Source organism: Rhinopithecus roxellana, chromosome 2 (assembly GCF_007565055.1).
Source record: "Rhinopithecus roxellana isolate Shanxi Qingling chromosome 2, ASM756505v1, whole genome shotgun sequence".
NCBI lineage: Eukaryota > Metazoa > Chordata > Mammalia > Primates > Cercopithecidae > Rhinopithecus > Rhinopithecus roxellana.
The window spans coordinates 93,211,299-93,355,477 of NC_044550.1; positions in this window are offsets into that span (position 1 = coordinate 93,211,299).

Consider the following 144,179-nt stretch of genomic DNA (forward strand, 5'->3'; position numbering starts at 1 on the left):
ATTTCTTCGATTCTTTCTTGAATTCTGCAAGCTACCCCACATTTTGCCTAAGCTACTTTGAGTAGCTTTCTGCAATTTGATAATCCAGAGAGGTAATGAGTAACTTGGATTTTTAGCAAAAAAAAATTATATTTCCAGAATAAAACATATCCATGAAATTTTGAAACTTCAACTGCCCCAGGCCTTGGTGAAAATTAGGCATTTAGTTAAAGAATATTGAACAGTTCAAAATCCAGATTTGAAGGATTTAATGTCAAGTTCTAGAATGATTAACTTTTCCTGCTTTCCCTGGAAATTTCTTGATTTTGTCACTAAAAGTCCTGTGTTTCAGGAAGTCCTCTCATTCCAGGAAAACTGGGATGGTTAGTAATCCTAAACTATAACCTTATATTCAGGCTCTTAGTTGCTGTTTTCATCCCAGTTCCATTGGCCAGCCTTCACCCCGATGACCTCATTACTTTCAGGTTCTCTAATCATCTTCAAATTAAGTAATCTCAAAATTTCTCTCACACATTCTCATGAGTATAATGATGTTATAAAAACCCAGGGCCCTGGTTGTAACTGCATTCTGGTTCTTGTTGGTAAAAATTGAGTCATCCCATTTGAAATACACACTAGGAAAATATCTTCTGGACTTGATTTCCAAGAACTTACCACAATCACTGACATATAAGTATGCCAAAAGCAAAATAACAGTTTTATAAATAAATGAGTGAGTCTTTACAGGTTTCCTCTTCTTATACTCCCAATCCCCTTGGTTTCTACCCCTACTCAGATTTCTTCCCTCCACCTTTGGGTGAGTGTCCTAATTGTTAGGGTCCTGCTAGTCTGTTGTTACTTGGTAATACAAAATGTCTCTTTGCTTAAGCTACCATTCATCGTATTTAGTAGGCTTAGTTCCCAGATATCTGTATCACCCTTGTGGGTGTGATTAATATCAAATCCCACTAAGTTATTCTCTGGACGATTTATCTATCGTTAAAATTGATTGCAAATTTTTTGGTACTTGTAGACTAAATAGCTTAATTCTTTCAATGAGCTGGGCAATGGATATTTTCTAACATAAACAAGGTTTAATACTCTATTTCCTCACAATTCAGCCTTGTTTTTCCTCACAATTTGAGCATTGCTAATCCAGAAAGTTGATGGTACTGAGTCACTTGGATTTTTGACCAAAAATTCTATTTCCAGATTAAAAAAGAAAAGAAAAAAATTTTTGAGAATAAAATAAAAAGATTTCAGCAAATTGTGAGAAAGGCTTTCCTCACAATTTGCCTAAATCTACTAGCTTACTCCAAAATTTCCTTGAAATCTTCAGTGAGCCAAGTACATAGGTTTCAAGTGAATCCTTTTAATTACTGCTGGGTTCACTAAAGAATATTCCCACCTTCACGAACAAGCCACTACCAGCATTTCCAATACTACCTGGTCCCATCAAACCTTCACCTCTGCATTTCAACTACACAGCTGTTTTCTGTCTCCCATATGGCTGACCATCCCCTAGCTCTAGGGCTTTCACATAGTCATGTGCCACATAAGGACATTTTGATCAACATAGAACTGCATATATGATGGCGGTCCCATAATTAAAAAATTTTTTATCAACTAGTGACATCATAGCCATAAAAAAGTCATAGTGCAGTGCATTACTCTTGTCTTTGTGGTGATGATGATGTAAACAAACCTACTGCACTACCAGCCCTATGAAAGTACATCACATAAAACTATATACAGTACATAATACTCAATAATGATAGCAAATGGCTATGTTACTGGTTTATGAGTTTACTCCACTATACTTTTTAATGTTAAAGTGTATTCCCTCTGCTTTAAAAATAAAAATGTGCATTGTAAAACAGTATGCCATGTTAAGCCAGCAGCAGCCTCATACATCGTGTGTTGACTGTGTCTCATTATTGCATCATGTTCCCTTGTGATTGGTTTAATCTCAGGTTGTTTTGTCCATTGCCATACCTAAACGTACAAAATCCACTGCTAATGTTGCCAGTAAGAGGTCCCCTCCAGTGATTGACCTGGAAACTAAATTAGAAGTTATTACAGACTCCAAAGGTGGAAAATTGGTGGTTATTTCTTGCCTGACAGGCATATCCCGTTCCACCATTGCTATGATCAACGATAAGAACAAAATGACAGAAGATGTTAGAGAATACGCTTCTTAGAGACAGTAAGGCTAACAAAATTCAAGAATGGCTTATATCAGACAAGGAGAAACTTCTAGTCACCTGAAATTAGGATCAGACACACAAGTGTATCTCTCAGCACAATGATAATCACAGCCAAAGCAAAAGTTTGTTTGCAATGTTGAAAGAAAAAATTTATACCCAACTACATATTGAATTTATTGCTATTTCTGGGTAGTTTAACTAATAAAGAATGATTGTTCATTACATAATGTGAAAGTCAGTAATGAGTCTGTGAGTGGTGATGTGAAGGCAACTGAAGAATTTTTGGAAACTTTTAATAAGATAGACTGGATATGAAGAAAAATTATTCACCAAAGGAAATCTTCAATATGAAAAAAAAAACAACAACAACACCTTATTCTGGAAATGGAGGCCTGAAAAAAACTTTCAACCATAAGAAGGCCAGTTTAATGCCATGTTTTAAGGCTTTTAAGGAAAGGATAACAATCTTGCTTGGAGGCAGTATTGCAGGCTCCAAATTGAACCCCAGGGCCTTTAAGCATATGAATAAGCACACACTGCTTATTATAGCACTATAAGGCTATAAGTGCACTCTAGGGCTCACTAGAAGTCATGGATGACCCGGCTTTTCTTTGAAGATGCCCTCCAGAATTGCTATGCCAGTAAAAAGGAGAAGTGCTGTTGGAGAATAATATATCTTTCAAGATTTGCTTGTTGCTGATAATGCTCCTTCACATTCTTCTTTCATTAATAACTTTCATCCCAATATTAAAGTGGTGCTTCTCCCTCCAAATACCACCTCTTTGATCCACCAAATGGATCAAGGAGTTATAGCAGCTTTTAAAGCCTATTACCTAAGGAGGACCAATGCCTAGGCTATTTCTGCAACTGAGAAACACCCTGAGAAGACATGGATGCAATTCGGGAAAAAAATTCCAACATCTGCAATTTTTGAAAAACCTTGCTTGGTATCGGAGTGATGTCACCACGGAGTGTATGGATGGCATCTGGAAGACAACACGGAAGAATTTATCCATGACTCGAAAGGCTTTGCCAACAATGAGGAGGTTGAAAAATTCAAGGCTATAGTTGAGATATTAAACAACTTTAACCTAAATGTGGATGAGGATGACATTGAGGAACTTCTAGAGGTGATTCCTGAGGAATTGACTAATGAGAAGTTGTTGGAACTAGAACAGAAATGCATAGCTGAAGAAGAGGCAAGAGAAAAGGAAACCGCAGGAGAAGAAAAAGAAGATCCCTCAAGAATATGTACATTAAAAGTTCTAGCAGAAGCTTTCACAAATCTCAACAAGCTCCCAAAAAATTGAAAACATGGACCCCAACACTGAAAGGTTTTTATCAATAGAGAGGAATATTTGTGGTGCCTTATCTTCTTACAAGCAAATCCATGAAGAAACAAAAAAGAAACCAATAAAGCAAATCACCGTGGACATACTTCTGAAAAGAGTGGCACTTCCTCAAGAAAGCTTAAGCAGGTCTTTCAGGGGTTATTCCATTAGAAGGCATTGTTATCAGAAGAGATGTAAGCTCCACGCATGTTGTCTCTGTAGACTTGCCAGCCGGACAAGACATGGAGGTAGAAGACAGTGATATTGATGGTCCTGATCCATGTAGGGCTAGGCTAACACATGTGTTTGTGTCTCAGATTTTAATGAAAAAGTTTAGGATGTAAAAAAACAAAAAATATTTTTTTAAACGGGAAAAAGTTTACAGAATAAGAATATAAAGAAAGAAAAGATTTTGTACAGCTGCACAACATGTTTATGTTTTAAGCTAAGTGTTGTTACATGAGTCAAATAATTTAAAAAATTAAAAGTTTATAAGGTAAAAAAATTATAGTAAGCTAAAGTTAGTTTATTATTAATAAAAGAAAAATATCTATAAACATTTAGTGTAGCCTAAGTGTAGAGTGTTTATAAAATCTATAGGCCGGGCACAGTGGCTCCCTCCTGTAATCCTAGCACTTTGGGAGGCCAAGGCGATTGGATCACTTGAGGTCGGGAATTTGAGACCAGCCTGACCAACATGGAGAAACCCTGTCTCTACTAAAAATACAAAATTAGCCGAATGTGGTGGTGCATGCCCATAATCCCAGCTACTCAGGAGGCTGAGGCAGAAGAATCACTTGAACCCAGGAAGTGGAGGTTGCGGTGAGCCAAGATCACGCCTTTGCACTCCAGCCTGGGCAACAAGAGGGAAATTCTGTCTCAATAAATATATAAATAAATAAAATAAAGTTTATAATAGTGTACAGTAAAGTCTTACACTTTTACATTTACTCACCACTCACTCACTGACTCACCTCGAGCAACTTCCAGTCTTGCAAACTCCATTCATGGGAAATGCTCTATAGAGGTGTACTATTTTTATCTTTTATACCATATTTTTCCTTTACTTTTTCTATACTTAGATATGTTTAGATACACTCATACTTACAACTGTGTTACAAATATCTACAGTATTCAGTATGGTAACATGCTATACAGGTTTGTAGCTCGGGAGCAATAGGCTAGAACATAGAGCCCAGGTGTATAGTAAGTCGTGCCACCTATATTTATGTAAGCATACTCTATGATGTTCACACAATGATGAAACTGACTAATGAAACATTTCAATTCCCAGTCATTAAGTGACACATGACAATCTGTTCATCTTCTTCTTTTTGCCTGTGATAACCTCTCCTTTCTTTTTTACCTGGCTAACTTTCACTCATTCTTTATGTTTCAAATTTAAACCTCCCTTCACTAGAGAATTTTCATGACACCTCCATCCCTTACCTGGTGTGTGTGTGTGTGTATATATATATATATATATTCTTCTTATGTACCCTCATATTACCCTGTATTTTACCTACTGTAGTGTCCATTATTTTTGCATGTTAAATTGTCTTTATTCTATGTTGGGCTATAAATGCTGTAATAGAAATCAGTATATCTATTTCAATCTAAATCAAATGCATAATGCAAATATAGTGCCTAGCATAACAGATTTGTATTGGGAGTAGGAAGAGAAAAAGGCATAGATGGAGGAAAGGGAGGATGGATGAGTGATCTGAATGTGCCTCTTCACACCATGGACTAAGCTGACTGTGCCAACAACACATGATTTGCTTTTGTTTCCTGACCTCTCAAATCTTTTTCTTCCATTGGCTGGTTGTACTTTTCCCCCTTTTAATCAGACCAGTGTATCTTTTACTTCAAGGCTTAGCGAAAATATATACTGCAGCAGAATATTGTTTATGCCCACCTATCTCAAGTGACTTCCCCTAGTTGTACTCTATGTCATCACACATTTTAATTCTGTTTATAGAATAATCACAATTAATAGCCATTTTCCTTGTGTATTATATGCTTATCATTTGTCAGTTCCCTTAGCATGTAAGCTGCATGAAGGCAAGGACTTTGTATATTCAGCACGGAATCTGCTGATCCTAAATGAGTACGTGGCACATAATATTCTCCCTTTCTCTCTTTCTCTCTTTCACTTAAGTAAATGAATATATTTATTAAATAAAAATGTATCATTTTTACCCTGTAAAATTTTTTCTTTATGTTTATACAGAATTGTACTTCTTATAAGCCCAATATTTAATTACATTAAGTTACATTTCCTATCAACATAAAAAGAAATTGACATATTTCCTGAATATATGTATAATAAATTATAAAATATATCAATTAAAAATGTATTAATATTGTTAATGTGTTGTGAATATGCTCCTATTAGAATTTCCAACTACATATCTAGAGCTTTGAAATCCTATTATAGGTATAGTAGGATTTAAAGAGAAAATTAATAACAGAATTAAAGCAATAACAACCAAAAGAACATTAAAGGTCTTGATTGAAAATGGAAATTAGATAGAAAACTAAAAAATAGTGAAGAAAATGTTCGCTCACAATACTGAAAGGAATTATTTTTGTAAGCTTTAGTTTATCATGAATAAACATAACTGGATAACTGGATATTTTCCATAGTATTATAGAAAAAGGACTAAATTCCCTTTCATGACTTTGAGGCACTAGGGGATAAAAAAATTCTATTCAGTATTCTTTAAGTAGTCTAATTTTTTGAAACATTGTAAACCATTTGTGACTTGTCTCGCTTTCTATGCTTTACGCTGTAAGTTGTATAATACATCCCCCAAGCTTTTATAAATAAGGAAATGTATTTTTTCATAACAAGAATAACAAAGCAAAAGAATTCCAGAGTGCTTAATTTAGGAGTTTAGAATCTTCTCGTCTATTTTGCCACCTTCTTTGCATTGGCTTATTCTTTGGGATTGGCTCTTTGCATACTCTAAAGATGGTTGCCAGTTTTAGGGATCACATGCAGATAACATTCTTCAGGGCAAAAAGGATCGTATTCCCTCTCATGCATAACTATGTAGCATCACGAACAGCCTTTGGTAGAAACCTTCAAACATATTTCCTGACTTATCTAGTTGGTCAGAACAATGTCACATGGAATTACTATGGTTGCCTTTACCAATCAGGGTTTATACACCTCAGCAAAATTAAGCTTGCTCCATTGCTTTATGCATCAAGCCAGTCTGTCTTCCTGACTTTTAGTTTTTACTTCTCTTGGCATCTTAATTACAATACCTCAAGTCTGAAACGTACATAGCCATAATTTCATTTTCCTCAGAATACATTCTTTTGTGAAGCTCTCTTTCTCACAGATATCCTTTTAAGGGCATGGCCCTTGATGGCCTTATGAGGACCACATGATTCTACCCTATCAGGCACAGATGATTAGATCAAGAGTGGACTCATAAAACAATAGGAATCTATTCATATTATTTGTTTAGCCATTCAGATTTTTCCATAATTTTCCACAAAAATGTGAACTACATGTCCCAAAGCTTGAATGAGTCTGGTGATTTCAGATACTGAAGTCATAAATTTATGTGGATCTGAGGCCAAAATTGGTATTGAGTCAAACCAGAGTCATGGAAGTCAGATTTACAGAAAATCAAAAGAGTAATAATGGAAAAACAAATCCTAGCCTACAAATATAAAATCAAACAGATGGAATTAGAAAGTATGTTATGGCCAAGAGAAAAATAGACAGTGACAGAGACAGAGAGAGAGAGACAAAGAAACAAAGAAATTTGCACATTGACTTTTTGCAGTTGCAGTAACACATAGCTGCATTTCCAATGGTAGGCTAGGTGAGACGCCCCTGTATCCTGATTATTCTTCTTTCTGGAAACCTGTTGAATGTCCTGTTTATTAAAACTAAATGATCTATGTCCTATAAATTGGTCTTTCTGTTTTTGCCCTTTAATAACCCAACCACAAGTATTAAGCTGAGGTTCTGAGCACCTAAATTTAGTGTTTCCTATAAACATCATACTGTTGTCCTTTATCTTTAGAGATCAGCACAAGAGAATGCTAGCACTGTACAGCAGCTTTCTTTTCGTTACTTCACTCTTTTTATTTTATTGCATTTCATTTATTTTACTTTTTTTGAAACAGAGTTTTGCTCTTGTTGCCCAGGCTGGAGTGCAATGGAGCAATCTCAGCTCACTGCAACCTCTACCTCCTGGGTTCAAGCAATTCTCCTGCCTCAGCCTCCTCAGTAGCTGGGACTACAGGCATGTGCCACTATACTCAGCTAATTTTTGGTATTTTTAGTAGAGACAGGTTTCGCCATGTTAGCCAGGCTGGTCTCAAACTCCTGACCTCAGGTGATCCACCCGCCTTGGCCTCCCAAAGTACTGAGATTACAGGCATGAGTCACTGCACTTGGCCCACTCCTTGCATTTTATAAATGAGTGAACTGAGACCCATATAGCTGAAGTGACGCAATGTCAGTGAGAGATGATAGTGTCACAGATAAACATTTTGATCCTTTAGATTTCTAGCCCAGAATTGTCTTACTCTATCAACCCTGTGATTATGTAGATTTGAATTTTTCTGTAAAGCTAGAGTACACAGGACAATCCCCTCTTTATAATTCTTTTGCCATTAGCAGGAGCATGGAGCATGTGGTCACACACCTGCTGTTTGTGATGCTACACCTGTGTCTGAGTCAGCTCAGTGAGTCGGAATCTCCCAGAGAGTTGTCATCCTATTTGTGATGCTTATGGCTATCACTTACAAGCCCACTCTGCTTTACATTGTGCTGTTTTTGAAGTATTATTTCTGTTTGTTCTATTCTGCTTTGTTTTCTGTGTAGTTGATGGCTCTATCCCAGCTCACAGCTTCTGCTTTGGTATGCACGATTGTCCTCCCTGTGACCAGCCTGGGGAAGATGAAACATGTCACTTCGTCTGATCTTATTTTTAATGCTCCTACACGATCAGTTAGCAGTACTGGACTTTGTTATTTAAGATCATTTGTTGAGATTTGTGTTTTGTAAATAGTGACTGCAGTGTCTACGTATCTTTAGGTAATACCAACGGTACCATAATGCAAAACGAATGCCTGTTAAATTGTCTTGTTTTTCCTTCTATTCATCTTTTCCCACCAAATACATACATACCTGTGCATGAACATAAGCGCATACCTGCACAAATGTGAATATACACACACACTCTTCCTCATGCAAAATCTGTACTGAATGTATTTTGAATCAGCAGACACCTAAGTTATCTATTCCCACTTTCAAGTTTGAGGGAGAAAATGATTCCATGGTGAAAAAATGAAAGGGCACAAATTTAATAGCTTAGGATAAATCGTTTGTGAGTTATAGATACACATCACACTACACCACACACGCACAGCCATTATACATTATGTCAAAGGAGAAAATATGTTATGCCCTTGATTTTATATTACAGAATAAAACCCAATAAAATTTTAAGTAATGCAGTAATGTTATGTGAACCTCAAAAGTCTGAGACAAGTCTCAGTTAATTTAAAAAGTTTATTTTGCCAAGGTTGAGAACACGCAGCCACGACACAGCCTCAGAAAGTCCTGATGACGTGTGCCCAAGGTGGTCGGGGCACAAGTTGGTTTTATACATTTTAGGGAGACATGAGACATCAATCAATACATATTAAGAAGCACATTGATTCCACCCAGAAAGACAGAGACAACTCGAAACAGGGAAGGAGCTTCCAGGTCACAGGTAGGTGAAAGACAAATGGTTTCATTATGTTCCATTTCTGATAAGCTTTTTCACAGGAGGCAATCAGATGTGTATCTATCTCACTGAGCAGAGAGATGACTGTGAATAGATTGGGTGGCAGGTTTGCCCTGAGCAGTTCCCAACTTGACCTTTTCCTTCAGCTGAGTAATATTAGGGCCCCAAGATTTTCCTTTCACAGTTAATACACTTACCTTGACTGTGTGTTTCAGGATATCCAAATAGTGCAACTCCTAAGATGTCACTCACAAATTACATCATCAATGTAGTTACAAAAAAATCATATTGTAATGGTGAGGTTGAGTTTTGCATGCTTCTGCTTAACAAAAAAGCATAGATAATATTGCTTAAACCACAACATATCCATATTTTAAAATCTAGATATAGAAAATTTTCAGACCAAAATCCATTGTAGGATCAACCCGACTAACCATGACAAAATAATTGGCAATGATTAACATAATTTGTATTTCACAAGAAATACAGCACCAATTGGAAATAGGTTCTAAGTGATAATTAATACCCAGAGACCAGAGCATCCCATTCCCCATGCCCCACCCCCATCATTATCCAATGGATTGAGACATAGGGCCGGATAGATGGATTCTGAGCCAAGGTTTTGATAGGACGCCAGTGACTGGAGGAACACCAGGGTCCTTGGTCTTGCGCAGGTCTAGTTAAAATGACACGGACACACATGGAGTTGTTTTAAGGAGCAAAATTTTAATAGCCAAGAAGGAAGGAAGGAAGGAAAGAGAAAAGAGCTCCCTCCAACAGAGACAGAGGCAGGGGGGATTCAAACAAAGAGAAAACCCTGTGTGTGTCGGAAAAGTGGCTGCTTATATTGGGATGCCAGAGGAGGTGGTGTCTGGTTTGCATAGGGCCCAGGGGATTGGTTTGACCAGGTGTGTCATTTACGTAGCCTGTGGAAAACCTGCCCTTCCCAAGACCTTAGCTCTTTAATATGCAAATACAGGTCGCCATAACGTTCTGAACACATGGCGTTATCTGGTGGTGGCCATTGACACTAGGTATACCTGATGACAAGGAAAAGATGGCCAAAATCCCTATATTGAGTGAACCTAGTTTCTAATAGTGCCAGTTTAGAACCTAGTTTCTAATAAATGCCAGGTGCTGGCATTTGCATATCAAAGCTTGCCGACCTGGCCCTTCAAGCTGTGTTTTCTGTTAGAAAAGAGTCATTTGGTGTTGTTTCTTATTAAAGGAAGATTTCCACCAAGAACCTTTACCCTTACTATCTGCCTAAAATAATTTCTTAATAACTCCTGTATCAGTTTGGCTTACAGTGATGGTCACTGCCCAGGTCCCTGAACATATTACTGTGCCACTCCCACATAGGGCATTTGACTTGTAAGGTAAAGGTATATTTTAGGGAGGAAGACTGAGTGCAAGCCACAGAAATAATCCCTCACCCTGCCTTCTTGGAAAATGCATACCTACTTCCAGTTATTACCAACCTTAAGGACTTTAATAGCTAAAGGATGAGAGATTGGTGGTCCCCATCATGTCTTAAATTAAGTCAGCAGTCTGTCCCCTAAAATAAAAAATAAAAAATAAATGAATCTTGAAAAATGACTGCAGAGTATGACAGATTCAACTGAATAGCAGCTTAATTGCAGCTGTTTTCCCAGATGTGGCATTGTTCTAGAGTAGATTCATCTGTCTTCAGGTGCTGGCACATTGATTTGACAAATATGTTATTTTCTAGTCAGATCAAACAGATGAGAAATGGCTTGTATTCACATGGAATGGGAAAAATTAGATATGTCTACTTTTCCCTCAGGGTTTTGCTAACTTACACTTCCTCTATCAGAATATAGTTTTAAGAGATCTGAACTGCCTTGACATCCTACAGAATATCACATTGATTCACCACATTTATAACATTATGTGAATTATGGAAATTAAGTTGCTGAGCAAGAATTGACTCACAAACCAGTAGCTTGATAAGACATATATCCCAGAGAGAGATAAATCCCCCTACAAAGAGTAGGGGTCAATTCAACACAGCAGTATAATTACTAGCAGTCTAATATTCAGGCACTGCAAGTGTATTGCCTCTAAGTTAAAGGATAAATTATCACACTTTGCATCTCCTACTACAAGGAACGAAGCAGAGTGGCTGGTAGACTTCTTTGTGTTTTTGAAAGAGCAGAGCCCATACCTGGGTGACAATGAAACTCGGCAGCTTTGAGTGGGTCCCCATTCAAAGAAAGAAAGGCTTCTGCAGAGAAAGAAAGATTTCTGTAGCAGATGCTTGTTTCAGTTAAAGCAATTCTGCTGCTTAAGCCATAGAACCAAGAAGCCTTCTGGTATTGGAACTACCAGTAGTGACCAACTCTGCCATATGGCACTCTACAAAAGAGAATCACAACACAAGCATATGGGGTTCTGGAGTAAGACTCTGGTATCTACAGTGAAGAATCATATATCCTGGGAAAACAAACTGCTGGCATGATACTGGCTGTTGGTAGAGGCAGAGTGTCTGACAATGGATGTCATGCATCTGACACCTTTTATCTGATTTTGCCACACCCACCAAGTCATAAAATCAGGTAAGTCCAGGAATAACCTATGATTAAGATGAAGTGGTATATCCAAAATCAAGCAGGACCCAGATAAGAATGCACAAGCAGGCCACATGAGCAGGTAAACCAGACCCACATCTCCCAATGTTGTGTCAGTTCCCTTTGTCTCATATCTATTGCCACATGAGAGATCTAGTATGACCAGGTGGCAGAAGATAAAAAATCTTGCCCTTGGTTTACAAAAGGGTCTACCTGATATGTGGGTATAAATTGAAAACGGCAGCAACCACACAGCAGCCTCACTCAGGATAGTCCTCAAAAGATAGTAGGGACTGAGAAAAATATCCACAGACTAGGCAGAGCTTCAGATGGTAAACCTGGCCATGCACTCTGTGTACCCAGAGGTTGGGATGTGTGATGGTTAACACTGAGTGTCAACTTGATTGGATTGAAGGATACGAAGTATTCTTCCTGGGTGTGTCTGTGAGGGTGTTCCCAAAAGAGATTAACATTTGAGTCAGTGGGCAGGGGAAGGCAGATCCACCCTTAATCTGGTGGGCAAAATCTAATCAGCTGCCAGCGAATATAAGGCAGGCAGGAAAACGTGAAAAGGAAAGAGACTGGCCTAGCCTCACAGCCTACATCTTTGGATGCTTCCCGCCCTCAAACATCAGACTCCAGGTTCTTCAGTTTTGGAACTCAGACTGGCTCTCCTTATGCCTCAGCTTGCAGACAGCCTATTGTGGGACCTTGTGATCATGTAAATTAATACTTAATAAACTATATATAGTTTATGTATTAGTTCTGTCCCTCTAGAAAACCCTGACTAATACAGGATGCATACAGAGCTCTAGGAAGTGCTGAATGAAAGGTTGGAAAACTTCAGATTAGACACCCACAATATGTATCTTCTGTTACAGCAAGTTTTCATACTTTCCAGGTTAAAAGGAGCCCAAAGTAGTCAACTCAATATCAAATAGCTGGTTGATCTCCTTGATTAAAAATTCAGTTTAAGATCCCAGAATTGATCTCTGGGTGTACAGACACAGGAACACATGGAGATAAGCGCAAAGTGTGGATATCTTTGTATTATATATTATCATTCACAAGTGAGTACCCACCAAGGAGCAAGTATATTTTGAGAACTTGATTTCAGCCGATTTATGTCATTGGCCCTGCCAGCATGGGCTTAATGAGCACATAAATCTAATTAATGCAGTGGCCACAGTGAAAACAATGAAAGTTAAGCATGGGCCCAACAACATGGGCTTCCACTTACCGAAGCTACTGCTACAACTGAATGTTCAACCTGCCAGCAAGAGAGATCGATTCTGGGATCTTAAATGGAATTTTTCATCAAGGAGACCAACCAGATATTTGATGACTACACTGGGCCCCTTTCAAACTGGAAAGCATGATGAAAACTTGCTTTAACAGAAATAGATACATATGTGGGAGAGATTTTACTCTTTCTGCCAACAAGACATTACTAGAACAACTATCTAAGGATAAATGAAGTGCTTAATTCTACAGGAGAGGATCCCACATAACACTGGTCAGATGAGAGGTCCTTCTTTATAGCAAAAAAAAAAAGGTGCGGAAGTGGGTAAGTGGTAATGATAATGTGACACACTGGTTGTGTCACCTATGCACCAATAGAAGCTGTTGATCTGAAAGAGCACTGGAAAGTACAGTTAAGAATTAGCTCAAGAGATAGAGTGTTGTGAACACGGAGATATACCACTGCCCAGATTTTACTTCAAGAAAATAATTGAAATTGTCTCAGCATCTGGGAATGTCAGTCTTTTCAGAATTTTCTTTGGCTGCAGACAGCTGTACAGCCCGAGGGCATGATCTTCTTGGCTGGCTCACATCCAGTGACTGATAATGACAGTGTCTTACAGGCCTGGCCATTTCCCGTTACTGTGAGATACCAACTTGCCACACACAATGCACAGTTCACAACCTCCCCACCATGGGAGTAACTGAGGTTTTGTTGTACCCGCACCTGTTTGGCTTCTATCTCTGCCCAATTGTGTTTCCTCCATGTCTACCATAACTATGGAGGCCCTTATGTAGTGTTTCCATTTCCAATGTCTATTTTCCACATTTCTAATTATACTCTTTAGCACTTCCTCTTTTTATCATCATTTTATATGCAAAAGCCTGAAATTGTCATTGAGCAAAATCTGAGTATCAAAATTTGAGTCTCTCTTTCTTAGCCCAAGGTTGATGATATGATATGATCTGTGACTTATTTAAAAAACAAAAGGTAAAATAAATTGAGCACCCTCTACTGAAAAAAAAAAAAAAAGTGATCAAGCCAATTGATGGAAAATCTAATTATTTTCTTCTTGAAATCAGTTTCTTATTTTTAAAATCAAGAAAAAAATACAGTATGTTTCTGGTAGAGATTTTAATTTTCCAGATAAATATATTTCACTTCTAGTAAATTCAAGACATTATTCAAAGGTAGCTAGAGTGTGATTACCCTCCTGAGAAATCACAAGTCTAACAACAATAGTATTTCTCAAATGGCTGCACTTAATTCTTCACATATATTTGTTGTTTTCCTCTTTCTACAAGCATGATAACGCACATGTATATTTTGTTTCACGATTAATTTTAGTTTCCAGGAGAATTGATTGATGTATTTACTCTGTTTTAACAGAACATACTGAATGTTTACTTAGGTATCAGACCCTTGACTAATTGTTAAGAGTGTAAACTTAAATAAGATATGGTAATTTCCTTTTTAAAATTATTTCCCAACAAATGAAGTGCAAATTGTTTTTTAAGTGGGCTTTATTTCTCTGCCATCTTAATCTGTAAATTCAGTTTGTCAGAGATCCCTTCTTTGCTAATTGACCGATAATTTACTCTGGTAAATCACAATGATTTGGGGTCATTTTACTTCTAAGAATATTCTCTTTTTAAAGACAACTTCTAGCCCCAATAGTATTTTTGATGTGTAGTCCTCTTTATCACTTCTCTCCACCGCAAGGTGCAGAGCAGCAGTAGGGAGACAAGCCGACACGTTCCTTCATTTATTCTTCTTCCACCTTCCTCCTCTACTTGCTCTGATTCTTCCTGCTTATTGTGGACTGGGAGCAGAAGAAAGTGGAATGAAACAAGGACAAAATGTCACATTCTCTTCCTATGTCATGCCTGTGGTTGGAGCGCTTTCTCCTGGTCCTGTGATGGGTAGCATTGCTCGGTTCTTCAGAGGAATCTGAGAGACACCCTTCCCCCGAGAACCTCCCACTTCCCTGTCACTGACACTGACAGCACACTTTCTGCCTGACCCCTTTTCCCGCAACTTTTCCTCCCCAGTCAGGTATTCCTCTTGGATGGAGGTGTTTCAAGAGGATCTGGTTTCAACCATATTCTATAGGGTCACTCCTCTCAAGCCAACACATACATCCTGAATCCACTAATGTGTGTAAGCACATGGGACCCTCAGCTCCCTCTGCTGTCCATCTGTCTCTCCTCCCTCTGTTGTCCATCCGTCTCTCATGGGCAACTCCGGGCAACACCTGCCTTCTTCAGAACTCACCAGGAGAGAAGCAGGCATGAGGCTCTCTGCTCACGTGTGCCTCCAACCTCTGGGAAAACATGTTAGGATCTTTCAACCAAGAACCCCTTTTAATGCCAGCTGCAGCCCTAGGCAGGGCTCCCTGGCTCTGCTACCCACCAAGCCTCACCCAATGAGTGAGATGCAAGCCAGCCTTTCATTACCCAGAACACCAGTCTTAAGTGTCCCCACCCCTTCCTTGCATGACTTCAAGTGGGTAAGGTAAAGTCATTCCCTCTTTCTCTCCATAGAAAAGAGAAAATCACCACCATAGCGTTTCTACTCAAATGAATTTTCTTCTTCTTCCTTCTTTTTCTTCTTCTTTTTTTTTTTTTTAAGGGATGGAGTCTTGCTCTGTTGTTCAGGCTGGAGTTCAGTGGTATGATCATAGCTCACTATAGCCTCCAACTCTTGGACCCAAGTGATCCTCCTGCCTCAGCCTGCCCAGTAGCCATTAGTACAGGTGCTATTTTGGCTGCTTTTTGGCAAGATCTGCATAGATACATCCAGCATTTCCCTTCAGACTGTGGATATATCATTAGCCCTTCTCACCCAACATCGTTTTCAACCTGTAGGTTTTAGCCAAAATTCTAAAACAGAATGAAAAGTCCCATTTCATATCCTGCTATAAAACAATCTAAGATTCCATTATATATTATTCTAATATAAAACTTAGTTCTACTTATAAGTATAATAATTTACAAGGGAAAATTGAACTTTGTCGACAACTTGGAAGGAGTGAATGATGAAGAAAAATGAACATATTGAGTTTACAATAATTTCTATGTACCGAAACCTTTCTTTAAAAAAATCATCAGCTAACATATCAAAGCCATTCTATATAGAACTGTAAATCCTTGTCAAGTAGGCATCTCATAAACTTTTGTTATTATTTCCTTTACGTCACACCTCAAGAGCTCTCCCACTCTTCTTCAAAACTTAAAGCAATTGCTGTTCTACCTTCCCCCAATGCTCAGCTTTATCAGGATCTTGGTCTCCCCAAAGCCTTCCATTCTTGTTCCTGCTGAAGGCAAGCGCACTGTTCAGTTGTGTCTTAAGAGAACTTTGCTAATCACTATGGGGAATAAGAAAATGGTTCAATTACAATGGTTACAGATAGAATCCTAAGCTCTTCTGACAGCACAAGTCTTAATGTAATAACGTATTTGAACCAGTTCTTAGAACTCTAGCCTGTCTTTATCCTGAAAATGGACCTCATGCAAAATAGCAATGACAAAACAAACAAGAAAAGCAAAGCAAACAATAGGAAGACTTCCTTATTATCCTAAATTATAGCATAGTCCATGTGCAGCCTTCAATGAACTTGGCAGAGTGCAGAGGAATAGCTCAAACTTCAGAGTGGGACAGCTCTGTTAATTCCTGATTAGGTAAACTTGGGCAAATTGTCTAACCATCTGAGTCCCTGGCTTCCTTGATCATGAAAATGAGAAGGATATTTATCTCTCAGGTTGTTGTGAGAATTAAATCAGATAACAAGAAGAGGTCCTCGATCATAGTATGTTTTGGTTACTGACAAAACTTCCAATAAAAAATAGACTGTTCTTCACTTTAAAAGAAATGCAATTAAGGTATGACAAAGGTGCCTACTCACAATGTCCATTTCTGAGCACCTCAAGACTAATTGTCTCCTAGTTTCCTATCAGGAAGAACCCTCTTCACATTCCAACCACCAAGGAGAGAATCTCGGGTCTGTTTCTGAGGCAGTGGGGGTGGATTTGTAAAGGTGAACCAGAGATATTGAAGCAGAGATCTGATTTCGAGCCCTGTCTCTGCTGCTTCCCAACATTATGTGGGAAAATAAGTTGATTCAGCGATTCCCGGTACACAAGAGTGCTCATAGCAATGCTGATCATTGAAACAAAAAATGGAAAAAGCCTACAGTCTATCAACACTGAAATAAACAAATTTTGTTATATTCATATCATGGAGTATGTGACAACAGGGAAATGAAAGAACTAGATCTCTATTATTTAATTTTGTAAATAAACTATTGAATGAAAGAGGCAAGAAAAAAAACTATCCAATTGATTCCCTTTAGTAGGTAATATCAAACAGTTTTCATAAAGGGACTGCACAAATTGAAACTCCCTTGAGCAGTGGATAAGGAATATCATTGCTTCACAGCCTCTAAAGCTACTTTGTAATATTTGGGACACCAATCATTGTCAGTTGTATATAAAGCAAATATCTTCTACTTTGAAGTTTGTCATTTCACTCCCTTTGTGGTGTCTTTCTGATGTACAAAAATTATTGGGTTTAATGAGCTCATTTATTAATCCTAGCCTTTATGGTTTGTACTTTTGCTCACAAAGAATAGTGGATTTTTCTTTGTTATTTAACCAAAATAATTACTGTCATTATTCTTTTTTGGCACTCAAATTATCAACTTTGTCAAGTGGGAGCTCTGCCCAGCAAGGTCTTGTGTTTTTTTCTTGTGTGTTTGTCAGTCTTATAGTGAAAAATAATATCTGTGTAGTTTTAATTTGTGTACTTTTTTTATTCAGAGTGAAGCTGAAATTTTTTCATGTTTAAGGGCCATTTGTATATTTTTTAATCATCTGTCTGGTTATGTTTTCTTCCCATTTGTTACTTGGTTTAGACTTTTCATTCTTGATTTTTAAAAATAGTACATTACAGAGATTAACCCTCTGTAATATAAGTTTTAAATTGCAACAACAACAAAAATTCCCATTTTGTCATTTGCTTTTATTTTGCCTATGGTTTTGTTTTACTTTGGTTAGTTGTTGTTTTTTACAGTTGCATTTAGCAACCTTTTACATATTGCCTCTAGCTTTTGAGTTGTTGTTTGAAAGATACTCCATATCTAGGTTATTACAAAGTTTATTCTGTATGTGGTATGAGTTATGGGTCCAGTTTTCACCTCTTCTCCAAATGGCTACCAATTATATTAACACAATTTATTTAAAAGTCTATTTCCTGAGGGATTCGAGGTACTTCCTTTATCATGAACTTAGTATGCATGAGTACCTATATTGACTTCTGCTTTCCTATTGATTGCTCTATCCATTTATTTTCATTACACAGTGTTTTATTTGTAAAAGCTTTCAGTGTATTTTCATAACTGGTCTTAGGTATTCTTCCATGTTTGATTTTCCACATGAAATTTAGAATAAAGTTTACTAACTTTAGAGATAAAAGTAACTTTTCGGTTATATATATACACACACCCATATACATATATATATATACACACACACATACATATATACATACATTTGTCTGTATTATACAGATACCTGTCTATATGCATGCACATGCATATGTACTTTTATGTGGATATCTTTACATCTTTCAAACCTACTTTTGTGTCTTTCATGTCTGTTTTAAAGTACTCCTTCAACAGGATTTGTCACTGTTGAGTTTATTTCTAAGTATTTTGTCCTGTTTTTATTGTAAATACAACATACTCTTCCACTGTATATTTTAACTGGTTATTATTATAAATATGAAAGCTATTATAAATGTTGGATGTTAATTTCATATCTTGCTCCTTTATTATATTCTTTTATTGTTTACATAAGCTTTAACATTGATCCTGTTTAGTTTTTCAGATTTTCTTGATGGGGCTAACTTGTGGTTTGTCCACCTTGTTAAATTTTTTTCAAAGAGCCAATCAGCGTTTTTACTCTTTTTGTTTTTACTATTTTGTGTTTCCTTTTTGGTAATTTTCACATTAATCTCTGATAGTTCCTTTGTTCTGTTCCATTTTAATTTACTCTTTTTTTTTCTAAATTTTTGTTTGGTATTTTGTTCACTTTTTCACCTTAACCACATTGATATAAATATTTAAGACTATAACATTTTCCCAGATTACTGCATTAGTTATATCCACTGACATGTTTAATATATAAATTCTGCAATTTCAGTTGGCATCTACTCCTTCTTTTCAAAAGCTGTTAAGTAATTGGTTTGTTTTGTTTTCGATTCCCAAATGTTATGTGAAATAACATTTTGGGAATTATTTCTTATTTTGTAGTAAATTTACAATTTTATTGAATTTTAATTATTGAGTGTTATAGTATGCTACCTCTATGTGGAATTTAACAATTTAGTTTTATTTGTAAACGAATGTTGAATTAAGTTTCACAAATGTCCTATGGGTATTCGAATGGAAGGTGTATTATATAAGTTAATATAAAAATTAACTTATAGGATTTATCTTAGTGTTTATTTGCCTTACTCTTAAATAATATAGTTATAACCAATTATAACTTTACCTACTTCTTACCTGCTTGACCTGACTTGGATTAAGAATGTATTGTTGAAATCTAATATGAATGTGTTTCTGTTTATTTCTCTTGTGTTTCTAGTATTTCTGTATTAAGAAGGCAATCTTCAGTGTTGTTCAGTGTATAGATATTCCTTTTATCTATTCATTATTAATTATGGCCTTTAACATGATGAGTGCCCTTCTTGATCTCATTTTGGTTTAGGCCTAAATTCAACTAAGTCCATATTAACATTGCAACAGCTGGTTTCTTATTGTTTGCCTTTGCCTGACACATTTTTGTCTTTCCCTTTGTATTTAGTTCTTCTGATTCACTTTGTCTAAGAACGTCTTTTATATACCGCAACAGTAGGATTTGCAATGTGAGCCAACGTAAAAATAATTTCATTTAACATGTGAGATAAGCATGTATGTAAAACAGTTGATATAAATGATGTTTTATTCTCAATTGTTTCATTTATATTATAATGTGTCTTATTCCCACTATAAAATATGTTTCCACAGGTCTTTCTTTCTTTTTTTTTTTTTTGAGACGGAGTCTCATTCTGTCGCCCACGCTGGAGTGCAGAGGCATGATGTTGGCTCACTGCAACTTCTGCCACCGGGATTCAAGTGATTCTCCTGCCTCAGCCTCCTGAATAGCTGGGATTGCAGGCACCTACCACCGTGCCCGCCTAAATTTTGTACCTTTTTTTGTTTTGTTTTTTAAGTAGAGATGGGGTTTCACCATGTTCATCAGGCTGGTCTCTAAATCCTGACTTCCTGATCCGCTCACCTTGACCTCCCAAAGTGCTGGGATTACAGGCGTGAGCCACTGCACCCGGCCAGGTCTTTTTATTTTTAATCTATTTTGTTATTGAGGAAGATTTATATTTTTTGTTCTAGGGGTAACATTCATGCAAATAACTTTGTATAATGTTAATAATCCTTTTTTTCTTTTATTAGGCTTCTGATATCCTTTGATTCTCAAGTATTCTCTCTGCACAGACATTAATGAGTAGATTTTACTCTCCTCTTTCTCTCTTTTATCCTTGTTAACAGAACAATTTTGTGATGTTTTTTGCCACTCTGTTTATTTTTCTAAGTATAAGCCTACCATTTTTTAAATCTTAGATCTTCTATTAAGTATATTCAGTTTGCCATGTCCAATTTTCCCAGTCATTTCTTGGACTAGTGAAGTTTGTCCTTTAATAGAGTCCTTTCAAAGGACTTGTAAGTACAACAATCTTTAGTTTTGTTTAGATGTTTGCCTGCTTACTATTATCCTTGTATAGTCTTGAAAGGAGCACTTGGACAGATTTAAAATCCTTGACTCACACTTACTTTCTTTGGATTTCCAGAAGATTTTCTTTCCTTTTGTCTTCCTTTGTTTGTTGCTAATGAGAAGTTTGAGCGAAACTGAGTTTTCTTTTCTCTGGAAGAAATTTTTTTTTTCTTTGGTACCCTGAAAATATTTTATTTATACCTGAAGTCCAAAAGTTCCTCTAGTCTACATTTGAAAGCTGACTTTTCTGGTCGATTTTTCACAAGTGCGTGGTGGTAAAATACACACTTGTATATTGTTTATTTTTACATACTTTTCTTGGATTATAGCTTTAAATACTAACGTCCCTTTTTCTTTCCTTTTTTTCTTATGTAAAAAACAAGTTTATTAGGAAAATAAAGGAATAAAGAACGGTTACTCCAGGCAGAGCAGCATCTTTCTTTCCTGAAAAACTTTAATTGTAGGTATTTTTAATCTTTCTTGATAATCTTCTACATCAATCATATTATTACTAGTAATTTTTATCTTTTAAAAGAGTTTTTTTTTGTTCTTACCTATTTAAATTCGCTCTTCAATAGCCCTCATCATACTTGTGGTCAAATATATTCTTACCTTATACTTAGATACTTACTTCTGAAATGATTTTTTTAATTATGTTTATTCTTAGGCTTATTAAATTTTTATTACATTTTTGAATATCTGAAATTGCATGTTTTAAGGATATTTCATTCATATTGGTACCATGTGTCACAGGTTTCAACTGTATTTTGGTTGATTTTGTGAATAATATTTTATCAACTGAAAATACTCTGTTTTTGCCATTAAAAATTTTAGGTGAAGAAATACCTATATTGATACTTTATTATTATATTTTAAGTTCTGGGATACATGTGCAGAAAGTGCAGGTTTACTACATAGGTATACACGTGCCATGGTGGTTTGTTTCACCCATCAACCCGTCATCTACATTAGGTGATTCTAATGCTATCCTCCCTTAGTCCCCCATCCCCCAACTGGCCCTGGTGTGTGATGTTCCTCTCCCTGTGTGCATGTGTTCTCATTGTTCAACTCCAACTTATGAGTGAGAACATACGGTCTTTGGTTTCCTCTTCCTGTCTGTGTTTGCTGAGAATGATGGTTTCTGGCTTCATCCATGTCCCTGCAAAGGACATGAACTCTTCCTTTTTCACAGCTGCATAGTATTCCATGGTGTATTTGTGCCACATTTTCTTTATCCGGTCTATAATTGATAGGCATATGGGTTGGTTCCAAGTCTTTGCTATTGTGGATAGTGCTACAATCAACATGTGTGTGCATGTGTCTTTAGAGTAGAATGATTTATAATGCTTTGGGTATATACCCAGTAATGGGATTGCTGAGTCAAATGGTATTTCTGGTTTTAGAGCCTTGAGGGATCACCACACTGTCTTCCACAATGGTCGAAATAATTTACACTCCCACCAACAGTGTAAAAGCATTATTATTCCTCCACATCCTCTCCAGCATCTGTTGTTTCCTGACTTTAATGATTGCCATTCTAATTGGGGTGCGATGGTATCTCATTGGGGGGGTGATTTGCATTTCTCTAATGACTAGTGATGATGAACTTTTTTTCATGTATGTTTGTTGACCACGTAAATGTTTTCTTTTGAGAAGTGTCTGTTCATATCTTTCATCCACTTTTTGATTGGGTTGTTTGCTTTTTTATTGTAAATTTGTTTAAGTTCCTTGTAGATTCTGGATATTAGCCTTTTGTCAGCCTATCTATTTTGATAATCTTTTCAATAAACCAGTTCCTGGATTCATTGATTTTTTTTAAGGGTTTTTAATGTCTCTGTCTCTTCAGTTCTGCTCTGATCTTAGTTTTTTCTTGTCTTCTGCTAGCCTTTGAATTTATTTGCTCTTGCTTCTCCAGTTCTTTTAATTATGAGGTTAGGGTGTCAATTTTAGATGTTTCCCATTTTCTCCTATGGGCATTTAGTGATATAAGCTTCTCTCTAAACAATGTTTTAGCAGGTGTCCTAGAGATTCTGGTACGTTGTGTACTTATTCTCATTGGTTTCAAATAACTTATTTATTTCTGCCTTAATTTCATTATGTACCCAGTAGTCATTCAGGAACACGTTGTTCAGTTTCCATGTAGTTGTGCAGTTTTTAGTGAGTTTCTTAATCCTGAGTTCTAACTTGATTGCACTGTGGTCTGAGACACTGTTTGCTATGATTTCTGTTTTGTTTTGTTTTGTTTTGTTTTCATTTTCTGAGGAGTGTTTTACTTCCAATTATGTAGTCAATTTTAGAATGAGTGCGATGTAGTGCTGAGAAGAATGTATATTCTGTTGATTTTGGGTGGAGAGTTCTGTAGATGTCTATTAGGTCTGCTTGGCCCAGAGCTGAGTTCAAGTCCTGAATATCTTTGTTAATTCTCTATCTCATTGATCTGTCTAATATTGACAGTGAGGTGTTAAAGTTTCTCACTATTATTGTGTGAGAGTTTTAGTCTTTTTGTAGGTTTCTAAGAACTACTTGCTTTATGAATCTGGGTGCTCTGTACTGAGTGCATACATATTTAGAATAGTTGGCTCTTCTTGTTGCATTGAATCCTTTACTGTTATGGAATGCCCTTCTTTGTCTTTTTTGATCTTCATTGGTTTAAAGTCTGTTTTATCAGAGAGTAGGATTGCAACCCGTGCTTTTTTTTTTTTTTTTTTTTTTTTTTTTTTGCTTTCTATTTGCTTAGTGAATCTTCCTCCATCCCTTTATTTTGAGCCTATGTGTGTCTTTGCATGTGAGATGGGTCTTCTGAATATAGCACACCGATGGATCTTGACTGTTTATTCAATTTTCCAGTATGTGCCTTTCAATTGGGGAATTTAGCTTATTTACGTTTAAGCTTAATATTGTTATGTGTGAATTTGATTCTATCATTATGATGCTAGCTGGTTATTTTGCCCATTAGTTGATGCAGTTTCTTCATAGTGTCAATGGTCTTTGCAATTTGGTGTGTTTTTGCAGTGGTTGGTACCAGTTTTTCCTTTCCATATTTAGTGCTGCTTCCAGGAGCTCTTGTAAGGCAGGCTTGGAGGTGACAATATCTATTAGAATTTATTTGTCTGTAAGGGATTTGATTTCTCCTTTGCTTATGAAGCTTAGTTGGGCTAGATATGAAATTCTGGGTTCAAAATTGTTTTCTTCAAGAATGTTGAATATTGGCCCCCACTCTCTTCTGGCTTGTAGGGTTTCTGCAGAGAGATCTGTTAGTTTGACGGGTTTTCTTTTGTAGGTAATCCTACCTTTCTCTCTGGCTGCCCTTAACATTTTTTCCTTTATTTCAACCTTGGTGAATCTGACAATTATGTGTCCTAGGGTTACGCTTCTCGAGGAGTAACTTTGTGGTGTTCTCTGTATTTCCAGAATTTGAATGTTGGCTTGTCTTGCTAGTCTGGGGAAGTTCTCCTAGACAATATTTTGAAGAGTGTTTTCCAGTTTGGTTCCATTCTCCCCGTCACTTTCAGGTACAACAATCAAACATACATTTGATCTTTTCACATAGCCCCATATTTCATGGAGACTTTGTTTCTTTTCATCCTTTTTCTCTAATCTCGTCTTCACACTTCATTTCATTAAGTCGATCTTCAATCTCTGATATCCTCTCTTCCGCTTGATCAATTCGGCTATTGATACTTGTGTATGCTTCATGAAGTTCTCCTGCTGTGTTCTTCAGCTCCGTCAGGTAATTTATGTTCTTCTCTAAACTGGTTATTCTATTGAGCAATTCCTCTAATCTTTTTTCAAGGTTCTTAGCTTCTTTGCATTGGGTTAGAACATGCCCCTTTAGCTCGGGGGAATTTGTTATTACCCAACTTCTGAAGCCTCCTTCTGTCAATTCGTCAAACTCATTCACTGTCCAGTTTTGTTCCCTTGCTGGTGAGGAGTTATGATCCTTTGGAGAAGAAGAGGTGTTCTGGTTTTTGGAATTTTCAGCCTTTTTGTGCTGGTTTTCCCTCATCTTCGGGTATTTATATACCTTTGGTGTGTGGCGTTGGTGACCTTTAGATGGAGTTTTCGTGTTGTCGCCCTTTTTGTTGATGTTGATGCTATTGCTTTCTGTTTGTTGGTTTTCCTTCTAACACTCAGGTCCCTCTGCTGCAGGTCTGCTGGAGTTGGCAGGGTGTCCACTCCAGACCCTGTTTGCCTGGATATCACTAGCAGAGGCTGTTAAACCGCAAAGATTGCTGCCTGCTCCTTCCTTTGGAAGCTTTGTCCCAGACAGGCACTCACCAGATGCCACCAGGAACTCTCTTGTATGAGGTATTTGTCAACCCCTGCTGGGAGGTGATGCCCCATCAGGAGGCATGGGGGTCAGGGATCCACTTTACGCGCTGTCTGTCCCTAAGCAGAGCTCCAACGCTGTGCTGGGAGATGCGCTGCTCTCTTCAGAGCTGGAAGGCAGGAACATTTAAGTCTGCTGAAGCTGCGCCCATAGCCACCCCCTCCCCCAGGTGCTCTGTCCCATGGAAGTTTTATCTATAAGCCCCTGACTGGGGCTGCTGCCTTTCTTTCAGAGATGGCCTGCCCTGAGAGGAGAAATCTAGAGAGGTAGTCTGGCTACAGTGGCTTTGCTGAGCTGTGGTGGGCTCTGCCCAGTCCCAACTTCCTGGTGGCTTTGTTTACACTGTGAGGGGAAGACCTCCTAATCAAGCCTCAGTAATGGTGGACGCCCTTCCCGCCACCAAGCTGGAGTGTCCAGGTCAACTTCAGACTGCTGTGCCAGCAGCAAGAATTTCTAGAATTTAAAGTCAGTTGATCTTAGCTTGCTGGGCTTTGTAGGAGTGGGATCTGCTAAGCTACACCGCTTGGCTCCCTGGCTTCAGCCCCTTTTCCCAGGGAGTGGACGGTTCTGTCTTGCTAACGTTTCAGGTGTCACTGGGGTATGAAAACAAACTCCTGCAGCTAGTTCTGTGTATTCCCAAATGGCTGCCCAGTTTTGTGCTTCAAACCCAGGGGCCTGGTGGTGTAGGCACCCGAGAGGATCTCCTGGTCTGTGGGTTGCAAAGACCATGGGAAAAGCATAGTATCTGGGCTGGAATTCACCATTCCTCATGGCACAGCCCCTCAAGGCTTTCCTTGGCTAGAGGAGGGAGTTCCCCAACCCCTTGCACTTCCCAGGTGAGCTAACGGCCCACCCTGCTTCTACTTGCCCTCCATGGGCTGCAGTCACTGTCTAACCAATCCCAGTGAGATGAGCTGCGTACCTCAGTTGGAAACGCGGAAACCATCTGCCTTCTGCATTGATCTCTCTGGGAGCTGCAGACCAGAGCTCTTCCTATTTGGCCATCTTGCCAGCCACCGATGCTTTTATAATACTTTTAAATTTACATTATTTCTAACATATTAAATTTATTATTATTGTAATTGACATCAAATTATAATTTACCATGTGAAAAACTTACTTTCTCTTTTATGTGTGTGTGTTTTTTAGAAAAGTTTAAAGTAAATTATATCTTATCTGGGTCTTATTTGGAAATGTCAAAGAGAAATTCTGTTTTATTTCTTAGCAAATAATTTTCCATGCATTTCTTTAGATTCTTACAATTTTATTAAATGTGCACTATTTTAAAATAATAGAGAGCCCTAACTCACATTTTCATTTGCATTATTGAGTTTATATATTTTATAATCTTAATACCAGTCTGATATAGCTAATTGTTTAAGTTGGTAACAATTGGTTCCATGGGCTTCTCTACCCTTTAATTATAATCACAATGAAAGCTGCATAGCTTTTACCTCCAAAATGAGTTTTTTTCTCATCATAGAGAATTGTCAGGAAGCCATTATGCTTAGAATATAATTATTCTTAAATGAATAAGATTCCAACAGTCAACTATGATTGTGAGGCTTGAAGTAACTATGCTAATGAAACTTTTAGCCTTTTTCAGAAGCATAAAAGCTTCCAAGAGATTCATTTGAATTTTTTCTCTTTTAATTATCTCCATTTATAAATAAAGGACTGACAGAATATAAAAGAAAGTTTGTATTTTTAAAGACAATCAAAATAAAGCACCCTCTCTTCTCACTGAACTAAGTTTTAAAGCAAAATAAGCTATTATCTGGTAATTACCAAAAAAGCAGCAGAAAAATAATAAATCTTGGAATCGGGAAGGTTTCTGAAGCATTTGATTAATTCAAATTCTTTTAGAAAGAGTAAGATAATAGTCCATGAATTTACATGAGTATTACTCTCTTATATGTCATCAGTAGACAAGATGAGAGCCATTTGGATATATATATATCTGAATAGGGATAGGTGAAGAGAATATCTGATCTTCACAAAAATAAGAATATGAACCCATTCATGTGACTGTGACTCTAATATGTATTTAAAATCTAATTTAAATTATAATTTTAGAGAGTTTGATAGATAAGCGTGAGTTATCACTTATTAATTTTAGGAAACAGAACTACAATAGACTTTCTCATTGATCCTGAACTTGTATGTCATTTTAGAGCCATTATGAAAGCTACATAATTAAAATATCTGAAGAATAACTAATACCATATGTTGATAGCTAATAACCACACATTTTAAAATTCTGTAAGTTTTCTAAGCAATAATATAAAAACACAAATAAAAGAAAAAGTGTGACATAAGAATAACTTTCAAAAGGAGAAATTGTAAAACTAGTTAGTTTTAACAAATGTTTTCAAAGGGGTGCTTATATCTGTTTTATTGCTTTTATAATAATGTTTATATATGTGTTTATATAAGTTTTATTGGTTTAACCAAGGCCCAATTAAACAATTGTATTTTTAAAAAGGAAAGATTTCAAATTATTCTAGATGTCTCTATGTAAATAATCTGAGGACCATTAGAAGAAAATTATGTATTTAATCTATTTTAGTCATCTTTACACAAAAGGAACTTATATGATTGAAATTACCATTTAAAATAATTGCTTGCAGGTTGTTTATTTTAGAATCAAAAACAGGAAACCTGATCTTTTGGAGAACATTAACTATGTTAAGTAGCCCAATATCTCTCCATCTCCAAAATGGGAATTAGTTAATGATGCTGTTTCCACAAACATCCTTTCTAGTAATGAATCAACCATTTCAATAATTTTACTTAAGCATTCTTTCCTATTGCCTACATTTTTACATCAGTTGTTTCAATGTTCTATATTTTTAAAAGGTTTTTATTTAATTGATTTATCCTGGTAGTTACTATATTACTAACATCATTTTTTATGTGTTGATGAAAATTGTATTTTCAGATAATCTTTTCAAAGTCAAACAAATTATCTAATTTAATAGAAAAAAAAAGCAAGCAGAAGCAGAAGAAGAGGAAGAGAGACAAAAAAGAAAGTGAATCCTACTTCTCTGAAGTTTATGTTACTTGACTAAACTGATTCATATCATCCCCTCTACAATTGCTCAAGTCATCAAGCCATTGCTTTTGGTGATTACTGTATCCATGCTAATAACTCATTCCACACCTTGACCGCTTGGTTTCTGGCCTTTTTCATTTCCTCCAATATTTCCTCCTACTCCCATGACTATATCCTAGACCATATTGTCACAAACAACATTATCACTTCTAAAATCCTTCTGAACATTGTATTCTAAAAATATCTCCTGTATTTCTGGTTCATAGCTCTGCTTTTTCTCTGCTCTAAATCTTTCACCTCATTATGTCAGAGGTGTTTGAACAAGAGCAACTCCATCTTAACTAAGGGCTGAATAAAACAAGGCTGAGACCTACCGAGCTGCATTCCCAGGAGGATAAGGCATTCTTAGTCACAGGATGAGATAGGAGTCAGCACAAGATACAGGTCACAAAGACCTTGCTGATAAAACAGGTGGCTGTAAAGAAGTCAGCCAAAACCCACCAAAAAACCAAGGTAGCAACAAGAGTGACCTCTGGTCCTTGATGCTCATTATATGCTAATTGTAATGCATTAGCATGATAAAAGACGCTCCCATCAGCACCGTGACAAATTGCAAACGCCATAGAAACATTGAGAAGTTACCATATATAGTCTAAAAAGGGGAGGAACCCTATTGCCGCCCCCTTTTCTGGAAAACTCGTGAGTAATCTACCCCTTGTTTAGCATATACTTAAGAAATAACCATAAAAATAGGCAGCCAGCAGCCCTCAGGGCTGCTGTGTCTATGGAATAGCCATTCTTTTATTCCTTTACTTTCCTAATAAACTTACTTTCACTTTCACAAATTACAAATGTTGCTCATACTTACCCTGTAATCCTACCACACTTCTTTAGTGAGATCAGGTTTTCGTGTTTAAAAATGTTTATTTCATATGGTATTCTCTCTTACTATCAATATCTACTAATGCATTTTCAAACTCAATTGATTACTCCATTTCCTTAAGAAAATGTCATCAAACAAAAGCTCAATTATCTTCATGCAGCAAATCTATAATGTATCTGTATTTTTATTCATCTTTTGTATTGTCAAGTAAAAAAAAAATCAACTTAGGTAAAGATAGGCTTTATTCAAAAGGGATTATTATGATAAGTGAAGGGAGACTACTGTAATAAGGAGAATGTTCAGGCCATGAGATCTGCAAGAATCTAAAAGGTCAGGCAGAATAGAATTTTATTTTATAAGGGTTAGAAAAAAAGCTTGGAAATAACTAGGTGTGAGGGAGTGGGCATGATTGCAATGAGACAGTTGATTAAGGAATGTCTTCCCTTTTAGTCAGCTAATTCTCAGGAGTGGCCAATACAGAAGGGTTGTTTTATGGCTCAGGGTGAGGATAGGTCCAAATCACGATTCTAGGGAAGGAGAAAGGCAAATTTAGTCAAATCAGCTAATAAGTAGTTTATTGTAACTGATCAGGGGAGACAAACAGTTCCACTAATCTTTTATGAGGCAAATAGGAATTCAGATGGTCTGTGTCTGGCCTTATCACAGGTAAACAAGAGGGACATGATGAGTCTCATCTGAGTCATAAGGGGATGGGTTGTTTCTTGTACTATGCCATCTCCTAAAATGCAAATGCATGAAGGATTTTTGTAACCAGCATTGTTTTCCAGTAGCACAGGACTCCGGTAAAGTTCAATAGTGTCAGTTATATTTGCATCTATTAGTATAGAAATATCTTAAACTCATTTGCTTGTGCTCTTATATACATTCTCTTTCTATGTACTAAATACTCCATTGATTGCCCTTTCTCTCCTTCTTCATAAAGATCTCCCTTTCTACTAGATTATTTCTGTGAACTCACAGTCGTGCCCACATATATCCAATCTGAAAACAAGCCAAGATAAACAAACTCCTCATCTCTCTTTGACTATGTCCATATTTCTCTTCTCCCCTGATCAAGCAGGCTACCTGCGTCAACTCATACTCAATTTTGGACACTCTAAGATACAGAATTTGTCCTTCTCCTTCTCCTGAAATAAACCTCCACATTGCCATTTATAATGGATATTTTTATTTCCTCATCTTTCTGTAACTCTCAGCAGGATTGGACACAGGTGACAACACAGTATTTATCTTGAAATACTGTTTATCTCACTTTCCAATTCATCACACTTTCATATATTTTCTCCAGCACCTCACTGGAAGTTCTTTTTCACTTTCCACAGTTAACTCCTTCTCTTCTACACAATTTCCAAATACTACAATCTTCAGGAATTTTTCTAGGCCCTTTTTCACTGTCTGATTGCTCCTTCTGTGACCTCATCCATTCCCAAGGTTTTAAATGCCTTCTGTAACCCATTGATTTCAAATTTGTAGTTTCAGTCAAGATGTCTTCTGAGAGCTCTAGACTCATAAACACAACTTCCAGATTGGCATCTCTATTTGGATATCAGAGGTTAAGAGAACTTCTTCAACAATGTGACCCAGTTCTGCTGCTTCTGCTAAGAGCTTTCAGATATCTTGACTACCATTGTGCCACCACAGGCTCCAAAGATTGAGGGATTGTTTTCAACATCATGCTAATGCTTAATTTATAAAATATTATTGATGACCATAAGTGGAAGGTCATCATAGGCATCCCTGATTCTACTCTTTTAACCATCAGAGAAACATGCTACATACTCTGCCACAGGACGCCTGCTGTGTGATTCTATTCATCCAGTCAAGTAGGGTGTCCTAAAAAAAAGAATCTAGTGTGATAACTAAAAGTTGTCAGAAAATTAATGATTTGTCACTGTCTCCACTAAATTGTGGCAGTACCCAAATTGTTATCACAAATGACACTTTTTCTTTTTCCTAATTACATCATCATACACATGTAAGCGAGTGTGTTTGTTTGTTTATCTGAGGCTAAAGACTTCTAGTTTTAGGATTTGTAGATTGTAGACATTGTGAACCCTGAAAATCTGAGACAGGCCTCAGTTAATTTAGAAAGTTTATTTTGCCATGTTGAGAATGTGTGCCCATGACACAGCCTTAGGTGGTCCTGTCAACATATGTCCAAGGTGGTCAGAGCACAATTTGGTTTTATGTATTCTAGGGAGACATGAGATATCAATCAACATACACAAGATGAACATTGATTCCATCTGGAAAGGCTGGACATCTCGAAGCAAAGGCAGGAAGACTTGAAGCCGGGAGGGGGTTTCCAGGTCATAGGTAGATAAGAGACCAATGGTTCCATTCTTTTGAGTTTCTGATTAGCCTCTCCAAAGGAGGCAATCAGTTACACATTTCTCAGTGAGCAGAGGGGTGACTTCGCATAGAATGGGAGGCAGGTTGGCCCTAAGCAATTCCCAGCTTGATTTTTCCCTTTAGCTTATGGATTTGGTGGCCCCAAGATTTATTTTCCTTTCACAACACGTGCTCCTAGGTGTAATTTTGTTTGATATTGTTGTCTAATATCTAATAGACATCACAAGCCTAAATGGGTGTAAAGAAAGAAAATTCTTAATTTCCTATTACAAATACTGTCCCTCTCACAGTTTTCTCAGTCTCAATAATTATTACACCTATCCAATTCATCTACCCAATTAATAAGTATCAGTATGTGGAAGTCATTCTCAATAAATTAATTTCTCTTTTCACATCCAGTTCATCAGCAGCTCATGTCATCTTTATCTAAAAAATACATCTCTGCCTCTCTTTGTAATTGCTTTCCTGAAAATGATTACCTTAGTGGTCCTGTAAGGGCATGTTTTTAATGTTTTTCATTGTTTTTTTTTGTTGTTGTTCTCTTCTTTTTTTTTTCTAAGACAGAGTCTTGCTCTGTCACCCAGGCTGGATTGCAGTGGGGCAGTCTCAGCTCACTGCAACCTCTGCTTCCTGGTTCAAGTGATTCTCCTGCCTCAGCCTCCCAAGTAGCTGAGATTACAGGTGCCCATCACCACACCCAGCTAATTTTTTGTATTTTTAGTAGAGACGGGATTTCATCATGTTGGCCAGGCTGGAATCAAACTCCTGACCTCAGGTGATCCACCTACCTCGGCCTCCCAAAGTACTGGGATTACAGTCATGAGCCACCACGCCTGGCCCTTTTTGATGTTCAGACAGGCAACTTCTCTTCCTCCATAACATTCCCCACACAACACACGGAGTAATTTTTAAACATAAATTAGATATGTCAAAAATATGCAATTGCCTAGGAAAAAACTCAAATTTATCTGTAAGGATCAATCTGGCCTCTGCTTAATATTTCAATTACATCTCATATCATTCATTTATTTTAATTATGTTCTAATTGTATTTATTTAACAATAATTACTGAGCCCCTGCTTGGCACTGGGAACCGCTCTATCACAGTAAAAAAATATATATACTCTATTAACACTTACATTTTACTTCAGAAGATAGTACACAAAATCAGAGTAAATCATAGAACATATTAGAAAATGATCATTTCTATGACAGGAAAGTAAAGCAAAGAAGAATGACAAAGAGTCTGTGGAATGGGGTGGTAAGTTCCAAGTTCACATGACTCTTGTGCCTTTAGGATGGAAAGTTTGTCTATCTTCTTCAACATAGGATCCCCAGTCCCAAAACAGAGACTGACTCATAGAAGCTTCTTCCTAAAAACCTGGTGCTTAATAAGAACTTGTTATAAGAAGAAAATGCCCACGATCACCACAAATTATTGATTCTTGCTGGAAAAAAAAATTAATGGTATAGAATATTCCACTTTTATAAGCAGGTAATATTTTAAATGGCAAGAGGAAAAACTTTTGAAACACCATAGTGATATTTTGTTTGCTCATTTGTTTTTTTCTGAATGCTTAGAGTTTTAATCACATTTGACCTATTTTTAAGAAAAAAACCAAATCAGGTTAATGACATTTATACTAGAAATCTGAAATACAGTAATGTATTTTGTTCATATATGAAAAATAGAAATGTGTATCTTCAAAATTAAATTACTGATTCTATTATGAGATTCTTAAATTTTTTATTTTTAAGCCATGTTTCTGTTCTAGTACTAGAAAGGAACATTTTGTGGTCAAATGGGGAAAGAGTAAAGTAAAAATTTATAATCACATATTATATTATACTTTAATTTGTCTTTACTTATGAGATTAATAAATCAATCTTTAATATGAAAAAAATTAATTTATTGACTGTCATGAAGTTTATATTCTCAAATGTTAAATCTCTGGTGAGGGAAGAGAGAGCCCCTCTCATATTTTTTTATATTGTTTTATACTCAGTACCTGTTGTAAGAAAAAACAAGAAATTGAAACCAAAGACAGGTAGCCCGGCGCCAGGCCCAAAACCGGGCCTGAGCCTGCCTGGCCTAAACGTAGTAGTCAAAAATCAACTCATGACTTAGAAACTGATGTTATCCATAGATTCCCGGCATTGTATAAAAGAATATTGTGAAACTCCCTGCTCTGTTCTGTTTCACTCTGACCGCCAGTACATGCAGCCCCTGTCATGTACCCCATGCTTGCTCAAATCAATCACGACCTTTTCATGTGAAATCTTTAGTGTTGTGAGCCCTTAAAAGGGACAGAAATTTTGCATTCGGGGAGCTCGGATTTTAAGGCGGTAGCTTGCCGATGCTTCCAGCTGAATAAAGCCCTTCCTTCTACAACTCGATGTCTGAGAGTTTTTGTCTGAGGCTGGTCCTGCTACATTTCTTGGTTCCCTGACCCAGAAGCAAGGCATCCCTTAGAGGTGGCTTAGGCCTGCCCTGTGGAGCATCCCTGCGGGGTACTCCGGCCAGCCCGAGTGATGCGATCCAAAGAGCACTCTCAGGGAGGCAATTGCCCTGGTGGAATGCCTCGCCAGAGCAGCATGTAGCAGGTCCCCGCTGAGGATTAACACAGTGGCTGAACACCGGGAAGGAACTGGCACTTGGCACTTGGAGTCCGAACATCTGAAATTCGGTAAGACTAGTCTTTCGAACTTGCCCACTCCATCTGAGTAGAAACAAGGCCTGATCACCCACAGCATGCCTTTATTGGCACTTTGGTGTTGGTTTTGGTTTTGACTTGGTTTAAATTGCTAGATAGGACTGGTCTTGGGAACTTGCCTACTCCATTTGAGTTGAAGCCTGACCTGATCATCCACGGCATGCCTGTACTGGCACTTTGGTTTTTGCTTATAACTTGACTTAGATTGCTTGATACTTTGGTTTTGGTTTTCACCTGGCTTGGATTTCTGGATAATCTGATTTTGGTTTTGGTTTTGGTTTGGTGTAAACTGCAGAAGTGTGTGTGTGCTCTTTTAACCTGTTTTTTGTTTTGTGGTGTGCGTGTGGTGTGAGCGTGGTGTTTTGTCTTGAAGAAGCATGGGTCAGGTACAAATAAGCCCACCCCACTAGGAACTATGTTAAAAAATTTAAAGAAAGGGAAAAAAGGGGGGAGGCAGAATTTATATAAAGAATGTTATATGGTAAATTCTTGTCCTGAAATAAATTAACTGGTTTAAAAAGAAAAAAATGTTTGTAATAAGTCAGAAAGTTGAGACATGTTGAAAAATTGTCTGTGAAAGTCATAAAAGAAAACAAGTTATAAAAAAAATTTATGCAAAAAATGTATAATTTAAAAGTATACAGCCTCCTGAGTTTTATTGAAGAAACAGTTTATGTGCAAGGTGTGTAAGAAAAGTAAAATATGCCTTTGGTAAAAAGATTATAGGGAGGCATAAGAATGTGGATTTTTACCTACATTAAAAGGTTAAAAAAATTATTATTTTGAAAGTTTAAGCAAGTTTTAAAACGTTAATTGTAAAGAAAATTCAATGTGTAAATGTATTAGTTAAAGTTAAAAAGATATCATACAGTTTTTCCGTGAACTGGACATTAAAGTAAAAATGAAACATGTTTTTCTTAAACCATCAACCTGCTCTTTAACAAAAATTATAAAAGGTTAAAAAGAGTCTATAAAATCTTATGGTCAAATATGAAAAATTGGATAAATATGTCTACAAGGTTTTATTAAAATTCAGTTTAACATTAATAACACACTAATATAAAGGTAAAATTTAGCTTCTCTGGTATAAAAGTCATACAAGAAGCGTTATTAAATATAAAATCGTGTTTAGTTTTCTTTGGTCTAAAAACTAATAAAGATAGGTGCTAAAGGAAATATTCATTTTGCTAGAGGATCATAGAAGTTAAAGACTTAAAACAAACTTTGTCAATTAAGACAGCAAACCAAGATGCAAATGCCTGGTTAAAATGGATCAAATATTCCATCTGCATGGTAAACAAAAGCAATTGTTATGCTTGTGCACACGGCACACCAGAGGTCCTGATTGTCCCCCTTCCACTAAGGTGGTCCTCCAGTCGACCAGGCATGAGCTGCATGGTAGCTCTTTTCCAGGATTCTACAGTCTGGAGTAATAAGTCATGCCAAGCTCTCTCTGCTATATCCCAAAGTCCCTGTGGGTCAGCCCCCAAGGGTCATCCAGCTTCTGTCTCCCAACACTAAGTTCACTTCGTGTCTCTCACAGCAGGGAGGAAACTTAGCATTCCTTGGAGACCTGAAGGGATGCGGTGAGCTTAAGAATTTTCAAGAGCTTATCCATCAGTCATCCCAAGTGGATGTGTGGTGGTATTGTGGTAGACCTTTACTGGGTACTCTGCCAAATAGCTAGAGTGGCACTTGTGCTTTATCCATTTGGGTATCCCTTTCACCCTGGCATTTCATCAACCAGAGGAAAAAAAAAAATAAGACATCATAAAGCGAGAGAAGCCCCTTATAGGTCTTTCAACTCTCACATTTATTTAGATGCAATTGGAGCCCTGCAAGGAATACCAGATCAATTTAAAGCTTGAAATCAAATAGTTAGAGGATTTAAGTCAATATTTTAGTAGATGACAGTCAATAAAAGTGTAGATTAGATGAACTACATCTATTACAACCAATAGCAACGAGCTTTTCATGAGTTAAAAAGAAAAACTCATGTCGGCCCCAGCCCTGAGGCTACCTGACCTGACAAAAGTCTTTACACTCTATGTGTCAGAAAGAGAAAAAATAACAGTTGGAGTTTTAACCCAGACTGTAGGGCCCTGGCCAAGGCCAGTGGCCTGTCTCTCAAAACAACTAGACAGGGATTGCAAAGGCTGGCTCCCATGTCCAAGGGCACTGGCAGCAACGGCTCTGTTAGCACAAGAAACAGATAAGCTAACTCTTAGGCATAAGCTAACTCTTAGGCGAAACCTAAACATAAAGTCCCCCCATGCTGTGGTAATTTTAATAAATACCAGAGGACATCATTAGCTCATGAACGCTAGACTAGCTAGATTCCAAAGCTTGCTCTGTAAAAATCCCCGCATAACCATTGAAGTTTGCAAGACCCTAAACCCTGCCACCTTGCTCCTGGTATCAGAGAGCCCAGTTAAACATAACTGTGTAAAATTACTGGACTCAGTTTATTCTAGTGATCCCAACCTCCAAGATCATCCTTAAACATCAGTTGACGGGGAGCTGTACGTGGATGGGAACAGCTTCGCCAACCCTTGCAAAGTGACTCTGAAGAAGACGACAAGCCCTGCTCCAGTCATACCCGGAAGCTGACTGGTCCACGCACTGCCAAAACATGAGGCAACTCACTGCGGAATTCATTTTCCTTACAATTTGGACTTGTACAGTACAGTAAGGACTTCAATTGACCTTCCTCAGACTGAGGGCTGTTCCCAGTATATACATCAAGTCACTGAGGTAGGACAAAAGATTGCTACAGTCCTATTATTTTATGGTTATTGTAAGTGTACCAAGACTCTAAAAGAAACTTGTTTGTATAATGCTCTTCTATCCAAGGTATGTAGCCCAGGAAATAACCAACCTGATGTGTGTTATGACCCATTTTAAGCCTCCTATGATCACAGTTTTTAAAATAAATTTAAGGATGGGTCCTTTTCTAGGCGACACAAATAAAGTAATAGCTAGGACAGAAGAAAGAGGGGTCTCCAAGCATATATCCCTAAAATTTAATGCTTGTGCCACTATCAATAGCAATTGGCATAGAATAAGATGCAGTTCTTTAAATTAAAAAGAAAAAAAAGTTTACACGCCAGGAAATAAGTATATCTGCCATTAATTAAGCTCATGTGCAAATGTGTGTAATTACTGGTCTTGTTTCATCTAGACTACTTTAAAAAAGGATGAAAAAGATCCTGTTTAGCTCCAAAAAGGAGAAGGCAGCCCGTTCTGTACGAGTGAAAGCTGCAACCCCTTAAAGTTAATAATTACAAATCCCTTAAACCCAAGGGGAAAAAGAGAGAGAGAGAGAACACGTATCTCTGGGCATCAATAGAAAAGGACTAGGTCCTAGAGTAAATATCTTAGTAAAAGAGGAGGTTCGTAAACTCTCTCCAGAACCAGTATTTCAGACTTTCTATGATAAACTAAATATACCAGTACCAGAGACTCCAGGAAAAACCAGAAATTTGTTTTTGCAATTAGCTGAGCATGTAGTCCAGTCTCTAAATGTCACTTCATGTTATGTTTGTGAAGAAACTATAATAAGAGATCAATGACCATAAGAAGCCCGAGAATTAGTGCCTACAGACCCAGTTCCTGATGAATTCCTGGTCCAAAAGAATCACCTAATCATCTCTAGGTTCTAACTGTCTCAATTATTGGACAGTATTGCATAGCTAGAATAAGGAAAAAAATTCACTCATTCTGTAGGATGACTTAGTTGTCTGGGGCAAAAACTGTATAATGGTACTGAACAAAACAGTTACATGGTAGAGTTCCAATTAAACAGAAAGGGATCCATTCAGTAAATTTCCAAGGTTACAGACTATCTGGGCCCACCCAGAATTCCACTGGGACTGGACTGCCCCCACCAGGTTATACTGGATAAGTAGACATAGAGCCTATGCTAAGCTGCCTGACCAGTGGACAGATAGTTGTGTTATTGGTACTATTAAACCATCTTTCTTCCTACTGCCCATAAAAACAGGCGAACTCCTGGACTTCCCTGTCTATGCTTCCCATGGAAAATGAAGCATAGCCATAGGTAATTAAAAAGATGATAGATGACCTCCTAAAAAATTATACAATACTATAGGCTTGCCACTTTGACACAAGATGGCTCATGGGGATACTGGACTCCCATTTACATGCTCAACCGAATCATACAGTTGCAAGCTGTTTTAAAAATCATCACTAATAAAACCAGTCAAGCCTTGACTATTCTGGCCCAGCAAGAAACTCAGACAAGAAATGCTATCTATCAAAATAGATGGGCTCTCAACTACTTGCTAGCAGCTGAAAGAGAGGTCTATAAGAAACTTAACCTTACTAATTACTATCTACACATAGATAATCAAAGGCAAGTAGTTAAACACATCGTTAAAAATATGACAGAACTGATACAGGTGCCCATACAAGTGTAGCATGAATTCGACCCTGAAACCATATTTAAAAATTAGTTCCCAGCACTAAGAAGATTTAAAACTCTTATAATAAAAGTTATAATCATAATAAGAACCTATTAACTGTTCCCTTGTTTGCTACCTGTACTTCTTCAAATGATAAAAAAGCTTCATCGGGGCCGGGCACGGTGGCTCAAGCCTGTAATCCCAGCACTTTGGGAGGCCAAGATAGGCGGATCACGAGGTCAGGAGATCGAGACCATCCTGGCTAACACGGTGAAACCCCGTCTCTACTAAAAAATACAAAAAACTAGCCGGGCGAGGTGGCAGACCCCTGTAGTCCCAGCTACTCGGGAGGCTGAGGTAGGAGAATGGCATAAACCCGGGAGGTGGAGCTTGCAGTGAGCTGAGATCCGGCCACTGCACTCCAGCCTGGGCGACAGAGCGAGACTCTGTCTCAAAAAAAAAACAAAAACAACAACAAAAAACAAACAAACAAAAAAGCTTCATCGCTACCTTAGTTCACCAAAATGCTTCAGCACAAGCGTACTATATGAATCACTATCAATCTATTGCACAAAAAGACATAAGTAGCAAAAATAAGAGTGAGAACTCCCACTAATAAAAAGTGAGAGTCTCAAAGGGGGGAAATGAGGGAAGAGAGAGACCCTCTCATATTGTTTTATACTCAGTACCTGTTTCAAGAAAAAACAAGGGAGTGAAACGAAAGACAGGCAGCCTGGCACCAGGCCCAAAACTGGGCCTGGGCCTGCCTGGCCTAAACCTAGTAGTTAAAAATCAACTTATGACTTCAAAACTGATATTATCCATAGATTCCTGGCATTATATAAAGAACATTGTGAAACTCCCTGCTCTGCTCTGTTTCACTCTGACCACAGGTGCATGCAGCCCCTCTCACGTACCCCCTGCTTGCTCAAATCAATCACGACCCTTTCATGTGAAATCTTTAGTGTTGTGAGCCCTTAAAAGGGACAGAAATTGTGCACTCGGGGAGCTCGGATTTTAAGGCAGTAGCTTGCTGATGCTTCCAGCTGAATAAAGCCCTTCCTTCTACAACTCGGTGTCTGAGAGGTTTTGTCTGCAGCTCGGCCTGCTACACTGGGAGCTCAAAGCTGTGTCTGTATAATGACAAATGCAGTCAATTAGGTTGTCAATTCTTATCAAACAATGAATCACTACATTTAAAAAAATCAACTGAACAAGTTGTTAATAAAATATAATGAATCTCTCATCATCTGGTTTAATTGTCTGCTTCATTTAATAAAAAAAATTAAAATTAGAAGACATTCAAATTTCTTTTTTTGAAATATCTATATTTAAGTTTTAACATATTATGAATGATATAATAGTATTTTCAGTAATATCTTCATAATACCATGAATCAGCTGTAGCAATATAGGATGTGTTCTACTCATGGTTGAATTGACTGAGCTGTACCCACATGGCACGCAGTCAAAACGAATTCTGACTCAATTTTCAAATGTGTACAAATATATTTTCCTCAGAAAGTATAGCTAAATTGGGAGGGTTTGGGCATGCATTCAACTGACAAAGTTTGCACATAGTTGCAAGCAAAATTTCAAGAAAATGACTGAAGCACCAATCAAAATGCCAAGGTAGAAAACTAGCAATGAAACTCTTTGAAAGTGTTGAATAAGTGAACATGATTTTTTTAAGACAGAAAATGAACAATTTATATTCGTAGCTTAGAAGCTTGGGTTCAGCAAAATCTAGAATTTACACATTTGAAGAATCATCTGTGGTTTTCTTATCATTCAGTGGTATTGACATTTATATCATTTGCCTTACTTCTCTCTATTGATTCATTGATCTAGCCCTTCTTACTCCCTCCAAATTTTGTGTAAATTCCTCCCCTTTAGGTTTTACTTTAACAAGCTTATAACCTTTTTCCTATTTTTAGATAGTAAGGAGTAGCTGCTGAAAACTGATGAAGTTAAATAGCACTGCTCACTTTGAAGTCTAGCATCTTATTAGAGCTGTTACAGAGACTATATCACCTTCCCTGAGGTTTGACAAAGACAATGCCTTGATGGCCACTGCTCTATTGATTATGCAGCTGGATCCATTCATTATCTGCTCTTTCCTTTTCTGAAATTAGTCCCTAGAGAATGTGACTGGACACAGTAATGTGACAGACACAGTAAGTACAAACTATTGGTCTCATTACTGGAACCCGAAGAAAATGTGAAAATCCTTTGGGACTTTTTTAGTCCCAAAATTGACATGAGAAATCCTGACCTCATTGTCCTTAGACATGTTTTACTGTTTACTTATTTATATAGTTTTTCATTGCTTAGAAAGTAAAGCTCAAAGTCTTTAAGCCAGTACAGAAGGCTCTCTATTCACCAGCCTTTCCTTCCATTTTCTTACATGAACCTTTGATCATTGTAGGCTGTTGGAACCCTCCCTCCCTTTCATAATCTGCACCTGCTGTTCAGTAATTCACAACATCACTTGAAAAGTAGAACATATTGTTAATGATTTATTGTTCCAGTTCACCCTTTTCATTATTGCCTGTGGAATACAAATTAGAAATACCCTTTCCTCTGGTATCCCAAACCATGACATCAGAATTATCATCCTCTAATTAGACAAAACATAAGAAAACAGGAATATTGCTTCTCCTTGTGTTTCTGATTAGCCACAAACATAGACCATGTACTCTAAATTCTATGCATTAATGTCTCTCAGATGTCATTACCACAGAGACCTTCATTTTCTTTTTACAGTGCTTATACCTCTGAAGGCAAATATCTATATTCCCTGAAATAGCAAAATAGTTGACACACATGAGAGTTCTGTAAATGCTTGTAGAACAAGTAAATGAACAAAATGAATGCCAGTACTCATTGTTGCAAGTAACTAATGGAAAAAATAGAATTTACTGGAGGGATGCCAAGTAATTTATAGAACCTATGGAAGGAATGAAGCAAGGCCTTAAACTAGAACTGGAACTGAGACTGCTCAGGAAGTCATCTTTTTGCTTAATCTCTACTTATTTCTTCCAATATGCTTCATTTTTCTTTGTCCCTGATTCTTTCTTTCCCCTTCTTCCTTCTCTGGCTCTCCTTCTCCTTCGAACACAGATTTTTTTGCTTATCTTATCAACATGCCCGTAACTCTCTAACTGACCTTTCACAACCTACGTTCACAAATATAGAAACTGATTTGCCCATGTTAGGTCAAGTGTCCATCCCAGAAATAAACAGCTAAGGTCAAAGATTCAGATGTACATGATACAAATATATTTGTAGTTATGTGGCTAGGGGATGTACACAAAGCTTCCACAGCTCTCTGAGCAGCTACCCTCGCAATATCTTGATGTTTTCACCCAGAAGCTCTCCAACCCCACCCTTTAGGGATTTTTATGGATATTCCATTCTACAAGCAAAACTGATTAAATCATTGGCCATTGATGATTATCTCAATCTCCAGCCCCTCTTCCCTCCTCAGAAGTAGGCAGGGGAAGGGAGCAAGGATAGAGTTGAAAGTTCCAACCCTCTAATCACACATTTGGTTCCTCTGGCAACCAGCCCCCATCCTGAAGCTATTTAAGGGCTCACCAAAAGTCACCTTATTAGCATGAACTCAGGTACAAGGGTATTAGAAATTCTATGTCAGGAATGAGAACAGAATAAGATAATTATTTAATATTTAATATTTGGTTTATTAAATCAGTTGATTTTTTTAATCCAAGAAAAAACAGCAGAAAACAGGAGGCTACTCTTGTTTATAAAATTCCTCAAGGAGAAAAGCATCTGCTGAAGCTAAAAGAAAGAAGTGTAGGAGATATATGAAGAAATAAGTTATAAAAATACAATTTACAATGCTAACAAACAAAAGTTAACTGGACACCTACTATGGCCCATTCCTCTATACACTTTATGAACATGACATCTATTCTTCCCAATGCCAGTATCATGTATCAGAAATCTCCTTAATTTAAGGGGGGGGGGGGGAATTGAGGCTCAAGTAACTTCCCTAAGGTCACATAGCCAGTAAGTGAAGAAAATGATATTCAAACATAGATCTGGGTCACACCAAAACCTGTACAGTGTCCAGTACAATAATACATATCACTGGATTGTTGCCTACCCATTGGTGATTTACATATTCATATATGCCCTGTTCTTCAGTTTCCTAAGTCATCTAATTGTTCTGATTTTCCAGCAAATAATGTGACACTATAAGCACACACAGATACAAAATCTGCCACAATAAGCACATATAGATACAAACTGCCGCATTTTTTTTCAACAATGGGTATATTAGTTTCAAATTGCTACTATAACAAGTAGCCACAAACTTTGTGTCTCCAAACAATAAAAAAAAAATTATCTTACAGTTCTGAAGGTCGGAAGTACAGTTCTGAAGGTCAGAAGTTCAAAAATGAGTCTCTCTGATCTAAAATCAAAGTATCAGCAGAGGACTATGTTCCTTCTGTAGGCTCTCAGGGAGAATTCATTTCTTTGCCTTTTCCAGCATTTAGAGGGCAACCACCTCAGCCTGTGGCTCTGCCTCACTCTGACCTTTCTTTCCTCTTCACATCTCCTTCTATGATTCTGACTCTACTGCCTCCCTCTTTCTAATAGAAACCCTTGTGGTTACACTGGGTCCACCTGGATAGCCCAGGATAACCTCCCCATCTCAGTGTCTTTAACTTAGTCACATCTCCAAAGTCCCTTGTGTCATGGAAAGTGGCATATTCACACAGTCTGAAGATTAGAACATCACTGGTAGACCATTATTCTGCCTGCTGAAATGATATGAGAGCTTTTCATAATTAAAGCAAAATGTCATAATAAACCCTAGTCTTTGAGAATGTGAGTAATATGCATGATGATGAAGTATACTTATTTTAGCTTGATAGTAAGAAAGAAATAGAAAAAAAGACTGTTAAGTAATCTATTATACTTCTACATGGTTTTATAGTGAAAAAAACTATATGCTCTTCCTTGTTCATCTCTTTTCAAATTTTTTATGATCATTTTTACTTGAAAATGTTGTCAGTTGAATGTGCCATTTAGTTTTGCCTCCTCCTCTTCAAGATTCAATAAAGATAAAAACATAAATTTTAGTAGCAGTAAAACTGTGGAAAGACAGAGAAAAGTTCTACTTACTAACTCTTTCCCAAGTTGGCCTTTTCCAAACATTCACAAGTATAGCCCCTGAACAAATGGAAATCACCAGTAAAGTAGAAGCAGCACTTGCTCCAATAGACTGACCATGTGGCAGGAGCTGGAACAGCAAAGAGTAAGTATGATTACAGGCAGTCCAGTCCCAGAGGGAAACAATGATCCTGAGCCACACATGCACTTGTTCATCAACTAAAAAGAGAAAATAGGGGGTAAATTAGAGCAGTTCTATCCCCACTATCCTCACGAGGATTTGAATGCCAATTTGGGGGATCATCAGAGCCATAGAGAAGGATGAAAAGATTCTCCCTATAAATAATATCTCTTCTATGTCATTCTGCCCACAAGTGCTTCCACTCTGAAACTGTGATAAAAGAACAGAAAGCCAAAACTCTAAAGTAAGAGGCTCACAACTAACTTTGCAAGCATTTGTTGTACACTTTTCTCTGCATTGTGAAATGCACAGAAATATTGGGATAAGTGGTTTGCACCAAGAAGACTGAACCAAATGGAGCTATAAGAGCACTGTCTTCATCTGTTCTTATGACTGTAACTAAGTACCATAGACCAGGTGGCTTATAAACAACAGGAATTTGTTACTCAGAGTTCTGGAGGCCAGAAGTCTGAGATCAGGGTGCTAACGTGGTTGGGTTCTGGTGAGGTCCCTCTTCTAGAATGCAGACTACTATCTTCTATTTACACATGGCAGAAAGAGAGAGAGAGAAATTGAGTCTCTTTTTATAAGGGCACTAATTCCATTCATGAGGGCTCCATCCTTATGACCTAATCACCTCCCAAAGGCCCCACTTCCTAGAATCATCACAATGTGGAATACGATTTCAATGTAGGAATGGGGGAGAACACAAACATTCAGTCCATGTCAAGCACCAAGAGTAGCTAGGATATTCAACTTTGTCTGCACTCAGGAAGAGCCCACAAGAATGGTATTCAAAAGGAGGTGAAGAAGATGAGGAGGAACGCAAATAATCTTGTCTTGGGATGCAGAGTCTCTGATTCAGAGAACAGGAGTATAAGAAGGAAATTGAATAAGTAAATGAATGAAAATTACATTAATGAAGAATTTATATTAAAATCAGTTCTTTAGACAAATTTTCCTTAATTCTTTAAACAGATTAAAAATTGCTGATTTACTTTTTTTTCCTGATATAGCCCAACATCAGGGCTTCCTTAGAGATTATTTTTACTGATTTTTTTTTCTATGTATGGGCCATACTTTCTTGTTTCTTTGCATGTTTTTTCATTTTTCTTGAAGATGGGAAATTATAGATAGCATAATGTAACAACCCTGGAGATCAGAGTCCCGGGCCTCTGTGGTTTCTGTTGTTGTCGTTGCTGTGTGTTGTTGCTTAATTGGTGACTTTTCTGAAGTTAATTCTGTTAAGTCTACAGACTTTGTTGTGTGCGGCTGCTGGAGACCCACATGTTTAGCTTAGAGGTCATCTAATCATTGGATAGAAATTGTTTTCAAATGCCCGAAACCAATGACTCCTAACCTTTGCTTAAGGATTCTGTGCACATGTTGGGACTTACCTGAACTACTAAGCCACACAGTTGACAACACTCTCTTAACCTTCATTTTCTGCTTGCACAGAGCCTCAGAATTAGCAAAAATTGAGGTGCTGGGACCTTCTCAGGTCTTTCCTGAGAATTCACACCATCTTATCATACATATAACCCAACCCCCTGCATCTGACAGTCTAGATTTTTTAGAGATTTTTCCTTTTCTATGGACATTTTCTTTCCCAACTTTTAAACTTTTGGTTAGCCTATTTTTTCCCTGTTATTTCACCTTTTCAGTGAATGTGAAGTTACAGAATTGTCTCCAAAGGATTTAACAAATGTCCCCAAGAAAAAGGCTTTTCACACTGGGCAAGCTCCATGTCAGGACAAAAAACAAACAAAAAAACATGCACAGCTCTATAAGTGGAGTTTTCTAGAGAACCACCAGACAGATACAATACTGACAATTCTCCAAGAATGAGGTTGTGAAGGAGTTCCAACTCTGTTCTGGCCCCTCCAGTAGCTGCTAAGTGGCTAGTTTTTTACTGTGACTGTGGGCTATTGGTTTTCAAAGATGAGATTAAGAGAAGATAGACATAGGGCAAGTTAAAACACCACAAATCTCCCTGCTTTTACTGAGATTCAGTCATTTTTGTTGAATAAATACTCCCAGAAATCTTTGGTTAACTTGTAGAATTCAGAGAAAGTTGATTCTGATAAATTATCCAGTTTTCTCATTGTTTAATAATGGGATGAGTTTTTGGAGATTCTTCTCTGCCATTTTCACTGATATCACACCTAGATGTGAGTATTAAAAGACTGAGCTTTGGATGAATTTTTAAAGAGAAAAATTGCTGTGTATATTTTAAAGACTATTAATTTACACATGAAGCAGTCTACATCAAAAGGAAAAGGATAGAAACAAGTAGTAGGGCAACAGTGGCATAAAAAGACAACTTTGCATGTAATTTCCTTGTTCAGGTGAGAAATGACAGCGGCTCTGTCTAGGATGTTGGTGGTAGTATGCAACAGAAGTGGAACCATTTGAAAAATATTTGGAATCAGAAATTATGAAGACTTGTGTTGAACATTAGAGAGTGTGCAGAATTTTGGTCCCCATAACCTCAATCCTTGGTGCTACTCTGATGGTTGTGTTACTTTACCCGGCAAAAGGGATTTGCAGATGTAATTAAGATGGCTTTGTTACATAACTGCTGAAGTAGCAGGACTGGTTGATGCTTTGATTTTAGTTCAATGACACCTTGAGCAATAAACCCAGCCCTCTAGCTCTGGCTCCGCCTAGCTCTGGCCGGCCTTCGGGTTTGCAGTGGTGCTGTTGTCCCGAGCAGGGCCAGCGGCAGCATGGCCATCCCCAAGCGGATTCCCACGCTCCTGCAACCACAGCAGCGAGAAGGGATGCCATTCGAGGTGCTGGGTAACCTCACCAGGCTGCGCTACTGCTTCCACTCCGTGTTTCTGAGGAATCCGAAGGCAGTTCACCTTGAGGCTTGGCTGGTGGAAGCGATCTTCGGAAGCCGAGTGTACGTCGCACATCCTGCTTCGAGTGAATCAGTGGGACCCCGAGAGCAACGCTGAGGTCTTGTTATTTGAGAGGCCTTGTTGCCAGAAGGACACATTCAAGACGATCATGAACACTTGATTGACTATCACCACCAGCTCCAGGTGCAAGGCTCGGAAAAGGCCCTCGCCCAGGATGTCGACACTCAGAAGGCGGAGACCCAGCAGTTTCCCAAAGCTGACCAGCAGGCCAGGACCCAACCGTCTCTGGAAGCTGCTAGGGAGACCGGGACTCAGAGGTCTTCAATCGCAGGTCCGGGACGCCGGAACCCAGCAGCCTCTGGTCGAGGTCAGGGAGGCCGGGACCCAGCAGTCTCTCAAGGCTGCCAGCGAGTGGGGGACTCAACGTTCTCCCGAAGCTGCCAGCAAGGCAGGGAGTCAGTGATTTTGCTTGGCCAGTGGCAAGGCTGCCAGGGACCAGGTTACCAAATTATGAAGGCATCTCAGGCCCTGGAGCAGAGCCAGTCGGGTTGAAGTGGAAGCCCTTGGAAGAGCCGGATTCTTCTAGGGTGTATATGATGTGGATTGTTTTTGTTTTTCCCTTCTGCTAAATGTTTGCAAATGCAAACTTAAAGTTCTAATAAATAATTGCATTTCAAAAAAAAAAAAAAAAAAATCCCACCACATAGTAACAGACTTCTATCTACAGAACTGTAAGATAATAGTGTTACTTCAAGTCACTAAGTTTGTGGTAACAGCGTTGCGATTGCAGTGGAAAACTGATACAGATGGTGAAGGAGAGGGAGAAAACAAAGATGCAGTCTTGCTTGTGGCACTTACTGTTGAATGGAAACTGGTCCAATTTTTTGAGATAGAAACCCCAGAGGAGGAATAGGCTGAGGTGTAGCAACAGAGGGGTCAACATCAATGTTGCACATGTTAAGTTTGGGGTACTTTTGGAAGTTCGAGTAAAAAATAAAAGTTAATTGCCTATAGAGATCTGGAGTTCAGAGAATAAATCCAGGCTAAAAATATAAGTCCATTAGCATGTCGTTGTTAATTAAACCCGAGCAAATGGATTAAATCGCCTAGGGATGGAGTGTAAAATGAGAAGAGACAAATGATCATATGAAGCTGTGTTGTCTCAGATTGTAACCAAAATGTGGGTTAGTTGCTTGCTGCATGCGGAGTCCAGTTAACAAGGCAAAGTCTGATACAAGGCAAGTGAATTTATTCCAAAAGCAGCTTGGGTAACAGGCACAGTTATCCTGCCTCACCACTTCACTTTTGGAGCAGAAAACAGGCACCCCCTGCTAGGTTGGTGCCTGATCTATGGGCAGTTGAGTTGGTGTCTTCCTGGGCATAAGTTGTAAAAATGGCCAAGTGGGCATATTTTCCACATGCCCTCCTGAGGCAACACCCTGGAGGTGAGGGGTTTTTGGGGGCATGCTTTGGTGTGCAAATTCACTGTCGACTCTCAAGGAGAGATTCATCTTGCCCTGTAGGAAATGTTTGGTGAGGGGGAGGTGAAAGGTTGTATTTTCATTTCTAAAGGGCTACGTAGGAAGTAGGGAACTGGGGAAACAAGAAAAGAAGAGAGAGGGGAATAAATTAAACTACCTCTTAGAAAAATGAGGGTAATCAGTTACAAGACTGCCGGGTACAGGCTAAAACAGGATTCCCTCAACTAAATCTATATACTTGCTTTGTGTTTTCCAATCCACTTTAATAAAGTCTGTCTTTCTCAAAGTGATTCAAGGGGCAAGAGGAGCCAACATATCCCGACATTTTCCCATATCCCGACATTTTCCTAGAATGTCTCTTGAAAAGTTTCTGACAGTTTAAACAGCAGCTTCACTAACCAAGATCAATAATTGCTAATTTACCAGAATGGAATGATGAAAGTCACAGTCTCCCACCTTCCTTTAGCTCAACCAATTCCACATTTTATAATGAAGCTTTGAAATATACCACTACTAAGTATTTAATGTTTGATTTTTTCAGGAGTTCTTCATTTGAAAGATATAGAAACTTACTAGCTTAGGCAAAAATGGAAAATATATTGAATGGATTCACTCAATAAACTAATATTTATTATTTTTTAGTAATTAAATATCATAGACACTGTGCTAAGTGTCATATATTCAGAAGTAAACAATAAGTCTCTGGTTTTCTGCACTCTCAGCTAAAATCTAGTGGGGATATGAAGACGCCAGGGTAACTCATGCAGCAGAAGGAGGAGTTGAATAATCAGCCTGGAAAAGGGTGAGAATGCAACTAAGCTTTAGGAACAGCTGAGGTCCCAACATCAAATCATTCCAGAAATAACAACTGCTAAGTGCCTTTATTGTATGTGGCCTGTTTATATTCACAGTCTTACATCATTTTTACAACAGATATATAATTTAAATAGTACTGGCTCCATCCTCCAGATAAAAAACTAATGCTCAAAAAGATTAACAAATTATCTAATGTAATCTAGGTAATAAAATCAAATGCTAAAATTTAAATGCCAATGTGAAAACCTCAATATTCACACTCTTTTTGTTATATCATTTTGCTTCCAAATAAAAATCCAGGAAAATGAGGAAATGACATTTATGTCTAATTTTCTTTAAAAAAATACAAAATATGTGATAACTTTCTAATTCATTCATGCTAGTAGTTGGTAATTCTGTGACTTCTACTTTTCTGTTTTTGACAATTTCTCTCCACAACTGACTCCACAGCTTTGAACGTATCTGACATTTGTGTAATTCATCTGATAGCATAAGAATAATATATGTTCCATCTGTTGGGATATCAGAACTGAAGTAATCAGTGTTGCTTCACTTTATCAATACAATTAATGAAGGCAGCCACATTTTTAGGTCTGAAAGCAGCAAGAAAATACAAGAAATGTTAATAGCTTTTTAAAGGGTAAATTAAAAGTAGAGTATCATATTTAGAGTCAGCATACTACAATGCTGATACAAGTTAAATAAGCGTTATTAGACAAAACACATTAAAGTCAGTTCAATCTGACAGATTTTGAACTGTTTTGATAGCAACCCACTTACTGGTTTTTCTGAAAACAAAGCCATTGGAAATGGCTCAGCAGTCACAAGTATAAACCACGATGCCTGAGTGCTGTTATCAAATACTTCCATGAAGCGAAGAGTGTCCCCTAAAACTATTACTTTGAAGAAAAATTCCTGGTAGACACACAGCTCAGTAATAAAATTTAAAAAAATAAAATTTGAAAAGAGATCAATTTATAAATACAAAAATGTTAGTGCCCATGTTGATCTATGTCTTTCATTTTCTTCTGACAGCAGTGCCAAGCACTGAAATCCCAGAATCTGTCATGAATAATGCATAAGCAACACAGAAATTCATTTAGGGATCTTAAAAATCCCTGGCTGCAGGTTGACATTTCATCTGTTATATGGGGAGAGAGGAATCTTTATTTTCCATTTCAGTGGTCCAATTTAACTTCTTCCTTCCTAAAACAAAGAGCATACACCCTCACTGATACAGAAGCATGTGCCCTTGCCTGCATGCACAGGAAAAACAATTATTTCAAGCTATAAACTTCAAATCTCATTTTGTGAGCTATTAGCTATAATGTTTGGTGAGTCACTGGATACAGGATTTATGTCACTTCACAAGAAGTTAGCCAAAGTCAAGATGTCATTCTGAATATATTGCATTTACCTAAACTTATTCTCCTGATGATGATTTGCACTGTTTGCTTATCTAAGCTTAACAAATAACTCTATAAAAAATGAGACCTGAGCCTGAGAGATCCTATGTACTGTAGGCACTAGAGAGAAAATGTCACTCATAAGACTTTGAGCCCTTTAATCTCTAAGATTCCTTCTGTTTTGGAAAATAAAGTGGTGTAATTCGTTTTCGTCCCACCTACACAGGGAAGTTTATTCTTGCCCCAGTTATTTCTGAAATTCTTGGAAGGAGGTGCTTTAGTTCCTTTTGTGACCATTTATGATCAGTTTTAACTTTCAATTATTACTGAATGGTTTGTTCTTTAGATGTGATCTCACCCCTTGCAGCTTTTTTATTTCCTTTCTATCCCAGAGTGAACCTCATACTTCATCCTTTCTCTTACATCTTCATTAGAATCCTTTTTGGGTAACCAACTTTTCCTGGAGGTTTTGACATAAAGAAGAGAAACTTTAGCATAGCACATGAAACAATGCAATTTAAAATTGATTGCTAGGTATCAGTGTTACTAATGACATTAGACATCATCACCACAGAAAACTTCTTGCCAGCTGCCCTTTCTCTATGCCTCTGTTTGTTTCTTTAATTTTGTGTTTTCATCTTCCCTAACCGGAACTTTCTCCCCATCACATCCTCCTCCCATTATGGCCTCCCTTCCTTCCCTTCATATGTTCCAGCAAAAAGCTCAAAAATCAAAATTTCTGTTATTTTATTAAACTATTAAGTAGAATAAATTAATTCTCTCAATTCCCTTGTCTTTCCTACCAAAAGGGTAATTAAACAAAGGGTCCTCCTAAAATCAGTAAGAGTCTCTTGCAGTCCCTTCAGCCTGTATTAGCAGCTTAGGGACAGCCAGGCCTTTCTGAATTATTCTCAGGATCACCCAAACATAACCTTTTTTTTTTTTTCTTTTTTTTTCTTTAAGAAGTTTCCTTATTTTTCTTTACCAGAAGGGAAACAAATTCCTCAGAAGAAAATATCTTCATTCTACAAAATACATAGCAGTGATAGAGATGATGGAGCATATGAGAACAGTGTCTCTTTCTGTACTTTCTACCACTTCTTGATGGGGTGCGCATGGTAAGGATGACACTCCAATCTGTTTGAAGTAGTACCTTTCAGGGCTAGAACAAAAAGCTGACATCTGTGTATTAGATGCTACCTCTTAGTCCTAGGTTATGTGAAATTACACTCCAGGAAAGTGTCCTACACAGGGTTTTTGCAGAGCGGTTGAAGCATGGTTTTACCTGAGTAAAAAGGCTGAGACATCTAGTATCAGAGGCATTTTAATCAGAATGACTCCATCTTGAATAAGGGCTAGGAAAAATAGGGCGGGCACTTGCTGGACTGCATTCCCAGGAAATTAGGTATTTCTAGCTGTTAGATGTTTACAATTAAGGAAACAGATTGATAATGTTTACTAAACAGACCCAGAATCAGTAAGGTCCTGATATCCCAATATCCTGACTCTTGAGAACAGAAGCACTCTTAATTTTTGTTTTAAAGGTAATAATATTGATTCTTGCAAAATATAGTAATTAGGAAAGTTAATCCTTTATCACAAACCCTTGTAGCAGAGCACATCTCCCCATAATTTTATTGTTGTCATTGTTATCCTATGTACAAGCAAGCATTGTACCTAGGGTGGGCGCATTCCTCCTCTTACTTTTGGCAACGCCCAACTCTGTCTATGGAGTAGTTCTTCTTTCACCACTTTACTTTCTTAACACATTTGCTTTCACTGACACTGTGGACTCAGCCCAAGTCCTCTCTTGTGTAATATCCAAGAACCCTCTCTTGGAGTCTGGATCGGGACCGCTTTCTGGTGACATGAGTACATGACTGCACCTCACCATTCTTTTAACAAATGTTTGGGCCTTTGAAATAGCTAGGACTGGGTTTCCTCCTTACTGTCTTTGATTATTCTTCTTTATTTGTGTATTTCATTATTACTTTTCTATCAATTTACAATTTATTTTCATTGTTCTCTTGCAGTTGCTAACATGAAGAGCAAAGTATATGGGACGTAATCCATTGTAACTTTAAAAGTTCAGCTTATTTTGGTTACTATTATATTGGAAATGTCTAATTTTTAAAATTTGGCATAGGTTCTAGTTGAACCCTTCATTTCACAGAATAGGAAATTAAAACCTAAAGAGATTAAGCAAGACTTAATCTCGTCTAGAAATTCTCAGATTTTGGCAAAACAGGAGCCCAGGTCTCTGGTTTCCCTGGCAAGGGCTTTTTACAATATGCCATCCTGCCCTCTCTTCTTATGGAGCATTTGGTTCATCCCACTAAGTAACAATTATCTTCTATGCTGTATTGCTTATTATTATTATGTTATTATTATCTAAACTGCTTGATTATAAATCCCTTGAAAGTAAAGATTATGCTTGAATCTAAAATATCTCTAGAAGCTAGTATATTTATAGTGCTGAGCACACTTTTTGGCAATTGACATTTGCTGGGGCAATTTTATTATACCCACTTTTATTTCCAAGCACTTTTGCAAGTCTTTTTTTTTTTTTTTTTTTTAATTGAGTGACTAATGTGAAAACTAAGATCAAATTATTTTCAGGAATTAATCATGAGGGTTTGTGTGTGTGTGTGTGTGTGTGTGTGTGTGTGTGTGTGTGTCTTCCATTAATGGCAATGTAAGAAAATATTGTAAGGTCAAATGAAATATTAAGGGAGGAACTATAATCTTTCCTCTACTAATGTTTCCATATGGAGGGAACTCCATTAGGGTGACACTCTGACCTCTTTATCCTGGTATTTTTCCCTCAAAACTCACATTTCCCCAGAGAAAGATAGGGGAATGTTTGACATAAGCCAGGCCTGCTGCTTTCACAATGCCATGGGGGTACCATACATACCACAGTCTATTGGGTGGCTCTTCTCTCTAGTGGATCTGATTGTCTGCATAAATATTAATAGGATAAGTTTAATTGTAGAGAGCAACATTAGCAAAACAATTTACTTGCTTCCAAATCTAGGCTACATTCTCCAAACAGCTTTCCCAGTGATGAAGCTGACAGATTTTGTTTTTGTTTTTAACTTTGTATCATGTGGTTATAAACGCAGGTACTAAGAAAAAGGCGCTGTTATTTATTTGGTAACCTCACCCCCCTTACATGTCAACAACAGTGCCTTTTTTTATAAATTGTTTTAATAACCTCATAAAAGGAGAGCAGATATTCCTTACCTACAAACTGTCAGAATGTATCAAAAAGTAATTGTGGATGCCCATGATTTTTGGAAGAGAAACAGAGTAGTTAACTGTCTTCTGTCTCTTTTCCTCCTAAAGCAAGAGGCAGTAACTTTAACTCTTGTATTTCTAACATTTCTGTATTTCTGGCATTACTAGGACCATTGCACAAAACACTGTGGTGACTGATTTTATCCAAGTTAACATTCTGACAATGCTGAGAGCTGCAGCTTTTTCACACACATTCTTTAAGCAGAAAGTCATTTTAAAAGTGTCATCTACATTGGACAGTGCTGAGCTAATGTGATACAGTGTGACAAGCTTCACCACGTCTGTCACCTTCTACTTATTGCATTGGAAAATCATTAGATTGTTTAGTGGACATAATTAATTAGAAACACTTGATAATGAATGAATTGGTGTACTTTTGGTAAGAATAGAATGAGTATGAGTTATCTTCTAAGAGAAAACACAAATATAAACTATAATGTTAAATAAGTTAGTCAAAATAACATTACTGGTATATCAGGTAACTTCCCAGTTGCCATCTCAGTGAGGCCTTTCCTGACCACGCTTTCTAAAATTTCAACTCGATACTCTGACATTTTGTAATTTTTCCTCTGCTTTCTTTTTGATACTTACCACTGATTCATATACTATATATTCTAGTATTATTATTTGTCTCCCACCAAATATATGCTCCATGAGGAGAGGAATCTTTTGTTGATTGCTGTATCTCCAGCCCCTAGAACAATGCCAAACACGTAATAGGCTCTCAGTAAGTATTTAGTAAATGAATGAACGGATACATGAATGTTAAATTTCTGAAAAATGCATTTAATTTTTCTTCCTTGCACTGAAGAAAATTGCTTTTCTCTGTAGAGGAGAAAATTGCTTTTCTTTGCCCTAGCCTTGTCCCTGCAGAGTCTTTTAATTCCTCTCCATCATGCTTCTCTACATTCTTTCCAATAAACACAATACAGACACTTGAAAAAACATGATATTTAGTACCTAAACACGTAGATTTGTTTTATCTCTGTCACTTATGAGCTGTTTAATCCAAATCTGTTATCTCATTTGTGAAACAGGAGTACAAAAAAATCTCATTCACAAAGATGTAGAAAAGATTAAATGAGCTTTGGAAACTGCTTTGTAACCCTCAAAAATCTATAGAAATATTTACGATTACAGGTCGGCTGTCATCATTACAATAGCTTTTACTTCTTCTTTCTGCCAAGTAATATTTATCCTTTAGTCCCTTTCTCTCTTTCTCTCTCTTTTTTTAAGTTGGGTATTGAAACTATTCCATGAACTCTTTTATGGGAAGGAACAGACTGTCAGTCCAGTGACTTCTATACTGTCAGCCATAGAGGGAGGGACCGCCTCCCTTTCATTGTGAGGAAAAGAAAGAGAGATCAGACTGTTACTGTGTCTATATAGAAAGAAGTAGACATAAGAGACTCCATTTTGTTCTGTATTTGAGATGCTGTTAATCTGTGACCCTACCCCCAACCTTGTCCTTGCAAGAGACATGTGCGGTGGTGACTCAAGGTTTAACAGATTTACAGTAGTGACTCATGGTTAAACAGGCCCACTTTTTCTTTCTCTATACTTTGTCTCTGTGTCTCATTTCTTTTCTCAAATCTCTCATTCCACCTAACAAGAAACGCCCACAGGTGTGGAAGGGCAGGCCACCCCTTCATCCATCATTTTGTAACTGTGACCACTTAATGACCTACAACAACCAGACTTGAGTCAATGAGCCAATAGAGAAGATCATCACTCATTTAAGTGTGTAACTGCTAGAGAAATAAACCTCAGACAAAGCAAACAAAGCACATGCATGGTAAATGAGATCAGAAGTGCAGTAGCTAATATAATCAGGTGGTGCTAGAAAGATCTTCTCTAATTTTCTGTGGACTCTGAGATTATACAATGAGGTATTGATGCCTTTGTTCTACAATATTTCTCTTCAGAAGTTTTCTATTAGAGAGCAATTGCCACCTGAGAAAAAAAAAAAAAACATAAAAACTAGCATCCATCTTCAATATCTCAGCATACATTAGATCTAAGGTAGTTTGAAAGGCAGAGAACAAAAGGCCGATACAATGCGACTCATATTAAGTAAGTGGTAATGCTAGGAAAATGAAACTCCCAGAATAATTCTTCAGAAGAATATATTAACCTAGAGCAAGGTTCAGCAAACTTCTTCTGGAAAGGATCAGATAGTAAATATTTCAGGCTTCCAATCTCTATTGCAACTACATACTTCTGACATTGTAATGCAAAAAGAGTCATATAATACATAAGTAAATAGGGGTGACTGTGTTCCAATAAAGTTTTATTGAAAAATAATATTTTTAATTTTTTATTGATTTAAAATATCTGCCTAGAGGTAGAAGATTTTTAAAGTCTGTATACAATTAAAACTATTGAATGATAATATTAAGAAAATATATATATGGTATATAACTGCTAAATAAAATTACACTGAAGAATATAACAAAAAGTTAATCTTTGTATTATATTAAAAGGCCTACTTAAATATTGACAAAAAAAGAATAGAAAATAGAAAAATGGAAATGTATTGAATAATTAGTTCATAATTTAGCATTACAATGTCTAATAGATGTGATGATACACAATTCACTAGTAGTTACAGAAATTAAATCACAATATCTTAATAAAATTACTTTGCATAAATTGAACTGACAAAAATTAAAAGCTCTCTGAAAGGTTAGGTGACCTACAGACGAAAGCCCATCAGACTAACAGCAAACCTCCAAGCTGAAACCCTACAAGCCAGAAGAGATTGAGGGCCAATATTCAACATTTTTAAAGAAAATAAATTCCAATGAAGAATTTTTATACACAGCCAAATTAAGCTTCATAAGCAAGTGAGGAATAAAATCTAAAGAACTTCTGCAGAGTAAAATAAACTATCAACAGAGTAAACAGAAAACCTACAGAATGGGAGAAAACTTTTGCAAAATATGCATTCATAAAAGGTCTAATATTTAGCATCTATAAGGAACTTAAATACATTTACAAGGAAAAAACCAAACAACCCCATAAAAAGTGGGAAAGTACATGAACAGATGTTTTTCAGGAGAACACATACATGTGGACAACAATCATATGAAAAAAAGCTCAACATCACTGATCATTAGAGAAATGCAAATCAAAACCGCAATGGGATACCATCTAACACCAGTCAGAATGGCTATTATTAAAAAGTCAAAAAATAACAGACGCTGGGGATATTGTGGAGAAAAAGAAGAATGCTTATACACTGTTGGTGGGAGTATAAATTAGTTCAACCATTATGGAAGGCAGTGTGCCAATTCTTCAAAGACCTAAAGTCAGAAATACTGTTGGACCCAGCAATCTCATTACTGGATACTTACCCAAAGGAATATAAATCATTCTGTTGGTTGGGCGTGGTGTCTCACACCTGTAATCCCAACATTTTGTGAGGCCAAGATGGGTGGATCACCTGAGGTCAGGAGTTCGAGACCAGCCTGGTCAACATGGTAAAACCGCGTCTTTAATAAAAATACAAAAATTAGCCAGGCATGGTGGCACATGCCTATAATCCCAGCTACTCAGGACACTGAGGCGGGAGAATGGCTCAAACCTGGAAGCAGAGGTTGCAGTGAGCAAAGATCGCACTGTTGCACTCCAGCCTGGGTGACAGAGCAAGACTCTCTCTCAAATTTTAAAAGATCATTCTATTACAATGACACATGCGCACATATGTTCATTGCAGCACTATTCACAATAGCAAAGACATGAAATCAACCTAAATGCCTATCAGTGATAGACTGGATAAAAAATTATGGTATATATACATCATGGAGTACTATGCAGCTATAAAAAAGAACAAAATAGTGTTCTTTGCAGGGACATGGATGGAGCTGGAGTCCATTACCCTTAGCAAACTAACACAGGGACATAAAACCGAATACCACATGTTCTCACATAAGAAGGAGCTAATTTATGTGAGCATATGGTCACATTGAGGGGTACAAGACATACTGGGGCTTTTCAGATGATAGAGAGTAGCAGGAGAGAAAGAATCAAGAAAAATAACTAATGGGTACTAGGCTTAATACCTGGGTGATGAAATAATCTGTTCAACAAACCCCCATGACATAAGTATACCTATGTAACAAACCAGTACTTGTACCCCTTAACTCGAAAGTTTAAAAAACAAAAAGCTCTCTAACATCTACTGCTGTTTGGGAATATCAGCAGAAGGATATTCTCATGTATAGCTCTGGAAATATAACTTGTTGCTGACTTTTTGGAATGCAATCTAGTATTGTCACTTCAAATTAAATATGCCTATATTATTGAACCTAATTCCAGGATTTGGGAATAATTCCCAATCCTGAAATCTAACTCCAAGGTACAAAACTATAAAAACTGAAAAACCCTTCAGTGAAGTTATGTGTGTATGCATGTATCACAGTAGATGATCAGAAGAGCATGGAAAAATATATTGAGGAAGTATCATAAATGGTTAACATGGGTTACCTGCCTGGAGTGATCTGATGGGGCAACTGAAGGAGGTGAAGGGATCAAGTAGAGAAGGAGAGAGTCAACCAAAAAGTGAAAAGGAAAACGTCTTAAAAAAAAAAAAAAAAAAGCATTGTTTGTATATATTTACATTTATGTACAATTTTATGGTTTGTATACTAATAAAGATTTTATTTTAAGAATTATATTTTTTAAAGAAGAGAAAAGATATTACATTCTCTAGTCTAAACGTCCTAGAAAATTTAAGGAAAACAATTTTGCCAGTGCCTTTTTACTAATTCCCTTCTGGTCTTTCATTTGTAGGCAAAAAGATTGGCCTTTCATTTCAGCCTGGGCTTGAAATATCAAACACATTTCTGTGCCTGGCAGGTAACAGAATTTCTTCCTTAAAGTGCTTTTCTTGGGGAGTAAAGCATACTCTGTTTTTAGATTAAGTACATAAAAATAGTCTTAACTACACAACAATAAAACATTTCTGCCTCCCTTTTGTTTCAGGACCAGTCACACTACTACCGCCCCGCCCCCAGCAAACACACACACACACACTTCTGTACTATATATATACACATATATATTGCAAGTAGCAACCAATACTTAATTATTCCATATTCCATAGCATGGTGAACTGCAGCAAACTTGAAAATACAATTATCATTCAAAGTATGTAGCCCCTATTCAAATCCAGTAAATTGTTGACCCACAGGATATTAGTATATTGTCTTCAGGGTTAACTTTTCAAGAGAAGATAGAAATCCAGATTTTTATGTACAATATTCTCATTTAAAACATAGAATAGGGCCAGGTGTAGTGGCTTACACCTGTAATTGCAGCACTTTGGAAGGCCAAGGTGGGTGGATCGCTTGAGGTCAGGAGTTCAAGACCAGCCTGGCTGACACGGGGGAGAAACCTCACTCTACTAAAAATACAAAAATTACCCGGTGTGGTGGCACATGCCTGTAGTCCCAGCTACTCAGGAGGCTAAGGCACGAGAATCGCTTGAACCTGGGAGGCAGAAGTTGCAGTGAGCCCAGACTGTGATATATTGCACTCCAGCCTGGGTGATGGAGTGAGACTCTGTCTCTAAATTAATTAATTAATTAATTAAAATATAGAATAGGCCAATCAGATACCACTGTGGGCTGAATCCTATCCATGACCCAGCATTTCTCCTTCTGATTTAGGTGTGAGACTATTCCAATATAACTTGGAAATAGAGAGAGATTCTCCCAAGTTTATCATAGCTGGTGAATTACTTTTTAGAAATCCCCAAGTTTGTTAACATTGCATATGTAAACTTGAGTAGTAGATTACATTTAAAGTAAATGACTTTCCCTATATAAAACACTGTTCTAGTTTGGATCTTTGGTTTAAAGTGGAGACTTACGCTGCATGAAAAGAGTCTATCAAAAGTTGCATATAAACTAGAACTAGAGTCACAAAGGTCAACTTCATGAGTTATTTTAATGATGTGACCTCTCTCTCTTTCTCTTCCTCACATTATTATTTCTCGAAGATACCGCTTCAACAAGTGTGTCTGCTTTCTTTCTTTCTGTATACTATTTTCTAATGCTTACTCATCGTAATCTTCCTCATAACTTGGGCTGTACACAAATTTTACAGATTTCATCATACAATATGGTCAACTTCTATCCCTGCTTCTAACTGATTCAATTTTTTTGGAATTCGTTGTGCAAATTATCTCAAGAGGTAACTTAATACATTCAGATCATCTTTCTATCACTCTTCATACAACATATTTCATAGGCTAATCTACAAGCAGGTTGTCACTGTATCAAGTCATCATGTAACTGTTCTTGGTCTAATTGCCTTATAAGTAAAGAAAGAGCACACACAAAACATGTGCCTGGATAGTAAAAATTATAGTAGGAAAATTGTTTAAAGTAATATTTGGGCACATGTGTTAATACAAAAAAAATCTGCCTAGATTTGTAGGGGTCACTGTTCTTAAGAATTTAGAAGTTTTGTTTGACTCTTGGTTGATGTCCTGGAAAAATCAATTAGTACTTATTTGGGCATGCATTATTTATGAAGTCTTTTTCTTTAGAGACTGTAGTTACAGAATCCCCTGGGCTCTCACCTAAGGAATGTATCATATTGAATCCTCTTGCAAGAAGAATTATTTGTAAAAGGGTGTGGAGGGTATGATAAATCCCTTAAGTGAGAGTACAGGAGACTCTTCAACTAGAATCTCTGAAGAATGACTATAGTTGAATCTAGGGCTCCAAAGGGGTTTGGCTAATGAAGATTTTAGCTATATCCAACAGCAATGTCCATCTTGGAATACGAGAGCTCTAAGCATGTTTTAGTCTTTCATATGCACTTTTTTGAAGCTTATTCTTTTTTATTATTATTATACTTTAAGTTCTGGGATACACGTGCAGAATGTACAGGTTTGTTATATAGGTATACATGTGCCATGCTGGTTTGCTGTATCCATCAACCCGTCATCTACATTAGGTATTTCTCTTAATGCTATCTCTCCACTTGCTGCCCATCCCTCCCTGTGCGATATGTTCCCATTGTTCAACTCCCAATTATGAGTGAGAACCATGCAGTGTTTGGTTTTCTCTTCCTGTGTTAGTTTGCTGAGAACGATGGTTTCCAGCTTCATCCATGTCCCTGCTAAGGACATGAACTCACCCTTTTTATGGCTGCATAGTATTTCATCATATATATGTGCCACATTTTCTTCATCCATTCTAACACTGATGGGCATTTGGGTTGGTTCCAAATCTTTGCTATTGTGAATAGTGCTGCAATAAACATACACGTGCATGGGTCTTTATAGTAGAATGATTGAATGATTTATAATCCTTTGGGTATATACCCAGTAATGGGATTGCTGTGTCAAATGGTATTTCTGATTCTAGAGCCCCAAAGAATGGCCACACTGCCTTCCACAATGGTTAAACTAATTTACACTCCCACCAACAGTGTAAAAGTGCTCCTATTTCTCCACATCCTCTCCAGCATCTGTTGTTTCCTGACTTTTTAACGATCGCCATTCTAATTGGGGTGAGATGGTATCTCATTGTGATTTTGATTTGCATTTCTCTAATGACCAGTGATGACGAGCTTTTTTTCATATATGTTTGTTGGCCGCATAAATATCTTCTTTTGAAAAGTGTCTATTCATATAATTCATCTACTTTTTGAAGGGGTTGTTTGTTTTTTTCTTCTAAACTGTTTAACTTCTTTATAGATTCTGAATATTAGCCCTTTATCAGATGGATAGATGACAAAAATTTTCTACCATTCTGTCGTTTGCCTGTTCACTCTGCTGATAGTTTCTTTTGCTGTGCAGAATCTCTTTAGTTTAATTAGATCCCATTTGCCAATTTTGGCTTTTGTTGCCATTGCTGTTGGTTTTTCAGTATGAAGTCTTTGCCCACGCCTATGTACTAAATTGTATTGCCTAGGTTTTCTTCTAGGGTTTTTATGGTTTTAGGTCTTATGTTTAAATCTTTAATCCATCTTGAGTTAATAGTTTTATAAGTTGTAAGGATAAGATTCAGTTTCAGTTTTCTGCATATGGCTAGCCAGTCTTCCCAGCACCATTTATTAAATAGGGAATCCTTTTCCCATTGCTTGTTTTTGTCATGTTTGTCAAAGATCAGATGGTTGTAGATGTGTATTGTTATTTCTGAGGCCTCTGTTCTGTTCCATTGGTCTATATCTCTGTTTTGGTACCAGTATCATGCTGTTTTGGTTACTGTAGCCTTGTAGTATAGTTTGAAGTCAGGTAGTGTGATGCTTCCATCTTTGTTCTTTTTGCTTAGGATTTTCCTGGCTATATGGGCTCATTTTTGGTTCCATGTGAAATTTAAAGTAGTTTTCTTTTCTAAGTCTGTGAAGAAAGTCAATGGTAGTTTGGTGGGAATAGCATTGAATGTATATATTACTTTGGGCAGTATGGCCATTTTTACAATATCGATTCTTCCTATCCATGAGGATGGAGTGTTTTTCCATTTGTTTGTGTCCGCTCTTATTTCCTTGAGCAGTGGTTTGTAGTTCTCCTTGAAGAGGTCTTCACATCCCTTGTAAGTTGTATTCCTGGGTATTTTATTCTCTTTTTTAACAATTGTGAATAGGAGGTTGCTCATGATTTGGCTCTCTGTTTGTCTATTATTGGCGTATAGGAATGCTCGTGATTTTTGCACACTGATAGTCTGAGATTTTGCTGAAGTTGCTTATCAACCTAAGGAGTTTTTAGACTGAGACAATAGGGTTTTCTAAATATACAATCCTGTCATCTGCAAACAGAGATAATTTGACTTCCTCTCTTCCTATTTGAATATGCTTTACGTTTTTCTCTTGCCTGATTGCCCTGGCCAGAACTTCCAATACTATATTGAATGGGAGTAGCGAGAAAGGGCAACCTTGTCTTATGTTGGTTTTCAAAGGGAATGCTTCCAATTTTTGCCTATTCAGTATGATATTGGCTGTGAGTTTGTCATAAATAGCTCATATTATTTTGAGATATGTTCCATCAACACCTAGCTTATTGAGTGTTCTTAGCATGAAGGGATGCTGAATTTTATCAAAGGCCCTTTTTGCATCTATTGAAATAATCATGTGGTTTTTTCCATTGGTTCTGTTTATGTGATGAATTACTTTTATTGATTTGCATATGTTGAACCACCCTTGCATCCTAGGGATGAAGCCAACTTGATCGTGGTGGATAAGCTTTGTAATGTGCTGCTGGATTTGATTTGCCAGTATTTTATTGAGGATTTTTGCATCATGTTCATCAGGGATATTGGCCTGAAATTTTCTTTTTTTGTTGTGTCTCTGCCAGGTTTTGGTATCAGGATGATACTGGCCTCATAAAATGAGTTAGGGAGGATTCCCTCTTTTTCTATTGTTTGGAATAGTTTCAGAAGAAATGGTACCAGGTCCTCTTTTTATCTATGGTAGAATATGGTTGTGAATCCATCTGGCCCTAGGGTTTTTTGGTTGGTAAGCTATTAATTACTGCCTCAATTTCAATACCTGTTATTGGTCTATTCAGGGATTTGACTTCTTCCTGGTTTAGTCTTGGGATGATGTATATGTCCAGGAATTTATCCATTTCTTCTAGATTTTCTAGTTTATTCACATAGAGGTGTTTGTAATATTTTCTGATGGTAGTTTGTATTTCTGTGGGATTAGTGGTGATCTCTCCTTTACCACTTTTTATTGTGTCCACTTGAGTCTTCTCTCTTTCCTTCTTTATTAGTCTGGCTAGCAGTCTATCTATTTTGTTTATCTTTTCAAAAAAGTAGCACCTGTTTCCATTGACTTTTTTTGAAGGGTTTTTCGTGTCTCTATCTCCTTCAGTTCTGCTCCAATCTTAGTCATTTCTTGTCTTCTGCTAGCTTTTGAATTTGTTTGTTCTTGCCTCTCTATTTTTTTAATTGTGATGTTAGGGTATCGATTTCAGATCTTTCTCACTTTCTCCTGTGGGCATTTAGTGCTATAAATTTCTCTTTAAGCACTGCTCTATCTGTGTCCCAGAGATTCTGGTATGTTGTGTTGTTGTTCTCATTGGTTTCAAATACCTTATTTATTTCTGCCTTAATTTTGTTATTTACCCAGGAGTCATTCAGGAGCAGGTTGTTCAGTTTCCATGTAGTTGTGCAGTTTTGAGTGAGTTTCTTAATCCTGAGTTCTAATTCGATTGCACTGTACTCTGAGACACTGTTTTATTTATGATTTCCGTGATTTTGCATTTGCTGAGGAGTTTTACTTCCAATTATGTGGTCAATTTTAGAAGAAGGTCAATGTGGTGCTGAGAAGAATGTATATTCTGTTGATTTGGGGTGGAAAGTTCTGTAGCTTGGTCCAGAACTGAGCTCAAGTCCTGAATATCCTTTTTAATTTTCTGTCTCGTTGATCTGTTTAATATTGACAGTGGGTTGCTAAAGTCTCCAATTATTATTGTGTGGGAGTCTAAGTCTCTAGGTTTCTAAGAACTTGTTTTATGCTCCTGTATTGGGTGTATATATATTTAAGATAGTTAGCTCTTCTTGGTTGCATTGATTCGTGTACCATTAGGTAATGTCCTTGGTCTTTTTTGATTTTTGTTGGTTCAATCTCTGTTTTGTCAGAGATTAGGATTGCAACCCTTACTTTTTTATTTGCTTTCCATTTGCTTGGTAAATCTTCTTCCATCCCTTTATTTTGAGCCTATGTGTGTCTTTACACATGAGATGGGTCTCCTGAATACAGCACACCGCTGGGTCTTCACTCTGTATCTGATTTTCCAGTCTGTGCCTTTCAATTGGGGCATTTAGCCCATTTACATTTAAAGTTAATATTGTTATGTATGAATTTGATTCTATCATTATGATGCTAGCTGGTTATTTTGCCCATTAGTTGATGCGAATTCTTCATAGTATCAATGGTCTTTATATTTTGGTATGTTTTTGCAGTGGTTGGTACCAGTTTTTCCTTTCCAAATTTAGTGCTTCTTTCAGGAGCTCTTGTAAGGCAGGCCTGGTGGTGACAAAATCTCTCAGCATTTGCTTGTCTGTAAAGGATTTTATTTCTGCTTCCCTTATGAAGCTTAGTTTGGTTGGATATGAAATTCTGGGTTGAAAATTCTTTTCTTCAAGAATGTTGAATATTGGCCCCCACTTTCTTCTGGCTTGTAGGGTTTCTGCAGAGAGATTTGCTTTTAGTCTGATGGGCTTCCGTTTGTGAATAACCTGACCTTTCTCTCTGGCTGCCCTTAACATATTTTTCCCTTATTTCAACCTTGGTGAATCTGACAATTATGTGTCCTAGGGTTGCTCTTCTCGAGGAGTAACTTTGTGGTGGTCTCTGTATTTCCTGAATTTGAATGTTGCCCTGTCTTGCTATGTTGGGGAAGTTCTCCTGGATAATATCCTGAAGAGTGTTTTCTAACTTTGTTCCATTCTCCCCATCACTTTCAGGTACCCCAGTTAAACATAGGTTTGGTCTTTTCACATAGTCTCATATTTCTTGGAGCCTTTGGTTGTTCCTTTTCATTCTTTTTTCTCTAATCTTGTCTTCACAGTTTATTTCATTAAGTTGATCTTCAGTTTCTGATATCCTTTTCTCCACTTCATCGATTCAACTATTGATACCTTTTCTCCACTTCATCAATTCGACTATTGATACTTGTGTATGCTTCACAAAGTTCTCGTGCTGTGTTTTTCAGTTCCATCAGGCAATTTATGTTCTTCTCAAAACTGGTTATTCTAGTCAGCAATTTCTCTAACATTTTGCCAAGGTTCTTAGCTTCTTTGCACTGGGTTAGAACATGCTCCTTTAGCTCAGGGGAAATTGTTATTACCCACCTTCTGAAACCTACTTCTGTCAATTCGTCAAACTCAATCTCTGTCCAGTTTTTTTCCCTTGCTGGTGAGAAGTTGGGATCCTTTGGAGTAGAAGAGACTTCTGGTCTTTGGAATTTTCAGCCTTTTTGTGCTGGTTTCTCCTCATCTTCATGGATTTATCTACCTTTGGTCTTTGCTGTTGGTGACCTTCAGATGGAGTTTTTGCATTGTCGTTCTTTGTGTTGATGTTGATGTTATTGCTTTCTGTTTGTTGGTTTGCCTTCTAACACTCAGGTCCCTCTGCTGCAGGTCTGCTGGATTTTGCTGGGGGTCCACTCCAGATCCTGTTTGCCTGAGTATCACCAGTGGAGGCTGCTGAACAGCAAAGATTGCTGTCTGCTCCTTCCTTTGAAAGCTTCGTCCCAGAGAGGCACCCACCAGATGCCAGCAAGAGCTCTCTCGTATGAGGTGCCTGTCAACCCCCACTGGGAGGTGATGCCCCATCAGGAAACACGGGAGTCAGGGACCCACTTGAGGAGGCAGTCTGTTCCTTAGCAGAGCTTGAGTGCTGTGCTGGGGGATCTGCTGCTCTCTTCAGAGCCTGCAGGCAGGAACGTTTAAGTCTGCTGAAGCTGTGCCCATAGCCACCCCTTCCTCCAGGTGCTCTGTCCCAGGTAGATGGGAGTTTTACCTATAAGCTCCTGAGTGGGGCTGCTGCCTTTCTTTCAGAGATGCCCTGCTCTGAGAGGAGGAATCTAGAAAGGTAATCTGGCTACAGTGGCTTTGCTGAGCTGTGGTGGGCTCTGCCCAGTCCCAACTTCCCAGCAGCTTTGTTTACACTGTGAGGGGAAAACCTGCTACTCAAGCCTCAGCAATGGCTAATGCCCTTCCCCCTACCAAGCTCAAGCATCCCAGGTGGAAGTCAGGCTGCTATGCTTGCTGGGCTCTGCGGGCATGGGATCTGCTGAGCCAAGCCACTTGGCTCCCTGGCTTCAGCCCCCTTTCTAGGGGAGTGAATGGTTCTGTCTTGCTGGCATTTCTGGTGCCACTAGGATACGAAAAAAAACTCCTGCAGCTAGCTCAGTGTCTGCCCAAGCTGCCCCCCTGTTTTGTGCTTGAAACTCAGGGCCCTTGTGGTATAGGCACCTGAGAGAATCTCCTGGTCTGTGGGTTGCAAAGACCATGAGAAAAGTGCAGTATCTGGGCTGGATAGCACCGTCCCCTCACAGCACAGTCCCTCATGGTTTCCCTTGGCTAGGGGAGGGAGTTCCCTGATCCTTTGCACTTCCCAGGTGAGATGACACACCACCCTGCTTTGGCTTGCCCTCTGAGAGCTGCACCCACTCTCTAACCAGTACTGATAAGATGAACCAGTTCCCCGAGTTGGAAACGCAGAAATCACCCTGTGTCTGTGTTGGTCTCGCTGGGAGTTACAGACCAGAGCTGCTCCTCTTGAGCCATCTGGCCCAGGAGTCCCCTGAAATGCACTTTTAAGAACCACTTTCAAGTTACTTGTATTAGTTTCTTAGGGCTGCCGTAACAAAATATCATAAACTCTGTGGCTTAAAACAACAGAAATTTATTCTCTCACAGTTCTGTAAGCTAGAAATCTGAAATCAAGGTGTTGGCAGGGTCATGCTCCTTCCAAAGCCTCTTGAGAAGGATCCACTCTTGCCTCCTTCAGCTTCCAGGAGCACCAGACATTCATTCCTCAGTTTGTGAGAATATAACTTCATTATTTCTCTCTGACTTCACATGGTCCTCTTCATTCTCTCTCTCTTCCTCTCTCTTTCTGAGCATGTGTGTCTGTGTGTGCAGCCCACCTGTGTGTGTATCATCTTATAAAGACAACAGTCATATTGAATTACTTACCCTAATGGCCTCATCTTAACTTGATTACATCTGCAAAAAAACTATTTCCAAATAAGGTCACATTCGTAGGTGCCAGGGATTAGGACTTCTACATATCATTTGGGGGGACACAGTTCAGCCTATAACATCTGGAAGCGATAAACACATATCAATTCCAATCTGCTGCATGGATTTGGAAAATAATAAACACACCTTCACATAGGCAACCATGGCTGACTACTAGATGCACCTGGGGAGCTTTTAAAGATCCCAATTCTCAAGCCTACACCACAGAATAATTAAATCAGAATCTCTAGAGATGGACTCAGACATTAATGTATCTGAAAGCTCTCTTTCCAATGTGTATTTTAGTTTGAGAATGTCTATAGTAAACACAGAAGACAACTAAGGATAAAAAATAACCTGCATCATTATTGAAGAACCTAGTTTCACCCATGAGGTCAAAATAATCTTCTAATTCTTTGCGCATGAATTGAACATAACTCCTCAGTCATAGGCACAGCAGCTGGACAATTGCAGGCTACTCCCTGCGGGGCCAAAGCTTTGCCCAGCTGGCTTCTCACATTTGGCCTGGCAGCACTCAGGTACTGTGAGGGAGAGAAGAAAAACTAAACCAGCATACCCAGGGCCTTCACAAACTCATCAATCAGACCAATCTCCCATGGAGAATAGTGAGAGGTGAAAAAAACAATGGAAAGTTACTGCTACTTCCAAGTATCAGATATTTGTTTGTTTTTCTTGTCCAAGAGAGGTAAATATAATTTCAATTTATAATTGCAAAAACACAATTAATTGGTTGCTTTTGTTCTCACAAAATCTTGTTGACATAAGTTTACTAATTTAACTCCGAATGACTTCCTATTTTTCTGTCCAATGAAATCATCCTTTGATAATACTTCCTACATGACATAGAACATGCTGTTTATTTTTACATTTTAAATACTACTATCCATCTGAGAGAGTAAAGGTTTCTTTATTCATACATGCAGCACCTATTTCTCAAGTGCCATGCTCTGAGCAAACAGACATTTTTCTAGTTCTCATCTTAAACTTTAGATTCTATTAGAAAAGACAGAAAATAACGAGCAAATGAATAAATATTTTAGATGGTGGTAAGTGTTTTAGAGAAAAATAAAGCAGAGTGGAAAATAAACTATGCCAGGACCCGGGGAATCATGTGTAGTCTTCTGGCACTCTGCACCCGGCCCATCTGTGCTATGTCCTCTAGTTGGGTTAGGATTGGAAGAAGAAAGAATACATTTCCCAGGCTCTTTTCCAGCTAGCTTATTAGGCGAGCTTTAGGTTCTATCAGTCATAAAGTGTGGAAGATTCACAGAGCTTGAGGCCATTTTGCTGCACTGGTAGCAACCAATTGGCAGACTTCAGCAGATGTAAGCATGTGTCTATTGTCTGATACCTGCTTCGTGGGTGTGAGGTAGTCATGGTAGCAACTAGGGAGGTCACGGTGCCATCAGGAATTTTCTGAACTCTACAATGGTCAGATCCAAAACCAGAGATCTAGTGGTGATCCCCTGATTTTCCTCCCTCCTAATAATTTTATAAGCCTCTAATATTTAAATTAAATTATTTTCTACTTGATATACCTACAGTTATTTATATTTACTGCACTGAATCAGGGAGGATGCCCAAAAAATCTTGGCCAAAAAAGTCTCTCAAGCCTAGGCAACAGGGTGAGACCCCATCTCTACAAAAAAAAGTGAAAATAAAAATGTGTTTTTAACTTGCTGGGTGTGGTGGTATGCACCCATAGTCCTGGCTACTCAAGAGCCCTAGATGGGAGGATTGCTTAAGCCCAAGAGGTCAAGACTGCAGTGAGATATTTTCACAGCATTGCACTGCAGCCTGTACAATAGACCCTCTCTCTCTCAAAAAAAAAAAAAAAAAAAAAAAAAAATGTCTCTTAGATGAGTTTGACCTTTGACTGGAGATATACCTGAATAAAGTCAGGGCTTTACATACAAAGGTCAGGGGCAGAGAGTTCTAGGTAGGGAGAATAGAAGCTACAAAGATGGCAGTGAGTTCAGTATGTTTGCAAAACAGCAAGAACTCTAATGCAGCTGAAGAGGTAGAAGGTTAGTGTACAACTATGGAAAGAAAAATGGTAGGCTCACTTCTAGCCTTATAATGCATTGCAAGGTGTTCAGATTTCTCAGATGATAAATTATTGAAATGTTGTAGTAGGAAGCGACACAAGCTTGCTCCTGGGTGAATAGACTGTAGGGAAGCAATCATAGAAGCAGGAAAACCAGCTTGAAGGCTGCTGCCATGCTCCAAGTGAGAAAGTAATAATTTGAATCATGATGATTTGTTGGAAATGGGGAGAAGTGAGTGGATACTGGATATATTTTGAAGGTAGTGCCAATAGGATTTTTGATGCATTGTGTAGAAGGCTCCATGAAACAAGAATTAGATGAACATGAGCATATAATCTATTACCCAAACCAGAACAATTTAAGAATGAAGGAGGACTCTATTAATATTTATGCTGGGGAAACAGACATAAACTGGGAATGTCCCAGGCACACCAGATTTGTGGGTACCCTAAGTATAAGGAAAAGAAAAGTAAGAATGACACAAAATTTTAAAACCTTGAACCGCTGGATAGATAAAGTAACCATTTTGAGAGGAAGGACTGAAAGAAAAATAAGAAGAGGTGGCTTAAATCAAGAATACTACCACAGCCAGGTTCATGGACATGTGTCCTGTGCAGTTGCGCAGTGCTCAGATGTGTATCTCTAAATGTCCCTGGAAGTCTACTAAACCAAAGCAAAGCAGCAGACAATGAAGGGAGAAAGCCAGAGCTGGAGGCAAGATGTAGAGAATAAAATAAACTCACAATGACAGTTATTAGACTAACTAGCAATCAGAGTGGTTTGACCAAGTTTCAGAAGGTTGAGCAAGAGATTCTCTTCTTGTCTGAACTCAGAATTAGTCTTACATTTTGAGAGGCATCTAAGCCTACAGGTGATAGTCAATTGTCTTCATTAGTGAGCCAGGCAAAAGGATGGTTTGAAAAATCAGCAGGACTTAATGCAGGTATAAAAATGAACATTGACATTGAAACATTATCTGCTATCACACACACAAGCACACATAAGCACACACACATACATGCTGGAAAGGAAAGGCAAAGATTTGAGAACCCTAAATATATACTAGACGCAACAGGTCACTAAAAATTTCCCACTTAATTCTATTTTGGTAAATGTAGAGATTAGCTTCAAAATTGTGATGGGAGGAACTACAAGTAATTGGATTTTTAAAAATTACCTAAGTTTATCATAATATTAGTAATTTGCATTTTTGCATTTTTTTCTTTTTCATTTTTACTATTTCTTGCTTCCTTTCACTTTTATTCATACTGTTTTTCAACCTGATGTCTTTTCTCTCTGTAAAAATGCATGTGACATTCATTTATTGAAAAGCAAATATGATCATTAATATTATAAAGAATATGAAAACCATAATTTCTACTTAATGGTTTCACTAATCATCTTATAGAGAGTCTGTTTTTAAATGAAGTGTCAGAATCTATATACAAATAATAAACAGAAGAAAATAATTTATTATATCAATAATTTATGTTTAAGCAAACACTGGTTTCTATAACTGTGATTTCAAGATGAATTATAATCGTATGTCACATCATGTAAAATAAAAAAGTCTTATCTAATTCTCCTGCCAAACATTCCCTATCTTGATATTTTTGTCATCAATTCTATAATTTCATTATAATTATTACATATTAGCTACAAATTTACAACTAGCCACATGTTCAGAAACAAGAAATGTCACATTTCATTGATTCTTCTAAATCAATTTAACGAGTTCTCACACCCTTTCCTACCAAATTGGTAGAAAAAAGAAAAATTGTGCTCAGTATTTTTTGGGATCCTACTCCTTCTCCAGTGTCTTACAAAATGAAGGCCATTCTGACTCATTAGTCTACACTGGTGAAACCTCATGGCCTCATGAGAGTGGGAGGCTCTAGTACTTCCCCATTGCACTTGAATACAAGGGGTGTATGTGTGTTGCAAGGAGGATTGGCCACACCTGGGAGTCAGCCTCCAAGGCTCTGCAAACTCTGTGGATTCTAAAGGGAGTAGAATTCTGGACCTTAACACCTGAACTACCACAGGCCCCTGAAAAACTACACAGCTTATAAATGAACCAATTCACTTTGATACACAAGTCATCTTGAACAATGTAGGAACCTTTTGAAAAATGTTACTCATGTCCAAATGTTCACACTATTGAAAGAACACAATATTCTAAGTATCTGAAATCAATAAGTAGCTGAATTTAAAAAGAGTACAGTAGAATAGAATGTAATTTCCAAAACTGAGTGGATCACATAGGCCTGAATTTATGAAGAGATATGGGTGCTGGTTTTCTGAGTTCTAACTCACTCCACATGCCAAGCCTACCAAATAACTATGCTACTGCATCTCTCAAGAAGATTCTGTAAGCCTCCCTGGTACAACTTCACCTTGGAACATGGAATGTCCTGTTAGTACTCTTCAAATGATTCATAATACTGTAACCTCTTGGCCACTTATAAAGCTAAGATTCAAAATAAGGAGAGTGTATTAGTCTGTTCTCATGCTACAAACAAAGACATACCTGAGACTGGGTAATTTATAAAAGAAAGGAGTTTAATGGACTCTTAGTTCCACAAGGCTGAGGAGGCCAAACAATCATGGCGGAAGGTAAAGGAAGAAGAAAGTCATGCCTTACATGGCGGCAGGCAAGAGAGTATGCACAGGGAAACTGCTCTTTTTAAAACCATCAGGTCTCATGAGACTTATTCACTATCAGGAGGACAGCATGAAAAAATGTGCCCCCACGATTCCATTACCTCCCACTGGGTCCCTCTCAAGATACATGGAAATTATCTACAATTCAAGATGAAATTTTGGTGGGAACACAGCCAAACCATATCATTTCATCCCTGGCCCCTCCCAAATCTCAGGTGTTCACATTTCAAACCAAATCATACTTTCCAGAGTCTTAACTCATTTCAGCCTTAACTCAAAAGTCCACAGTCCAAAGTCTCATCTGAGACAAGGCAAGTCCCTTCTCCCTATGAGCCTGTAAAATCAAAAGCAAGTTAGTCACTTCCTGTATACAATGGGGGAACAGGCACTGGGTAAATACACCTTTTCCGAATGGGAGGAATTGTTCAAAATAAAGGGGCTACAGGCCCCATAGAAGTCTGAAATCCAATAGGGCAGTCATTAAACCTTAAAGTTCCAAAATGATCTACTGTGACTCCACCTCTCACTTCCAGGTCATGACGATGTAAGAGGTGGGCTCCCATGACCTTGGGAAACTCTATTCCTGTGGCTTTTCAGGGTACAGACCCCCTCCTTACTGCTTTTATGGGCTGTCATTGAGTGTTTGTGGCTTTTCCAGGTGCATGGTGGAAGCTGTTGGTGGATCTACCATTCTGGGATCAGTCTGGAGGACAGTGGCCCTCTTCTCACAGCTCCACTAGGCAGTGCCCCAGTGGGGACTCTGTGTGGGGGCTCCAACCCCACATTTTCCTTCTGCACTGCCCTAGCAGAGATTCTCCATGAGAGCTCAGCCCCTGCAGCACATCTCTGCCTAAGCATCCACACATTTCCATACATCCTTTGACATCTAGGAGGAGGTTCTCAAACCTAAATTCTTGACTTCTGTGCACCCACAGGCTCAACACCATGTGGAACTGGGGCTTGCAGCCTCTGAAGGAATAGCCTGAGCTGTACGTTGGCCACTTTTAGCCACAGCTTGGACACAGGGCAAAAAGTCTTGAGACTGCACAAAGCAGCAAGGCCCCAGGCCCAGCCCATTAAATCATTTTTTCCTCCTAGGCCTCCTGCCTTGTAATGGGAGGGGCTGCCATGAAGGCCTCTGACATGCCTTGAAGACATTTTCCCCATTGTCTTGGCAAGTAACATTTGGGTCCTTGTTACTTATGCAAATTTCTGCAGCTGGCTTAAATTTCTCCTCAGAAAATGGGTTCTTCCTTTCTATTGCATCGTCAGGCTGCAAATTTTCTGAACTTTTATGTTCTGCTTACCTTTTAAACATAAGTTCCTATTCAAATCCATATCACCGTGAATGAATAAAATGGAATGCTTTTAAGAGCACCCAAGTCATCTCTTGAATGCTTTGCTGCTTAGAAATTTATTCTACCATATACCCTAAATCACTAAATCATCTCTCTCAGGTTCAAAGTTCCACAGATCTCTAGCACAGAGGCAAAATCCCACCAATCTTTTTGGTGAAACATAGCAAGTGTGATATTTATTCCAGTTCCCAAAAAGTTCCTCATCTCTATCTGAGACCACCTAAGCCTGGACTTTCTTGTTCATATCACTACCAGTATTTCAGTCAAAGCCATTCAACAAGTATCTAGGAAGTTCCAAACTTTCTCACATTTTTCTGTATTCTTCTGAGCCCTCCAAACTGTTCCAACCTCTGCCTGTTACTCAGTTTTAAAGTTGCTTCCACTTTTTTTTTCTTTTTTTTCATTATAGCAGCACACCACTCTGCCACTACCAATTTACTGTATTAGTCTGTTCTCATGCTGTCAATAAAGACATACTCAAGACTGGGCAATTTATAAAGGAAAGGAGGTTTAATGGACTCACAGTTCCACATGGTTCAGCAGGCCTCACAATCATGGTGGAAGGTGAAGGAGGAGCAAAGGCACATCTTTCATGGTGACTGGCAAGAGAGTGTGTGCGAGGGAACTGCCCTTTATAAAACCATTAGATCTTGTGAGACTTATTTACTATCATGAGAGGAGCACAGGAAAACCCACCCCCTTGATTCAATTACCTCCCATCAGGTCTCTCCCATGACACATGGGAATTATGGCCACAATTCAAGATGACATTTGAGTGGGGACACAGCCAAACCATAACAGAAAGTAATGTCATCTGAAAAACATAGCTTCTCATGTAATATGACTACAGTGTGTATATATCAATCAGACATGCAGAAGCCATCCACATCTTTAATGATTACGTGTTTTAACAGTCTGTTACAGTCTTTTACAGGCAAAATGACCTAGGTATTTAATAGCTTCTATTTCTGCGAAAAAGAGGTTATTTGAAGGTTAAACTGAACACATTCCAAATTCTAACCAATTGAAAATTCAGTCATCTATGAGGCCTGCCTTTGGAATATTGTAATATGCTGGAGACGCATCTGCAGTTTTTAGTGCCATAAAAAAGCAATAAAATATCATAAAATGAAGTAAATGCCATAAAAAAGTGAGAGAGATTGGGACAGGATTTAGAAATGTCTCTTCTATTAGGCAGAATTTCTTATTTATAGCTGTGACTCCTAATTGCCTCTCTGCAATGTTTTATGTCTCCAAAAACAAAAATGTGTAATGTCTTTTCAATCCCTATTTGGCAGTTTTCTTCAGCTAAACATGAGCATATTTGAGGGATAAGAGAAGGGGTGAAGGGCAAGCTGATTTTTTTTTTTATGATTTGCTGGAATTAAGTTCAACTGAGACAATTTCGTTCTATCTTTTTCATCCCTATATTCATGACCTACCACATGCTAGCAAAGAATAGACACTGGAAATATTTATTGAATACGTTAACTAATTAATTAGTGAATTTGCTGAAAGAGATGAAGGACAGCTGTGGCTAGATGAACTTTAATTTTTCTTTTTTCAGTGGCATTTGGAAGTTTCACTTCTCCTCTATCTCCTTTTGCAGTTTGTCTCCATCTTGCAGCAGGCTAAGAAAAGACCCTCCATTTTAAACACCACTCTGAATTCTAAAGATTTAGCCCCATTTGAGAGACAGCTTTCCTTTCTGCTTACAAGCACAGCTCTCTCTCTCTCTCTCACTCTGATGACTTAGTGAAGATGCAGCACAGACTTCTCGCAGTCCCCAGCTGAAACCAATCTTTCTAAATTAGCCCTAGAACCTGCCACTAGAGTGTTTTGGACTTAGGTATTTTACAGCTGTAACGTTTTATTGATCACATTTAAGCTCTATCTTTTTAATTAATGAATGTTTATGTTACTACAGCAGATAAACCAGGATTTCATTCAAAGTCCTTTCTGCAATGTTAAGCTAGAGTTTGAAATCAACAGAATAAATGGGGCAACAACTGAGCCCAAATTTCCTGTGATTGCTTTTTTCCTACTGTTCAGTTTTAAAAACTAAACCTAATATGAATTAATTTCCCTTCCTTGGGCCCTTTTCTAACAGTCTGGCTCCACACAGTTATGTTACCTGCCTCCCATCCCCTTCTGCTGTTTGTGGCGATAAGAGATGTGATTTACACGGTGGCTCACGCCTGTAATCCCAGCACTTTGGGAGTCTGAGGTGGGCGGATCACGAGGTCAGGAGATCGAGGCCATCCTGGCTAACACGGTGAAACCTCGTCTCCACTAAAAATACAAAAAATTAGCCTGGCGTGTTGGCGGGCGCCTGTAGTCCCAGCTACTTCGGAGGTTGAGGCAGGAGAATGGTGTGAACCCGGGAGGAGGAGCTTGCAGCGAGCCGAGATCACACCACTGCACTCCAGCCTGGGTGACAGAATGAGACTTCATCTCAAAAAAAAAAAAAAAAAAAAAAGAGAGAGATGATTTATAATGCACCCCTGATTCCTGAACACTGCACAATCCCAGACTATGTTATCTTGGAAAAATTTATCTGTTATTTTTCAAGCAATACATGCAGTAACAAAACATATATTCAGAACAGTTCAGTCTTTTATATGTGTACACTTTAATCAAACTCTGTGTCCCAGAGCTTCCATCAAGAAGCTGACCTCTCTTTGAAGGTCAACTCTCTCCCCTCCAAAAACGCTTCTCCATCCACTGCCCCAGCAATGTTAGGCTGTATGTTTTTGTGGATATCTTTTCTTTCCCTTCTAACCCTGTAGTATTTCAAATAACTGGGGGACAGTCAGTGTCAGAGTATTCCTGTACACACTGACTTAGACAATGTAGAGCAGTGTATTCGTGTTCTAGGGCTAATAACAAAATACCAAAACCTGGGTTGCTTAATTTGACAGAAATGTATTGTCTCATAGTTCTGGAAGCCAGTAATCTGAAATTATGTTGTTGGCAGGACCATGTCATCTATGAAGGCTCTAGAAGGGCATCTTTCCTGGCTTCTAGTTTCTGCTGCTTGCTGGCAATTTTTGCTGGGACATTCCTGGCTTATAGAGGCATCATGCCAGTCACAGGGCCATCTTCTCCCTGTGTGATTTCAAATCTTTCCTTTACCTGTGTCTGTCTCTATGTCTAAATATCTCTCTTTTTTTTCCATGAAGAACCCAGTTATATTGGATTAGGACCCATCCTAATGACTTCACTTTAGCTTGATACCTTTGGAGAGAACTTATTTTCAAGTAAGGCCACATTCTGAGATACTTGGGATTAGGGATTCAATAGCCTTGTCGGGGGATACAATTCAACCGATAATAAACCAGAAGATAAAGAGTGGACGGGGCACAGAGAAAGATAATGAGAGTCGGTTCTCTTTTCTTTCTCACTGATCTCAGGTTTAACTAAGGATTGGGGCAGGTGGAAGCAGGTGCCAGATGAGCTTCACTTAGGGGCCACTTACAACCCTTGTTCCCATTTCATGCATGTTCTGTGTCATAGGAAAGGAAGGGAGCTACCTGTGACTCACCAGGAGTCTATGTTACAAACACTGGTGTTCTCAGGATTGCTGCTTCTGTTTCCCCATTTGCTCAGTATGGTGAATCATTTGTGGGCTGCCACAGCTTTCATGCAGTAGTTCTAAACTTCAGTGTGCATCAGAATTACCTGTAGCCCCAATGTTGCATTCTGGGCCCCAATGCAACTAGTGACTTTAAGTTGAAACCTATGCTCATTTACCATTTCAAAATCTTTAGCCCATAAGAATTATGCTAAATCTACTCTGCCTATGCTCTATAAATGGAATAACAAAGCTTAGAGGATAGCAGATCTGTTTACAGCATGATTTATTGCATATTTTAAGCCTATTGTTCAAAAAAAGTTTCTTTCAAAATATTATGGCTCATTGACCATGTAACTGGTCACCTGAGAGCTCTGATGGAGATATACAAAGAAACTAATGTTGTTCTCATGCCTGTTAACACAACATCCATTCTGCAGCACATAGGCCAAAGAATAATTTTGACTTTCAAGTCTTATTATTTAAGACATGTTTTGTGTAAGACTATATAGCTGCCATAGATAGTAAGTTGAAAAACTGCTGGAAATAATTCACTATTCTAGATGCCATTAAGAACATTTGTGGTTCATTAGAGGAGGTCAAAATATCAACATTAACAGAAGTTTAAAAGAAGTTGAGTCAACCTTCATGGATGTCCTTGAGAGGTTCAAAAGTTCAGTGAATAAAGTAACTGCAGATGTGGTGGAAATAGCAAGATGACGAATTAGAATTGGAGCCTGACAGTGTGACTGAAGTTCTGTAATCTCATGATCAGACTTGAACAGATGAGAAGTTGCTCCTTATGGATGAGCAAATAAAGTGGTTTATTGAGATGTAATCTATGACGCTGTGAAATTACAAGAATATTACATAAATGTAGTTGATAAAGGAGTGGCAGGGTTTGAAAGAATTGACTCCAATGTTTGAAAGTTCTACTGTGGGTTAAATGCTATTAAATAGCATTGCATGCTACAGAAGAATATTTTATGAAAGAAAGAATTAACTGTTGCAGCTAACTTTATTGTTTATTTTTTTTATTTATTTTATTTTATTTTTTATTTATTTATTTTTTTTGAGACAGAGTCGCACTCAGTCACCCAGGCTGGAGTGCAGTGGCCAGATCTCAGCTCACTGCAAGTTCTGCCACCCGGGTTTACACCATTCTCCTGCCTCAGCCTCCCGAGTAGCTGGGACTACAGGCGTGAGCCACCTCGCCCGGCTAGTTTTCTATATTACTTAGTAGAGACGGGGTTTCACTGGGTTAGCCAGGATGGTCTCGATCTCCTGACCTCATGATCCGCCCGTCTCAGCCTCCCAAAGTGCTGAGATTACAGGCTTGAGCCACCGCACCCGGCCTACTGTTTCATTTTAAGAAATTGTCACAGCCCTCTCAACCTTTAGCAACCATCACCCTAATCAATCAGCAACCACTAACACTGAAGCAAGACCTTCCACCAGCAATGAGATTATTACTCACTGTATATTCAGATAAGCATTAGTATTTCTTAGCAACGAAGTATTTTTAAGTAAGGTATGTGTAATTTTTTAGACATGACACTATTGCGTGTTTAATAGACTACAGTTTAGTGTAAACATAAATTTCATATGCACTAGGCAACCAAAAAAAAGTGTGACTCGCTTTATTGTGATATATGCTTTATTGTAGTAGTCTAGAACCATGTTTGCAATACTCCAATAACTGTGAAGTGTGCCTGTATATCATCTCCAACATTATATTTAACTTTACTTAAACAGCACGTTGAGACTTCTTTGTCATAGTATCCCACAACCATCTAGCACAGTTTTTAACACACACACACAAAAAGGAGAAGAATTTTAGGAGGATTTTAAATCAAAAAGCAAGGAGACATCTTTCTTCTTCTCTGAGGAAAGAAACTGAAAAATTGGCACATTTGTAAGCAATATAAAAAAGGTTGGGAAGTCTGAGAAAAAGTTTCCGTAAAAAGAGCTCTTTTAACAATATATTTTTACTTTCTACTCATGATGACAATAAGGGACAATCAATTGTCCTCTCCTTTATTATCTCAGGCTTTTGAAATGAGTTATTTCACTTCATGGTCAAGCATTTTAAAGGTCTGAGTAGAGATTTAGGAAATGTTCCACAGGGGCAGGCACAAAGAGTTTTTTTCCATCAGTGGGCATCATAGAAAAAAACTTAGTCACAGCTATTCTCCTTTGAGTTAGCCTTTCTTTTTTCTTTTTATCCAGTATGGTTGACAGTAATGATATAATCAAACCTTTCCTTTCTCATTTTTGGTCTTTGAGAGCATTCTTCCTCTACTCTATAAAAGAGATACCATAAGCTACAAGCGTGCAAAATATCACATGACAAATGAGGATATAGAAAATAAAGGAGCATTTTTTTTTTTTGCTAATTTTTTTGGTTTTTAAACTTAAGTTTATTATCTTATGAGAATAAGATGAACAAACTTTCCTTCCTTTACCATGCTCAACTACTGACAATTCTTTCATTTCCTTGCGTTCACAGATGTACAGCCGTTCACATATTATAGATATGCATTTATCATATAATAAATGTTCAAAGTACCCCTGGCATGTGGGGGGAAAAGATGCTGACCTAAATCATTTGGAAAATGAGTGGCTTAACAATTCTGATACCACTACACATGTATACTGGAATTGAACAATTAAGTAATGGATGGTGAATGGTAAAAGCCAGGTTTCTCATTTTTGGAGTGGCAGTTGACCAATAAGCAAGGGGAGGAGGATGAATAATCCATGTGGTAATCGATTTAAGTTATAGACAGCAGTATAAATTCAAGTTTAGTTTAACATAGATACAGATGGTTATATATAAAATATTTACAGATATATGTATATACATAGGTTAGTATATACACATATACTCCTTTGCTCTGTCAGCTGAGACAGCCTAGAACCTATGACATCCCAGTAGCAATGAGCACACTTAATGTATACATCTTGGTTTTTAATACCATTCTTCAATGAAAGAAACCAGGGCTTACCAGAGACATGGCTAATCGCAGAACTGGGGAAGGAAATACTTAAGGCGAATCTTCAAACTCACTTAGTGTTAGAAAAAAAGAAAGTGCTTAGAAAATAACTGCACGGTGATGATAATATGACAAAATGATACAAGAGCCAATTGGAAGAGTTCCCAGTGGCCAAAGCTGGTACACTTTCAGCAGCAAAATATATAAAGCAGCATCGGGCTGTAACCCAAAGTGTAAAATAAGCATGTGTAAATACTGATATAAATAAATGACTGATTAATTAAATAAAGGAGGAAGAAGAGACAAACTTCCTAAGCGGAAGAACTTCAAATAACTTATGTAAAATCCACCCTTAAGGAACTTTTCACAAATAAAGTGTGTGGATTACACATAAGTGATTTCTTTTTCAAAAAGTACAGAACAAAAAGGGAAAAAAGAGTAACTCTAAGTGAAGAAACCTGTGTATGCCAAATGATAATTGTCAACATCAACAGCAATAAGTCTCGTCAATTAGTAAATACCCTTTATATGATGTGATAAAAGTGTAACTCTGCATCTGTCGTCTTCATCTTAAAAGCTCATAATCCCAATCTAATTATGAGTAAAACATCAGAGAAATCTCAATTGAGGGACAGTCTACAAAACACCTGACCAGTACTCTTCAAAACTTGACTCTTGATGATATCAATATCATCAAGAACAGTCTGAGAAACTGTCACAGCCGAGAGGAACTTAAGCAGACATGACAGCTAAATGTAATGTGGTAGCCTGGATGAGATCCTGGAAGGAAAAAATAAAAAACACTAGGTAAAAATTAGGAATAGCTTTTTAAAGTATAGACTTAGTTAATAATAGTGTATCAATATTGATTAAAGCATAATAAATATACCATACACATATTACATATTAATAATAGAGGAAACTGGAGACTGGGTGCAGGTGTATGGAAACTCTCTGTACTATATTCATATTTGTTTCTATACATTTCAAGCTATTTTAAAATAAACAAAATTTTTTTTAATGTCCCGGCCTGCTTGTGCAGAATTGCATAAATGCTGCTGGCTCATCCTATCCTATCCTCAATTACACCTAAATGTTATTAACATGAATACAATTATTATTATTACTTTTTTTTTTTTTGAAACGGAGTCTCGCTCTGTCGCCCAGGCTGGAGTGCAGTGGCCGGATCTCGGCTCACTGCAAGCTCCGCCTCCCGGGTTCACTCCATTCTCCTGCCTCAGCCTCCCGAGTAGCTGGTACTACAGGCGCCGGCCACCACGCCCGGCTAATTTGTTGTATTTTTAGTAGAGACGGGGTTTCACTGTGTTAGCCACGATGGTCTCGATCTCCTGACCTCGTGATCCGCCCGCCTTGGCCTCCCAAAGTGCTGGGATTACAGGCGTGAGCCACCGTGCCTGGCCAATAATATATTAATTTTTTAAAAAAGAAAGAGCAAAAAATTAAATCAGTCCATGGCAAGTCACTCTTTAAAACTACCTCTTTATGAGAGATCAAGACATATTTAGTTTTTCCCCAGACATTGATGTAAGGAAATAAGTCATGTTCACAAATTCCAACTCTGAAGCATACAAGTGAAATAAGGTGATACTCAGTCCTTAAACAATAAGAGCCAACATCCGAAAAAAGGAAGAGAGGGGTAAAGAAAGAAGAAAAGGATAGGGATTAAAGTAAAAAAGACCAGAATGGGAATGGTGAGAGAGAAGGGGAAAAAATTCTAATACAGAGAGAAAATATATTTTCATTTTCTTTGACTGGTCGTGACACACAGTTAAAGGCAGCTACTGTGAAAAAACACTCAGGTATTCACTACGACATTCACTCCTTGCCCAGAGCTCTTCCATTTTGGAGTGTATCTTATTCGAAACATGCTCTAAACAAGATAGGAACAGAGGCCCTATCTCGATGAAAAAGAAAGCAGATACAGGGTCTTTTAAGCAGATATAGAAATTTATTTTTATTTCTCCATCTGTTTGTTAGATCTTAACAAAAAGTTAGAAATGCTTATCTGTAACCAGAAAGAAATATGTGGTTCCACATAAATAAAGCCAATTGTTTGATTTTAAATTTTATTTTGGAAAAAAATGCACTTCTGTTGAAGGAACATAGGAGAAATGTGATAGTTAATACTGAATGTCAACTTGATTGGATTGAAGGATGCAAAGTATTGATCCTGGGTGTGTCTGTGAGGATGTTGACAAAGGAGATTAACATTTGAGTCAGTGGACTGGGGAAGGCAGACCCACCCTTAATCTGGGCGGGCACCATCTAATCAGCTGCCAGTGTTGCTAGAATATAAAGCAGGCAGAAAAAAAAAAACATGAAAAGACTAGACTGACCTAGCCTCACAGCCTCATCTTTCTCCTGTATTGGATGCTTCCTGCCCTCGAACATTGGATTCAAGTTCTTTGGTTTTGAGACTCAGACTGGCTCTCCTTGCTCCTTAGTTTGCAGATGGCCTATTGTGACACCTTGGGATCATGTGAGTTAATACTTAACTCCCCTATATATATCTATCTATCCTATTAGTTTTGTCCCTCTGGAGAACCTTGGCTAATATGAGAACTAACAAAAACAAGCATTCTATTGACAAAAACAAACAAACAAACAAAAAACTGAACCTCCAGATAGAAAAATTTGATGCTATTACCCTTATTTTAAAATTTGTTTGAAATGGTACAAATAAATTATATTTTATAGAAGCAAGTAAAATCTTCCTCATGTTCTCTTTTCTATTTTCCCTTAAAAGGGAGCTCTGGCTGGTCATTTGGGAGAATAAATGGGAGCTATTTTTAACAGATAACAAAATAAATAACAATTATAGAACCATTAATCACTCTTGAATAGTAATGGTTTTCTCTTAAGAGTTATTTAGTCTTAAGCCAAGCCAAGATTTGCGCTACCTGAGATAAATTATTGACTTTGCTTCTACAGTACTACGTGAATTCCCCTAGAAAGATTTGCTTGCATTTAAAATTCTAGCATACAAAATTATTTATTATTCTTTGGCATGAAAATTATATGTTATATATCAATTATAATTAGTGAGATCAGACTACTGAGAATATATCAGGTAAGTTTTACAATACCAGTGTCTACAAAGCAGGCACTCAAATATTTAAATATTAATAAACCCTTCTAATTGTGACATTAGTTAACATACCTAAATTCATGATATGCTTTTCATAGCAGAGGTGTTTTAGAATCATTGTCTTGTTTAAGTCTCAAAGCTATCATATAAGGTAAATTGTTACTTCCATTACACAAGTATGGAAATATACACAGGGAGGTTAAATAACAAAAACACACAATCCTCCCTGCTCTTTGGTCAAAGTCTAAGATTTTTTTCTCTAAGATAATATTCTACAACAGATGTTTGAAGAGCTGCAAAGATAGGTCTGGTACCAAACTGTCCAACCTTCAAAGATGGCTTCAAAATGAGATGAAATTCCATTAAATTATGTTAAATCACAACACACTTTTTACACCACTGCTCTATGAAGAATTTACTCCTAGAATTCTAGTGGATCAAGGAGTTAAACAGTTAATCAGTTAATTTACAACTTGAAAAAAAAAAAAAAAAAACAAAAAACTGAACCTCCAGATAGAAAAATTTGATCCTTATTACCCTTATTTTTAAAATTTGTTCAAAATAGTACAAATACATTATATTTTACAGAAGCAAGCAAAATCTTCCTCATGTTCTCTTCTCTATTTTCCCTTAAAAGAGAGCTCTGGCTGGTCATTTGGGAGAATAAAACTTATTTCCCATTTTTAATAAGTTACTATACCTTAAAACTTACTACATTTATCTTTGAGTTACTACACTTTAAAACTTACTACACATATCTTAGAATATACAGATATAATCCACACTTACCTAAAAGTACTTTATCTTTTACCTCTCTTGTATTTTTCCAAGTCTCCTTTTCCAGGAAATAATTATTTGTAGTAGCAGATCTGAAGCACCAAATCTTCTGTCTCATGCTAATCCTTTTGATCATCTGCCACTATTTATTTAGATGAGAAGATGAATAATGTTTTATAAATGTGTGTGTGTGTTTATGTATGAATTAAGTATGAATTAGTGCCCCAGATTTCCTAGGGAAGAGAAAATATCCTGAGATTGTCAACCCATCTGGTAACACACTGAATGTTAATTTGATATGTCAAAAATACTATGCTATTCTAGCCAGGCATTCCTGAAATATTCCATTATCACCATTAAGTTTCTCTCAAATTAAGTAACTAGATTAATTGCATGGCTTCTATTGGCCAACCAAACCTACTTGTAGGGGAACATATGCTTGTATCTGAAAGGTTATGTAAATGATGTTTGAATAAACATGTCTGCAGTTCAACTTACTAGAGAAAAATGTATTATTCTTTTCACCAACTTGGAAAAAGAAAGTCTTGATGTCTGTTCTGGGTTCAGAAACTCCCTAAAGCAGAACTTCTGCTGCTTTTAGAAAGATGTTTCTAATAGATTTTGATACCCATTGAATAAAAACATCAGTGATTCATTCAGAGAGTAAATAATTGTCATTATTCTTCATTCATACAGGCGGGATGGACATTTAGGTTAGGCAATGTAGTTTGAGGAAAGCTTAAGAGGAATAAATCCTTTCTTGTTTCATATAAACTCTGAACTTATATTTCACTTTAATCAACAACGTTTTGTCCTTCATTATCTCTCCTAGATATCTTCTTTTTCCTTCTTTTCGTCTCTTTTTGATAGACAGTAGGGTTAGTGTTAGCATTTTCACTTCTTAAAAAGAGGGATTCCTTTTTATTGGTTTTTAAAATGTAAAGCACTAACCTTTAGATGTTTGCCTGGTAAGACATAGTAATAAGTCCTTTGCCCTCTACAGACTCAGAACTAATTTGAGAATCTTTTCATCTCTGACATAAATCTTGGCTACTTCAGTTTCCCAGAGATTTTGGGAACCAAAAATGGTTTGGAAAAGAAATAAAGCACTACGCCACTGCTCTGCACTGAAAACGCACTTTTAAATTCTCAGAGGGTTATTTCTAACAGGCTAAGATTTGACAAAAGCAGTATTTTCTGAGCAGTTAGAAATGGGAAATAAGATATATTTAGAATTATTTAGACCTAAGTTGGCAATTTAAGTTGTGGGGCCTGTAAACAGTGTCTCCTTTCTTAAGTGAGTTAGCAATTATAAAAATCAAAATATGATCAATATTGATGGAAAGTACAAGCATATCTGATTTATTAAATCTTGTTTTCCAGTGATGTCTATTTTGTTTCCATCTTACAGGAGGGGTTACTTTAATTCTAAGAATAAACGAGAAAAAGGCATCCACAGCAAGAATGGTAAGGACATGTTAAGTTTCCAAAGGTTTGAGGAACCTTAGGGAGGAAATTGACTTGTACATCTCCTATCCTAATTTCTACTCTGTCCAATTTTAATAAGACTGTACTGAACACCATCAGCCAAGCATTGCCAGAACAGTGGGTGTCACACATGTGATTCTCACTATTCCCCAAGGGTCTTTGGAATTGTTCTATTTTTAAATTTTTAAAAAGGGGAGGAAGTACTATACTTCTTTACCTTTTTATTATTTTACATTATCCTTAAGAGAAAGACAAAGTTATCCTATGTGTTTCTTTGACCAAAAAAATGAAAATTAATGATTAATATTGATTCTATCTATATCAGGTATTTCTGCATTAGATTATAGTGTATGCAATTTATACTACTCAACCATTCACTTACATTAGTATTTTCCTTTTTTCTATTTATAATTTTTAAAAATTATATTTGCCTTAATAAATGTAACTTTTCAGACATTCTATCCTAAAAGCCATTTTTATGCCAATTTACAGTTGGTAAAACTAAAATAAAAAGTTAAATGCCTCATCCCCAAAGAATAGCAAACTAGCTACAGTGGCAGATACAGAAACCAAGCTCCTGACCCTCCATCCAGTATTCTAGCTCACACTGAAAGTCTGAATTATTAAAAACGGTTATAGGGAAGAACTACTCTTATGGGACTATGCAGTTGAAATAGGACAATTGCCTTTGGGTAAATCTACAGTTGGAAAAAAACTTGATTCTCATTCAAGATATGTTATAATTAAAAGTAAAGAGATGTATGTCTTCTATAAAAGGATATTATAAAATTATTTAAATATTAGCCTCAGCAGGACACAATAGTTATTTTTTATATCAAAATAGCAATCTAAGTCAAAGCCGCAACGGATAATAGCTGCAATGATGATAAATCACCCTAGTGTGTTAAAACATACAAAATGTATAATTTATTAGCATGAGATCACTAATATTTTACAAATGAGGAAAATAAAGCCTAAAAAAGGTTAAATTAATTCATTAGCATCTTGCTGATGGACAATGACATACTTGCTGATTGGCAATGACAAACAATGAACATGTTTTGATTTTAAATCTGGTGCTGTTATTGAGCAGAATACTCACTTGCCTTATATTTAATATCATAAGATCAATAGTAACACTTATAAATTACACATAAATAAGGCAATTTGTATGTAGAGATTATGCTTGGAATTTGCCAGTGTTTGTTTACTCTGTAATAGGAAGGGGAAACAAGGAAAAAACTAATTCGTACAATGACTTAAGATTTGAAGGAAAATTATAGAAATAATCAATCATATTCCCAAAGAAAAGTAAATTATGAGCAGAACCACTGCCCAGCTGGGACATTTAGGGACATTTATGTCAACCAACATTTATTGAGCACCGTTAGATGTCAGGTTCTGGGAGATTCTTTGCTTCACATGGCCCTCCAGCCCTATCTGCTTTGTCTTAGAAGACATAATCCTCATTAAGGCTTAGGTCTGTTTTATCTGCTGTGATGGGTGGGGATACACCTAGGCCTGTCGCATTCATACCAGTTATCACTAATGAAACATCAAGTCTTAACAGGACAAACAATTACTTAGTCAAAAATCTAAAGTAAGGGTCTCAGCAGGCTGGCAAGGGAAGACTCAGCAAATCTGGGCAACACCACAAAGCCTTCTTACCCAGTGAGACAAAAGCATGAAGTGGATTGGTTAATAGAAAATTATTTAAAATAACTATTCACAAAGAAGTACATACATGTGCTTTTATTTTTTATTACATTTATTTTACCATCTTTTGGTTGTCAGGTCCAAAATTTTTCTTTGGGTAAACATCCAAGAGCAGACTCTCTGCCTTTCTGGTATCAACCACACTCATAATGTATTATCTAAGATTTCTAGTTTGTGGCTTCTAAAACTAGAGTAAGGACATAGAAACCTTTAAATGCACCTTGACCTCACAGAATCTCCCCTTGGATTTCAAGTTTTTCATGACTTTCCTTCTGTTATTTCAGAGTCATCTAATGCACACCTATTTTGAAAGTATTTTTTAAGTCTTCAAAGATATTGAACTTAATTTTCATGTTTTTTTCCTAGTTCATATTTTACCATTTTTGGAAAGAGGTAAATTATATACTTACAAGAGCAATTCAACCAGCATAGCAGGTTTAATTGCTAACAGGGTTGACTTGTGGTAGGGCTTGTAGGAGCAGAAGTGCACGGGTATGCAGAAGTCGTATACTAGTGGCAAGCATTCAGTAAGTTGTGGGTATTAGTCAGTATTAAACAAAGGGAAAGGAAAGCATCAATTAGTTCAAATGAAGGACCCAACTCATGATGTCCAATGCAAGATACCACAATGCAATTACTTCAACAGAGAAACTCTGTAGTCTGCAGTCTTCTATCAAGGTCAACTCTTAGAGCTAGCTCAGCTTTCCTGGGTTTCATGAGTTAGAGTTTGCTTACAGAAGCTCGGATTTCCCTGAAAGAAAAATACTATCTTTATTTAGGCTGAAATCTTCAGCATGACAAAATAATCTCCTGGGTGCCTCAGAAATATGCTTGGGAGCTTTTGCAGTTTATCGCTGAATGTTTGTCCTCAGAACACATGTTTATTTCATAATTATTATATTCAGACTGAGTCTATAAGAGATAATACTGTTGACCCTAAATTTAGAAATATTTAGTGTTTGGGAACACCAGAGTAGCAATATAAATATAAAATATTTGCAGAAATATTGTTCATAATATCTTTCTAGACCATAAAAACCATTGTTGTGTTTTCCAGTTCAGTAAATTAAATGCCAATAATCTTTTCTGCCATGCTTCCTGAAAGCTTTTCAACATGACAAAACTCCACGTTGCAGAAGCTTTTAGGCAGCAAGTTGTTAAACAAAATATTCAGTATTTATCATCAAGTAAATTCTCTAAGAACCGAGCATGATGATGTGTGCCTGTAATCCCAACTCCTCATGAGGCTGAGGTGGAAGAATGGCTTAAACTCGGGAGTTTGACAGTAGCCTGGGCAATACAGGAAGACCCCATCTGAAAAAAATGTATGGAAATTCCCTAAAGAAACCAGCAGTCATAAAAGTTTCCTGATGAAAATAGGCTTCATCCATGATAGGATTCATAAAACTTGTGAATCTCTGGTTCCCAGAAGGTAATCAATCAAGCCAATTATATACAAAATGTTCCAGTTTTTCCTTAGTGCTCTAAAGGAGCTTATATTTGTTTTTATACTCCAATAAGCTAAAAGAGCACATACATATACTTTTAATGCTGTCAACAAGATTTACTGTCATTTTTAAATGGTATTTTAAAAGATTTGTGTAAGTGAGTGAAATCTTCCTATTTAGAGCCATTTTTTAATTGAAATAAAAGCCAAAAGATACATTTTCTCTTTAAGCATTAAATTTCCTTAAACATCATTGAGTTCAATGTCTAACATATAATTTTAATAAGTCATTATTTTATACAATTAAAAGTAAAGCAGTAAGTTTTCGAGGCACACAATAATGTTTTGGGTTCACGTAATATAGAAGTTTAACTGTAATAAATGCTGAATAAATGCCAGGATTGTTTCTGTGTGTAAATGCAATGGACAAATACATTCATTTAATAGCTAAAGGATGTGGGGCTTAATGCCTAGGTGATGGGTTGATAGGTGCAGCAAACCACCATGGCACACGTATACCTATGTAGCAAACCTGCATGTTCTGCACATGTATCCTGGAAACTAAAATAAAATGAAATTTTAAAGAATTCACTCAACAAGCACTAATAAAACAAGCATTAATACATGAACAGACTGTATGAAGTCTATCGGAAATGGTATCACAATGTGTGACTTTTAGCAATGTGTTCTAATTTCTATTATTCAAAGGATTATTTTCAGCATTTTTTACCTCAAATTTTTGTGATGTTTAATACTGCTCACAATACCCTCCTTGAGATATTGCCATTCCTTTATTTTCATTACATTGCACTTTCTTTCCTTTTTTTTTTTTTTTTTTTTTTTTTTTTTCAGACAGAGTCTTGCTCTGTTGCCCAGGCTGGAGTGCAAGGGCACGATCTCGGCTCACCACAACCTCTGCCTCCCGGGTTCAAGCGATTCTCCTGCCTCAGCCTCCTGAGTAGCTGGGACTACAGGCACCCAAACCACACCCGGCTAATTTTTGTATTTTTAAGTAGAGATGGGGTTTCGCCATGTTGGTCAGGCTGGTCTCGAACTCCTGACCTCGTGATCTGCCCGCCTCGGCCTCCCAAAGTGCTGGGATTACAGGCATGAGCCACCACCCCCATCCATACATTGCATTTTCATGATTCTTTTCTTAAACAATGACTATTCATTCTCATTCTCCACTCTGAACCATTTTCCCAGCTCACACTTCAATTGCTGCTGCTCTTCGGGTTCCTTGCATCTTTGGAATTCTTCTCTTCTCTGGTTTACCTTAGTGATCTTATTCACATTAACAACTTTTAACTACTGCAACACCAAAATCTGTATCTTCAGCTTCTTCTTCTCCACAATAGTATTCCCAGCTCCCTATGAGATGCTTCAACTATCTTATTCCAAATAGGTCAATTTTTTTTCTGTAATAACACTGCATAACTCACATAACTTACAAGGACAAATATTTATTTCTTGTTCATGCAATCTGAGCATCAACTGTGGCAGTTCTTCTCCAGATTATTTTTAATAACTGTGGGGATGGTGGAAGAAGTAATTTCTGGGTTATGATGATGTCCTTATGTTAGGGAGTAAGAGCACTCGCAGGGAGTAGTTTCTATTAACACCTCTGCTTGAAACTGGAACACCAAAGTTCCTGCCCTCATTTCACTGGTCCAAGAAAAATCACATGGTCCAGCCCCAAATCAATGGAGCAAAGAAGTATACTTTACCCACATTAACACAGGGCAAAAAATGGGAAAGAATAAAAAAGTATAAGCAAATTAAGCAATCTTCCAAACAGTTACACCTAACAGCAGTAGGTTCATATTGATACTCATCTTTCCAAAATACCTTATATCACCCAGTGATTCCTGTTACTACTTTATCATATCCCCAGTTGCCCAAGATGAAAAGTTAGAAGGAATCCTCTGTTCTTCTGTTTACTGCATGTTAAATCAGTCAACATTCCCTCCATACTTCTATCTCCTAAACATCTAATGTAAATGACCATTTCTTTCTGTCCTCACAACCACTGTAGTATTTCAGGATCTTGTCATCCCTCACAAAACTCTAATAATAACACGTTGTGTTTAAAGGAATCTGCTATATGAGATTGATCTCAAAATCTCAGTGGCTTGACATAACAGAAATTTAATTTTTACCCACAAAATGTACAAACAGGTTTTCTAATGTCACAGGTGGTTCTCCTTCAAATAATGACTGAGCAACCCAGGCAACATCCATCTAGTGGTTCCAATCATATTACATATTGCTTCCTACAAGTAAAGAACGTGCAGAATTACATGCCGATGGGTTTTGTGCAACAGGCCTGGACATAACACATTTCACTTCTATCTACTTCCCTTTGGCTGGAACTCATTTATATGGCTTTGTCCACCTTATATAATCTAGTGTATGTTTGAGAGAAAGAGAAAATGAGTTTGGTGAACATCTAACAGTCTCTGTTTCAATCTTTTAACTGATCTTTTTGCTAGCGTGAAAGGCCACCGTTATCAGAATAATCTATCTAAGGTACAAATTCAGTCTATTGCCTTGCATAAAAACTTTTCGTTACTTTGCAATGATTGAAAATAAAACCAATGTTTTTCACAAGGTGGACAAACTATTTCATGTGAAGACAGCCTATTCTTCAGTCACACTGGTTACTTTCACTTCCATGAAAATAACACAATCTCTTACCTGTTCTGTTGCCATAGCCAGCCCTGTACTATTGCTCCTTCATCGACTACTTACTCACCTTTAAAGCTTACTTCAAGCAGCAGCTTCTCTATGAATTTCTTCATTTCTGTTTTAGTAGTCATTTAGAAGTGCCCGGTCTTCCTTTTATTCCATTTATTCTGCACATTCATTTGCCATGTCAACTACAACACTCTACATACTTAAAACCTCTCCTTTCCTATTACTATTTTATTAGCTAGGAATAAGTATAGGGTTGGCATTAATACCTAAAGTTATTATTTATCAATCCAGCAACAAGGAATACAACCAAGCAGATACTACAATATTGTAGTGATTCAGCTAATCTTCTAGATGGAACCAAGTGACGGAAACCTTCAAAAGACCACATGTAATCCACAATTTTGCCAGGCTATTCAGAAATGTATAGGCTACTTGACTTTCTAGATTCTTATTCCTTATTCAAAAAAGTTTGGAAGGGGTGGTACAATCATTCTGGTCATTTCACATAAATTGAACTCTTTTCATTTCATATCGGTGAAAATCATCGACATGTGTTGATCCTAATCCCTGGTGTGACAGTATAAATTCTAAGACCTTTTGGCAGTGTAAGTTTGAGATCAGTGTAAGAGTTAAAGAAAGAGAAAAGAAACACAAAACACAGGTTAACAGTCAAACATTTTTAGAGACAAAACCCAAGAGGGGCTTCTGGTTGATTTCGGTCAGGAGGGATTTATTTTACAGACTAAGAGTATATATTGGTTTTAGGGTGAGTGAGCTTATTCCAAGCTTGGAATGTTTCTGTGTGAGAGAGAAGTTTTATGGCAGGGTTGGAATGTCTCTGGGCGGAGGGGAGGTTATCTTGGGGCTGACATCTTTCTGGCCAGAGGTGGGTTATCTGAGGGCTAGCATGTCTCTGGTCTGGGAAGAGTTTGGTATGTTTATGGTTGGAGCTGTTATATGTGGTTTATGGTCATGCTGACCTTAGCCATAAGGCTGATGCCCTTTGAATTTAGGCGGTGTTTGATTAAGGTGAATTTTAAAATAACAGTGCTTGTCCAAGATGGTGATACTCCTACTGTCAATCAGTGCCCTTATAAGAGCCTGAAAATACCAGAGTTCCCTGCTTCTGCCAAGTGAGAACACGGCAAGAAAACAGCCGTCTATGAATCAGGAGCAGGTCCTCATCAGACATCAAATCTGTTGGTGCTTCGCTCTTAGACTTCCCAACCTCTAGAACGGTGAGAAATAAATTTCAGTTGTTTGTAAGCCACCCAGTCCATGGTATTTTTTATAGCATCCCCAAATGGACTAAGACAATTTTCTTAAGCATTTACTGTGCTAATTAATGACCAACTAGGGTTCATTACAGGTAGTTACATTAAAGCCTTTGGAGTGAGAGCTTCTGATTAGTGTTCAACGGCTATCAAACCACCCCTAGATTGTCTTTGATTAGGACACTTTAGATAATCCAAATGTTAATTAACTTCCCCTAAGGTAAGGCCGAAGGAGTGTTTTCTTCAAGAACGTGAACCAAAATTTTGGTTATGAGAAAATATATCAGTAAACATTGATAATGCTAACATAACCAAGCAGTAGCAAAGATTACCTAAAAAGAATTCAGAGAGGGATTCCAGGTTTTGTTTTCCCCAGTCATGACGTGAACCCTTTCACCCGAGTTAGCTATCTCACTGAAAGCATCAGCGAAACCTCACGAGCTGACCTAAAAAACATGAGATCATTTTAAAACTATTTTTAGTTCTTAATGATTCTATTCATGTCTTGGAAAAGAGCAATAGGTTTGCAGAGTCACTTTTGCAACTTGGTTTAACTGAGGAACTACACAATTGATTGGTGTCTTAATATTCTTTTAATGAGGATTCCATTCTGATTTATTATTTATTTCCCGTAAACATAAAATGTACCAACAGTAGAGACAGAACAGCACTTTTCTGATAAAACTTCTTTTCCTTATATGAAAGAATGCCTTCTGGCCAGGAGCAGTGGCTCAGATCTCTAATCCAAGCACGTTGGGAGGCTGAGGTGGGCAGATTGTTTGAACACAGGAGTTCGAAATCAGCCTGGGAAACATGGTGAAATCCCATCTGGGTAAAAAATACAAAAATTAGTCAGGCAAGGTGGTGCATGCCTGTAGTCCTAGCAACTCAGAAGAATGAGGTGGGAAGATCACTTGAATCCAGGATGTTGAGGCTGCAGTAAGCCGTGTTCACACCACTGCACCTGCACTCCAGCTTGGGCAACAGAGTGAGACCCTGTCTCAAAAAAAAGAGAAGAAGAGAGGGGAGGGGAGGAGAGGGGAAAAAAAGAGAAAAGAAAAGAAGAGAAGAGAAAAGAAAAAAGAAAAGAAAAGAAATTCTTCTGCTTCCAGTTGCTAGGATGTGAAAACACAATAGTAAGAGAAACCTGGACAAAATAAGAACCATTCTTTTCTATGGAGCTAATGAAAAGTAGCAACCACACACACACACACACACACACACACACACACACACAAACACTTAAAGAATAACATTCTAGAAAGAAGTAAGATTTTCCAGAGATGAGTACAGAGCCACAGCAGTTCCCATGCCTCTAGGCAGCTGCCTCAGAGTACAAACAGAATAGCAGAGCTATCATAGGCGAAGAATCCAGGGACTGAAGGAAGTAGCCTTGCTTCAGATGACAGTGTGAGCTGGAGAAACAGACCAAATCTGCAAGACCCCAAAATGCAAAATCAAATTGTTTGATCTGACAATTTCAAACTCTAACCCTCTCTTTCTATTTTGTCATATATGTATGGCAATAAAAAGGGGGTGGGTCACATAATTATGCACATTCTTATTATGATTGGATTTGACAGCCTGTCAAAGTTGAGAAAGAATTAATCACATGATATTTGACAGTGCAGCCCAACTTTCAAAATGTAGCCAAGATCAAAAGTGCAATGGTACAGAACAGTGGGGCTTGGGCTAAACATAAAGCACTGAGAAATTCCATCTAGTCAAATGGAGGACCACCCTTCAGAACTAATGCCCAAACTATGGATTTAGCCCTTTTCCCTTCCTATCCTGTCATGGGGCCTATTGTAAAGAGTCATGAAATGAAATAACACTGAGATACTAAAGACTTGTGATCAACTAATGCGTTAAGTCTCTGAGGTGCATCTGCCATAATATCACATCGTGAAAAATAAACTAGTTATCAAATTGAAGACACTACTGCAGGACTGAAACGGAGATTGATGTGAATGAAGGGATGGAGATAATTTCTTTAAATACCCCAGAAATCCCATTATATAGGCTCACACAGAAGGCTGAACAAGGAACAAAAGTTGGGGAACACAGGTAGATGGTTTTCAACTTGTTGTAAGAAAGAGCTTTCTAGTAACATCAAAACCAAATTAATGATAAGAACTATCATTTAATGCATGCTGCTATGTGCCAATGACATTCTGTTTATAATTTCATTAAATCTTCATAATGACCCTTTGTAAATTGCCTCACATCACCCCTGAAATCCAAAGCCAGCCAATCTGATGATGAAACCACTGTTTTGGTAACCATGTCATACTGTCTATACCTCTAATAAATAGGATTAGTCAGCAGTAGGACCAGATGCTTCATGAAACTGTATTATTAAATCTCACTCAAATTAATAAATCATTTCTCTATACCTGTCATGTACAAAAGACATAACACATTTCAACTGATTAAATTTGTTGTCCTTAAAAACAAATGGATTTAAAAGTATCTGTTAATACTTTATTCTGTAGCAATCTTTATTTTGTATAGTATTAAATTGACTTTTTAAACATTTGGTGTGATTGTTCCTATTAAAAAAAATTTATTAGAGAGAGAAAAAACATTCCTCCTTTAAATTAACAAATACAATATGATACTATGCAATGTATTTTTAACCATGGAAATAGATTGTAAATATACTTTGAGAGAGAAAATTCAGACTGAGAATTGTGTAACCTAATACTGTATTCTTATAAAATAAAAACTGTTAAATGTTATTTCTAAAAGAATACCACTAGCATGAATTTATTGCTTTCTCAATAAATTGGAATGACCTGAATGTCAAATATATTATGTAGCATTCACTGTACTCTATCCTGTAATTAAGAATGGAAATCAATATGCACTGTAATGGACCATCTGTAAACATGAGATCAAGGAGAACCAAAGATGGTAAAACTAAGATCCTCAGAAAAAGCCTCAGATTCTCGAGGCTGCCATGAAGTGTGCGGATTCACTATTCCACTGAGAATCCTTAGCCTCTGGGTTTGTGAACAGCACCAAGGAAATGCTGAAAAATCTAAAAAGGGTTGTGGATCAAATGAAAAAGGACTTGTGGAAAATGGAGAGATAAGTGATGAGGCTGCTTCTCCATCTAAAATCTTAGCATGTGATTTTCCATTTTTTTATTTTTAAAAATGTATTTGCCACTTAGATAATCTAAAATATGTTCTTTTAAGGTGGTCTACATTTTTGCTGAGCTATCACGAGTAACTGAGTAATTGTTAAAAGTAGACACACACTAAGTAGACAAGAAATTTTATATATTTTATCCATCCTCCATAACACAAATGTACAGTATAATATGCCATGTTATTTAAATAAGATAACTCTTATTGGCTTCTTTCTTCCCATAAAGTTATATAGTAAAAAAAGTCTTTTGCTTTGTTTTTTGTTTTTTGTTTTGTTTTGCTTTGCTTTTGTGGCTCATTAGGAGCACTCTCCAACCAAAGGATTCAGTTCTGAGAGCCATTCTTCTGTCATGCTCTCATTGACAGTTGGTAGTGCTAGGTCATGTCAAGATTCAGGAATAACCTCACAATGCCTATTTCTGGGGCAGCCACAGAATTTAACCTGACAGGTTATAGGCAGGATTCCCCTAATTCATAGCCTTAAAACGGAAGGATGACCAGGATTTAAAGATCATGTCTGTGGGTGTAAAAGCTAAAGAAAATATTCTTCACCAACAATATCCCTTTTTTATTTTTTCATATTGAAAGATATAATGTATACACCATAAGTTCAAAAAATTATAGCATTTAATCCTGATATTTATTTATGGGTAAATAGTATATATTATATACTACCTATAGTATTATATACTACCTATAGTATAGTAACATAAATGTTATATTAAATGTACATTTTAGAAGACTCTGATAAAAATGAATAATAAATACCCTTCAATTTTAATTGTAAATGCTATAATGCATTTCCTTTCACTAACATTCATTATGTTATTACTATGTTTAATGACAGTAATGTAATTAAATATGCGTCCTTATATTTTAAAAATGTATTTAATATTTTTGTGATACAGAGATATACAAGTCAGTTTCTAAGCTGAACTCCCATAAATATTGGGTTGGAATGACTGTAAATGTATTTCAAAAGATTCACATCCAGAAGGAGGCGGAGCATGGCTAAATAAAACCCTCCAGTGATCCTCCCCCTACAGGAACACCAAATTGAACAACTATCTATGCAAGAAAGCACCCTTATAAGAACCAAAATACACGTGAGCAATGACAGCACCTGGTTTTAATGGCATATTAAGGAAAGAGGCACCACAGAGGGTGAGAAAGACAGTCTTACATTGCCTATACCACCCTTCTCCCATCCCCTGGCAGCACAACACAGACAGAACATCTGTGTACTTGGGGGACGGGGACGGTGAGTAATTTTGGGACTCCGCATGGGAACTCAGTGTTACCTTGTCACAGTGGAGAACAACAAGGCAGAATTCTGCTGATGCCCACAGAGGAAGCATTTAGACCATTTCTGGGCCAGAGAGGAATCCTCTACCCCAGCAGTAGGAACCAGATTTCCAGCTAGCTCCACCACCAATTGACTTAAGTGACCTGGGGCCTGCAATAAATTTGAAAGGCAGTCGAGTCACAAGAAAACCGGGGGCAAGTCCTGGTGCTGCACTGGGATCACAGCCAGTGGACTTGGGGCGAACGTGACCCAGTGAGATGTCAGCTCTAGTAGCCATGGGAGTGCTTGTGTCACCCTTCCCCCAACTGTAAGCAGTCCAGCACAGAGAAAGCAACTCCTTCTGTTTGGGGGAAAGTGAGGGAAGAGAATGAGAAACTTTGTCTAGTAATCTAGGCATCTAGGGAGTTCTCTTGGATCTTACACAAGCCCACCAAAGCAGTACCTCTACCAGGCTACAAAAATTACAGTGTTACTGGGCTTGGAGTGCCCCCTAGTGCAATTACGGCTACAGTGACCAATGACTTAAATCACTATACTCAATTTTTTTTTGATTTTTTTTTTTTTTTTTTTTTTTTTTTGGAGACGGAGTTTCGCTCTTGTTGCCCAGACTGGAGTGCAATGGCGCGATCTCGGCTCACCACAACCTCCGCCATTGGGGTTCAAGCGATTCTCCTGTCTCAGCCTCCCGAGTAGCTGAGACTACAGGCATGCGCCACCACACCTGGCTAATTTTGTATTTTTAGTAGAGACAGGGTGTCTTCATGTTGGTCAGGCTAGTCTCAAACTCCTGACCTCAGGTGATCCGCCCTCCTCAGCCTCCCAAAATGCTGGGATTACAGGCGTGAGCCAACGCACAAGGCCCACAAGACTTAATTATTTGAACACCTAGAAATCCTTCTCAAGAAGGACAGGCACAAACAAGTCCAGACTGTGAATATTAGAATACCTGACTCTGTAATGTCCAGAAATTAATGAATATCTACAAATATCAAGAACGTCTAGAAAAATATGACTTCACCAAATGAACTAAATAAAGAATCAGCGACCAATCCTGGAGTGACAGAGATGTGTGACCTTTCAGGCAGAGAATTCAACATAGCTGTTTTGAGGAAGTTCAGTGAACTTCAGTAACACACAGAGAGGGAAATCAGAATACTACCGAAGAAATTCGACAAAGAGATTGAGATATTTTAATAAAAATCAAGCAGAAATTCTAAGGCTGGAAAATTCAGTTGACAAACTGAAAAATGCTACAGAGTCTCTCGACAGCAGAGTTGATAAAGCAGAAGAAAGAATAAGCGAGTCTGAAGACAGGCTATTTGAAAATATACAGGTAGAGAAAAAAGTAAAAAGTATAAAAAAGAATAAAGTAGACCTATAAAATTTAGAAAATGACTTCAAAGGAGCGAATATAGGAGTTACTGGCAGAGCAGAAATAAATGGAACTGTAACAAAAAATACAAAAGATCAATGAAAGAAAAGTAGGTTTATGGCTTGGGAGGGTCAAACCCCTGGATCTGTTTATTCACAAGATTAAAATACATGGCTGTGAGCCCTTTGAAAACCGCTTATTGCTTATTTAATAAACTCTTAAGTGTTGATTTGTGTGTCACATTTGACTTTGAAGGCTGAAATTAAATAGATACTCCTAAGAGTATAATGGGGAAATAAATAGTTTCAATTATTAGAATCATTAATTCCATTTCTGTAGAGAGAATAAGTTTCACATGTGGAGCTTGTGAAACACAAACATACACACCTGAACCCTGTTCTCAAGAGATTTTGAGTTAGTGAGTTTGGGAAGGAGGATAGCAATACACATTTTCACCACTTTAATACTCCAATAAAAAGCAATGCCCAACCCAGAAATGCCCACTCTTCAATGGAACTTTATTTACTCTCAGGATAATTCCAGAGGCCAAAGGCAGCAAATGAAAAAAAAGTCTCCTCTAGGATATTTTTTGTGGAAATTTCTCTAGACTTGTCTTCCTTCTGTCTTTGCAAGAACTCTCTTCGTTGGTCCCTAAGCTCCAAGCCTTCACATTTGCCTTTTTTTTTTTTTTCTTTGTTTATATTGCCTCATTTGGATTTGGAATGCTTTTTGGAATGTTGATTTTGGTTTTGACCTAGTAATCTATAAAATGCTCTTTCTAAAATACCTCCAAGCACATGTACTACAAAAGAGTCCCCATAAAGCTAGACTTTCTTCCCCTATTCTAACTCCATTCCAAGGAGGGAATTCAGAAAAATGTTTCTCTCAAAGGCATCTGAACGTAATATGTAAACACAAGGGAAGATTTTTTAAACTGATGTATCCTTTGGATGTTCTGCCAGAAAGTTTTTCAGTGGCTACATACCTCCCAGGCAATAACTAGTTTTCCAATACCCTGTCACTCTGAGTTAAACTCTCATAGACTTTTTAGTGAGCAAAAAATTCAGGTTTCTTTGGAGCCCACTGAAGATTGAGAAAAACAAAACTGTCAATGAGGTGGTGTGTTTTTAAATTTTCCTCGTTCACTTATTAAGTTTCAGTTCACAAATACGTATTTAGTACTAAGTGCCAAGCATAAATAATTAATATGACATAGAGGGGAAAAGTGAAATAAATAATAATTATGCAACATGCCAAGAACTGTGGTAGAGAAATAGGCAAACTGTGATGTGAGGTGACCTTTTTCTTAAATTACATATGCTTCTTTCAGGTATCATTGAGATAAAGAGAGATGGTGGTGATTATTTGTACTATTTACCTCTGTTTCTGAAGGATTTTGTGACTGCGTAATTTACTACTCATCAACTTTATTTATATTCTATTATTTAGTAACATAGTAATATGCTTAATTGATCATTACTTTCTGTTCTGCCATACCTGATACAAAGTAGTGTAAAGCTCTTTAGTTTTTATCCTCAAAGCTGTTATTTTAGGATTTTTAGATTCCATAAATAATTCATTGTATTATTATTCTCTTCGGTTTTGCCCTTAGAACTGACATAGACTATGATCTATGTATTTCTTTTTAAATTTCTCTGCAGAGCACAGAGTCACTTATGTTGCTAAGAAAAGACATTTCATCTGGAATACAGTCCCAGATCCACTTACTTGAAATTTTAACCATAAATAGCAGCATATCGGTGACTTTCTGGACCTGAGAACTGGCACAAATAATTTGAATTTTTCTTCGAATTAAAAAAAAAAAAAAAAAGAGGGCGACAACAATTTCCTTTTCCAGTTTTACCTTTTGCTATATACAAATAGAATCCTAGGAGCCTGTATTGAACAGGCCTTAAAAGGACATTTATTTCATTTAACGATGAGAGTATCAGGAAAGTAGATTCTACAAATCACACTAGAAAATGCTCAAGTTCCTATTTCCCATAATCTAGTTATAAGAATGTGCCTCAGATAGAATTGACATTGAAGGATATACCAAAAAAAGAAAAACTTCTGACAATTTGATTTATATGTGAGCTTGCACTTAGTGAACTAGGAAAGAGAAATAAGTAACTTGTGTTATTTTCTGAAAATCAGTCACTAGATTTCACTTTTGTCTAAAAGGAAAGAAAAGAGTAAACTAACCAACACAAATTCTGTTTTCAGTGTAAAGCAGATGATAGAAACAGTTTCTTCTAAATGTTGGTGGGAAACATCTGATTATAGAGAAAAAGAATGAAATTGATATGGGTACAAATGAATATTGCATTACACAGAGCCATATTGATGTAACTCTATCCATTCCTAAAATCACTCCTTTTCACTTGTAGATTGCCATGTCAATGCAAAGAATGAGTGCTTAGTGAAAAATCTATTAAAGTACAAAATCAAGACAAAATTATAGTATTACAAGTATAGATCTTTGATTGCTCAGAATTATAAATATCACCAAAAGCTGTGGTTAAATTAAATCAGGCATTACCAAGCATTTAGGTCAATCACTTCATTTTGTAGGGAAAAGACAAATGAAAGCTTTGAGTTGACTGCAGGGAAGATGTATTATAATAAGAAATATTTTCACATATTCTGTAAACTGTTGGTTGGTTGCTTGCTGTGATGGTTAATATTGAGTGTCAACTTGATTGGATTAAAGGATGCAAAGTATTGTTCCTGGTTGTGTCTGTGAGGGTGTTGCCAAAGGAGATTAACATTTGAGTCAGTGGGTTGGGAAAGGCAGACCCACCCTTAATGTGTGTGAATACCATCTAATCAGCTGCCAGAGCAGCTAGGATAAAAGCAGGCAGAGGAATGTGGAAGGATCAGACTGGCTGAATCTTCTGGCTTCCATCTTTCTCCCATGCTGGATGCTTCCTGCCCTCGAACATCAGACTCCAAGTTCTTCAGCTTTTGCACTCTTGGACCTACACCAGCGGTTTGCCAGGGCCTCTCAGGCATTCAGCCACAGACTGAAGGCTGCACCATCGGTTTCTCTACTTTTGAGGTTTTGGGACTCGGACTGGCGTCCTTGTTCCTCAGCTTGCAGGCGGCCTATTGCGAGCTTCACCTTGGGATCATGTGAGTCAATAATCCTTAGTAAGCTTCCTTTCATACATACGTCTATCCTACTAGTACTGTCCCTTTAGAGAACCCTGACTAATACAGTTACATCTTTCAAAATATTATAAAAATTCTAATAATATGATTTTAAAATTCTTAAGATATTTTATGATGCAAATAATTAAATTCTCTTGAATAAGGAAAATTTTAAACGTGTAAAATGTAAATATTAAAAAAAAGTAAAAGCATTTTTAAATATGTCACTGCTCAAAAATGTTATTTATATTGTAGTGAGATATTTATTGCTTTCAAATCACTGTCTACCAGTGTTCTAAAAACTGCTAAGAGTTAGATCATTAAAAATAATGTAGACTCAAAGTTTCATATTACTGCCAAGTTTCCAAAAGCTTTAATTTTGGTATATGACTCCTCTGCTTAAAAATTTTTACTATTCCCTATTTCCAACAGAGCAAAACCCATGTTCTTCATCTAACAAAAAAAAAAATTGTACATAATCTTAAGTCACATTACCAGCAGTTTTCAATGTTTATTTAAATGGTTGTAAACTCCACTTTATTTCTACTTCTCACCAAATCCACTTCACCATGTTGGTTTTGCAGAAATACAGCATAACAAATCCTGTTTCCACACCATTCCTATGGTTTCACTGCTCACCTCATCAGGACCCTGATCTTCTGCAGCCAAGTGCATGTTGGGTCTTTCTGTAAATGCTCTGCTTCCTGGAAGACCCTCCTGACCACATTACTGGATTATTGTAACAATGTTATCAATCATATTGTTATTTTAGACATCCTATATTCCTATCTTGCTAGATATTACACCCAGTTGGGGCAAGAACTATATTTATTCTACTCAGTGTCTCAGAGGAATAAATTAATCTTTCCAATTGTTGATTGTGCAATTCAAATCAGCATTTATTTTCTGAGTTGTAAATTGTAAGTCTTCATCTCCCCATAGCAAGGACTATGAAACAAAATATGTTAAATTAGGGAGAAGACCAAGAACAAGAGATGTTCCGATACTCATATAAGCTAGACTTGAATCTAAAACTAAGATGTTGGGGAGAAAAATCCCTTGTTTCTAATACTTAATCCAGAGAAAAGAGTCAAATTGTAAAATAACAGATTGGAAGCACAAGAAACAGAGTAAGAAGATACAAACATAGAGCTCATCTATGGATTTTTCAGATCTCTAACAAATTGTGCTTACCAGGAGAAGTAACTAAACACCTTCTGATGTACAGATACTGAACCATCTTAAGAGTTTACATATAAAACTTGAATTCAGTTTTTAAAATCAACACAATGTAAGCAAATATTTTGAAACATTGAATAGTACAAAGGAGGAGTCACATTTTCTGCACCCCTCACTTCCATCCCATGCCCATGTGCAATCACTTCTCACCATTTCTGTTTTTTTTTATTGTTATCCTTCAAATTCTAAGCTTCTTTCCTATTTCTTCATACATAAACTTTGAACTGCATATAGTAGTATCCTAATAAAACAATTTTTTTTTTTTCATTTATAAGATGCCTCACCTTCCCTCTACCTCTTCCAAATAGGATAATAGCTGGAAAATTGTAAAATCTATTTAATTTGTATTTCTTGTTCTATTAGCTATAGACATTTTGTCTTGACTACTTATCTGCTTTATAAGCTGAGATTATTAGTTTTAGCTTATTTCCGTGTGTGCTTAAAACAAGACATTAAAACTGGCACGTGGAAATATGCCTTAAGATGAAGTAAAAATTGAAAACAAAGTCAAAGGCGTCTTGTGCTCTTTCATAATAATAGGTTATTTATTTCTGATTTTGCAAATTGGTTGTTAAAGAAATGCAATCAAGAAAATGTATTTACCTAACATGATAATGCCCACAAAAAATTATATTTTTTATGTCTATGAGAGTATGAGATAGAAATAGTAAAACAACTCATTCCTTCCTAATTTTTAGTAGTACTTTCAATGTGAAAAATTGTGTTATCTTTCTCTTTGCATAGTTCATCAGTAACAGTGATTTCATATACAAAAGACACTAAATATTTATATTACTCTGTCTTCTTTCAAATATAGCTACTCAGGAATTCAGGAGAAGAAATACATATAAAAACACAAAGAAAAACATGTTAAGCCTATGCAATTGAGAGGACAGATTTGTTTTGTGGAGGAAAATATGATGCTGCATCGATAATTGAGGAGAAATTATATTACAAATATTACAAAAGAAAGAAAACAGAGAATTATCTACATTTTCATCTCATCAGTTACTGCCTACAACTTGCAGCTGAATTTGAGTGAAAAGTTACTATCTAATCAATTCCAAAGCTTCTAAAAGTAGAAGACCTACTGTTATGTAAATCGTCACCTGATTTCACAGTTAAATGTGTAAAAGTGAACAGTCTTTCACCAATTTTCTAGGCGACTGTGCTAAAACTATCTTTAGAGAAATGAAATGTGACAGCAGTATAATTTCATTAGATACGTGGCCTATTTTAAAAGCTGAATGGGGGTAGGGGAGGGAAATAAAAGGGCTATTGTAAAATTTTATGCAGATTATAATAAAGGCAAACAGAGTAGTAGAGAAGTAGTATGTAACTGTCATAGCTGGCTTCCCAGGAGGCAAACTCTGAGATACAAAGCAGTGCTCAAGAAGTGTATTACAACTTCTGACATACTCTCAGCATCAACTTTTGGGATGAGAAGGGAAGGAGAGTAAGCTGTATTTGCAGAGGAAAAAGTTTTACTGAGGTGCATTTCTAACAAGGAACACTCTACAGCTGGAATCACCCTTCAGAGACTTCCTGAGTTGAGACAAAGAATCAAACTTTTTTCTCCTCAGGCTTCTCAGGGGTGACTGAGACAGCAAAGTTGTATAACCTTCTCCCCAGCCCCCACTTCCACATCAACCATGGGCTGGATTCAGGCTGCCCTGGGGAAGGGAGCTTTTGAGGTAAGTTAACAGGAGAAGGCCAATAACTGATCTCTATCAGCAGGCATCATTCCCAGCAGCTGGGAGAGTAAGTCCTTCATTTCTCAAAGGGGAGCTGGACAGTGCACCACAGCATCTAATGCCATCTACTCTGGCCACTCGGATCCACTTCATGTTAGTTCAGGAAACAGCTCCTCCAGGATTCTGATAGTCCTCTTTTCTTGGGAAGAAACATAGAATGGGGAAGTTTGTGGGATGAACTCTAGTGAGCACAGAGTCTCACGACTATTATTCATCACGTCCTTTTCCTGCTATCCATTCTAGATCCTGCTTGCCTTCAGCTGGTACCACTGCTGGACTAGGTGGCTCACCTGATGGGCATGAGCCAAATCCTCATTCTTGCAGTCTCTCAGTCTCTGGCTGCCAGTTCTTTCTCAGGCAATGACTATTATACCTATTTACCCTGAAAACTGGGCAAAAGAGTACCAAGAGAAAACCAAGTGGATAGCTAGGTGCCAAAGAGATGCCTCCATTCCCCCACTGTATAATGACACCACAACTTCCTCCTAATAATCTGGATGTATTATTCCTGCCAGGATGATGAATGCTCTTTAAAGTTGCAACTTTTCACGTAACTCTTTTCAAAGCTTTTCCCTCTCTGGGAACCAGGATCTTTAAATCGGCAGAAGTCATGATTATGGTGCTAGAAAGTACAGATGATAGTTAGCAGGAAAATGCTTACTTCTACCCCTTAGCTCCCAGACCCATGTATTCTAACAATTGAAGACACAGCACCACACACTAGTCCCTGATTTAACTTGCATATTGCATCCTGGAGGATGGCAGCTCATCTTGCAGAGCATCGTATCTGGCTTGTGCTTCAGTTGAGCCGCCCATGAACGATGTCATTGCTCTACGATCCCTGCAGGTCCTGGGTGGTATAGCATGTGACAGAACCTGTAGACCTTTTGGTTCATATGTTCATTGTTAACCTCCTTTGCCGTTAAGCAGACTCTGACGTGATATTGCATGGGATGCCATATCAATGGATCAGACACATGTCAGCCCTTGAATATGGGTTCTGGCTAAAGCCCCAAGAGTAGGAAAGGCAAACCTGGAGCTGAAAAATGTAACATATTTCCATCAAAATTAATTGTTTCTCCTCAGGGTAGAAAAAGAGCAACGATGCCCACTTGCCACCAGGTGGCTGCTTCATCTTCTGAAGACCAAGTGCCTCCCCATCAGTTACCACTGTAGGCAGTTGGGACTTTTGGCAGCGGCAATGGCTAGATCAGATGTGCAGCAGTTGTCCCTTAAGTGCAAATTTGCTTTCCAGGGTCTTAATGGCCTGTGGTACAAAAAGAGGGAGACCACATTCACATAACTTTCCTTACAGCAATTGTTCTTTCCTTACATAATTGTTCTATTTTCTTAGTGCTGTTTTTAATATCTTACTGTCCCTAATGTATAGACAAATCTTTATCATAGGTGTGTGTGTATATGAAAAAACAGAGCAGATACAGGGTTCAGTACTATTCACAGTTTTAGGTATCCACTGGGGGCCTTGGAATGTAGCCCTCACAGATAAGGTGGGACTGCTATAGTTAGTGGGGACCTGTGTTGTTGGACTTTATACATATGGTCTCCATCTCTGCCAACAAAGTCACTGTTTCTGTGCCCACTGGGCCAGTGCTGGTGTGGCCAATCACCGAGGCTGGTAGGGTCAACTGGCTGAGCCATTCATTCTCTTGGTTGTTCAGTGCTTCTTCCATCATGGGTGCTCTCAGGTTGGTGATAACATGAGATATGAAGATCTTGCCATGGCTGTATCATTTCACTGTCCTCACTATGTACTACTACCAGATCCATTTTCTTCAAACACTGCTATATTTCAGTTATCCTCCTCATTTAAAAGCATCAAAAGTGTTCCCCTTTTTCCTAAAGAAAAAATGAAACCCAAATTTTAAAACCTTCTCCAACCTAGTTCTAATGAACATCTCTACTCCATACACAAAATATCTATGCAAATCAGAATGGTCTGTATATCATCCCCTACAAACACATAATTGGAATTGCTTCTTTTATGCTTTGCCCATACCATCCTACCCTTTTGAAAAGCTCTTCCTTCTCCTATTCATCTTTCAAAATGATCTAGATAAAAATCTACATGGTAATCTAAGATCCGGCAGTGACCTCTCTCCCCTCTAGATTTTATCTTGAGAATACTATGGTGCATAGAGAACCCTATTAAAAATTATTTGCATATAATCTCTCCGCCATTCTCATATCATTGTTTTGCTTTGTAATTTACCTTCCCACACAATTAAGTCATTTTCTAGTCTGTCTAAAGTGTAAATAATTTGAGGGAAGGTAGTATATTGGTGCTGTATGCACTATAGTGCCCAGTAAATCCTGAATCAATGAATGTGAAAAAGTATCTGCTGCAAGGTGAACATTTGTGCCACTTTCTCATTGAGAAAGAAGCCCTCCTAGATGCAGGATTTGTACCATCCTAGAAATGGCAGCACTTAACATAATGCCAAATTATGTTCCATTCTAGGCCTATTTGTACCAACAGGGGATCTCAGTACACTTACTGTGTAAAAAGGGAAGCTAATTCTTACAGCATGGGATTCATGCAGGTCTTCTGTGTAAAAAAGAAAGTAAAAGCTAATATGATACACATATAATAGCAATGAAAGCCTGGGTAGCACATTACCAGCTAGAATCTCCAGGTAAAACAACCCAAGTGGTAAGTAATTATTCAGTGATCACCAAGCATTGAAGGCAGCATGCTAATGAAATGTTATAATCACAGCCGTATTCAAGTTAAGCACCAAATGCCTGAAGATCAAGAACTTCATATGAAAGCATCTTCCCATTCTTGTTTGCCAAAATAATTGTGAATTTTACTTTTTTAAAAAATCATCTTTTCTTTCTAATTTTTTTAACAGTTGAAGCTGTTGAGTTTATTACAGCTCACCACTCAATCACATCCTTTTAATGCTGCTAGGATTTCAGATCACATGATCCCACAAAACAACATTATAGGACCAGAATCTAGAGCAGTGACTCAACTAGGAGCGATTTTGCTGCACACACCACCACTCCACTGCCGCCAGAAGACATTTGGGAATGTCCGAAGACATTTTAGTTGTCACAACCGAATGGGAGAGATCCTTCTGGCATCTAGTGGGTAGAGACTGATATGCTGCTAAGTATTTAACATTGTACAGGACAGCCTCCCACAACAAAATATTATCCTGTCTAAATATCAATATTGCTGAGATATAGAAAACCTAATCTAAAATGAGGTGCTTTTGTGTGTGTGTGTGTGTGTGTGTGTGTGTGAGAGAGAGAGAGAGTGAGAGAGAGAGAGAGAGAGAGAGAGAGAGATGGAGTTTCACTCTTGCTGCCCAGGCTGTAGTGCAGTGTTGCAATCTCAGCTCACTGCAACCTCCGCCTCGTGGGTTCAAGCGATTCTCCTGCCTCAGCCTCCCAAGTAGCTGGGATTGCAGGCACCCACCACCACGTCCAGCTAATTTTTGTATATTTAGTAGAGATGGGGTTTCACCATATTGGCCAGTCTGGTCACGAGATGTGCTTTTTTTTTTTTAGGTTGTTTTAGTCAAACAACCTAACAAAAGGAAGTGCATCTTTCCTCTAGCAGTAAGAGATTAAACTGTGGCTTCAGTTTAAAATTAATATATTGTATATACAGACAAGAAAAGATTTAAGAGGCAGTGATAACAAAGTATCACCTAAAATTTTGTCTAGAAATTTTGTATTGTAGCCAAGGTAGATCATACGATAAAGCAATATGGAATGAAAACTACAATGAATTCTGCTTCAGTTTCTTCTACTCTACGGACTTTAAGAGTTGCAAAATGACTTTTATTACCACAGTTGAAATGACATGGCATATTTTGAAGTTGTGTGCTTCCCTAGGGCTGGATATTGTGCAAGGCATTGTTACTATTGCCATGTGGATCCTTTCAATGTATTCCAACCAAATGGTTTCCAGAACCTGCTGTACTGTAACTCTTTCTGTATTTACAGCCTTTTCAACTCTGCTTGCGTCTTTCATTCATCAAGTGCTCTTAGCCTGACTTTATGCTTTCAGTGTGTTTGAAGTACGCAGATGTAGACCCAGCAGCTGGCTGCTCTATTCTGTAATAGAAAGTGTTCTCTGCTGAAGTGACAGCCCATAGAGTAACTACCACGAGTTAGCTTCCCAACAGCAATTCACGCGGGTCTTTCAATAAAAATAGTTACATATTGTTCTCCAAATAAGAAGTGATATTTCTTCTGATCACTGAACACAAAGGGACAGGTGGAGTCGCTAGTTTCCATTAGTAGAAAATTTTGTTTTATTAGTAATAAATTTTTTCAAGGTTCGTAACACTAAGATATTTAAAGAGAAAACAGAAGGAGAAACACACCTAAGAAATTGTGTAGTGTGACTCACCATACACACAATGCCCATTAGTAGTAGCAGCATTAAGACAGGAGCTCACTCTGTCTCCCATTACTATTAATAATTAATAACAGTTCATGATATGGGGAAATCATATTGCTTTATACATGAGAAATTTTTATAGATTTAAAAATAAGTGAGTTGTTGTGTTTCTCCAATGAAAACAATAATAAAGTAATATTCAAACTAAAAACACATTCATTTTTATCCAAGTTTATCATGCGTTCTTTTTTCCTTTTTTATTTATTTATTTTTTTATTCGGAGTCTCACTCTGTCACCTAGGCCTAGTGCAGTGATGCCATCTTGGCTCACTGCAACCGCCGCCTCCTGGGTTCAAGTGATTCTCCTGCCTCAGCCTCCCCAGTAGGTGGGATTACAGGTGTGCATGCCACACCCAGCTCATTTTTGTATTTTTAGTAGAGATAGGGTTTCATTATGTTGGCCAGGCTGATCTTGAACTCCTGACCTCAGATAATCCACCCACCTTGGTCTCCCAAAGTGCTGGAATTACAGGCGTAAGCCATCGCCCCCAGGGTGTCATGCATTCTTATACTAAATAGGGAGAAATGGTAGAATGTGCTGTATTTATTCATCTAGCATTTGTGGATGTACCGTGCATGAAACTGATAGGGAAAGCATCACCATGAAGTATGAAGCAAGTTTATTTTAACATAGCAAATGGTAAAATAATCAGATAAAGAAAAGATCAGAAAGAGATAATTTTTCAAAAATCAAGATAATACCAGCTTTTAGTCATGCAGTTTAATGAATCCCTACATGCTGATGATAACTAAAATGTAAAATGGAATATCTTAGCAGACCAGCACCTGAATTCTGTCAAAGGCATACTCGTGAATATTTGTAAGATGTTTTTATTAGTGCTTGCCTCAGTTATAATGGTTGAAATTGCTAAAGGAACTTCAGCAAAATCAGAGATCATGAAATTCCCTATGGAAAGGACTCCTAGCATCCTAACTGTACTGTAGGTCTCAGGTGTCCACACAAAATATCCTAGAATTTCACCTATAATGGAAAGGGATTATTTTTAAGTCAGTAGACAAATTTATTTTGTCTCAATCCATTACTAACTAGATAAATTGCCTTGAGGAACTCAGGTAATGTATCTTGTTTCTGATTTATTCACATGTAAAATTCAACTATATTTAACAAATATTTATTGAACTTGTCCCAGGAAGTGGATGTCAGCAGTATGAGAGGAAAGAAGACACAGTTTGTCTTTCTTGCTCTTCAATTTGACAAACCCTATTTGTCTTTTGTGTATTGTGAATTGAGATAGTTGATTTAAAAAATTATCCTAAAAGTATCAACACGAAGAGGTAAGAGTTGAAACAAAGAGAGGTGCTGTCCTGTTATCAGAGTGAGAGCCACCTGTGTCATTTATTATCAACTCAAACTTAGACATTCCTATTGGCCTGTCATTGGCCAGGTTCCAGGTATCATGAATGTTCTGTAATGTTGTTTTTAATGTAAGCCTCACTTAAGTATATAATAGAGCAACTAGGAAAAGAAAACTAAATGGACATTGTCCCACTGACTGCAATACGAACTAACCTTCATATTGGGACCAAGGATAAGAGTAAATAAGGAATGCTGGGGAACAAGTGGTTGCTGACTCCTATTCCTCACATTGATCTACTGGTCCTTTATATAAAGTTGGTAAATCCTTGTTTGACTATTTACCCAGGTAATTGTATCCAGAATTGATTGCTATCTAGAAAGTTTAAGCAGTCTCTTAGACTCTTAATTATACATTCCTCAATATTCTGTAAATTTATCTAGACACATCACCAGAAATTAAACGTTAAATGATATTACCTTTGCTTTCCAAAACAGTTCCATCCATGAGTTAAAATATGATACATTCTAAATACATACATAATACATATTAATATAAGAAAGGTTATTTAGAAGCTTTCTTCTCTATAACTTTTGCAATCAATCAACTAAACTTCTTTCTCCAACCCCTAAACCTTGGATTCTTGCTAACCTTGGATATTTAACTGGGTTTCAGAAGATGTATAAACTCTCCCAAATTTAATGCAAAAAAAAAAAAAAAAAGTATTTTCTTTCTGGGCCAGATTGGAGCTAGATTTGGTGCCTTCATCATCTTCTCAAAGAGTCAGGAGTCTGTTTTCTTTTAAAAACATTATGAACCACTCACTCATTGCTCTGCTTGTAAGTCCTAGATTTAGAAGGATATTATATTCTAAGCACATTGTTCCCCTAAAGAATCTTCCTCATGATTCAGAGTCATACATATCACCCTACCCTTCTTTCCACACTGAAAATGATAGTAGTTTTCATGATATGTTTATACGTCTGTGGAGTGTAGGAGGAGTAAGAAAAGGTTGGGATAGACAACCAAGTTACTGTATAATTTTAAATGGTGACAGATTTCTTGGATACTTGACTTGGATATATGAGTAAAAGTTGAGAGAGACATAGCTGGAATTATGATTTTATCCCCTTTCTGTTGGAGAGAACAGAGCATAATTATATCTCAACTGACGATCGTGAATCAAGCTTCAGATGACATTCAGGCAGGTTGCCATGATTATGTTTGCTGCTCTTTCAGTTTTAGAAAGACAAATTAAGGCAGCAGCTATTCTCCCTTGGATCTGCATGAACTTGCACCAGAGGTCCCTGAAATGTTTCACCTCAATATTTCATCTTACTTCCACAATCTTTAACTTGGAAGCTATTTGATTTTATTTTTATTTTTTATTTTACTTCAAGTTCCAGGATACATACACAGAACGTGCAGGTTTGTTACATGGGTATACGTGTGCCATGGTGGTTTGCTGACCTAGCAATCCATCATCTAGGTTTTAAGCCCTTCGTGCATGAGCTATTTGTCCTGATACTCTCCCTCCCCTCACCCACCTCCCTTCCAACAGTCTCTGATGTGTGCTGTTCCCCTCCCTGTGTTTATGTGTTCTCATTATTCGACTCCCACTTATGAACGAGAACATGTGGTGTTTGATTTTCTGTTCCTGTGTTTGTTGAGGATGATGGCTTCCAGCTTCATCCATGTCCCTGAAAAAGACATTATCTCATTCCTTTTTAGGGCAGCATAGCATTGCGTGGTGTATATCTATCATGTTTCATTTATCCAGTCTATCATTGATGGGCATTTGGGTCATTTCCATTACTTTGTTATTGTAAATACTGCTGCAATAAACACATGTGCATGTGTCTTTATAGTAGAAAGATTTATATTCCTTTGGGTATATACCCAGTAATGGGATTGCTAGATCAAATGGTATTTCTGGTTCTAGATGCTTGAAGAATCACCACACTGTCTTCCACAATGTTTGAACTAATTTACATTCTCACCAACAGTGTAAAAGCTTTCCTATTTCTCCACATCCTCACCAGCATCTATTGTTTCTTGATTTTTAATAATTGCCATTCTGATTGGCATGAGATGGTATCTCATTGTGGTTTTGATTTGCATTTCTCTAATGATCAGTGATGTTGAGCTTTTTTTCATATGTGTCTTGGCCACATAAATGTCTTCTTTTAGAAGTGTCTGTTCATATCCTTTGCCCACTTTTTGATGGGGTTGTTTTTTCTTGTAAATGTGTTTAAGTTCCTTGTAGATTCTGAATATTAGACCTTTGTCGTATGGGTATATTGCAAAAGTTTTCTCCCATTTTGTAGGTTGCCTGTTCACTCTGATGATAGTTTCTTTTGCTGTGCAGAAGCTGTTTAATTTAATTAGATCTCACTTGTCAATTTTAGCTTTTGCTACAATTGCTTTCAGCATTTTGGTCATGAAATCTTTGCCCATGCCTATACCCTGAATGGTATTGCTTTGGTTTTCTTCTAGGATTTTTAAGGTGTGGGGTTTTACATTTAAGTCTTTAATCCATCTGGAGTTAATTTTTGTATAAAGTGTAAAAAAAGGGGTCCAGTTTCAGTTTTCTGCATATGGTTAGCCAGTTTTCCCAACACCATTTATTAAATAGGGAATCCTTTCCTCATTTCTTGTTTTTTGTCAGGTTTGTCAAAGATCAGATTGTTGCAGATGTGTGGTGGTATTTCTGAGGTCTGTGTTCTGTTCCATCAGACTATATGTCTGTTTTGATACCCATACCATGCTCTTTTGGTTACTGTAGCCTTGTAGTATAGTTTAAAGTCAGGTAACATAATGCCTTCAGCTTTGTTCTTTTTGCTTAGGATTTCCTTGGCTATACAGGCTCTTTTTTGGTTTCATATGAAATTTAAAGTAGTTTTTTCCAATTCTGTGAAGAATGTCAATGATAGTTTGATGGAAATAGCATTGAATCTATAAATTACCTTCGGCAGTATGGACATTTTCATGATATTGATTCTTCCTATCTATGATGGTGGAACATTTTTCCATTTGTTTGTGTCCTCTCTATTTCCTTGAGCATGTTTTGTAGTTCTACTTGAAGAGCCCTTTCACATCCCTTGTTAGCGGTAATCCCAGGTATTTTATTCTCTTTGTAGCAACTGTGAATGGGAGTTCATTCATTCTACTTGTCTATTGTAGGTGATAGAAATGCTTGTCATTTTTGCACATTGATTTTGTGTCCTAAGACTTTGCTGAAATTGCTTATCAGCTTAAGGAGTTTTTAGTCTGAGACAATGGAGTTTTCTAAATATAGAATCAAGTCCTCTGCAAACAAAAGCAATTTGACTTCATCTCTTCCTATTTGAGTACACTTTATTTCTTTCTCTTGCCTGATTGCCCTGGCCAGAACTTCCAATACTATGTTGAATTGGAGTGGTGAGAGAGGGCATCTTTTTCTTGTGCCAGTTTTCAAAGGGAATGCTTCCAGCTTCTGTCCATTCAGTATGATGTTGGCTGTGGGTTTATCATAAATGGCTCTTATTATTTTGAGATATGTTCCATCAATATCCAGATTATTGAGAGTTTTAACATGAAGGTATGTTGAATTTTATCAAAGGCCTTTTCTGCATCTATTGAGATAATCATGTAGTTTTTGTCATTGGTTCTGTTTACATGATGGATTACGTTTATTGATTTGTGTGTGTTGAGCCAGGCTTGCATCCCAGGGATGAAGCCGACTTGATCGTGGTGGATAAACTTTTTGATGTGCTGCTGGATTCGGTTTGCCAGTATTTTACTGAGGATTTTCACATTGATGTTCATCAGGGATATTGGCCTGAAGTTTTCTTTTATTGCTGTGTCTCTGCCAGGTTTTGGTATCAGGGTGATGTGGGCCTTATAAAATGAGTTAGGGATGAGTCACTGCTTTTCAATTGTTTGGAATAGTTTCAGAAGGAATGGTATCAGCTCCTCTTTGTACCTCTGGTAGAATTTGACTGTTAATCCACCTGGTCTTGGGCTTTTTTGGTTAGTAGGCTATTAATTACTGCCTCAATTTCGGAACTTGTTATTGGTATAGTCAGGGATTTGACTTCTTGTTTAGTCTTGGGGGGTGTATGTGTCCATAAATGTATCCATTTCTTCTAGATTTTCTAGTTTATTTGCATAGAGTTCTTTATAGTATTTTCTGAGGGTAGTTTGTACTTCTGTGGGGTCAGTGGTGATAGCCCCTTTATCATTTTTGTTGTGTTTACTTGATTCTTCCCTTCTTTATTTGTCTAGCTAGTGTTCTATTTTCTTAATTTTTTAAAAAACAGTTCTTGAATTCATTAATTTTTTGAAAGGTTTTTCGTGTCTCTACTTCAGTTCTGCTATAATCTTAGTTATTTCTTGTCTTCTGCTAGCTTTTGGATTTGTTTGTTCTTGCTTTTATAGTTCTTTCAATTATGACATTAGGGTGTCGATTTGAGATCTTTGTAGCTTTCTGATGTGGGCATTTAGTGCTATAAATTTCCCTCTTAACACCTCCTTAGCTGTGTCCCAGAGATTCTGGTACATTGTGTCTTTGTTCTCATTGGTTTCAAAGAATTTCTTGATTTCTGCCTTAATTTCATTATTTATCCAGGAGTCATTCAGGAGCACGTTGTTCAATTTCTATGTAGTTGTGTGGTTTTCAGTGAGTTTCTTAATCCTGAGTTCTAATTTGATTGCACTGTGGTCTGAAAGACTGTTGTTATGATTTCAGTGCTTTTGCATTTGCTGAGGAGTGTTTTACTTCCAAATAAGTGGCTGATTTTAAAATAAGTGCCACGTGACACTGAGAAGAATATATATTCTGTTGGTTTGGGGTGGAGAGTTCTGTAGACGCCTATTAGGTTCACTTGATCCAGAGCTGAGTTCAAGTCCTGGATATCCATGTTAATTTTCTCTCTGGTTTATCTGTCTAATATTGACAATAGGGTGTTAAGGTCTCCCACTATTATTGTGTGGGAGTCTATGTCTCTTTGTAAGTCTCTAAGAACTTGTTTTATGAATCTGGGTGCTCCTGTATTTGGTGCATGTATATTTAGGATAGTTAGCTCTTCCTGATGAATTGATCCCTTTATCATTATGTAATGCCCTTCTTTGTATTTTTTTTTTTCTTTTTTGATGTTTGTCAGTTTAACATCTGTTTTGTCAGAGACTGGGAGTGCATCCTCTTTTTTTTTTTTTTTTTCTTTCCATTTGCTTGGGAAGTTTTCCTCCATCTTTTTTTTTTCTTTCTTTTCTAATTATACTTTATGTTCTAGGGTACACGTGCACAACGTGCAGGTTTGTTACCTATGTATACATGTGCCATGTTGGTGTGCTGCACCCATTAACTCATCATTTACATTAGGTATATCTCCTAATGCTATCCCTCCCCGCTCCACCCACCCCACAACAGGCCCCAGTGTGTGATATTCCCCTCCCTGTGTCCAAGTGATCTCATTGTTCAGTTTCTACCTATGAGTGAGAACATGCAGTGTTTGATTTTTTCTTCTTGCAATAGTTTGCTGAGAATGATGGTTTCCAGCTGCATCCATGTTCCTACAAAGGACACGAACTCATCCTTTTTTATGGCTGCATAGTATTCCATGGTGTATATGTGCCACATTTTCTTAATCCAATCTGTCACTGATGGACATTTGGGTTGGTTCCAAGTCTTTGCTATTGTAAATAGTGCCACAATAAACATACGTGTGCATGTGTCTTTATAGCAGCATGATTTATAATCCCTTGGGTATATACCCAGTAATGGGATGGTTGAATCAAATGGTATTTCTAGTTCTAGATCCTTGAGGAATCACCACACTGTCTTAAACAATGGTTGAACTAGTTCAGAGTTCCACCAACAGTGTAAAAGTGTTCCAATTTCTCCACATCCTCTCCAGCAACTGTTGTTTCCTGACTTTTTAGTGATTGCCATTCTAACTGGTGTGAGATGGTATCTCATTGTGGTTTTGATTTGCATTTCTCTGATGGCCAGTGATGCTGAGCATTTTCTCATGTGTCTGTTGGCTGCATAAATGTCTTCTTTTGAGAAGTGTCTGCTCATATCCTTTGACCACTTTTTGATGGAATTGTTTGCTTTTTTCTTGTAAATTTTTTTGAGTTCTTTGTAGGTTCTGGATATTGGCCCTTTGTCAGATGAGCAGATTGCAAAAATTTTCTCCCATTCTCTAGGTTGCCTGTTCACTCTGATGGTAGTTTCTTTTGCTGTGCAGAAGCTCTTTAGTTTAATTAGATCCCATTTGTCAATTTTGGCTTTTGTTGCCATTGCTTTTGGTGTTTAGACATGAAGTCCTTGCCGATGCCTATGTCCTGAATGGTATTCCCTAGGTTTTCTTCTAGGGTTTTTATGGTTTTAGGTCTAACATTTAAGTCTCTAGTCCATCTTGAATTAATTTTTGTATAAGGAGTAAGGAAAGAATCCAGTTTCAGCTTTCTACTTATGGCTAGCCAGTTTTCCCAGCACCATTTATTAAATAGGGAATCCTTTCCCCATTTCTTGTTTTTGTCAGGTTTGTCAAAGATCATATGGTTGTAGATGTGTGGTATTATTTCTGAGGACTCTGTTCTGTTCCATTGGTCTATATCTCTGTTTTGGTACCAAACCATGCTGTTTTGGTTACAGTAGCCTTGTAGTATAGTTTGAAGTCAGGTAGCATGATGTCTCTAGCTTTGTTCTTTTGACTTAGGATTGTCTTGGCAATGTGGGCTCTTTTTTGGTTCCATATGAACTTTAAAGTAGTTTTTTCCAGTTCTGTGAAGATAGTCATTGGTAGCTTAATGGGGATGGCATTGAATCTATAAATTACCTTGGGCAGTATGGCCATTTTCACGATATTGATTCTTCCTATCCATGAGCATGGTATGTTCTTCCATTTGTTTGTGTCCTCTTTGATTTCATTGAGCAGTGGTTTGTAGTTCTCCTCAAAGAGGTCCTTCACATCCCTTGTAAGTCAGATTCCTAGGTATTTAATTCTCTTTGAAGCAATTGTGAATGGGAGTTCATTCATGATTTGGCTCTCTGTTTGTCTGTTATTGGTGTATAAGAATGCTTGTGATTTTTGCACATTGATTTTATATCCTGAGTCTTTGCTGAAATTGCTTATCAGCTTAAGGAGATTTGGGGCTGAGACGATGGGGTTTTCTAAATAGACAATCATGTCCTCTGCAAACAGGGACAATTTGACTTCTTCTTTTCCTAATTGAATACCCTTTATTTCTTCTCTTGCCTGATTGCCCTGGCCAGAACTTTCAACACTATGTTGAATAGGAGTGGTGAGAGAGGGCATCCTTGTCTTGTGCCAGTTTTTAAGGGGAATGCTTCCAGTTTTTGCCTATTCAGTATGATATTGACCGTCAGTTTGTCATAAATAGCTCTTATCTCTTTAAGCCTGTGTGTGTCTTTACACGTGAGATGGGTCACCAGAATACAGTGCACCAGTAGGTCCTGACTCTTTATCTAATTTGCCCATCTCTGTCTTTTCATCGGGGCATTTAGCCCATTTACATTTAAGGTTAATATTTTTATGTGTGAATTTGATCCTGTCATCATGATGCTAGCTAGCACACACTTGTTGATGCAGTTTCATCATAGTGTCATTGATCTTTATATTTTGGTGTGTTTTTGCAGAGGCTAGTACAAGTTTTTCCTTTCCATATTTAGTGAGGAAGCTATTTTCTAACTTCATGAGTGTTCCTAGCAATTATAGGTTAATCACCCATTAGAGTCCCAAGAACCTGGAGATTTGTTGAAGTCAGTAATAGTTTCCTAAGGAATGAGGCAGACATAGGTTTTCACCTCTTTCTTTATAGCTTTATATTTTGACATTATGTTGGATCTGAGTTGGATGAATATCCCATTTCCATTTTCTGTAGCAAACAGGAAGCTAAACATGATGTTTCATTATCATAACATATAATTGCGATTACACTAGCTTTGCTATACCACTGAATACGACCCCAAGAGAGAGCTTAAGATAAACTATTACAAGTCTCAAACTATATTTTCAGTAGCAAACCTCTAAAATTGTATTGACTTAAATCTCACAAGACAGAACATTTCATTTTCTAAATAGTCTAATTTATACACTTGGTTTAAACAATAACATGAATAAAATGTCCTGAAAATTTTTGGCAGTCATAGAAGACATCAACAAACGATCATGGCGCCAAGTGACATCTACGGGTTAGGTCCCATTTATGTTTATACCCAGTTTACAGTAAATTTGAGAATTCTTCTCACATTACTAGCATAATTTCTAATTTTTCCAGTTTTCCTTCCAAATACTTTCCGGGATTCCCCAGAGGGTTACACAGGCCCGTGAATCATTCACTGACACTTGCTAAGGTAATGAAGAAACAAAGACTCTCACTTGGAAGCCAGATCCCACAACAAACGGCTTCTGTACTGGACTTGATTGCTTTGACCACCTGTTGTTGCTGAAGAAGTACCACTGTCCCTGCTGCTGGTGTCACCAGTCCACTAAGGTAGAAAAGGGAGATGTTTGATGTGATAATTTCATGGCAAAATTTCCTGGCCTAAAATGCCACAACTCTAAATTCCAACACATGAAGCTGTATGATATAAGTTAGATCCACACTTTTCTGTCCTGGGGTGGTGTTGCATTCAATAAACCCAAATGAAGCCTAACATGTAGTTTAAAGTAAAGAATATTCAAAGCATCCAAATAAATAATACACATCATCATTTACAAAAATACTCATTCTGCTTCCACACATTTTCCTTACTCTCTGTGGCTATATCCTTCTGCTGAACACCTTTAAATATTTCTTACTCAACTATGATTGTAAGTTGGATTCCTAGGCATTTTATTCTCTTTTTGTTTTTATTCTCAGCTTGCTTTCATTATTTTCACAGGTTGTCTCTGTACTCTGTGATGTAGATCGACTTAGTTCCTTTATCAGCAAGAAAGACTCCTTCTTTTATTAGAGGTTATTATCAATGGGAAATTTCCAGATTCTCTTTGGTGGTGCAGAAGAAGGAAAAAGTTAATTTCTGTGCCATAACCATGGGCATTTTTCTCCATGCAAACCTCAGCATTACTATGGATGCAAAGAAGGTACAAAACAACTTCAAATAAGTTCACAAGGATCTATTTGTCCTTCTCGTAACACCTGTCTTTGTGATAAGTACAAGTCGAGTATCTAGACAACTCTTTAATTCACCAACTTCTCATTTAAAAGCTCACATTGTCATTTTCCAAAGCACATCATTGATTAGGAAACATCTTAGTTTAAGGCAGGTTTCTAAGTCTTTTATTTTATGAAAGAAGGGAATTTAGGATCCAAACCCCTTTTCTGCCCTTATGTAAAATTATATATTCAAACTCGTACATCTGGAGAGATCCAAAATACTTCCATCTGGCACGGCAAAGACTGAAATGAAAATGAATATATTGATTGAAGGGTGACATCTAATGCCATTCATGAACAATTTTACCTACAAGTACTTGTCCAGCCAAAGTGCTTGGCTGGATCTGTAGCAAAAATGCCTAACCTCAACTTGAGGTGTGCAAGAAATAAAGTATTATTCATTTTATTTTATTGCTCAAATTAATTTATCTTGGTATTTATTCTACTAAGCTGGTGGGAACTTTAATTTTATTTGCTTTCTAATTTCTGTCCATTTTTTTTAGAGTGTGTCTAAGTTCTGAGGAGCTTAAAATATATCAGGGTCTCAGAAGGAATACATCTAAATTTCACCATCCTCTGTGCAAGCAGCCATCCACCAAAAATTGTATCTTCATGACTAATCCAAATGACTCCTTCAGGTCAGAGAATTTCTACATACTTCTGTGCTATGGCTGATGGACTAAGACCCAGAGTTCTGTTCCAGCACTCTCCTAGTGCAAGGGAAATCATGCAGATGATCTAATCACCCTCCTACAGCTACTCCCCTCTCCAGCGCCTCGCTACAGCCTCGAGAGTTGGACTTCAGCTCAATCCCTTTGGCAGCCAAATTCCCCTAACTTCTCAAGGATCTTGCCAGATCCTAGGACTCTGAGACCTTTCCATATCTATCCACCCACTCTCAGGACAGCATTTTTTAAGCAGGAGATTTTTGTATTTTTTAATATTTTGTATTTATTATTGTTATTTTTTTATTACACAGTAATTGTACGTACCTATGGGGTCCATGTGATATTGTGATACAAGTATACAATGTGTAACAATCAAATCAGGGTATTTAGGATATCCATTACCTCAAATATTTCTCATTGCTTTGAGATAGCACAACATTTTTAAATGGAGGAAAAAAATGAGAAGAAGAGTAGAAGAGTTGTGCTTTTTTTCAGGATGCTCTCAAGCTGTCTGTATATAGCTGGCACACTGAGAGCCCAATATGGGATAAGAATCTCAGAAACTAAAGCAATGAAGGTTTTTCTTGTTCACTTTACAGCCTTCCAAATAGCAATGAGCACAGAACAGCATAACATTTTAAGCAGGTAAAAGGGAGAATGGAGGAAATGCTGGGATGGAGGAAACATTGTTTAATATTGTATAATATTTTCCAGCTACACAGGTAAGGGGCTTCAAATCTTTTCGAGTAAAAATGAATATAGGTAAATTAGTAAAAAAAAAAAAAAAAAATAGCTCATATTGATTAAGTTAGGTAAATTTTATCACAGAGCATATTTGCGATGGTACAAAGATGAGGGGAAAATAAATGCAACACCAGGCCAGGAGCGGTGGCTCACACCTATAATGCCAGCACTTTGGGAGACTGAGGCAGGAGGATTGCTTGAGCTCAGGCGTTTAAGACTGCTTGGGATTTGTAGCGAGACCCTATCTCTACAAAAAAATAAGAAAATTAGCCAGGCATGGTGGCACATGCCTGTAGTCCCAGCTACTCAGGAGGCTGATGTGAGAAGATTCATTGTGCCTTGGAGGTGAAGCGTGCAGTGAGCTGTGATCACAACTGCAGCCTGAGCAACAGAGTGAGACCCTGTCAAAAACAAACAAAAAAACACCAAAACCAAGTGCCACTAACCAATATGATTAATCATTATAAATAGAAACAATCCATTTCTTCTATATTAGTCAATTCCAGGCAACCCATCTTTGCTGTCTTTTAGACAGAGAGGGAGAAAATTATTTAATATAAGAGATATTTATTTTATCTCTAAGAAACAGGAAATATTTTCTTACCATATGAACTTATTCCAGTCGAAAATTACCATGAATAATAGGGAACTCTATTCGGAGAGAGTTGGAGTAAAATCTAGAGGAGATCCTGGACCAGTCCCTTTGCCTTTCTCCTAATGGGACTCTTTCTGTTGCCTTTACCTTCTTCATCTGGCATGTACAGAGCATGTAAGGAATGAACTCAAAAACTAGAGGAGCCAAGTCTGTCTAAACCTTTCTCTATGTTTTCTATAGAAGTTGTTTTAATATTATGAAGATATTTGAGACACCGCTGCAATTTTCAACAGTTTTTTTTTTAAGTTAATCAAGAAAATGGTGAATTATAAAAGATGTCTCATCCTCTCGGCTTTTTAAAATTGCATCCCAAAACAACAGGGAGCTTCTCTGATGGTAGTTCCAATCAACAGAAAAAAAGGGAATCCTCCCTAACTCATTTTATGAGGCCAACATCATCCTGATACCAAAGCCTGGCAGAGACACAACAAAAAAAGAGAATTTTAGACCAATATCCCTGATGAACATCGATGCAAAAATCCTCAATAAAATACTGGCAAACCGGATTCAGCAGCACATCAAAAAGCTTATCCACCATGATCAAGTGGGCTTCATCCCTGGGATGCCAGGCTGGTTCAGCATTCGCAAATCAATAAACATAATCCAGCATATAAACAGAACCAAAGTCAAGAACCACATGATTGTCTCAATAGATGCAGAAAGGCTTTTGACAAAATTCACCAGCCCTTCATGCTAAAAACACTCAATAAATTCGGTATTGATGGAACGTACCTCAAAATAATAAGAGCTATTTATGACAGACCCACAGCTAATATCATACTGAATGGGCAAAAACTGGAAAAATTCCCTTTGAAAACTGGTACAAGACAGTGATGCCCTCTCTCACCACTCCTATTCAACATAGTGTTGGAAGTTCTGGCTAGGGCAATCAGGCAAGAGAAAGAAATCAAGGGTATTCAGTTAGGAAAAGAAGAAGTCAAATTGTCCCTGTTTGCAGATGACATGATTGTATATTTAGAAAACCCCATCGTCTCAGCCCAAAATCTCCTTAAGCTGATAAGCAACTTCAGCAAAGTCTCAGGATACAAAATTAATGTGCAAAAATCACAAGCATTCTTATACACCAGTAACAGACAAGCAGAGAGCCAAGTCAGGAATGAACTTCCATTCACAATTGCTTCAAAGAGAATCAAACACCTAGGAATCCAACTTACAAGGAATGTAAAGGACCTCTTCAAGGAGAACTACAAACCACTGCTCAGTGAAATCAAAGAGGACACAAACAAATGGAAGAACATACCATGCTCATGGATAGGAAGAATCAATATTGTGAAAATGGCCATACTGCCCAAGGTTATTTACAGATTCAATGCCATCCCCATCAAGCTACCAATGAGTTTCTTCACAGAATTGGAAAAAAACTGCTTTAAAGTTCATATGGAACCAAAAAAGAGCCCGCATTGCCAAGACAATCCTAAGTCAAAAGGACAAAGCTGGAGGCATCACGCTACCTGACTTCAAACTATACTACAAGGCTACAGTAACCAAAACAGCATGGTTTGGTACCAAAACAGAGATATAGACCAATGGAACAGAACAGAGTCCTCAGAAATAATACCACACATCTACAGCCATCTGATCTTTGACAAACCTGAGAGAAACAAGAAATGGGGAAAGGATTACCTATTTAATAAATGGTGCTGGGAAAATTGGCTAGCCATAAGTAGAAAGCTGAAACTGGATCCTTTCCTTACTCCTTATAGGAAAATTAATTCAAGATGGATTAGAGACTTAAATGTTAGACCTAATACCATAAAAACCCTAGAAGAAAATCTAGGTAGTACCATTCAGGACATAGGCATGGGCAAGGACTTCGTATCTAAAACACCAAAAGCAACGGCAGCAAAAGCCAAAATTGACATATGGGATCTAATTAAACTAAAGAGCTTCTGCACAGCAAAAGAAACTACCATCAGAGGGAACAGGCAACCTACAGAATGGGAGAAAATTTTTGCAATCTACTCATATGACAAAGGGCTAATATCCAGAATCTACAAAGAACTCAAACAAATATACAAGAAAAAAACAAACAACCCCATCAAAAAGTGGGCAAAGGATATGAACAGACATTTCTCAAAAGAAGACATTCATACACCCAACAGACACAGGAAAAAATGCTCATCATCACTCGCCATCAGAGAAATGCAAATCAAAACCACAATGAGATACCATCTCACACCAGCTAGAATGGCAATCATTAAAAAATCAGGAAACAACAGGTGCTGGAGAGGATGTGGAGAAATAGGAACACTTTTACACTGTTGGTGGGATTGTAAACTAGTTCAACCATTATGGAAAACAGTATGGCAATTCCTCAAGGATCTAGAACTAGATGTACCATATGACCCAGCCATCCCACTACTGGGTATATACCCAAAGGATTATAAATTATTCTACTACAAAGACACATGTACACGTATGTTTATTGCGGCACTATTCACAATAGCAAAGACTTGGAATCAACCCAAATGTCCATCTGTGACAGACTGGATTAAGAAAATGTGGCACATATACACCATGGAATACTATGCAGCCATAAAAAAGGATGAGTTTGCGTCCTTTGTAGGGACATGGATGCAGCTGGAAACCATCATTCTTAGCAAACTATCACAAGAACAGAAAACCAAACACCGCATGTTCTCACTCATAGGTGGGAACTGAACAATGAGATCACTTGGACTCGGGAAGGGGAACATCACACACCGGGGCCTATCATGGGGAGGGGGGAGGGGGGAGGGATTGCATTGGGGAGTTATACATGATATAAATGATGAATTGATGGGTGCTGACGAGTTGATGGGTGCAGCACACCAACATGGCACAAATATACATATGTAACAAACCTGCACGTTATGCACATGTACCCTAGAACTTAAAGTATAATAAAAAAGAAAAAAAAAAAAAAGAAAACCTACGAACACTTGGGCATTCTACAAAAAAAAAAATACAAAAATGTGGTGGGCGTCTGTAGTCCCAGCTACTTGGAAGGCTGAGGCAGGAGAATTGCTTGAACACAGGAAGGAGAGGTTGCAGTGAGCCAAGATCGCACCACCGCACTACAGCCTGGGCAACAGAGTGAGACTCCTTCTCAGAAAAAAAAAAAAAGTCTGGATCTGAGTTATGGATACTTCCAGCAGGCCTCAGAACAGTTTCCTTTTTGTTAGCTGAAAACATATGCATGACTATGGAAAAGTAATGATTTTAGTTGCTTAGGGCAACTACTTATGTTTTATGCCTGTGATTACTCTCAATAAGATTATCACTATCAATAAAAATCAGATTAATTAAAAAAAAAACAGGGAGAACATAAAATAGAAAAATAAATTTTATATTGGATAAGATAAGGATTCACTGATAGTCAAAACTCATACAATATGGGCTACTGAGAAGATGGAAACTTTGACTACAGTGAGAGAACACATGGCCTACAAATGTGACACTGACGTCCAGGATCCCTGGCTTGGAACTTCAAGAAACAGATACGTGAACTGACTGCAGATACTATTCTAGACAACTTCCTGTATTCCTCCTGACATCTTGATGTGGCAGGAGGAGCAGCTAAATTTGGAAATGTACAGAAAACACTCTCTCTGCAAATGGGCTGTGATGCAGAGACTTTTCAATAATCAGGATCCCTGAAGCTTCTAATGTTCCTAAACAGCTGGAGGGCCTCCGAGTGAGCCAGGGGAAGTGTGTGTGAGCCCAGACAACAGCCTGGCCCTCTACCGATGATCCTCTGCAAAATCACTGGTCCAGGAAATTAAAAATATATTTTGTGTTTTCTTAATTATATAAGATTTCTAAAATATGTGTGTATGAAAAAGCTCAAAGGACCAAAAATGAGAGATGAAAAATAAACCAAAAAAAAAATTGAGTAAAAACATGTCTAATAGCTTAAAAATAATAAAAATAGTGCATCTGAAAAATAAAGTTCAAAAAAGGTATAAAATGTGATAAAGAATTAAGATGACAACCAAAGAAATGCAAAATGGCAAGCAGAGTTTATGAACAAAATAGAAGAGAAAATAAAACACTTCATGACAGTAATGAAGTCAACAAAATTTTAATTCGAGAAAACTTTATTGAAATCAAAAAATGCACTTGAAATTGTAGATGAAAAGGGTACATCATAAGTCAGAAAATATTGCTACACAATTTTCAGCTCCGATATATCTACTAGAAAAGCGATCCACTTAGCAAGAAAAAAAAAAATTAAAAAGTGGTTTTGACAATCCAGAAAAAAACAGCCACCATCTCCCTTTCAAAAATCAGGGTGGCCTCACACTTTTCACAGCAGTGTTTATTTCTGGGAAAAAATCAGAGCAATGCAGACAATATCCTCAAGGGAAAAATCAAAATCATTACATAGGGAAAAACTGCCAGGCGCAGTGACTCATGCCTGTAAACTTTGGGAGGTCAAGGCAGGCCGATCATTTGAGCCCAGGACTTCAAGACCAGGCTAGACAACATGACAGAATCCCATCTCTAGAAAAAACACAAAATTAGTCAGCCATGGTGGCACATTCCTGTAGTCCCAGCTACTCAGAGGCTGAGGTGGGAGGATCACTCGAGTCAGAGAGGTCAAGGCTGAAGTGAGCTGTGAATGTGCCACTGTACTCTAGCCTCTGTGACTCTGCAAGAACCTGAAAGAAAGAAAAAAGAAAAAGAAAAAAGAAAGAAAGAAAGAAAGAAAGAAAGAAAGAAAGAAAGAAAGAAAGAAAGAAAGAAAGAAAGAAAGAAAGAAAAGAAAAGAAAAGAAAAGAAAAGAAAAGAAAAGAAAAGAAAAGAAAAGAAAAGAAAGAAGAGAGAGAGAAAGAGGATTACCTGACTGTCTTATACATTTAAAGAGTGCAGAAAAAATATCTTTAATACATGCAGATTTGTAAAAGTGATCCACATGATCTTTCTTTGAAACATGTATTAAAGGAAGTAGTTAAAATGCAAAATAAATTAATAGAGGTACTATGGTAACAACTGCTGACAGAGAGCATTCAATTCATTTAAATATAGGATGTAATCTAAAACAGCAGTTATAGTTAGAGAAGAGAATTTTATTGCTATAAACTGTGGCACCATAGAAATAGTAAGGAAGGTTAGGATGTCAAAATACAGAGGACAAGTGAAGACGTATCCTGCTATCTTCAGCTTTTTATAACTTGAGACCAAAGAGAATTTAAAGTGATAAATAAGTTATGTAGGAATGAAGGAAGTCTATAGTAGCTCTGTACAGTGCCATTTAACTACTAGAGCTAGATACTACAATTCTTTGTACAGTTTTAGGCAAATATTGGCCACAAGTAAAATTTGTATGAGCTTGGTAAGGCATCTGGAGTTCAACATAGGGCTCTGGGAAGGTCTGTGTCGTTATTTGGCTTTTCCAGCTTACTTTGTTGGCAGGGGTCTGCTGCTGATCCTGCAGCTCTTTCAGGCCCAAAGGAGTTTCTCTTTCAGATTCGCCACGTCTTGGACAAGGTGAATGTGCAGCTGTAGTGCAAAATATACCAATTTCTTCTGCAGATCACCATGACATTGAGATTGGAGGTGGTGAGAGGCAGACACAATGTCCAGCTTGTCCTCATGAATTCCAGTGCATCCTTGCTCTTTCTCTCATCCTATCCAGCTTTCATTCCTGGTTGTTTGCCTTGCTGACTTACAGTGACTTCAGGAACCTCAACAGTGTCAGAGGCAATGGCTTTCTTTCTAAAAATACCTTCTCTATGTCTCACAATTACATAAAGTCTACTGCCTACAACAAATCCCTTATTCCGTATCACTCACACAGGTTCTGCAGCTCTGAATGAAATTTGATGCAAAATTTATAATTGTAATGGACTGAATGTGTGCCCCCAAAATTTATATGTTGAAACCCTAATCCCAATGTGACAGCATTTGGAGGATTAGTGCCCTAGTAAAAAGAGATCAGAGAGCTAGCTAGCTCTCTTTCCACCACATGAGGACACAGCAAGAAGATGACTTTCTGTAAAACAGGAAGCTGGTCTTCAACAAGGACCTGACCATGCTGGCACCTTCAGCCTCTAGAATTATGAAAACCAAGTGTTTGTTTTTTAAACTAACCAATCTTCGGTAATTTGTTATAACAGCCCAAACTGATTAACATAGTAACAAAGGTAGTTTCAGGGAAACAGAGCCTTAAATATGGGTTCTCTGAGCAGGTTCTGTGTTTTCTCTAATCCAATCCAATTTAAAGGCATTAATGACATTGCCGAAGGAAACTGGTATAGTCCACGTCATTCAAGGAGTTCATTTCTTAAAACAGCACCTCCAGAAACCTCTAACAAGTCCATAGATGGCAGGGCTTAAGGTAACCAATAGTTACAATGACTGAACATTTTAGGAAAAAAAGAGTACAATGGAGGTTGTTTGTGCACTTCTAAAGGCACTGGAAAATGGGTGGGAAAAATCTTTAAAGCTTCAAGCTTTAAATTTCCAGCTCCATCTCAATCAATGCAAAAAAAGCACTTGACAAAACCCAGCATCCCCTTATGCTTAAAATTCTTAGCAAAATCAGCATAAAAGGGATATACCTCAATGTAATAAAAGCCATCTATGACAAACCCACGGCCAACATAATACCAAATGGGGGAAAGTTGAAAGCATTCCTTCTGAGAACTGGAACACATGCACCCTTACCACTCCTCTTCAACATGGTACTGGAAGTTCTAGCCACAGCAATCAGACAAGAGAAAGAAATAAAGGGCATCCAAATTGGTAAAGAGGAAGTAAAACTGTTGCAGTTTGATGATGATATGATTGTTTAACTAGAAAACCCTAAAGACTCTTCTAGAAGGCTCCTAGAACTTGTAAAATAATTCAGCAAAGTTTCCAGATACAGGATTAATGTACACAAATCAGTAGCTCCTCTGTATACCAACAGCAACAAAGCTGAGAATCAAATCAAGAACTAACCCCCTTTTACAATACCTGCAAAACAATAAAATAAAATACTTAGGAATATACCTAGCCAAGGAGATGAAAGAGCTCTGCAAGGAAAACTACAAAACACGACTGAAAGAAATCATAGACAACGCAAACGAATGGAAACACATCCTATGCTCATGGATGTGTAGAATTAATATTGTGAAAATGACCATACTGCCAAAAGCAGTAACCAAATTCAATGCAATTCCCATCAAAATATCACCGTCATTATTCACAGAATTAGAAAAAAAATCCTAAAATTCACATGGAACCAAAAACGATCCTGCTTGCCAAAGCAAGACTAAGCAAAAAGAACACATCTGTAGGCACCACCTTACCTGACTTCAAACGATACTATGAAGCCATAGTCACCAAAACAGCACGGTACTGGTACAAAAACAGGCACATAGACCAATGGAACAGAATAGAGAAACCAGAAATAAACCCAAATACTTATAGCCAACTGATCTTCAACAAAGAAAACAAAAACATAAAGTGGGGAAAGGACACCCTTTTCAACAGTTGGTGCTGGGATAATTGGCTAGCCACATGTAGAAGAATGAAACAGGATCCTTGTCTCTCACCTTATGAAAAAATTAACTCAAGATGGATCAAGGACTTAAATCTAAAACTGAAACTATAAAAATTCTAGAAGATAACCCTTTTGCAAGGGTTGGAAAAACCCTTCTAGACATTGGCTTAGGCAAGGATTTCCTTGTTTTTGACCGAGAACCCAAAAACAAATGCAATAAAAACAAAGATAAATAGCTGGGACTTAATTAAATTAAAGAGCATTTACAAGGCAAAAGGAACAGTCTGCAGAGTAAACAGACAACCTACCGAGTGGGAGAAAATCTTCACAATCTATACATCTAACAAAGGACTAATAAACAGAATCTGCAACAAACTCAAACAAATCAGAAAAAAAAAAAAACAAAAAACCTCATCCAAAAGTGTCTAAGTACACGAATAAATAATTCTCAAAAGAAGATATGCAAGTGGTCAACAAACATGTGAAAAAAATGCTCAGCATCACTAATGATCAGGGAAATGGAAACCAAAACCACAATGTGATACCACCTTACTTCTGCAAGAAAGGCCATAATCAAAACATCAAAAAAATAGTAGATGTTGGTGTGGATGCAGTGAACAGGGAACACTTTTCCACTGCTGGTGGGAATGTAAACTAGTACAACAACTACGGAAAACAGTTGGAGATTCTTTAAAGAACTAAAAGTAGAACTACTATTTGATTCAACAATCCCACTACTGAGTACCCAGAGGAAAGGAAGTCATTATACAAAAAAAAAAAAAGATACATGCACACACAAGTTTATAGCAGCACAATTTGCAATTGCAGAAATGTGGAACCAACCCAAATGTCCATCAATCAATGAATGGATAAAGAAACTGTGGTATATGTGTATATGTGTGTGTGTGTGTGTGTGTGTGTGTATATATGAATACTATTCAGCCATAAAATGAAAGGAATTAATGGCATTTGTACCACCCTGGATAATATTAAAGACGCTTATTCTAACTGAAGTAACTCAGGAATGAAAAACCAAACATCGTATGTTCTCATTCATAAGTGGGAGCTAAGCTATGAGGATGCAAAGCCATAAGAATGATACAATGGATTTGGGGGACTCGCAGGGAAAGGGTGGGAAGTGAGTGAGGGATAAAAGACTACAAATAGGGTGCCGTGTATACTACTCAGGTGATGGGTGCACCAAAATCTCATAAATCACCACTAAAGAACTTACTCATGTAACCAAACACCACCTGTTCCCCAATAACCTATGGAAATAAAAAAAAAAAATTCAAGCTCAAGTTCTGGATAAGTGAATCATTTACGATAACCCTAAAAGAAACTGTATTTCCTGTAGCTGAAGGGCTAATATTTCTTTAAACCATATCAAAAAGTAAACTTGCAGGTGATGAACTTATGGTACAGATTGAATTTCCAAACTCACAGGGTCTCTTAGGAAGGACGGGACCCCAAATATCAGGGCAGGTTCGTTGAAGATTCTCATAAAGCTGAAACCCCCGAAACCCCAAATTCTGCTGCCTCCTAAAAGCACTTCCATTTCTATCCGAGAAAATTGATTTTCCCTTGCCTAAACTGTTACAGCCTCACCTGTAAGGAAGTTGCCTTACAAAGGATTGTAGCCTTTCTCTTAACCTAACTCCTCCATTTTTCATTGTTTCTAGAACTACAAGCAGACAAATCTTAGAAGAGGCTAGAGGGTAAATGTGATACTATGATGTAATAAGAAATATATATTTGGTTTCTGCCCCTGGATCCTGGCACACAGCTCCTAAAACCCTTGGAATCTGCAAAGTGCTAAGTGTCTTTTTGCATGCTAACAAGAAGACTGGATGAGGGCTCCTGGATAGTCTCTGGATGGAGGCTGGTTGTCAAGGGAATCAACAATGTGATTAGAGAGTGGAAATTTTCTGTCCTACTAGCAGTCCTCCATGGAGGGATTAAGATTTTATTGAGCACCAATGGCCAATGATGTAATCAATTATGCCTATAATCAGTCATGTAATCAATCAATCTTCCATAAAAACAAAAAGGACAGGGTCATGGCAGCTTCCAGATTGCTAAACACATGGAGTTCTTGTAGGGTGGTGCATCCTAGGAGGACAGGGAAGCTCCATCTCCACCCAATACCTTGCCCTATGCATCTCTTCCAGCTGATTGTTCATCCATATCCTTTGTAATATAATTTACAGTAAACCAGTAAACTTAAGTAAAGTGGTTTCCAGTGTTCTGTGAGCTACTCCAGCAATTAACGCAACCCAGGAAGAAGGTAGTGGGAACCTCCAATTGATAGCTGGTTGATGAGAAGCATGAGTCACAGTCTGGAACTTGAAACTGGCATCTGAAGTAAGGGACAGTCTTCTGAGACTGAGCACTTAGTATGTGGATCCAATGCTAACTACAGGTAGATAGTATCAGAATTGAAATGAACTATAGAACACCCAGGCGAATCCTGCCAGGGAATTGCTTGGTGTGTGAGGAAAACTCCTACACATCTGGTGTCAGAAGTATTGTGTTGAGTGGTGTGTGAAAGAAAGATAAAACAGAATTTGGGTATTTTTTAATGAGAAGAAAGTAAAAGCATGACCAGTAAGGAGGTATAAAACACGTCAGAGGAATTCAGGATTTTGACATTTTATATCAACAGAAATCTGGATAGCACTGAGGATAGTGGGCCATAAAGATGTTGAGATGGAACAGGACCCCTTATTGGGGGCCTGTTGGGCAGCTACTCATTCAAGCATGAAAATAAAAGAAACTCGGATGAATTTGTGTCCTTTGTAGGGACAGGGATGCAGCTGGAAACCATCATTCTCAGCAAACTATCGCAAGAACAGAAAACCAAACACCGCATGTTCTCACTCATAGGTGGGAACTGAACAATGAGATCACTTGGACTCGGGAAAGGGAACATCACACACCAGGGCCTATCACGGGGAGGGGGGAGGGGGGAGGGATTGCATTGGGAGTTATACCTGATGTAAATGACGAGTTGATGGGTGCTGACGAGTTGATGGGTGCAGCACACCAACATGGCACAAGTATACATATGTAACAAACCTGCACGTTATCCACATGTACCCTAGAACTTAAAGTATAATTTAAAAAAAAAAGAAAAAAGAAAATAAAAGAAACTCTTGGGTACCTTCATGGCGAAGTCCAGACACCTAGCTAGCTTTGAAAAGTAAGTGAGCAACCTGATAAGCCAGAAGTGAACAATAGCTTAAAACAATAACCAAGGATGCTAAAGTCATGAGACATTTGATTTCCCACAGAAACTACAAATAAAGCCAAGCCAGGAGGATTACTTAGGGCCAGGGGCTTTAGACCAGTCTGGGCAACTAGTGAGATCCAATCTCTCCAAAATATAAAGTAGAAACATTAGCCAAGCATGGTGGTGTGCACCTGTAGACCTAGCTAATCAGGAAGCTGAGTCAGGAGGATGGCTTGAGCCCAGGAATTTGAAGTTACAGCAAGCTATCATCAGGTCACTGCACTCCAGCCTGGGTGAGAGCATGACCCTGTCTCTAAAGAAGAAAAAAAATAGGAAAGAAACTAAAAATAACATCTTAACATATAATTCTGAGTTGTTTTCAGAAACGCAGACTCCCACCAAATTAAAAATGCTGTCCATTGGCACATAGACTTCAGATAAGGGGGAGCTGAGGAATGAACTCTAAAGCACTATTCTGTGTTCTAAATTTCCTCCTGAGGAGCTGGAGCTGGAAGGAAGTCACCCCCACAGGCAAGATCTCAGCATTCCTTTTGTTGACCCCAAATTTTTAAACAAAACTCCACCTTCTTAACCAGTTGCAAATCAGAAAATCTATAATCAGTGGCTTCCACTTCGAGATGTCCCAACTTTTTAGTTCAAAGTAATGTATAGCCTCCATGCATAATTTATGACTTTTCCTATAACCTCTGCTTTCCTGCCTTTAAAAAACTCCTCCCTGTAAGCCGTGAGGGAGTTTGGGTCTTAAGCATTAGTTGCGCAATTCTCCTTGCTTAGTGCCCTGCAAGAAGTGCCTCATTTTTTTCTTTTAACCTTTTAAGTTCAGAGGTACATGTGCAAGTTTGTTATATGGGTAAACTTGTGTCATGTGGGTTTGCTGTACAGATTATTTTATCACCTAGGTATTAACTCCAGTACCCATTAATTATTATTCCTGATCCTCTCCCTCCTCTCACCCTCCACCCTCCAGGAGGCTCCAGTGTCTTCTGTTCCCCTCTCGGTATCCATGTGTTCTCATCATTTAGCTCCTACTTATAAGTGAGAATGTGCTGGGATAACTGGCCAGCCATATGCAAACAATTGAAATTGAACCCCTTCCTTACACCACATACAAAAATCAAGTCAAGATGGATTAAAGACTTAAGTGTAAAACCCCAAACTATAAAAACCCTGGAAGATAACCTAGGCAATACCATTTTAGACATAGGAACAGGCAAAGATTTCATGACAAAACCATCAAAAGCAGTTGCAACAGAAGCAAAAATTGACAAAGGGGATCTAATTAAACTAAAGAGCTTCTTCACAGCAAAAGAAACTATCAGCAGAGTAAAAAGACATGAGAGAAATGTCTTCCCTACAGAATAAGGGAAAATTTTTGCCTCACTTTTTCTCACTGCAATCCTGATGTCAGTGTTTGGCTTTGCTATGCCAGGCAGGCAGCTCAAGTTCAATTTGGTAACAATGTTGGTCTAGGGGAAGAAATGTCATGTTGGACCAAGCTGAAGTTATTAATATGGGCTCACTAAGGAGAGATTCCAGAACAACTAGGTCAGTAAGTGTCTAGAAGGAGCTCTAACATTTTACGGGGTCAGTTGACAGAAACTTGGAGCCAGTGGAACCCTTGGCAAAAATTCCCTCCTTGACCAAACTCTAGCCAAGCTCCTCTCAGCCCTCTTCCCAACTAGGCCTCAACCTTGGCTTAAAAAGACTTGAGCAAATCACTAACATATTTTCTAATCCCTCAAGTCCATCTCCCTAGAATGACTCTAGTCCCGCCCAAAGTACTTACATGAGAAAATACAAAAATGCCAAAATAATTTACTGTTTTTTTCCAACCAGCTTCTGAAGATAGGGATCCTGTCTCCCAGTCTCTGTGGAAGGTAGGAGCTTAAAACTTCAATCGGGCCTGTTGTCAAACCCAGATAGATTTCACATGGACCAACTGCCCATTCCTACTTTTTGTAATTTTTCACTTCCCTGAATCTTCTGAGCCTCTGCTCACTCTCCCCATTCACTCATTCTCTTTAAAACACACAGTCACCGCCGTGCAAACAGAAGCTATGCTAATTGGTAATATTACCAGTTAAAATATGTTATCACTCTCACCAGTATGCAGCTGTTTATCTTCAACAGTGTAAACTAAATAAAGTTAAAATTCTAGAACTCTCTTGATATACTGTAGAGCAACAATTCTCAAAGTGTTGTCCACAGATGCCTGGGAGTCTCTGAGAACCTTGCATGAGGTTTGTAGAATCAAAAAGTAATTTCATAATAGTACTAATACATTATTTATTTTTTCACTGTCTTGACATTTGCATTGATGATGAAAAATAAACTGTGAGTAGAACTGCTGACATCTTACCATGAATCACAGCAGTGGCACTAAACTGTATTAATCATCATTATATTCTTTATAACCACAAATTTATAATAAAAATTGCCAGTTTCACTTTGAAATGAATCAGCAAAAAAACATAAAATTTTACTATTTAGTACATGTATTTTTAATATTTTGTGTATATTTCATACACATATGCATAAAGAATTTGAACTACTGGTGGTGTACATAAATGTTAATTTTTGATATTACATACTGAAATGTGTCAATATTTGGAAAATTTGAACAACACAGAGAATCTGTGCATGATACTACAAAATCATGCATGAGTTAGTACTGCATTCAAAATGTAAGACAGAAAAATGTTAATGTTACAGAATACAAAAGTATATTTACATGGCTTTATTGTCACAATAAAATTAACCTTTAAGAAACCACTATTGGGCCAGGAATGGTGGCTCACATATGTAATCCCAGCATTTTGGGAGGCCAAGGTGGGAGGATTGCTTGAGCCCAGGAGTTCAAGACAAGCCTGGGTAACATGGAGAAAACCGAACTCTACAAAAAATACAAAGATTATCTGGGTGTGATGGTGAGCACCTGTAGTCCCAACTACTGGGGAGGCTGAGGTGGAGTTGAGGAGGACTGCTTGAGCCTAGAAGACAGAGTTTGCAGTGAGCCAAGATAGTGGCACTGCACTCCAGTCTGGGCAACAGAATGAGACCATGTCTCAAAACATAAAAAAGAAAAGAAAGAAATTACCATGCATCCATCTTGTGCAGTACCAATTGTAAAGTATTCACAATTATCTGAGAAGGCTATTTCAATATCTTCTCACTTTTTCCAAGTAAATATCTGTGTGGATCAATTTCTTCATATACTCCAGCCAAAAATAACTTACCTCAAAATATTGCACAAGATGATAGGAGAATCTAATTACCTTCTATTATGCCACATGTTAAAGAAATTTTTAAAAATATAAAACAACATGACGTTTTTCAGTATTGATTTTGAAAATTCAGTTATTTTTATGAAAAACATGTATTTATATCAATATGTAATGAGTTTAATGTTATTCAAGATTAATTAGTGATAAACATTTTTAAATTTTGACAATTTTAATTTCTCTTTTGATAAATATCAATATCCCACAGTCCTTGAATCCTTCAATAATTTTTAAGACTATCAAGGGATCCTGAGACCAAAAATTCTTAGAACAAATGGGGAAGGTTTTAAAGACTCAAGAAGATTGGAATGCTGGAGTAGATTTATAGTGTATAACTAGTTCACTCATTCTCCTGAGAAGATTAAGAAGACACAACCTTCACCAAGACTGTGAGAAATACATTTGTGAGGAGAGCACCAGCATTTTTAAATAGCTGTGCTGCCCATTCTCAGTAGGCCAGAAATGACAGTGCTAACTGCTGCCCCAAGGTAGGCTCTCTAAACTTACTGATGACAGGATCCCATAGTGACAGCAGCCAAGTGCAGACACCTAATTATCAGAGATAAAGTGGGTATTTTTATTATAATGAACAACAGAGACATAGCAGTACTCAGAATTGATTGGTCTAGAGGAATCTTTGACATTACCTAATAGATTGTAGTGTCTCTAAAACAGAAATAAATGGCTGTTTATTGAAGCGTTGCTTGACTTGCATAGAAGAAAAGCTCTAGATCTGGTTAAATCCCAGTCTGATTTGAATGACCACAATAGAGACTTGCAGCCCCACAAGCAAAATCCGGTACATTCATCAGTGACAGACCCAGAGCCATCCAAGCAACCTCCTTTGAGGAAAGACCCTCTTTGCCAGAAAACTAACACTGTCAATCTGTTTCCTAGCCTTCATTAAAAGAATCTGTCACTGTTTTCCAGGGTGACTATGCACTGAAGAAAGTAAAATAAGCGGGCTTTAAGGAGATAACTAAACAATGGCTTAAAATCATTAACCATAAATAAAAAAATCAACAAACCAGACTATAGTAAAATCAGTATTTTCAGTTCATAAATGGCACTATTAAGCAAATAAAAATGCAAGTCACTGAGTAGGAAAGACATCTCTAACACATTGAAGGAAACCAAAATATTTCCCCAAAATATTGAGGATTGTTAGTTTAAAGCCATTAAAAGCACAGGCGAACACTCCGCCTCAGCCTCTGTTTTCCTGATGGCAAAACATAAATCCTTTCATACTGGAAACCGCACTTGTTTATCAGCCCAGAGAAGGCATCAAAGGCACCAGAGTAATCTGGGGACAGATTTTACAGCTTTCCCACATATTCTTACATTTTCAAAGACTTGAACTGCTGGCCGGGCACGGTGGCTCAAGCCTGTAATCCCAGCACTTTGGGAGGCCGAGACGGGCGGATCACGAGGTCAGGAGATCGAGACCATCCTGGCTAATACGGTGAAACCCTGTCTCTACTTAAAAATACAAAAAACTAGCCGGGCGACGAGGCGGGCGCCTGTAGTCCCAGCTACTCGGGAGGCTGAGGCAGGAGAATGGCGTAAAAAACCCGGGAGACAGAGCTTGCAGTGAGCTGAGATCCAGACACTGCACTCCAGCCTGGGTGGCAGAGCAAGACTCCGTCTCAAAAAAAAAAAAAAAAAAAAAAGACTTGAACTGCTCTCTTCTTTGTCTTGTCACTACATAGAATGTATGGCTCTTTATTAAAATACTGTTCAAGCAAGGTCTCTAAGCCATTGCCTTAAAAGAGAAATACTTTTGAACTGAGGCCTTTCCTACTTGATGGGCACACCATGTGTTAATTAACTTCTGTTTTTCTTTAATTAATATGACATTTGTTTTCAGGAGAGTGTCTCAACTAAGAACCTAGAAAAGAAAAGAAATTGTTTTCTTCCCCATATCTTGAAACCAACAAGGGGATCATATCCAGAATATATTAAGAACTATTGAAATGTTTTAAAAGATTGCCAGTGTACTCTTTTTTAGTTTGACAAGAGACGTGGATAGCCACCGACCTAAACAGGTTCTTTAGATAGCCAATAAGTATATGTAAAAGAATGCAAACTCATAAGTAATCAAAAGAAATACAGTTTCAATGAAATGTCACTACATATTGACCAGAATAGTTAATTTTTTTAAATACACAAATGTTGGCAAGAATATAGACAGAGTGGTAATGTTATATATGATCATAAAACCACCTTTACAGCCAGGCACGATGGTTCATGCCTGTAATCCCAGAATTTTGGGAGGCTGAGACAGGCGGATCACCTGAGGTCAGGAGTTCAAGACCAGCCTGGTCAACATGGTGAAACCCCACTTCTACTACAAATACAAAAATTAGCTGGGCATGGTGGTGGGTGCCTGTAATCCCAGCTACTTGTGAGGCTGAGGCAGGAGAATCACTTGAACCCAGGAGGCAGAGGTTACAATGAGCCAAGACCACGCCATTGCACTCCAACCTGGGCAACAAGAGAAAAACTCCGTCTCAAAAAAAAAAAAAAACAAAAACAAGCAAAACAACACCCTTGGAAAAGTATGGCAGTAAGAGAAATCTGACATAGTTCGCTCCATCTTGCTTCTGACCTCCAAGATACCCTTGGTCATTCCTGGGCATAGGCCAAGCTAATTTGGGGAGGAATTTATACTTTAACGTTAAAGCTAGGATGATAATAGCCCTTCCCCAAACTAAATTGCCTTTATAAAATTAATGAAAGACCACAAGGTTGGAATTAGGAGATGGGGCATGAATTCTGATAAGATGTAGGCATAATTTCTACTATCCCTTAATGCTCAGAGGTCATATGGTCAGAAGTCACAAGATTTGTGACTTCCGGCCAGGCGTGGTGGCTTACACCTATAATCCTAGCACTTTGGGAGGCAGGGGCAGGCAGATCACTTGAGGTCAGGAGTTCAAGACTGGCCTGGCCAATATGGTGAAACTCTGTCTCTACTAAAAATGCAAAACAATTAGCCAGGCGCAGTGGCATACACCTTTAATCCCAGCTACTTGGGAGGCTGAGGCAGGAGAATCACTTGAACCCGGGAGACAGAGGTTGCTGTGAGCTGAGATTGCACCACTGCACTCCAGCATGGGCAACAGAACAAGATTTTATCTCAAAATAAATAAATAAATAAAAAGGTCTATGACTTCCCCATTTGCTCCTGTAGATAACATCACTATTGTAGAACTTAAGATTGGTGTTTTGAGATTTTTTTTCAGACTTTTTGGCCACCAATTGACCCCACCCAGACCCATGACTCGTGACTCAACCAGTCCTGTAGGCCCACCCAGAGGTAGACTCAGCACAGGAGGACTGTTTTCCACAGCTCTATGATTTCATCCCTAACCAATCAGCAGCACCCATTTGCTAGCCTCCTGCCCACCAGATTGTCCATAAAAACCTTAACCTCTGAGCCTTCCAGGAGATTGATTTCAACAATACTTCTAATTCTCCTGCATAGCCAGCCTCATGTCAATTAAATTCTCTCCTACAATGCTGCAGTCTCAGCAATTTTATTTTCTTTGTGTGATGGGCAGGAAGAAACCATTGGGTGATTACAGTAAAGGTTATATAAACTGGCATAAACTCTTTGGAAATTTTTACATTATCTACTATATTTCAATGTATACATACCCCATGACCAAAAGAAATGCCTTCACATGTGCAAGAAAAATTGTGGATAAGAATGTTCATGGCACTATTATTTGTAAGAGTAATGGTCATATATATAATGAAATATAGTACAGAAAGGAAAATTAAAGAAATACTTGCTATTTGCAACAAAATGAATGATATTCAAAACATAAATCTTGAGCAAAAGAAGAGGCAGACATCAAAGATTACATACCACATGATTCCATTACAATAGAGTTGAAAAACTAATAGTGTCAGAATTAAGAACAGTGGTTACCTTTGGGAAAGGGGATAGAGACAGAAATTAGAAGGGGCCCTGACAAGGCTAATGGTGTACTGGAAATTCTCTACATCTATGTTTTGATCTATGTAGTGTATATATAGGTGTTTCCAACTTGGGATAATTTATTAAACTATATGTACATGAGTTACACATGTTTCTATGTGTTTAATATATTTAAGTGTTTAAAAAGTATTTTTAGAAGAAGACAAAAATTGGTGACTAGATTTTTTAAAAAAAAACTCTGAAAGTGACAATAGCCCAGTGGTTATAAAAGTGTAGCGTCTAGACCAGCAGCCTCTGTATCACATGGAATGTGTTAGAAATTCAAATTCTTGGGCCCCACTCCAGACCTACTCAATCAGAAGCTCTGGGAGAGGAACCCAAAAATATGTGCTTTAAAAAACTCTCCAGGTGAACCTGATGTACCCTTAGGTTTGAGAACTGCTGCTGTAGACACATCTAAAACTTAAAGACAGAAATATTGGAAATAAAATAATAGAAAATATAAATATCTGACAATTCTAGTTAAAATTAAGTCAGCATAGCTATATTCATTTAAAACAATAGAATTTAAGGTACAGTGAATTATTAGATATAAAGAATAACTTCTTTATAGAGACACAAGGTTAATAAGGTTACTTCTTTGAAAACTGATAACGTCTAATCCAGGGGCCAAGGGAAAGCTTCTCCTCCACCTTCTAAAGGTTCACTGAAAAGGAACTGACAAAGGTCAGGTTAATAAGTGAAAAGGATACACAAAGTTTATTTAATGTGCATAAACACAGAAGCCATACACAAAGAATGAGACTCAAAGAGGGGACAGATGGTCAAGACTTAAATACTCTCTTCACAGGAGATATATGAATCCCTGGGAGGCAGATATTATTTTGTAAATGATTCTATTTGGAAGCTAGATGAGACGAGTTATGAGAAGGGGACAGGCAGAGCTGCACAGGAACAAAGATTGTCTTATTATGCAGATGAAGTCCACCAGGTAATCTCTCAGAGTACCTTCAGAAGAACAGATGAAAAATCAGTCTGATGACTCACAAACTCTTCTCTTCTCCAATGGTTGATCACTCCTGGTTATTTGATGAGATTGCTAGGGAGGGTACCTTAAAATAATTGTATTTCCTTTGGAAAGAAGCATTCTTAGAGAAAAAAAATTCTAGAGAGAGTCCCTCTCGGTGCTGTGAGGAATATCAGAGACAGGGAAGCAGAGGAAGATTAGCGAGATAACTTGGCTCTGAGGCTTATTTCTGTTTTTTTCTTTTCTCTTCTTTTCTTTTCTTTCCCTTTTTTTTTTTTTTTTTTTTTTTTTTTGAGACAGGGTCTCTCTCTGTCGCCCAGGCTGGAGTGCAGTGGGACAATCTCTGCTTACTGCAACCTTGTCAACCAGGTTCAAGTGATTCTCCTGCCTCAGCCTCTTGGGTAGCCAGGATTACAGGAATGCACCACTATGCCAGGCTAATTTTTGTGTTTTTAGTAGAGACAGGGTTTCACCATGTTGGCCAGGCTGGTCTCGATCTCCTGACCCCAGGTGATCCACCCGCCTTGGCCTCCCGAAGTATTGGGATTACCGGCATGAGCCACCGCACCCAGCTGGTTCTGAGGCTTATTTCTGAGGTCTTTCAATTTTCAAAATTCTCAGCATGCCAACATCTTCTGCACCCCAACACCATTTAACTAAAAACGACATCTTCTATATAACTGGGAAATGTTAAAACAGTTGTTTTAAAAATCAGAAAAAAGACAAGAATATTTGCTTTTACGGGCTGAATTGTGTTCTCATAAAATTCATGTTGAAGTTCTAAACTCCATACTTCAGAAAGTATGTAAAGATAGGGTCTTTAAAGTGGTAATTAAGTTAAAATGAGGTGATATGGTTAGGTTTTGTGTCCCTACCCGAATCTCATATTGCATTATAATCCCCATAACCCCCACATGTCGAGGGAGAGACCCGGTGGAGGTGACTGTATCATGGTGGGCAGTTTTCCCTATGCTGTTCTCGTGACAGTGAGTGGGTTCTCATGAGAGCTGATGGCTTTATAGGTGTTTGTTAGTTCCTCCTGCATTCACTCCCCTTCCTGTTGCCTTGTGAAGAAGGTGCCTTGCTTCCCCTTCACCTTCTGCTGTGATTGTGAGTTTCTTGAGGCCTCCCCAGTCATGTGGAACTGTGAGTCAATTAAACCTCTTTCCTTTATAAATTACCTGGTCTTGGGCAGTTCTTTACAGCCGTGTGAAAACAAACTAATGCATGAGGTTATTGGGATGAGCCCCCATCTTATATAATCAGTGTCTTTATAAGAAGAGGAGGTTAGGAGACAGACACAGTCACAGGGAGAACTGCATGAAGAGAGCAGAAGACAGCCCTCTACAAGTCAAGGGGAAAAGCCCTAGAAGATACTATTAGGGATATATGAAAAAAAAAAATACTTTTTTCCTATTCTCTACTCTCACACAACTACTCAATATACTTCATCTCTGGTCATCAAAATGTGTGAGTATTTCTCCCACCAGCAACCATTTCTGCAGTGTACACCAGCTGATTGTCTTACATTCTATGTACCTGGAGACTGGAGATAGCATCAAATCCCACAGGTTAAGGACTCAGACCACAAGAGAGTCCCCAAGCCAGTCACGAGTTCAGGCCTCTGGAAATTTTTACCAACTTCCTATTTAGGGTCCCCACAACCCTTTCCACAGGTTTGATTCATTTGCTAAAGCAGTTCACAGTGTTTATCCAATTATTATAAAGGATATTACAAAGGATGTAGATAAAGAGCCAGATGGAAGATTTGTGCAGGGCAAGTCTTCAAAGAAGGGATGTGGAGTTTCTGTGCCTTCTCTGACTGCACAACCCTTCAGGAACCCCCATGTGTTCGGCAGTCAGGAAGCTCTCAGAACCCTGTCCTTTTGAGTTTCTATGAAGGCTTCATTATATAGGCAATGATTACATCACTGACCACTGGTGATCAACCTAACCTTCAGCCTATCTCTTCTTCCCCGAGGTTGGAGGGTGAAGCTAAAAGTTCCAGCTCTCTAATCCTGCCTTGTTCTTTCTGGCAGCCTTCCCTATCCTCACTGTCCAAGGGTCCCCAGCCACCTGTCCTCTGATTAGCATTGTCACTCTGGAGATTCCAAGGGTTTTTGGAGCTGTATGTTGAGAAATGGGGGATGAAGACCAAATATATATTTCACAGTTTCATAGGCACCAACCCTGTACACCTTGATCTCAAACTTCTGGTTTCTAGAATCGTGAGAAAATCAATTTCTGTTGTTTAGGCCACCCAGTCTGTAGTACTTTGTTATGGCAGCCCTAGCTTACTAACATACCTGTTATTACCACATCTATTGGACCTGGCATTGGAGTTCCTAAACAATACAATAACAGGTGAAAGATAGATAGATAGATAGATGATAGACTATAAGAATAGGAAAGAAAGAAATAAAATTGTAACTATAATGATTTTATTATTGTATACATAAAAATTCAAAGGAATCTACCACTGGAATGTAAAAATTAATAAGATAATTAGAAAATTTGGAGAATACAAGATCAGCATATAGCATTTGGCCTTTTCTACATAGCCATGAATAATTAGAAAAAAATTTTAATAAGCATACTATTTATATAACAAAAAATAAGATAGTATAATCTTAAATAATATACACCACCATTATGAATAAAATTATATTTAAAGAACTCAATGACATGAAAGAAAATCACATTACATTTGAAAATACTGTGAAAGGAAAATAAATCATGGGACCCTCCTTTCCCTTCCCTGCAAATCACTAAGCCAAGGGAAAAGTCAAGCTGGAAATTGTCAGGCAAAACAGCCTCCTGATTTATTCCTAAATAAGATGGCTACAAAGATAAAAAGCTACATACCTCCCTCACAATTTGCCCACAAAGAAATTCCCTGTGCATGAAGGACAGACAGAAGTAAATTATGTATACAATAGAAGGTTGATCAAGGGCACAAAAGAATGCAATCTTTTGTCTCTTGTCTGCTTATGACCTGGAAGCCCCTACCTCAAGTTGTCCCACCTTACCAGACTGAACTGATGTCTCATGTCTCCCTAAAATGTATAAAAGTAAGCTGTACCCCGACCACCTTGGACACATGTCATCAGGATCTCCTGAGACTATGTCACAGGCCCATTCTTAACATTGGCAAAATAAATGCTCTACATTGATTGAGATCTGTCTCAGATAACTTTTGGTTTATAATACATTGTGTTCATAACTAAGAAGACTCAATATTAAAAAGGTTTCAATTCTCCTTGGTTAATACAGAGAATCAATGCAATTGCAACATATTTTTGTGGAACTTGCAAGTTGATTCTAAAACTTATATGAAAGTGCAAATGGCCAAACATAACTTAAACACTCCAGAAGAATAAAAACAAGTCCAGTGGGACGAAGTTGCCTTTTCAGA